Here is a 141,681-nt window from a genome sequence, read left to right on the forward strand (position 1 = left end):
TCTGTTCTGATATTTATAATTTCCGTCCTTGTATTGGTTTGGATTCTTATTTTTCTCAGACCTTGAGGTGCACCATTAGGTTGTTTATTTGGACTTGCTCTGCTTTTGCGATGCAGGTATTCACATCTATAAAATTCCCTCTTAGGAGTGTCTTCATTGTGTCCCATAAGTTCTGGTAGGTTGTGCTGGCATTATCATTTAATTCTACAAAAGGTCTTATTTCTTTTGTAACCCCTTGCTTATTTAAGAATGTATAGGGCCAGGGATTTAGCTCAGTGGTTTCGACGCCTGCTGCGAAAGCGCAAGGACCTGAGTTCGATCCCCGGTACCAAAAAAAAAAAAAAGGAATGTATTGTTTGGTTTCCACGCAAGGACATAATTTCTGTGTTTTTTTGGGGGGGTGTTCTGGGGATCGAACTCAGGACCTTGTGCTTGCAAGGCAGGAGCAGTGCCCTTGAGCTAAATCCTTGGCCCTGTGTTCTTACTTTTGTTGTTGATTTTTAACTTCATTGCACTATGACCTGATAATATGCATGGTATAATTTCAATTCTTATTTATTTATTTTAAAATTTCAATTCTTTTACATTTACTTAAGCTTGCTTTGTTGGTGAGTATGTCATCTATTTTGGAGAAAGTTCCATGTGCTGCTGAAAAGAATTTACATTCTGTTGTTGTTGGGTGGAATGTTCTGTAAATACTTATTAAGTCCATTGGCTTGGAGGTTTTGTTCAACTCTGATATTTCTTTGTTGATTTTCTGTCTAGTTTTGCTGTCTGTTTGTAACAGTGGGTATTGATGTCCCACTGTAATTGTGTTTATGTTTATCTGGTCTTTTTGTTTGTTTTTTTGGGGGGTACTGGGGATCAAACTCAGGTCCTTGCGCTTGTGCAGCAAGCATCAAAACCACTGAGCTAAATCCCTGGGCCTATCTGGTCTTTTGTGTCCAGTAGCACTTGGGGTTTTTTGGGGGGTTTTTTTGGTACCAGGGATTGAACTAGAGTACTTGCGCTTGCGAAGCAGGCAAAACCACTGAGCTAAATCCCCAGCCCCAGCAGTACTTGTTTTATAAAGTTGGGTGTACTATTGTTTGGTGCATATATGTTAATAATTGTAGCTGAGGATTTAGCTCAGTGGCACTGTGCCGGCCTCACAAGTGCAGGGTCCTGAGTTCAATCCCCAGTACCAAAAAAAAAAAAGTTGTTTTCTCTTCCTGTTGGATTGTTCCCTTGACCAATATGTAGTGACCTTCTTTGCCTGTTTTGATCAGTTTTGGCTTGAAGACCACTTTGTCAGAAATAAGATAGCTACAACTGCTTTTTTGAGGAATTCCTGTTTTATGTAATATTGTTTTCCATAATTTGATTTTTAGGTTTTTGTTTGTTTGTTTTTGAGACAGGGTCCCCCTGTGTGTTCTAGGCTGTCCTCAGACTCACAGCAATCCTCCTACCTCAGCCTTCTGCTTGTGGGGATTATAAGCATGTGCCACCGTGCCCAGCTGGTTTTTACTCTATGAGTTTACTTTGGGTTAAATGTGCTTGTTGTATATAACAAACCATTGGATTTTGGATTTTGTTTCTTGATCTTTTTTTTTTTTTTTTTGATACTGGGGATAGAACTCAGGTCCTTGTGCTTGCAAGGCAGGTGGTGGAAACACTGAGCTAAATCCCCTGCTCTTGATCCATTTCGCCAGTGTCTTTTGATTATGGAATTGAGACTGTTCACAATGAGAGTTATTACTGGTGGATATTGATTTATTCCTGTCATTGCCTTATTTTCCTGTTGCTGTTTCTCTATCTTTTCTTTGTACTTAACTGGTTACCCTACCTGGTATATTTATTCTGTTAGCCCTTTCGTAATTGTTATCTTCGTTGCCTCTTTCTAGGCTATTCTTGAGAATATTTTGGAGTGGTGGTTTGGAGGTCATGAATTTCTTAGGTGCTCTTTATCATAAAAGATGTCAGATTTCTCCATCATTTTTTTTTTTTTTTTCACATTTCACCAAAAACATTTTATTGGCCTTCTGGAAAGAAATGGGAATTTATTTTCCAGGAAGCAGGATCCCGCCATACTTCTGCTGGAACCAGTGTGTGGCCTGCTCTTTGCTGATTCTGTGTTTGGCCCAAATGCCCCTGCCCTGCACTTCTGGTCTGAAATTCTGGAACCCGGCCTGCCCAGCACCACATACAAGTCCAGGCTGAATCTACCAATGCCTGGCTCATATCTGATGCCCGCACCAATATGTTCCTGGATCTCAAAACCAAAGTTTCCAGTACTGGAGAGATTATTTTTCCTTAATTCATATTCTTGCACCTTTCGACTTCTCTCCAGGATGTCTTCTGCCTTGGCCCATACACTGTGCCACGTACAGCAATCTTTTCCTTTCTCTGATGCCAGAGAATCTGACAGTGGATCTAGTTTTGGAAGCACAGGGTCTGGGCGACAGCTGCTCCCACTCCTCGGGTGCCTGCTGGTCTGGCATCACTCCGCAGACACGGCTTGCAGATGCCAAGTTCCCGGATGGGCTTCCCTTTTCGTCTTCATCCTGCTCTGGGCCCCAGGCGGCTGGGCAAAGCCTGCTCCTAGGGCGGAAGAGGAAATGACCAGGTCCCACCCTCTCACTCATGGGGCGAGAAAGCCCTCTGGGCCTGACCAGCAGAGGGTGGAGATGGACGAAGGCCTTTCTCTATTAGTTTCTTTTATGTTTTTTTGGTACTGGGAATTGAACTCAGAGCCTCGTGCTTTCCAGGCAGGTGATGTGCTGCTGAGCTACATCCAAATACCCATTAGGTTTTTTTGTTTTTTGTTTTGGTACCGGGAATCGTACTCGGGACCTTGCGCTTGGGAGGCAGGCACCGGAACCACTGAGCTAAATCCCCGGCCCCTACCATTACTTTTGAAAGATAGTGTTGCAGGATCTATTAGCCTGGGTTGGAGGTTGTTTTCTTTTAGGGCTTTAAACACGTCACTCCAAGCTCTCTTGGCCTTAAAAGTTTGTGTTGAGAAGTCTGCTGTGATTCTGTTTTACCTTTATAAGTGATTTATTGCTTTTCTCTAATTGCTTTTAAGATTCTCTTGTGTTGGGCTTCTGGGATTTTGAGTATGATATGTCGTGGAGAGTTTCTTTTCTGATTAAGCCTATTTGGGGCCTAATACTAAGACAAACCAAATATTCAACTACTAATGACCTACATTAAGTGTCTACTAAATAGGGCCAGGGATTTAGTTCAGTGGCACCGTGCCTGCCTCACAAGCACAAGGTCCTGAGTTCGATTCCCAGTACCAAAAAAAAGTGTCTACTAAATGGAACACTTTACCTCTATTAACAGTAGAACAGCATTCAGCAGCAATAGCATAAAGTTAACTAGCTATCTAGAAATTCATAAGGCTGAGTAGTTATAGTAGTAGTTACACTAGTAAAGGCAAAATTTGAAAAATTAATCAATGGGTTATGAAAAGGAGGAGAGAAAAATGAGACAGGGGCTCCTATTTAGGAGCAAAAGGAAATTAATAATGATAGAGAACAGTCATAGGAAATAATAAGAAAAATAAGAAAAAAGATAAACAGCACAAACAGGAGATCCAAGTAAGTTAATGAAGGAAGAAAAAAGAAGTTGAAAGGGAAAAAGAGAAAAGGAGATAAAAGAAACTAAGAGGGGAAAGAGGGGGGCACAGATCCTCAAAAAAACCCACTGAAGGACAGATAAAAATAACACTAAATAAAAAACAAACAAAAAATAACACTAAATAGAAAAATAAAAAAAGATGGAGTCAGAGAATAAATTCGTGTGCTGCTGAATGATTGGTTCCTTTGCAAGCTCTGCAGTCTCCGGATCCAGTCAGCCACAATTTTCTCTGCCCAGCTCTGGGGCCTGTGGGCTTCTGAGGGCCCCAGCCTTGCACAAAGGCCCCTCTGTCTGTCCACCCCGGGCTGTGCTCACCATCCTAGTGGCAGTGTCCTCGCTCCCACTGCTGGGTGGGGATACAGTCAGCCTCTGCTCTCCACTGGCTGCAGTCACAGGCTGGGTGTTCACGTGGCTGCTGGACTTCGCATCCACAGGTGTGGGCTCTGGTTGCTCCCTTTTCTCCTGCAGCACTGTCCTCATCTGGGATACGGTCAGTGGGTTTGTCCTCACCTCCACTGCTCATGCTAAGGGGAAGCAAAATGCAGAGCCAGCTTGCAGTTGGCAGTGGTCGTACCCTGGTGGGGCCTGCTTATTCCCTGGTGGAGGACGCTGTTCACCCAACAGGGGCTGCATGAGAGCATGTCCAAATTCAAACAGAAGATGGTGAAGAGGCCAACAAGATTAGTGGAAGGCAAAGCCAAGTAATGCAGCACTTTAGCCATGCCTAGGGGCTCCCTGGGAGCGTGTCTCACTGTATTACTTTCCTGTTGCTGCTGAGGCTGATCACTGCAGACATCAGATTATAAAACAATGCCAATGAGCTCACAGTTCTGAAGGCAGAGTGAACCATTTCATCAAATTAAGGTGTCAGCAGCCTGCCCTATGGAGGGGGCCCCACGTCGCCACTTCCCAGCTTCTAGCCCTGCCAAACCCCTGACTCCTGGCCTCTAAGTCATCATCTTATCACCCAATCTCTGCTGCTGTCTTCCTAGCTCCTAAGACCCTTACCACAATCACATCTGCAAAGGGCCTTAGTCACGGAAAGGGCATCCTTGTAGAGTCAGAGATTACAACATGGATATTGGTTGTGTTTTCTGGTGCTGGGGATTGAACTCAGGGCCTCATACTACTAGGCAATAATTCTAGTGCTGTGCAACATCTCCGGTGCTTTTTGTTTTATTTGGAAGCAGTTTAACTTCACACTTGTAACCCTCCTGTCTCAGCCTCTGGAGTAGCTGGGATTACACACACGGCTTCCATACCTGGCTGTTGCCCTTTCTTCAAAACACCCACTGCCACTGCTTATCTTGTGGCCCTCCGGCTTGGCCTCCAGGACAAACAAAGTCTGGTTTAGGGCTCAGGGTTAGGTTCATGAGGCTCTGCGATCAAAGTCCAGGGCTCCACACCCGAGACCCTGGAGGAGGACTTGGGTCGTGAGTGGCCTCACTTCCGGGAGTGGATGCTGGAGGAATTTATGATCTGAACTTGACCCAGGTTCAGGAAACAGCTGCAGCGATGGGGAAGTGAGGAGCTGGGGAAGTGAGGGGCACAGGCAGGTGAGGCTGAGGGGGGGTATGCTTCAGCATGGCCTGGAGGAGGAAGCGGAGCACCAGAGAGCTCTGAGCAGAGGGGCCGGGGTCCCAGCCCCTCCGTGTCCACAGAGACAGACAGGTGAGGGTGTGGGGACCAGGTGAGGCCACAGTGCTCTCCCCGGGTAACTCGGAACCTGGCAGGTGACAGAAACGGGACAGTTCTCTCCTACCTTTGCAGGTTCTCTCTTCTCCCTGGTCAAGAATGACAGGTCAGTTTTGCTTTAGTTTCCAGGAAAGCGAAACCTTCCTAAGTTCACATGTGCCCAGGGAAGAGCTTGGAGACTCAGTGTCCAGGATCAGCTCCGGACAATGTCATTTGCATCACAGTCTTTCTTTTCCCCGGAGATGCCAGCCCCCACTGAACTGCCAAGTCCCCGCCCTGCCCTGCTCGGCCCAGACACCAGGGCGGCTCAGCCCGGGACTGAGTCACGCTGCGGCCCAGTGGCAGAGGCTCCGCAGAAGAGGCGAAGTCCAGGTGCATTGCTGGCAGCAGCACCCAGAGAGTAGGCTTCGGAGGAGGCAGAGCGAGCAGCATGACTTCCGGGCAAGGTAGGGGCCCCGACCCGGCCAGGGCCCAGCCTCCTGCCCGCTGCCCACTGCACACTGCAGAAATTGTGTGTGTGTGTGTGTGTGTGTGTGTGTGTGTGTGTGTTGCTCACACTGTGTCCTTGGATGTTTTCCAACATTCCTTAGTATGTTAAAATGAATATATTAATATTATTCTTTTTTTTTTTTTTTTTGGTACCGGGGATCGAACTCAGGTCCTTGCGCTTGCGCAGCACGCGGCGAAACCACTGAGCTAAATCCCTGGCCCTGTATTAATATTATTCTTAAACAGATGTATTACTAGGATGGTAAAGCAGCTACATCTTCATGTGACTTTGATCCAATGATACTAAATCGGTGTCAGTTTCATCATAATAAAAAATTGAGTAAAAACATAACTGCTGAAACAATCGTTTAAGAGAAGTGACAGGAAGATGCCTCTAGCTGGGGAACCAAGTGATTTCACACGAGGTGAGGTTGGGAAGGGTAGAATTTGGAAGAGCAAGAGCAGGAGTCAAGTGTGGGGCAAGGCCTGTAGCCCCAACTCTCAGGAGGCTGAGGCAGGAGGACGTCAACTTTGAGGCCAGCTTGGGCTACTTAGTGACTTAACGGGGCCTTGTCTCAGAAAACACATGCCAACAAGGACTGAGATGTGGCTTAGTCTGAAGGCCATGAGTTCAAGCCCCAATAATGCCAAAAACAAAGACGTGGAGAGGTATCTTTTTCTTAGAGAGAAATCTAGAGACTTTGTGAGTTAAGCCTGAAAGAGGGCTTCGGACGCTGTCACCAGCACTTGGTGGGTTTGGGCTGATGAGCAGAGCAGCTGGAAGACCACTGCTGCCTGTGTTCTGGGGGAGGGAGTCACAGGGTCCCAGGCTGGGGTGGAGCGTTGGCGTTGTTGCCACTGTGTTCTCCCTCTGTTAAAATTCTCTTCTGAGTGGAGGTTGGGGGGAGACCAAACGCACTGTTTAAATGAAGGCTCCGGGTATCTTTTTTGGACTTTCCTGTGAAGGAGATGTGTGCAGTGTTTTCTCTCCCCTCCCTTCTCCCCTCTGTCTCTCTGTCTCTCTCTGTCTCTCTCTCTTTCTCTTCTGTTGGGTGCTAGAAATGAAACCAGGGCTTCATACATACTAGGCAGTCACTCTACCCTTCCCTGGGCCGTGAGCCCAGCCCTGTTTCCCCCTCTCTTTCTGCCTTCCTCACCCAGGTAGAGCCCTCTCCACTGATGGGAGATGGTGCCTGCAGAGCCTCCACCCAACCCCGACCCCAGTATCCAGTGCAAACACACACAGGGTTATCACACACACGTATACACACACAAACACACACAATCTTGGGTAAGCACGCCCTGTTGGCTCCCTGAAGTCTCCAGGGACTTGTGGATCTCCTCGGTTCCACACAGGCCTGAGAGTGAAGGTCAGGCTGGGGCCAGTGGGCTCGGAGCCCCTTACTGGCGTCTCTCAGAGCAGCTGGCACTTTTCTGTCCTTCTCCAGCCCACAGAGCATACTTGTCCAGTGGGAGAACCTTGTGTTCCGTCTCAAACTTCATGCGTCTCTGCTTCCTTGGAGAAGAGAGGTTGGGGATGGTGACAGAGCCTCTTGATTTTGGTCCTATTCTTCCATTTCCCCAGACAGACTTAAACTTCCAGACAGCTAACAGGCAAATCTCTGATAGAACTTGCTTTTTGTTTGTTTTTCTTCAGTGCTAGGCAACTGCTCTTCCATTGAGCTATACCTTCAGCCCATCATTCTTTAATGTCAGCCAATTTTTGTTCAAATTATTTTTCTTTTTTTTCTTTCCCCTTCCCCTCCCTATATACAAAAGCTTTGGTTCCCTTTTTTCCTTTCTATTTTCCCTTTTTTTCCTGTCCCTTCCTGCCTTTCTCCCTCCCTCCTCCCTTATATTTTCCTATTTATTTCAGTGTTTTCTTTCTTTGTGTGAGAGAGGATCTTGTGATGTAGCCCAGACTGGCCTTAAACTCATGATCCTCCTGCCTCAGTCTCCCTAGCATGTACTGCCACTTTCTATTTTGAATTTTGAATTACTGGTTTGGTAAGATTAATTCTCTAATGTTTATTCTTTATGATGTTTATTCTTTCTAATGTTTATTCTTTTATGAGGAGACCATCTGGTACAGTGAAGGGGACTTTGATATCTGATATATGTTTATAATAGTTACCATTTCTTTCTTTTTCTTTTTCTTTTTTTTTTTTTTTTTGAGACAGGGTCTCCAGTTCAGACTGGCCATGAACTCACTATGTAGCCCCAGCTGGCCTTGAACTCATGGTGAGCCTTTCGAGCGCTGGGATTACTAGTGTGTGCCACCACGCCCTCCTACAAGTTACCATTTTTTTAGATCTCTTTTTTTTCCGGTACCGGGGATCAAACTCAGGACCTTGCATTTTTGAGAAAGGTGCAGTGCCACTGAGCTACATCCCCAGCCCTCATTTTTTAGGTGTTATTGAGACTGTTAATATTGTACCAACTCAAGCTCATTGTCTCACAGAATTGAAGAATGAAATCAGGGACCAAAGGAAGCAGTTAGGGAATGTTTTTTGGAAATAACAAGAAAAATAGCTCTTGGTGGGTATTCACCAGGAAGAAGTCCCAGAAGTGGAATTTTTTCAGTGCATTTTCTTGGTTTTGGCCTTCTATAGATAAGCAGAGTGTGGGAACTTGTTTAAAACAGGTGGCTCTGTGGGTTTAGGGTCTAAATAAAATGACAGTAGTTACTGAGCTGGCCAGGTACAAGGAGACTGAGTTCAAAGGAAACCAGTTACTCTCAGGTCTAAATTCCCTGAATGCCAGCCTGGAAGTAGGGAGGAGCTGTTAGCCAACTTAGGGACCTCTGCCTAGGCACCTTCTTCCCAGGAGGAGGACCCTCATCTGTCCATGTGTATTGTAACTTTCCTCCTTCCTCCTGTGCTTTATTTTGTTTTTACATCTCTCAATTTAACTAGCTGCATGACTCCAATTAGCTCTTAACTCGAATTAGCTACTTTCTTTTTATCCAGCCGGCTGTACCTTAGGCTGCCTATTTACTAAGTGCCTACGTATAGGCTGACTAACTAAACTGTAGATCACACTCTGTTCCATTAGGACTACTTGTCTTGTGCTTGTTCCTCTGAATTAGATGATGAAAATATTTTATTTAATTAATTAATCATTTTTTTTTCTAGTACTGGGGATTGAACTCAGGACCTTGTGCTTGTGAGGCAGGTGTGGTACCACTGAGCTAAATCCCACCCTTGAATTAAATCTCTGCCCCCCCCATATATGTATTTTAGTACAGGGGATTGAACTCAGGACCTTGTGCTTTCGAGGCAGGAGCCAGAACCACTGAGCTAAATCCCCACCCCACCCCCCAATTTTTTTTTTTTTGGTACCGGGGATTGAACTCAGGTCCTTGCGCTTGTGCAGCAGGCGGAGAAACTGCTGAGCTAAATCCCTGGCCCCCCAAAAATATTTTAATGGTTAAATGGGTTGTGAAATAAATAAAAGATTCTACTGCTTTTGGGTTCTATCGTATGGTCAAAGAAAAGGTTAAAAAGAAAGAGCTTGGCTAAGGTAGGAAAATACGTTTGTGTAGGTGAATAGTAATGTAATCTGTTCAGTCATTAGCTTAATAAATATCTGTCACTAGTGAGTTACAGGCAGTTTGCCAGGGTCTAGGAGATATGCATGGTGTACATCTCACAAATCAGGGTCATTACAAGGGTGTGGTAACTGCTATGCTTGTGAAAGTACCAGACACAATAAGGTCACGTAGAAGTGGGTATTGTACCTGGGGCCCCTGCAAAGTGTCCTCCCACTGTACAGAATCATCCTCCATGGCAGGCTTGAGGGTGACTGGCTTGGCTTGGAGGGGACAGGGCTGGAGACAGAGCCCGAGGTCCAGGCCAGGCACATGCTCTGCCCCCAGCCAAAGCCCCACCATGCTAGTCATCAGTTTCCAGCTTTGAGACAAGGCATCTGGGAAAATAGACCTCAGCAGACTCTAAAACATCTTGCTTTTCTCTGGTTTACCAAGCCAGTCCCATGCAATGAGTCTATGAGAGAATCTTCTAGGTCCATTTTTGGGTGTGGCATGCAGGGCTGGAGGAATGTAGAGCTCTGCCTCTTAGCAGCTGAATTTGTACTTGGATGTTATTTGACATGATCATCTGTTGACCAACAGGTCCTTCAGCAGGAGACCCCACTCTGAGGTAAGGAGCAGTGGCCCAGGGACATTTCCTTCAGCAAGAATAAAGAACAATACAAGAACCCGGGGCTACAGACTTTTCAATTGTTCCTTTCCTCTTTTACTGTGTTCCCATTCTTTCTTTTTGCCTTTTGCAGCTTAATTTTCCGATCATTGTTTTTCTATCTTTCCTGCTGTATCCCGTGGTTCCTCTTTAACTACCTTTGCCTGTTCCTCTTCTCTCTTTCAGTCACATTTCTTAGAGCCCTTATGAAATGTCCCGAGAAACTGTCACTTCAACCTTACTTCCTGCTTTAAATCCTCTGCCCGTTTCCCAGACTCATTCTACCAGGAGGTCACGCGGGAATTGTGTCATCTCAGGAAGGAGACCGGGGGTGCTGACTGTGGAACAGCTGCATGTGGTGCCTCGGGAGTGGCAGGAACCTGAAAGTGCAAGAGCTTACTTAACTGTGTCTGCAGAGCAAAGTCAGCACAGTCCTGCACTTCCTGGGCAGAAGAGCTCTCTGCCTCTCTCTCTCTTTCGCCATTATTTTCAGATGGGCTCTTGCTCTGTTGGCCTTGAGCTCTACATTCTCCTGCCTCAGCATCCCAAGTAGCTGGGATTACACCATACACTGCCACCTCTGGCTTAGGTTACTCTTTTCTCAGACTGTCCGCCTAGAAGATTCTTTTGAGACTTTAGCACTTGCTAAAATCTAGTTACCACTAAGTGTGAAGCAGGAAGATTAGCAGATGACAGGAACCTTAAGGGGAGGCTCGGCGGCCCTTACACACCACACTGCAGCCCACACTCAGGCCGTGGGGAGCCGGCCTCACTCCCGAGGTGGGCAGAAGCCCTCCCCCCGGCGGGGAAGGACACTCAGGATGGGAACGGCCCGAAGGCAGCACAGACACGGCCTAGGAACAGGTCCAGACCCAGGCTTTGCACCTGCCCGAGAGAGGGCGTGGGCTGATGGCCCAGGACCCGGACCCTGTGAGAGCCCAGGCTCTTTGGTGTTTCAGGAGGAGGATCGAGCCCTGGCAGTTCGAGACCTCCTTCGACCCCCGGCAGCTGCGGAGAGAGACCTGTCTGCTGTCCGAGGTGCAGTGGGGCACGAGCCCCAGGGCCTGGCGGGGGTGCAGCCTGAACACAGCCCGGCACGCGGAGGTGAGCTTCATGGACAGGCTCACCTCGGAGGGGCGCCTGCGCGGCCCCGTCCGCTGCTCCATCACCTGGTTCCTGTCCTGGAGCCCCTGCGGGGCCTGCGCCCAGGCCATCGGGGAGTTTTTGAGGCAGCACCCGAACGTGAGTCTCGTCATTTACATCGCACGGCTTTTCTGGCACGTGGATGAGCAGAACCGGCAAGGACTCCGGGACCTGGTGACCCGTGGCGTGCGCATGCAGGTCATGAGCGACCCAGGTAACACAGGGAGCAGGAGGCCACGTGGGCCGGGGCCGTGGCAGTGGCTGCTGTGTGGACAGGAGCTGGTTGCCCCGGGCTGGAGCCTCAGCCGTGAAAAAGCCCAAGCTGATGTGAGAAAGGTGCAGGGCAGACTCGCAGGGCGAGGGTCCTGGGCGCCGGGCCTGCTCTGTCCCCTGGGTGCTGGGTGGGGGTCAGGATGCTGCCCGGGCCACACGCGCTGTGGAGGGAGCTGCACACCCAGCCCTCGAGCATCCTGGGGCCCGGTGTGCCCTTTCCGGGGTGAGGCCACGTCCGGAAGCCTTTGTGTGCGGTGTGCACATGAGTGTGTGTGCATCCCAGCCTATATCTGGGTCCTAGGCCTTGCCCTCGGCCTCGCATGCACCTACTCTCAACGAGCTATACCCCAGCTTCCTTGTTACCTCCCTGCTGTATCTGTGGGACGAGCCAGGATCTGTGCTTCCTCAGAGTTCGCCCACTGCTGGAGGAATTTCGTGAACTACTCGCCAGGGCAGGAGGCGCGCTGGCCCCAGGTGCCGCCCGTGTGGACCTGGCTGTACTCGCTGGAGCTGCACTGCATCCTGCTCGTAAGTGGCTGGGGCACAAATGCTGCTGCAGGAAGAGCCTTCCCACCCCCAGCCTCTCTCCTGACAAGCGGCACACTTGCTCTATGTGGATTTTCACACTGAGGTTTGGTTGTTAAACTCCCCAACTCATGGCCCACGCCATGCTGCTAGTGCTGAGGCTGAGGCAGGAGGAACATGAGTTTGAAGCTGGCCTGGCTACACAGTTTAAGACCCACCAAGAGACTGTCTCAGAAAGTCAAAAAAAAAGAAAGAAAAGAAAATCTGAAAATAAGACCTTTGGTGGTAAACGTGTTGGAGGAAAGAATGGGTAAATTAGCCTAAGATATACATATATGAGCCCCATATTAATTCCTGTTATCATTATTGGGTTTTTTTGTGTGTGTTTGTGTGTGTTTCCTGTTGTGCTTTGTTTGTGGAGCTGCAGATTGAAACTTGGGGGCTTGCCTCTGAATTATATCCCCAGTCTTTTAAAACTTTTATTTTGAGAAGCTCTCTAAATCGCTCAGTTGCCCAGGCTGGGTTGAATTTGCAATCCTTCTTCCTCAGCCCATAGGGTGTGGGTGTTGCAGGTTACAACTGTGCACCACCAGGCTTGGCAGCTATCTTACACGATCCATCACCAGAGAAAATGGCCCCAAATATGAACCTAGCTATCCTGTATCATCTAGCTATCTACCTGGATCTATCTAATCTAGGTATCAGGGCATCCACTGAGCTACAACCAGAGCTATAGCTTTTGGTTTGTTTGTTTGTTTGTTTGTTTGTTTGTTTTTGGACACAAGCTTTTTCTAAATTGCCCGGCTTGATCTTGAAATTCTGATCCTCCTGCCTCAGCTTCCCAGAGTGCTGGGATTACAGGCATTTGCTACCACACCCAGCTTGTTATTGTCATTTTTTGTTTGTTTGTTTGTTTGTTTTGAGACAGGGTCTCGCTATGTAGTTCAGGCTAGCTTCAAACTCACTATGTAGCCCAGGCTGGCCTCAAACTCATGGCGATCCTCCTGTCTCAGCCTCCTGAGTGCTGGGATTACAGGTGTACTCCACCATACCCAGCTCAAGTTTTGTTTTGTTTTTTGGCAGGGTCTCGTCTGTAATCTGGGCTAGATTAGAACTCCTTGAACTCACTAAGCAGGCCAGGCTGGCCTTGAGCTCAGAGCATCCTCCTGCCTCAGCAGGGTGCTAGGCTTGGGAGTCTGCGCCATCATACCTGGCTCTCCTCATTATGGCTGCTATTGTCACGGCTCACAGTGGCTCTGCAGCACTTCAGACCACCCCTTTCCCTTACCTGTGTGTCATCCTGTTGGAGAAATGCAGGTGTCCCATTCGGCTGCTTGGAAGTCCCTCAGTGTTCTTCCAATTGACATTTTAAATGTTCATGCTCATGATCGTATTAATTAAATATTTGTCCTAAGGGTAAAATATAATTCTTTTTTATTACAGAATCTTCCACCCTGTTTAAAGATTTCAAGAAGACATCACAATCAGCTTACATTTTTCCAACTTATTCTTCAAAATTGCCATTACCAAGCAATTCCGTCCCCTGTCCTTTTAGCCTCGGGGTTGATACATCCTTTTGTGACCTGGGCTTGAGCAGAAAGTGTGTACATTGCGTGTACACTGTCGCAGGAGTAGTGTTCATGCCTCCTAGGGAGTGAGGGCCATCTGGAATCCAGAATTGGGCCGGGAGTGTGGACTACAGGCAGGGTGTTGTCCACCAAGTGTGAGGCTCTGGGTTCAAACCCCAGAAATGAGATAAAAAGAAAAAAAAAGAATCTAGAAATTTTCACAAACAGCTATATCACATATTGTGTGTTCTCTGCCCTGTCCCAAATTACCCTAAAACTTTGCACCCTCAACTAACAGTAAATATTTATTTTGACCATAGTTTTTGTGGCTCAGTTCTGAATGTGTGTGTGTGTGTGTGTGTGTGTGTCTGTGTCAGGCCTGGGGCTCCCCTGAGGCGACCTCAGGGGCCCCCAGAGCCCAGGGACCGAGCCCCCCACTCATGGCCTGGAGAGGCGGGCAGAGGGTGTGGAGGGCGTCACTTCCGGCCATGCAGGCGCCCCCGGGGCTGCTCCACAGCCTGGCAGCTGCTTTCCCCCAGAGCCAGGGGCCTGGGGACAGCAGGGCGGGCCTGTCCCCATCTTGCGACTGAATCCTGGACTCGCCCTGCTCGCACGTGCAGCTGCGGGTCGCTGTGCGGCACTCGAGTCCCGGCCGAGACCATGGGCAGCCAGCTTGGGTCCCTTCGGGGCCTAGGGACTTTGTCCGTCTTCCGGACAAGCCATTCCACGGCGCCGGCCTCCAAGACATCGCTAGAGGGAGACAAACCACACAGCAGAGTTCTGTTTCTTTTCGTGTCGGCACCTAACAGGATTTGTTTTCTTTTTTGTGGCGTTGGAAACGGAAGCCGGTGCCTCCTCTACCCAGGCCCGTCCCGCGCCGCGCTCCAGGCGGAGAAATCAGCTGCCCCCGGAGGAAATCAGAACGCGCCTCGGAGGGCAGGGCTCGGAGCCGCCACTGGGGGCGCTAGCAGGCTGAGAGGCCCCCGGGCCGGGTCGCAGAGCAAACACGGGGAGGGAAGGGGACCCAGGCGGGCCTCAGGGACCCGCGAGGGCCAGACTGGCTCGTCCTTGGCTGGCTTGCTCTCCCCGGGTTATGGGAACAGGGCCGTCTCCTGGCTGTCCTGTGAAGGCAGGGTATGTTTTGTTTTCTGGTTTTGCCTTTTTTTGGTTTTGTTTTTGGTACCGGGGATCGAACTCTGGTCCTTGCACCTGGCGCAGCAGGCGGCGAAACCACTGAGCTAAATCTCTGGCCCTGGTTTTGCCTTTTTGATACTGGGGACTGAATCTAGCACCTAGAGCTCGCTGGCAAGCATTCTGTCCCTAAGCCACACCCCCAGCCCTCTGTGCAGCGTTGTAAAAGCTGCTGTGACAGATACCATTTACTAGTTGTTCTCACACAAAAAAAAAAAAAAAAAAAACAAAAAACTTTTTTTTTTTTGGTACCGGGGATCGAACTCGGGTCCTTGTGCTTGTGCAGCAGGCAGCAAAACCACTGAGCTAAATCCCCAGCCCTATCATTTTTTTTTTGTACTGGGGATCAAACCCAGGCTCACTGGTGGCTACACAGCCAGTCTTTGTTTGTTTGAGACAGGATCTTGCCAAGACACTAACATGCCTAGGGTCGGCTGGGACCTGTGATCCTTCTGCCTCAGTTTGCCAGCATGTTGGGATAACAAGTGTGGAGCAACACCCCCACCTAGAAAAAGACTTACATTAGGTAAAATCTTGTCAAAGGTTAAGAGTCAGTTTCTCCCATTTCCTTTTATTCACACAAGATGAACAATGTAAACTTTCTTTTTTTGCAGTCCTGTGGATTGCGGGGCCTCCCATATGTTCAGCAGGTACTTTACCACTGAGCTATATATCTTTGTCTTAAATGTTGAACATAGTGTCCATACTCTACAGGTTAACTACAAATCTGACATTTTATTCCTGCTTTTTTTTTTTTTTTTTTTTTTTTTGCTTAATTTGAACAATTTCATTTAATTTCAGTAGATAGTATAGATAAGTCATAAAAATGTGAGTTATGGGCCGGGGATTTAGCTCAGTGGTTTCGGCGCCTGCTGCGCAAGTGCAAGGACCTGAGTTCGATCCCCAGTACCAAAAAAAAAAAAAGTGAGTTATAAGCAATATAAAAACATGTAAGTAGTCATGAAACAAGATAGGAAGGACCTATGGCATTTATTTATTTATTTATTCATTTATTTTGGTACCGGGGATCGAACTTGGGACCTTGTGTTTATGAGGCAGGGGGCAGAACCACTGAGCTAAATCTCCGGCCCTGGGTGGACTTTTGACTGATCCTTTTACCTTTCCTCTTTCCTAAGCAAACCCACTCTGATGCCTTTACTTCCTGCCGTTTTGTATCTGTTCCTCTCCACTTCCCTTCTCAGAGTGACCCCCTCACCACTCCATCAACCCACAGCTCAGCTGCGCACTGAACCCCCTAGACCTGCTCTCCTCTGCTCATATTCCCTGTTAGCAGCTAATGCAAGACCTGCCTAGAAACTGCAATCACTTATTAAGCCAGGATAAATACATTACGTAGAATTACAGAAAGCAACTTAAAGGGTGCAAAAAGTCTATGTATCAGAAAACCTAAACATTACCAATTTTATTACTTAAATGCTAAACTTGCACAAATAACTTGTCTGAGTCTTCGTTTCCTCGCCTATAAAGTTAAGATAAGGAGTAATGAGGGTAGCTCAGGCTCTGGGCTCTATCTTTAGCAAGAAAAAAAAAGGTGATATATGGCTCATGGGAAGAGAAAACTCAAAGCCAGAATCTTCTCTTTCTAGCATATAAGATATTGATTTCTGGGTAACAAATAACAATACCAAAACTCAGTGGCTCACACAAGATTTGTTTATTATGCCCTTATGTTATTATGTATATTATTTGTGTATTTTGTGCCCCGGAAATTGAGAGTGGGTTACTGGGTGGGTTGCTCCAGCATCTTCATGGTTTCAGTCAGGTGTGGGCGGAGCCGAGCTCTCCTTAAGGGCAGACCAGGTGCACTTCCAAGATGGCGCCCTCCATGGCGGGGGGGGGGGGGCGGGGGAGCGGGGGGGGCGGGGGGGGAGGACCCGGTCCTGCCAGGCAGCCCTCCCCATAGGTCCACTGTGTGTCACCACAAAATGGCAGCTAACGGCAATGTAGGTGCCAGGCATTTGGTTAGGCACTCACTCAACTCACAGGAAGAATATGCTCACGCTTAGAAAACGAACGCACATAACAGGTTTTCCGTGGGAAGGACCACAGGGTGTCTCGAAGAAACATTTGTTATTTGTGATTTCAATGGGTTTCTTTTTCTCTGCCTAGCCTTTAAATGGTGGCATTTAGTGGAGTGTAACTGTGGCTTTGTCTCTACTCATCATGTACACTTTCACTAGGAATTCTCACCCACATCTCTGTATTCTGCTACAATCTTTATATTGACATCTTGTAAATCTCCATTTTAGTTACGCCTCTTTCCTGAAACAGTTATTTTTAATTCTCCACAATGCATCTGCTGTTATGAAGGCACAACATTCCAGAATAACCTGGTCCTAGTGTAGAAGTGGCACCAAGGTGCTGTGAGGCTGAAGAAGAAAAACAGAGATCCTGCGCAATCCGTTGGGGACTTACTGACTGAAATGTGGTTCTGGGCAGCAACAAGACAGGTACATCTCCGTGGTGTGGGTCAGAAAACCACTTATAAAGTGGTTAGGACAAAAATCACTGAATCCAAGTCAGAGTCTTCCATAGTTCTCTCAAGCTAATATCAAAGAGTCAGACAGATTCCTGGAGCCAGGCACTGGGGATAACACTCCATCCCCCACCCTATGAGTCTTGTCTGTTCATAGTATCCTGGGAAGCTGGGAGGGGAAAACCAGCCCAGGTTACTCAGTGGCAATCACGGTAGCAAATATTCAAGATGGTTGCCGTCATGTCAAGCTGAATCCATACACAAACAACTCGGTGTTTTAAAAAAATGATATTCCTGATTTTCTAAAATGACTTCTTTGTCTCCCCCTTCACTGAAACCAAAAGTGGAAGCCTAGAAACCTCGTTTTCCTTCTTTCACCTTCCTTTCCTTTCACTGTAGGACAGGCCACACATGCTGCTAGGGTGAGGCAATGGGTATGTAGGAAAATGAATGGAATCGGGGAGTTCTGAGGGAGGAAATCAAGGAGGGGGTGGACCATGCAGGCATCACTGGCAGAGGAGGTGCATGAGATGACTCAGATTTCAGAGCTTCCGACACAGTTCAAGCAGTGGCCTTCAGTGTCACAGGGTGCATGGTGAACGGTAAATATTGATTGTATTCTCATCAAATGCGTCAACATGCATGGTGGTCCATGCTTGTAAGAACCAGTAAGTACCTGGGAGGAAGAGGCAGGAAGATGGCAACTTTTTGGCCAGCTTGGACTACAGAGGGAGATTTTGTCTTAAAACAAACAAACAAAAAACCAAAACAAACCCAACTTTTAAAATCTGCAGTTACTTGCTAAATTGTGTTCTGTCCTTAGACTTGCTAAAGGATTCAGCCTAGGCATTGGTTTTAAAATGCACACCAGGAAATTTTAAGGGATTCTGTGCAGGTTTTGTTTTTTTTTTCTGTTTGCAGTGCAGGAGGTTGAACCCAGGGCCTTAGGGGCATGCTGGGTAAGTGGGTTAAGTGCTCTACCTCGAGCTATACTGTAATAGCCCTACGAACTCGTGTGAGTGTGTGTGTGTGTGTGTGTATGTGGCCTAGTCTTGAACTCGATGTATAGCCCACTGACCTCAAATTCCCAGTCCTGACTCAGCCTGGGAATATAACATGAGTCAGCATGCCTGTCTCCTACAATCCCAAGAATGATTTTTTTCTGGGGGTACTGGACATCAAACTCAGGACCTTGCGCTTGCAAGGCAGCTAAATCCCCGGCCCAAGGAATGATATTTTTAAAAGACAGAGGAATTAAAATGGCATGACAGAGTAGTATTCCATGAAACAGAGTTCTAGAAATGAAGACTATCTATAAGAAATTTGAAAGCTTTCCTTTCTGCTGATGGGATGAGATTTGAATATTCATTGGGTTTTTTTTTTTGGTACTGGGGATTGAACTTGGGACCTTGCACTTGCGAGGCAGGCAGCGGAACTACTGAGCTAAATCCCTGGCCCAGATTTGAATATTCTAAAAAGTTGCAAAGGTTTGATGGTTGCGGCCCATTGGAGATGCTAAAGTTCTAGAGCCGGATCCTGACCTTCCTCCCAAATAAACCTTCATAAACCAAAGTCAGAAATGAGGTTAGGCCGGAGGCAGACTGAGCCGGAAGAAGAAGTTCTCATTATGCACTTTTTATAGGAATCAGGTAACTGTCCAACCATTTTATGGCTGTAATAAAGTTTGTTGCTTTGTCTGTTTCCGTGTGGGTTGGGGGCTGCCGCTGAGCTACACCCTGGCCCAGGGTGTTTCTTGAGTAGATCGGCATTCTCCCCTAGCCCTGCTCCCCATGGCTGTGGCCTGGTGGGTTTCTCTGTCGTCATCTGGACTAGGGGAGTTTGAGGCAATTCCAGTGCCCAGTGGGAAAAGTCACCACTCTCAGATAAAGTGGGATTACAGTCGCCCTGCAATAGTAGGGCTCTCTTTTTCTTCTTCCTTTTGAGGTACTGGAAGTTGGACCCAGGGCCTTACCCTAGCTCTGCAACTGCATTTCATCTCTTTTTTTTTGGTACCAGGGCTCGAACTCAGGTCCTTGTGCTTGCAAGGCAGCCGGTGGAACCACTGAGCTAAATCCCTGGCCCTCGATTCCTTTTTAAATTTTTATTCTGAGACTGGTCTCACTATTGCCAGCTCTGGACTTGAATTTGCAGTCCTCCTGCCTCAGCCTCCCTCAGCTGGGTTGGCAGTGTGCACCGCTGTACCAGGCTCCCCTTCCTTCTCCTGGGGCCTGGCATGCACTAGGCAAATGCTGTACAACTGAGCCACAGCCGCAGCCCAAAAGTGTAATTTCTTTCTTTCTTTTTTTTTTGGTACCAGGCAGGGATTGAACTCAGGAGCTTGCTCTTGCGAGACAGGTGGCAGAACCACTGAGCTAAATCCCCAGCATGTTTTTTTTTTTTTTTTTGGTACCAGGGATTGAACTCAAACTCAGGACTTTGTGCTTTCGAGGGAGGCAGGCGGTGGAACCACTGAGCTAAATCCCTGGCCCCAAAAGTGTAATTTCTTACCTCCTCTGGCAATCAAACTCTGACTGCAAAGTGAGCCTCTTTAGCTGTTACAGCTTCTTCAGTGCCCTCTCAATTGTCTGCCTTTGTCTAATTGTTTGGGTTGAATTTCACTGAACTTATTTTTTTAAGCTTTAAAAGTTTTGAATTGAATTTGTTTTCCTAATTAATGCATAAAAACATAAAAACTGTACATATCAAAAATGGGGTACATAGAATTTTAAAACTGTTAGACGGACTGAGAGCCAGTACCCAGGTAACTGAATGAAACAGGAGCTCTAAAAATGTGTTTGTGAAAGAGTGGTAATGAGGCTCAGGATGTAGCTTAGTGGTAGAATAGTTGCCTAGCGTGCATGAGAGCCCCAGTGTGTCCAAACGGCTTGGCATGGTGGTGCACACCTGCAATGCCAGACTGTAATCAGGAGGCTGAGGCAGGAGGATCACCAGGAATTCAAGGCCACCCTGAACTACACAGTGAGACCCTGTTTCAAAAAACCAAAAAATCCTCAAAGCTTCCCGAAGGATAAACAGATTGCTGCCAGGCTTTTCGAGAACAGTATGGTAAATGAGAAATTTGACCCAGGCCTTTACTGTTCTGAAGAAAATCATTCATGGCTGTGACTTCTAGTCCTACCCCAACTGTTCAATCGGAGTGGGAGTGAAGACATTTCCCCCAAACACGTTAGCAGTCACTCCCCACGCGCCTAGCACATGTTAGACCCTGGCTTGACCCCTAGTACCAGAAAACAAGAAAAAAGCATCAAACTTTCAGGTTTCCCACGCATTTGCCTGCGCTCCTTGGCAGTGTGATGGTGCTCTCTCCAGTGAAACTTCAAATTCTTTATCTTTCTTTCTCAAGTTCTTCCTTTGTGTGCAGCATTTTGTTTGCTTGCAAACCCATCAGCCCCCTGGGAATTGGCTGTTAGCTCTGTCCACTCTTCTCTTGCTTTGTCATCTCACTGTATTCACTGGTAGCAGGGCCTGATATATTGGAGAAAACACTGCATTTGGTCATTTATATTTCCCCAGACTTTTGGTGGTGTTTACTTTTTTCTGAAGAGAAGTTAACGTTTTTATAGAGTCAGATAATTTCTGGTTTCTATGCCATATTAGGAAATACATTTCCCTCTACCAGATTATAAATATCTTCACTCATCTTCATATTCCATAAACTGGGGTGAAGAGAGAGTTGACAGGAGAATCGCAGATTCACCAAATGAGAGCTAGAAGAGGCCCTGGGGGTGGTGATCGCATGAGCAGGGCGTCGGATGCTTCTGTCCTGCTCAGTATTTGAACCTGGAGCCTCGAGGGCCAAGCGCGCCCTGCACCTGCGGAGCCCCACAGCGCCCAGCTGCTGAATGGAGTGCATGGTGAATTCCTGGCCTTGGGCATGGAAGCCAGCGCCTTCACATGCAGCGAGCCACACTCCAACCCTTTTTATTCTGTAGTTTGAGACAGGGTTTTGTCCAGTCATTAGGTTGCCCAGGCTGGGCTCAAACTTTCCACCCTCCTGCTGTGGAGAATTCTGACGGTTCCAGGCAGCAGGCTTAGGATTTTGGAGGAAGAAAGCAGGAAAAAGATAGAAGGCCAAAAGCCTTAGGGGCATGTGGCTCAGCTCACGGAGAGGCCGGGCTGTGGGCGAGGATGTCTGGAAGTGGGTGAACTGGAAATCTCGTGTACCGACACTCAAGCCTGGACAGCAGCACCGCATGGCCAGTGGCAGGCCGGGCAAGTGTGCGTGTGACAGCAGGAGAGCTACAGAGTCGAGCGGATGGCAGGTGAGCGCAGGGGCCTTGCTGCCCGGGCTATTCTGCTGTCCTCACTCGTTTCTTGCTGCAGAGCGTTTCTGTGCACTTCCTAAGGCTCTGCAAGAATCGTGCAGGGCAAGCTATGGCCGCTCATGCTCCAAACGAGATCACGAGCCCCGCATCGCGGGTGCTGGGACCCAGATGAGGTGGCCCCTCGAGCCCTCGGGCCCACTGCGAATAAGAGGCCCTCACCATGCGCTGGCCACAGCCACTCTCACTGTCCCGCGGTGGCTCTCATTCTAACTTCATCCTGAGCAGCGGAGTCACAGATCGAGTGGTTTTCCTTCGATGGCACCAGGGGTGCTTGGAGAACCGGCTCCACCAAGCTGTAAACAAATGGGGCCGGCCTGGCTTCACGTCCTGATGTTGTCTCAGACCCCTCACTCCTGTAAACTCCACGGCAGCCTCACCAGCTGAGAACCAGTCAGCCCAGTTTGTGAGAAACAGGAGGGACACAGGATTTGACCTGGCTCACATGGCTGCTGAGGTGTTTATTTTTGTTTTGTTTGAGGTTTCATTTTTGCTTTTTGAGACAGGGTCTCTCTGCATAGCCCGGGCTGGCCTCGAATTTGCAGTCTGGCTCCATGTCACATACTGAGCTGCCTCGCTACAGAAGGAGTAGTCTTTGGTGACAAAGAGCCTTTCTCGAAATTGGCTTTGCATGTCAGAGCTATTTCCTTTGAGATTTTACACACTAATCCAGGCATATCTTCTGATTGGGTGGGGGGGTTGTTTTGAAAAAAGGTCTTGCTCTATAGTCCAGGTTGGCCCGAAAGTCCCCATGTAGCCCAGGGGGCTTCCACTTGCAATCCTCCTGCCTCAGCCTCCCAAGTGCTGAGATTATAGATGAGTGCCACCACACCCAGCAATGATCTAATATTTTTAAACATTCAGTCTTTCATCATAAAATATATTTCTTCTCCCTTTATTTATTTTTATGGGGGTTTTTTTATACAGGTTCTCATTATGTAGTTCAGGCTGGCCTTGAACTTGCAACAATTCTCCTGCCTCAGCCTCCCAAGTGCTGAGATTACAGATGTGTGTCACCACACCCAGCAATGATCTAATATTTTTAAACATCCAATCTTCCATCATAAAATATTTCTCCCTTTATTTATTTTTATGGGTTTTTTTTTTTTTTTGATACAGGTTCTCATCATGTAGTTCAGACTGGCCTTGAACTTGCAATAATCCTCCTGCCTCAGCCTCCCAAGTGCTGTGATTACAGGTGTGTGCCACCATGCCTGGCTTTCTCACCATATAAAGTGAGTTTTGGGGGATGGAACAATCTTCATGAGCTTGAACCACCCTGTGTCCTTGTCTCATTACTGAAGAGTAAACAAGTAAAATTTAGCTGGAGATAAAAAAACCAATATACTTGGGTCCCTCCCCAAATTGCCACTGCCCTACCCCCAGATTCTGTGCCTTTGCATGGACTCTGCTGCTTGGGTCCCACCGCCCCAGGGACATTGTGTTTGCACAGTGAAATCAGAAGTGTGCACTGCCCAGCCCCAGGTGTTACTTGTGTCCTCGGAGCTTCAGTGACCTCCGGCCTGAGCACCGGTGTCTCGACACTGGCTGAGGGTTACACATCCTCAGAGATGAGCACCAGCTGTTCCCACACCCAGCTCTCTGCAACGAGAGGATTTGTTTTCCAGTGCTGGGGCGCTGGAACCCAGGGCTTGTGCTTGCAAGGCTCTATCTCTGAGCTACACCCCAGCCCCAAGAAACTGCTTCATAACTGAGAATCAGCCATGTCCTGAGCACTAGGCCAAAGAGCTTCCTGGTATTCTGAACAAATTGGAAGGATGGGCCGGCTGGGCAGCCCGGGAGCACAGGTTTCCACTGCTACGTGAGTTAGTGCCATATTCATTTATTTATGAGACAGGGTGTTGCTGTGTAGTCCAGGCTGGCCCTGAATTCACAACGAGCCTCCTGCCTCAGCCTCCCGAGTGCTGGGATGTCAGGTGTGCACCTAGAATAATTTCTAAAGTTATAAATTGAGTTGGGGTTCAGTCCTCAGTACCAAACCAAACCAAACCAAAGACCCAAAATAAATCCAGTTGGGGGTATAGCTCAGTGGTGGAGTGTTTGTCTAGCAAGTGTAAGGCCCTGGGTTCGATTCCTGACACTAAAAAAGTAAAAATAAAGTTATGAATTTACAAGACTTCAGGAACCCATTTCAATATTTTGGAAAAGGAAATTATGATACAAAATACATGGCACACTATCTTACATAATATAAATGAATATATGAATTATTTTATTTTTTTACTAATTCACAAATGTATGTACAATAGGATTAAAATATTAGGGTCGGAGATTTAGCTCAGTGGTGCTGCTCCTGCCTCACAAGCGCAAGGTCCTGAGTTTGATCCCTGGTACCAAAAAAAAAAACAGATTAAAATATTAAACAGTTGTGTGCCAGGCATGGAGGTGCACACCTATAATCCTAGCTACTCAGGAGCCTGAGGCAGGAGGGTCAAAAGTTGGAGGCCGGGCTTAGGGAGACCCTGTCTCAAAATAAAATAGAAAAAGGGCACAGTATTGTAAGTCCATCCATGTTCTACTGAGTATTTCATCCCTTTTTTTTGAGACAAGTTCTATGTAGTCCAGGCTGGCCTCGAACTCAGGACACAGGCCTATATCGCCGCCGTTATTCCCTTTTATAGTTGAATAAAACCCCACTGTTCAGCAATACCACGCTTTTTAAAATCCACTTCTCAATTGATGGAGCTCTGAGTGTTTGCGCTTCTGGGCGCTCGTGAATAACGCCGGTTTGATCATTCACGGTGGCCCGTGCTCCTGTGCACGCGCGTGTGGGCACTCCCCTAGCAGTGTGCCTGCAGAGGGGCACGGTTGCTAGCCAACACTGCCCGGGGGTTACTGGAACGTTCTCCCCTCGCCTGCGCCTGCGCTGTGCATGCATGCTCCGCGGCTCTCCGCGCCCCCTTCCTCTCGCTGCTGCTCCTGTCTGCTTCTTACCGAGCTGGGGAAAGCATCACACATAGGAAAGCAGAAAACCCTGGCCTGGTTGGGTCAGCAGCCCCGTGAGAGAAGAGATTTTCCTTCCGAGTTCCGGCCTGCGGGTGTCTGCGGGCCGGCTTAGGCGTCTGCGCCTCCAAAGGAGGCTGCTGCAGAGACACCCGCTCATCCCACGGCGCCTTACGTTTGTCTTTTGTTCCTTTACTTTTGAGACAAAGTCTCCGTATGTAGCCCAGGCTGGCCTCGAAGTCCAGGCGATCCTCCTGCCTTGGCCTCCCGAGTGCTGGGATTAGGGCCGTGGCGCTCCTCGCGTGACTCACGCCCAGTGTACGCCCCACCTCCCAGGCCTCTGCCGTGCAAACACAGAAGCACGAGCATGCACGAGTGCTGTGGGGGTCGGGGCGCCGGGTCCCGGTTTGCTCACCGGGCGTCAGTAGCAGGATCGCGTGACTCAGACACCCAGACGCCTCGGCGCGCTTCACGGGGCCCTGCAGTTCCCGCGCTTCCCGGCAGGGGGCGACGCCGCGTTGGGCCTGCGCCGCCCGCGCCCCCTGCTGGCCAAGCGCTTCCGGCCTTTGCGAGACGCGGGTGTGTTAGGCCGTCCTGTCCGAACATTTCCCCTCCGCGCTCCAAGGAAGTGCGACTGAGGGCGAAAGCAGGTGTGGGGCTCCGGTGGCGTCCTCGCGCTCCCGGAGATGCGCGCGCGGCTCCTGGCGGCGGCGTTCAAAGACCCAGCGTGCGGAAGGCGTCGCGCAGGTCGTCGACCTCGTAGAGCGGCTGCGGGGACGGGGACAGGGCCTGTGAGCGCGGGCGGCCGGCGGGGCCGGGGGCTCCCGGGGCAGCGGGCGAGGGGGTTGGGAGGGGACGCGGCCCGGACGGGGGACGGGTGCGGGCGCTGCTCACCAGCAGGATGCGCCGCAGCTGCCTGGACAGGCGAACGGAGTTCTCGTGCAGCCCCTCCCAGGCCTTGAACGTTCTCTCGTGGTTCTCCACGAAGGTGTTCCAGCAGTAGAAGTAGTCTGAGGGGCGGGCGGGACTCATCAGGCCCGCGGGAAGCGCCCCCCACCCAGTACTGCAAATAATGCAAACCCAGCGCCCGGGAGGAGGGTCGCAAGTTTGAGCCCAGCCCAGGCAGCCTAGCAAGGCCCTGTCCCAGCCCGTGAGGTCCCGCCCCCCTACCTTTGAAGGTCATGATTGCTATCTGCACACCCGCGCGGTGCAGCCGCCGAAGCCCCTCGGGCTCGGCCTTGCGGTCCTCGCAGAAGTACAGGCGTGCCGTGAAGATGCGAAGGCTGAGGTTCGGGTTCCCGCGCAGGAAGTCGGCCACGTGCCGCGCGCAGTCATAGCAGGGGCTCCAGGACGTGAACCAGGTGACGCGGTAGCAGCGGCCCGGGTCCAGGTCCCAGTCGGAGATGTAGCGCAGGAACAGCAACTCCACGTGGCAGCCGGACTGTGGGGCGGCGGGGCCTGGCGTGAGCAGGGGACTCGAACCCGCAGCTCCCCGCGCGGTCTGCCGTGGAACCGCACGCGGTCACCAGGGGGCGCCAGAGCCCGCGAGGACCCCGGTGGGTCTGGGATGACAACTGCAGAGCAAGAGCCCAGGCCACCTCCGAGGCAGCTGCTTCTCCGGCCAGGACAGGAAGGCCTGGCTGGTTTTCCAGCTTCTCTCCTACTAGACTGACAAAGTTCCAGCCCTCGGGTCTGCCTCCGCCCCCGGCAATGAGCCTGCTGTGTGCCCTAAGGTCAGGGACAGCGCTGCCAGCCCAGAGCCGTGAGGACCAGGTGAGCTACTCAGCACAAACCTAGGCGAAGAAAATCACAGAGTAACAGCCAGGGACTCGAGCCCCACCCTTCCCTGGCTTCCAGGGGCGCTGGGCGGCACCGCAGGGATGGGGTGGAGTCCTGGAAAAGCCGCCGTTTTCTCAGGCAGCTGAAAGGCTGGTTTCATTAACTGATCAGCCCTGGCTCCTCAGTTTTCCAGCCTCACCATGTTGAACACATTCTCTGCCTATGGTCTATGCGAATGGGAAGAAGCAGAAATCATCTGGAAAACAGAACTGAACCAGAACTGAGTCACTGTAACTTTTCTTTCTTTCTTTTTTTTTTTGATTTTTTGGAAGGGTCTCACTATGTACTTCAGACTGGCCTTGAACTCACTATATTAGCTCAAGCTGGCCTCAAACTCGTGGCAATTCTCCTGCCTCAGCCTCTTGAATACTGGGACTACAGGCATGCACCACTACACCTGACACCTGTAATTTTTCTTAAATTTTTCTTCCTTGATTTTCTTTTTTTTTTTTTAATTTTTTTTGTTACCAGGGATCGAACTCAGGACCTTGTGCTTGCAAGGCAGGCACCATGCCACTAAGCTAAATCCCCAGCTGGTTCTTCCTTGATTTTCAAAAATTCTAAAGATCTCATTTTTTTCCGTCACTGTGAGGGACTGGAGACACAGTTTATGGGTAGAGTGCTTGCATAGCATGCACAAAGCCCTAGGTTCGATCCCCAGCACAGCAAAAACAAATAAATAAATAAAATTAAATTTGCTTGAACTGCCTGATAGTGTTCCCCACCCAAAGTGCTCTTGCCTGACTTCCAAGGTGATTCTGGGGCTGGGAGAGGGGAGGGAAGTTGGGAGGCAGCTCTCCTTGGCACTGGGAGAAGCCCAGGTGTGGGGCCCTGCAGGACGCCCGGGGCTGTGTCCAGAGGGGAAGGGGCCGTGGAGACCCTGGGGCCGAGCTTGTCAGGAAGGGCCAGATGTACCTTGTTCCGCAGGTAGCCGAAGTCCAGGGAGAAGGAGGTGGCGCTGTCCCGGCGCTTCACCACGTAGCACAGGTAGGTTTCGTGCCGACCTTTGGCCCAGCGGACGTTTTTGAAGTGGTACAGAAACTTCCTTTGCTTCATCAGGAGGCTGCGAGGAGGAGAGACAGGGTCCTGGGTTGCGGCCGGCCGTAACCAGCGGGATGTTTGCCCCGTTTGCTGGGTGCCAAGGCCCGTGGAGCACAGGAAGCACCAGATCCTCTCCCGCTCCCAGTGAGGGCCCACGAGAGCTGCCTTTGGTTTTGAGCCCACAGCCATGGGGTTGCAGGCCTGACTTGGCTTCTTTGCTCTGAGCTTCTGTCCCAAGGCCCAGGGTCTTCGTCTCTGTCCCGGCCGGGCCACAGAGCCCTTCTGGGTGTGTTTCCTCCGTGCCCTGTTATGGGTGAAGCTCTGGCCCAGTGCAGTTGTTTTCCACATGTGTGTGTGTGTGTGTATGTGTGTGTGTATGTGTATGTGTGTAGCTAGGCCTCGCCCCGAGGCCCTGCAGCAGTCACCTTCCCCCCCGCCTTGTTTTCCCTCCCCTCTGTGCCTCTGGTCTAGGGGTATGGCCTGTGTCTGAAAAGAAATAGTATTCCAGAACAAAGGAGGGGGAAGCAACTCGGAGAAGCACGCAACTTTTGTGATACGGTTTTTAAAAAGCACCTAAAAACTGAAATAAAAGGAGCAAACCCCCATCCTGCACAGACAGGTGCACAGGCCTGAGGAGGAGGCTAGGTGTCACCTCTGCTCTGTCGGTCCTTCGTCCCCTGGCCGGCCCTTGGCACTCCCGCCCGCCGCTCCAGGCCTCTCCTGACCCGGCCAGCTCCCTGGCCAGTGCAGGTCAGGCAGCCTTTGTATGGGACCCCAAAGCGACATCCTCCCTTCCCTGCCCTCCTGCTGCCTCAGGCCACCCTGCAGCTGGCCTGAGTCCTCTCAGCACTTTCTTCTCGGCCCCCTGGCTGACCGGGTCCCTTCCCTCTGGCTGAAGGCTGCCCCCCTTTTCCTTTTCTGTGGCACTAGGGCTTGAACCAGGGTCCCACAGCTTCGCTGTACCACTGAGCTATACCCCAGGCAGTTCAGGGCACCCCCTCACTGGCAAAACCTACACACCTCAGAGCCGTCCCAGCGGCAAGTCCCCTAGTGAGGTCTTTCCCAGCCGTGCGTGCGCACTTGTAACCCAGAGCTCTGGGAGGCCGAGGCAGGAGGATCGAAATTTCAAGCCCAGCCTGGGCAACTTAGTGACTTAGCGAGATCCTGTCTCAAGGTAAAAAGGGGCTGAGGAAGGGCCGGGGATTTAGCTCAGTGGTTTTGCTGCCTGCTGCGCAAGCGCAAGGACCCGAGTTTGATCCCCGGTACCAAAAAAAAAAAAAAAAAAAAAAAAAGACAAAAAGGGGCTGAGGATGCAACTCAATGCAAAGCCCTTAAATTCAAAGCCTGGTACCATAAAGCAAAACAAAAGCTTCCTCACCACTGTCATCCCAAGTTTTCTTTTCTTTCTTAGGGGAGGGAGTTGAGACAGGGTCTCACTTTGGAGCCCAGGCTGGCCTCAACTCACAGCGATCCTCCTGCCTCAGCCTCCCTAGTGCTGGGATTACAGGCGTGTGCCACCACGCCCAGCTCTTATCGAAATTTTTAAAGCAAAAATCTAACAACAGTCCTTCTCTAATTTTCTATTATTTTCCAACTTATCATTCACTGATGTCTCAGCGTCCTCAATTAGACATTTCCCATTTTGAGGCACAGTGTCGCACACACTGCATTGCGTTGAATCTGCATAAACGCTCTCAGGTTTACCTGAAGCAATCAGCAGTCCCGGTTACAGGTGAAAACAGCGCCACTAGCGATCCGCGTGGGCGCTGGGAGGGCCCGGAGTGTCTCTAGTCCCCGTTGCTCATTTTAACCGAGCTTTATCCAATTTGGGGGCAAGTGCTGTCCCCTAGTGGTGTCGGGGAGAAGTGCAGGGCACTTGTAAAGCGAATTTGAATACGGTTGAGAATTGAAACTCTAACTTTTTTTTTTATAGAGGTGTCATTTACATACAGTAACCTTCGCCCACAGTTCTGTGAGCACCGGCAGATGTAAACACCCCGAGCTGACACCCCGGTGGGTACCCGAGCGTTTCCAGGGCGCCCCGGCCCGAGCTCCCCGAAGCTGGGTTACTGCTCACAGCCTTCGAGCCTTACTGATACAGTATCCAAGAGTATGATTCAAGCGATTACACCCCGACCTTCAGGATAGCTACCTCAGTGCAAATATTAGTCTGCAGAAAATCTAGGTCAAGAGCCAATATCAGTTTCAATTTCATATGCATAAAACTTACCGGAAAGCATTTTACATTAAACCTTAAGACGGATAACTAGATTTATTATCAGCATAAATATTATGTATATCAGAAAATATAAACATTGGTCAACCAAGCTGGGTATGGTGGCACAGGCCTGTAATCCAGCACTCTGGGAGGCTGAGACAGGGAGATCTCAAGTTGGTGCCCAGCCTTCGAAACTTAGTGACTTAGCAAGACACTGTCTCAAAATTAAAAATAAAGAAGTCCTGGGTATGTAGCTCACAGTGAAGGCCTGGGGTTCAATCACCCACAAAAGATAAAAAACAAAGTAAAAATCAGTCAACTGTATTTTTTTTTTGGTACCGGGGATCGAACTCAGGACCTTTCGCTTGTGAGGCAGGTGGTGGAACCACTGAGCTACATCCCCGACCTCAACTGTATTTTTTTTAAGAGTAAAGTGACTGAAGTTGAAGTTTCAATCCTTAGCACCAAAAAAAAAAAAAAAGCAAAATTGACAGGAATCCAAAATACATACTTACAAAGTCCTTACAATAGTTGGCTTTATTTTAAAATGATAGGGCTGGGGATTTAGCTCACTGGTTCCCGTGCCTGCCTGGCAAGCGCAAGGACCCAAGTTCGATCCCTGGGACCAAAAAAAAAGTAATTAAAATGATAATAATTTATTTTGATGATCACCACTACACCATGACAAGTATATAATTATCATGTAATAACTCAGCATATCTACACTCAGCATGTCTACATTCAGCACACAATAGGTTCTTTTTGTTTTGTTTTGTTTTGGTACTGGGGATCCAACTTGGGACCTTGGGACCTTGCGCTTGTTCGGCAGGCGCCGGAACCACTGAACTAAATCCCCGGCCCCTACAATAGGCTCTTAATACACCCAGAAGAGAAAAGAAAAAAAGCTTTTGGAACTCAGCCTGTCATTTTGTTTTATGGTACTGGGGAATAAACCCAAGAAGTGTTGAGCTACATCCCCCCTTTTTTTTTCTTTTTGAGACAAGGTCTTGCTAAGTTGTGCAGGTTGCTCTCAAACTTGTGATCCTCCTGCCTCAGCCTCCCAGAGTGCTGGGACTACAGGTGAGGGAATTCGAGGGTCCCCCTGTCCTGGCAGTTTCTCAGGGCAGCAGGTTGACAGCTGTCACACAGCTGTGTCCCCTGGGACAGGGCACGCACTGCAGCCCTGAGATGCAAACCAAGGACAGATGGGTTAAAAATAACCCTGACCACGCACCCGCCAGCCATCCTGTGGAGCTCTGCGGGTGTGGCCTTCCCCAGGCTGTCACTGCTTTCTCCTGTCCAATTCCATCTTTGACTCCTTCTTACAGTAAACTGGGGAAGCATTGATGTAATTTCCCTTCAGGAAGATTTTTCTGAAGGAAACTTACTACTAAGAATGGGGTTTTTTTGGGGGGGGCAGTGCTAGGAATTGAACCCAGGTACGTGCCGGGCCAGTGCTTTACCACTGAGCCACACTCCCTCCCCTGCCATCAAAGTTCTTACCTCTGTAGGGGAAATTTGTTGTAAAAAATTAAACTAAGATGAAATATGTGGATTAGGTATGATTCTCAGACATTCACAATAATCATGAAAATAAGACTAGAACAAGCTGTCTATTAATAACTTATGAACTGCATGTGAAGACATTGTGAAAAATCTTACAGAACCACATTGAAGAAGTAAGTTAAACTATGTCTGAAAAATGGAAAGTAGCAAAAATTGCCTCACCAAAGCTGCCTAACAACTGATCCTGAAACATTAAATAACTTGCTTCAGTGAATTCAAGCAATTAATCTTCCACGTTTGACATTTTTTTAAAAATGCCAATTTCCTTACTATAGCTAAATCGTTTTAATAAAATCTCCCTAGGCAAATTTGTCTTTGAATGGCTCTGTTGTTGGATACTTACAAAATGATAATAAAAATGACCGCTGCTGTTTTGAGAATAGCGCTGTGGTGAGCTTATCATGATTTGAGTCTATGAAGATCTACTGTTGATTCTATTGCCATAAACTACTTCCAGTTGTGCCACAAATCTCAAGACAAGTCAGTGAGTCCACATGATACTCCTTTTGCAACGTAGAACAGAAAGAGTAAAGAGAGAGACAGAGACACACATGGAGGGAGGGAGGGAGGGAGAGAGAGGGAGAGAGATAGCAGGCTGAGAGCAGGCAGACCTGACAGGCACCAGGGACAGCTCCGTGTGCACCACCGCGCGGACCCCCAAGCCCAGGGCTCAGCTTGCCCCTCACCTGTCCATGGTGGTGTCCAGTGTCTCCTCACCCCCGAAGCCTTGGCTGAGGAGATCCTGCCCCAGGCAGTGCCGCCTCACCACCTCTGTCTGACAGAGCTGGGCCTTGCATTCAAATTTGAGCTTCCTTGGGCTCCTCCCCTGCCTGTCACCCCCAGGTAGCCCAACTGCAGGGCTTGGTCCAGTGACGGTGGGCGGAGTTGTCGCATGCAGAGTGCACTCACCTTGTTCCCCATATAGGCTCCCTGTATGAGTGACAGCCCACACACTCCATGGAGGTATCTGAGATCAAGAGGCAGTGACAGCAGACATCTCTTAAATTATAGTCATGGTAATGAAATATATATACATATATATGTATATACATATATATGTATATGTATGCATATGTATATATATAAATAATGTTTTTTGCAGTGTCAGAGATGGACACAGGGTCCCCTACAAGCTAGGCAAGTGCTCTACCACTGAACTACTGTACATCCCCAGCACAGTAAACAATATCATTGAACTGGGCCTTGTGGCACATGCCTGTAGTCCCAACATTCTGGAAGACTGAGGCAGGAGGATCTCAAAAGTTCCACCCCAGCCTGGGCAACTTAGCAAGACCCTGTGTCAAAATTAAAAAACAAAACCAAACCAATAATAACTGGGGATGTAAATCAGTGCAAAGGCTTGGGTTTAATCCTCAGTATCAGAAAAAAGAAATAAAACACAGTACATATTTTTTGAGACAGGGCCTTGCTCTGTAGTTCAGGCTGGCTTGAACTCACGATGCACCGCAGGCAGGCCTCGAACTAGTACTGGTCCTCCTGCTTCAGCTTCCCGAGTGCTGGGATTACAGGCAAATACATTTAATTTGAAAGCACAATAATAATAATGCAATTCTCACATTCACTTAAATGCACTGGAAAGCATCTAAGTAGCAGCACTAGGGACAGGCACTACCTGCCCCTGCTTTATGCCCAAACAAGTACACTCGGTTATATAGGATTCAGGATATAGAAGTTTCTGCTTTCCAATCCACGCATTTTTTTTTTTTTGGTTTTTTGTTTTGTTTTTTTGGTACTGGGGATCGAACTCGGGTCCTTGTGCTTTCAAGGCAAGCAGCAGAACCACTGAGCTAAATCCCCCGCCCATGTTTCTCTTTTTGGTTGCCTTACAAGAATTGGTGTTTACACCAAAGAGATTTGGAATGAGCTATCTTTTCTGTTAAAAAAATCTTTAATTTGAAGTCAGAGGAAGCGATGCCACCCAAATACCAAAATGTTTATTTCACTGGACAGAATCCTGGTTAAACTGACTCCAGTGAATAAGGGGAACAGGCTGGGCTTTTCCGATGAGGGTTGGAGTTCCTGCCCTCCTGCATGTGGTCCCCTGAGGTTTTCCTCCTCCCTCCCCATCAGGGCATGGGAACTCACCTCCTCTGTCAGAGGACGCTGGGTCCCCACCTCCTGTCCTCCCTCCCTCCCTCCCCATGCATCAGTGTCTCCAATGGCAGCATCTTCCTTCCAGTTGCTCACCTGAAGACCTGGGAGCCCTAAATCCCATGCCCGGCCTGGCGTGGCTGCAGAGCTTGTGACCCCTCCCCAGGTACCAGCAGTGGCCCTCCCATGCCCTGCACACCCACCTGAGCTGAATGCTCGGGAGTCAGCTTCGGCTGCCTTCTGGCTCACCCTGGTTCAGTGCAGTCCGCTCTCACCCAGACACTCACCGCTGCCCCATCTGACCCCATCTCCGTCAACACCTTCCCTTGCACACCAGGAGCACACGTCCAACCTCTGCCCTGGCCCTGGCCCTGGTCCTGGCCCAGGATGCCCGGTCTTGTGTATCCTTACAGCCCAGCCCTGCATTTATTTCCTGTCCCCTCAGATGCCCTGGCAGCTGAGACTCTTCTCGACCACTGTACCTGAGATATCAACAAAATCCTCATTCCCCACTGCCTTTCCCCCTTCCCTAGTTTATGTTTCTCTTCAGCACTTAGCACTTCAGATTTGATTTTACTCAGCAGTCTGGATTATTATTTCTGAAAGGTTTCTTCCAGGCACCAGGGAAATGGGAGGCGGCAGTCATCCTTGACACTCCAAGTTCCATAGAGGAGTTGGGCAGTAGGGAGAGAGACCTAACTTGTCCTCTGCAAAAGGGTCTGGACATTTGAATCTTTTTGGGGGGGAGGGGTTGAGACAGGGTCTCTCTCTGTAGCCCAGGCTGGCCTTGAACTCTCGGCAATCCTCCTGCCTCAGCCTCCGTCCTGAGTGCTGGGATTACCATTGTGTGCTACCACGTCGAGACATTTTCGATTGTTTTTACTTGTATGGCTCAGTGGCATTAATTATATTTAATGTTGCATAACCATCGCCATAATCTGGTTCCAAAATCTTTTATCACACTAAAGAAAGAGAAAGCCTGCAACAATTAAGCAATAACTCATTATTTTCCCCTCCCCGACCCCCTAACAAGCTCTCATCTACTTCCTGGCTTGAAGAATTTGCCTATTCAAAGCATTCCACGTAAGCGGCATCCTACGAATACATGGCTGGCTTATCTATTTTGCATCCTGTTTTCAGGATTCACCCGCATTGGTGGAGTATGGTGGTGTGCGCCTGTGACACCAGCTTGCAGGAGGCCAAGGCTGGAGGGTGGAAAGTTCAAAACCAGTCTGGACAACATGGCAAGGGCCCATCTCCAATGAAACAAAACAGAAACAACACAAATTCAACCGTGTTATGTTATGTTCCACGAATCAACACTTCATTACTGCTGCTGCTCGTGTTCCACTTGTATCTGTGTTGCCTTTGGCGTCTGGTTCCTCTGTTGAGGGACCCTGGGCTGCTCTACCCTTGCTGCCGGGAATGGCATGGAAGGGACTCGGGCATGGGACAGCAGTGCAGTCCCTGTTGTACGTTCTTTTGGACCCAAGCGTGGAATCACACAGTCTTTCCTGCCTCAGAGTTGAAATCAGGGCCTTGTGTATGCTAGCACGTGCTTTTCAAAATTTCTATTGTTTTTGAAATAAAATTGTATATATTTAGGTGTACAATGCAAGGTTTTTTACAGACACACAGTGTGGCAATGAGCTAACCAGCCTGTCCTCACCTGTGACCTTTCCATGCATGCATGCGCCTGAAATTGTCCACCGGTGACTCCAATGCACAACCCGAATTGTCCCTGCAGTCTCGGCCCTGTGCAGGGTGTCATGACTTTCTCACCCTGTACATTGGAGCTTCGCACCCATACCCAGCATCGCCCCTGTCCTCACCACCCCACTTGCTGCTGCTGCGTACTTGGCTTTTTTTAAACTCCACAAACGAGTGAGGTTGTGCAGTATTTTTTCTTGCATCTCTCATTTCTTAGCTTAATGTCCTCCAGTTTCCTTCCCTTGGCACAAATGGCAGGGTGTCCTTTTCATGGGACAAGTGACCCTGTACACACGATGGCTCTGTTCCTTCCTCCACACATCTGCTGACATCGGGCCTCTATTGTGGGGGACACTGGGATGGGGAGAGCAGGCCTGTCTGAGCTGTGGGCCTCACCCTGGGCGTGGGATGCCACCACACATGGTGGTGCCATTTGTAAGTTCTTTCTTTTTGCGGGAACGACACAGAGCTTTCCATAATGGGGACATTCCCATCCCAGCCTGCAAGGGCCCAGGCTGTGGCCTCTGCTTCTGACCAACTTTCTGAGTCTGGTTAATTTGCTAAGCTGGGTCACACAGCCCAGGGAGGCGTTCACAGATGTTTACTGGTTAATTACGCGAGTAGAGGAGATGACAAGGGGCCAGGTGAACAGCCAGGTGAGGAGGAGCATGGGTAACATCTGCCAGGGTCCCCCAGGTGGGAGCTTCTGTCCCCGTGGAATCAGGGCGCATCGACCTCCCAGCCTGGAAGTGGCCTTCGTGCCAAAGGTCAGGGGTTTTTATGGCGGCTGGGCAATTCCAGCACAGCTGATTATTAACTCCATTTCCATTAGAATAAAAATGCTATCATCCCAAAATTCCAAGGGATTTAGGAGCTCTGTATCCGATGCACTAGCACTCTGAAATTGTAAGGATTTTAAGAGATTTGCAGTAGGAACCAGGAGCAGAACTGGAATCTGTATTATTATTTCACAAAGCTGATAGTGTAGTGACGTTTTAGTTTCCCTGACCCTTGCATTGTGCTAAGTTTTTCCCTGTATGTATCTCCTGGGTGTTTGTGTATCTTTTCAGAAATGACTACTCGGATGTTTTGTCCAGTCTTAAATTCTGTTGCTTGGTTTTCTGCTATTGAGTCGTGAGTTCCTTTTATATTTTGTTTTATGTTTTGTTTGTTTTTTAATGATCCTACAATTCCTTTTCCCCCCTTTTATGCTTGTAATACAGAACAGTATGCTCATTTTGGGGAGTTGGTACAGGCATGTAACAATCTTAATCATTATGATGCCTTTAAACCTTACCAGATATATGGTTTGCATGTATTTTCTCCCAGCCCATGGGCTGCTTTTTGCTGAGGAGAGCACTTGCCTAGCACAGGCCACCTTTCATTTTGTTGGTTGTTTCCTTTGCTGTGCAAAAGCTTTGCAGTTTGTTGTAGTCCCACTTGTGGTTTTTTGTTGTTTTGGTTTTTGTTCTTTACTTTTGTTGCCTGTTCTTTTGGTGTCACATCCAAACTATCACTGCCAATGCAATGTGAAGATGACTTCTCCTTATGTGGCTTTTTTTTTCTAGAAATATTATGATTTTAGTTCTTATGTTTCAGTCTTTAATCCATTTTGAGTTGATTTTTGTCTTTGGGATAAAAGTCCAATTTTATTCTCTTGTGTGTGGATATCTAATATTCCCAGAACCACTTACTGAACACGCTGTCTTTTCCCTGTTGTTGGCTCTTGGCATGCATTATGGTTTGCATGTTGAATGTCCCCCGAAGGCCATGAGCTAAAGGCTGAGTCAGCAGCCTGCACCACTACTCAGGGGGCAGAACCTCTGGAGGTGGAGCCTGATGAAAGCTTTTGGTCACGGTACCTAATGTTTTTACTCTGTTGTTGAATTCATGTTGCTGGTGCCTTTATGGGGGATTTTTGCATATCATATGCTTTTCATTTTCTTTGAGCCAGAGTCATATGTAGTCCAGGACTGCCTTGAACTTGTGATCTTCCTGCCTCAGACCTCTGAGTACTGAAATTACAGGTGTGTGCCACCACACCTCTCTCATAACATTCCTCTTCTCCTCCATCTCTTCCTCCTCTTCCTCCTCCTCCTTCTCCTCCTCCTTCTCCTCCTCCTCCTCCTCCTCCTCCTCTTCCTCTTCCTCCTCCTTTCAGTACCAGGGATGGAACTCAGCACCTTCACACCGAGCTACATCCCTAGCTCTTTTTTATTTTTTGAGACAGTGTCTTGCTAAGTTGCTCAGTCTGGGCTCAAACTTGTGATTCTCCTGCATCAGCCTCCCAGAGTGCTGTGATTGCAAGTATTCACTGTGCCTGGCTCATCATCATATACTTCTGGCAACATTTTTAACCAGAGATGAGAGAGAGAAAGAGAGAGACTCTGATTGGCTGAAACTATGGAATTATTACTTTTTAAAAGCCCAATAGCTTCTAAGATTGGGGCTCTCCCTCTCTCTCTGCTCAGCCCGACTGGAGGGCGATCCCATCCCTCTATACACAAGTTTATGACCTGACAAGCTTATCCAGTGGCTGGAAAACAGAGAGGTTGGGGCTGAGATTTGAACCCCCGTTGGCTTCGTACGAAGCCCGTGCAGTGCTGTCATGGTGGTAAAATCAACCCTACAGATCTGCTGTGGTTTGAATCTCCCCTCCAAACCCGCACTGAAATCTAATTGCACTGCTATGGTGGTAAGGGGTGTGTGTGTGTGTGTGTGTGTGTGTGTGTGTGTGTGTGTGTGTGTGTCTGGGAAGGGGGAGCAGAGCCTTTCTCAGAATCCACCGATTGCCTTGGAAACGCGTCTTGATGCACAGTGTGGGCCCGCCCGCCTGCGCATGTGCACACGCCTCCGTCCCCGTGTGTGCCCTCGGCTGTGCTGCCCAGAGCACGAGGTCTCTCATCTCCTGGCTCCCAGCTCTTGGACCGCTCAGCTTCCAGAAACGTGAGCCCAGTACATTTCTATTTGTGAGAATAATTTACCCAGCCCACAGTATTGTGTTACAGCAGCAGAAAACAGACTAAGACAAGCTCTAAGCTGACTTGGCCTTATCATCTAGAAACCCTCTCCAGAGCTGGTGGGGCCTTGCTGCGTGTTGCTGTATCAGTCAGCGTTGCGTGGGGTGCGCATTCTGGCACAGTCTACTGCTTCTGGTCTGGAGGACTACTGTGACTGGCACATAAAAACAGAGTGGATCTTGCAGATGCTTAAATCTAAGTCCAACTGAAACAGGAGCATGTTTTGTCAAAGAGGGTCTTCTGCTACAATTATCTGTGCATATTTATTTACTGCATTTTACAGAGTGTATCCGGTATGGTGTTGCAGAACCTAATAAACACAAGCAGTGTATGTTCTTATATGGCGGCTCCTGGGGTTTTGTTTTGTTTTTTGGTAACCGGGGATAGAACTGGGGACCTTGCGCTTTCGAGGCAGGCCGTGGCACCACTGAGCTAAACCCCCGGCCCAGCTTCCAGGGTTTTGAGAAGCCTCCTTTGCCGGGTGTCATCTGTAAAGTGGACTTTCCCCTGGGGCTGCCGGCGCACACCTGTCATTTCAGGACCTTGGGAGGCTGAGGCAGGAGGACTGCAAGTTCAAGGCCAGCCAAAACAATTTAGCAACTTAGTGAAACCCTGTCTCAAAATAAAAAATAAAGAGGACCTGGCGATGCAATTTAGTGCAAAGGCCCTGGGTTCAATCCCAGTACCATGAGAGGAGGAGGGGAGGAGGAGGAGGAAATTCCACATATAAACACAGGTCTTAGGTAATTAGTACATAGAAATGAGACTCCTGGAGAGAAAAGAATTGTTTCTTTTGCTGTTCTACACCTTTGGGAACAATGCAAAAAATACTTTTATGAGAAATTTATGTACAACATTTTTAAAAGCTGAAATTATTCATTTGGCTAATATTTTTTGAAAACTTTTTTTTTTTGTGGCACCAGGGATCCAACTTGGGTCCTTGCACTTGTGCAGCAGGCAGCGAAACCACTGAGCTAAATCCCCAGCCCTGAAAACTTACTATGAGAAAGCATAAGGCAAACACAGAGGGAGATAATGATGTGCGTTATAATTCTTCAAGTAGTTTGTGATGCTGTTGCAACCTTTCAAAATAGGCAAAATACTCAAAGAACAATGTAAAAGAATTACTTAAGCCTGAAATCCCAGCTACTGGGCAGGCTGGGGCAGAAAACTCAAAAGTCAGTCTGGGCAACATAAAGAGACCTTACCTAAATATAAAATAAAAAATAAAATAAAATGAATTCGTCTTAATCTAGCTCTATCCTAGTCAACGTGGGGCACACACAGCTGGAGAAAAGCTGAAATCAAAGGAACAGTACTTACCTAACATATATGAGGCTCTGGGTTCCATCTCTAACACTGGGGGGAAAATACCACAACTTCAAGACAGCTGTAGACGCGGTAGTAGATTGATGAATGGATAAGATTTGAGAAGACAGGACAGAGAATTCCTGGGGGACAGACTAGACCAGGGATGGTGAACCTTTTAGAGATGGAGTGCCCCAACTGCAACCCAAAACCCACTTATGTATCACTAAGTATGGACTCTGCAATTAACCTGAGTACCGAGGTGTAGCTTAGAAAAGCAAACTTACATATTAACATCTCTCGTGTTTTTTTTTTTTTTTTTGGTACCAGGGATCGAGCTCCTGACCTTGCACTTGCAAGGCAGGCGCTGGAACCACTGAGCTAAATCCCCGGCCCAACATTTTTTGTCTTAAAAGAAAAACACAGTAATAGAGTTTTCAATGATACAAACAGCTTTTTGTTGAAAGGGAAAAGTTTGCATTTGGCATGCTTTTGCATAATTAATGTGATCTTTGTTCTTGTGTGCTCGCCGATAATTTGTCAAACCTTTGCTCATACATCCTCAGTTTGAGAGCAACACATGTAACACTCAGGTCGTCTGTTAGTGTGTTTCTCCTTTGGAGAAAGGTTCAAAGCTGAAAACAGCTGCTCACAAGCATAAGATGACCCATACAGGCCAAGTGTGGTGGCACACGCCTGTAGTCCCAGCACTTGGGAAGCTGAGGCAGGAGGATTGCTGTGAGTTCAAGGCCAGCCATAGCTACATAGTGAGTTCAAGGCCAGCCTGAACTGCATAGCAAAACTCTATGCTCAAAAAAAAAAAAAAATCCATACAAAGTTAAAAAAGAAAAGCAATCCGTTCCTCTTTTTTTGGGGGGGTACCGGGGATCGGGTCCTTGCGCTTGCGCCACAGGAGGCAAAACCACTGAGCTAAATGCCGGGTCCCTCTTTTTTTTTTTTTTTTTTTTTTTGAGACAGGGTCTTGCTATGCAGACCAGCCTGGCCTTGAACTCACTGCAATCCTCCTGCCTCAGCCTTCTGAGGGCTGGCACTACAGGCATGCACCATCACACCCAACCTTCTTTTTGTTGTTGTTTTCTGGTACCAGGGATCAAACTCAGGACCTTGTGCTTGCAAGGCAGTTGACGGAACCACTGATCTAAATCCCCCGCCCCTTCTTTTGTTTTTTGAGAAAGGGTCTTGCTATGTAGCCCAGGCTAACCTACAACTCTCAATCCTCCTGCATCAGCCTTCCAAATTCTTCGATGATGGACAAGTTTCCCCACCCCTGCCTACATGAGCTTCTTAAGAAAAACTCTTTTTTTGAGATAGAGTCTTGCTCTGTTGCCCAGACTGCCTCAGCCTCCCAAGTAGCTGGGATCACAGGTGTGCATGACCACGCCTGTCTGAAGGAAAAATTTCTAACAAAATCTACAGCTAAATAACTTTCATCCAACTGTAGAAAATTTTAAGTTACCGAGACATCATTTTTAACTTATGTCCAGTGTAAGAAAATAGTTTGTGTGGGGATTTAGCTCAGTGGTTCCGCTGCCTGCCTTGCAAGTGCAAGATCCCAAGTTTGATCCCTGGTACCAAAAAAAAAAAGTATGCCAGGAAATAGTTTGTTTCTTAGAAAATAGTTTATTTCTTAGAAAATAGTTTTTTTCTTATTTCCGGCTCACCCTTCTTCTTCTGAAGGAAAAATGTATCTCTTTTAATTACAAAATCATTTCCAGTGCCTGTGAAGTTGGCACGAGTGGAGATTAGAAAAACAATTTTGTCAGGTGTTGTTCAGTCCTTAACTGCTTTCCTCACTAACTACCCTCTTGCCTCACCAACTTCTCTTGAAAAACCACAGCACAACTTGGTTATTTTTTTGGTACCGGGCATCGAACTCAGGACCTTTTGCTTGCGAGGCAGGCGGCGGAACCACGGAGCTAAATCCCCAGCTCAACTTGGTTATTTTTAGTGAAAAAAACCCATGCCTTGGAAATCGTGCTGCCCATCGCTGTGTTGTCCACCTGGACCCGACCACTTCTTTCCGTCGAGGGAATCACAGGTGAGGCCAGCAGCCCCTGCCTCCGGAGCCACTCAGACGATGACCCCGGCGCTATTTCTGACACCAGTGGGCTTGGTCAATACGATACTTTGTTGTTTTTAAAAGAACCTAAAAAGGGTCCATGTGGGTGAAAGTGTGGCTTTTGGAGTAACTCAACTTCTGCATTCCCCGATTTTTGTTTTTCTCAGTTTATTGGCAGGCGCATGGCTGAATTTCTCTGGGGTCTGAGGGACAGGGCTTTCATCAAGTACGGGAATGACTCAGCTGTGCACAGCTGCCGGCCCTTCGAGGACCAGCATACAGCCGCCAAGTGTTCATCAGAGGGCAAGAGACAGAGCTGTCGGTGAGGGGAAAATGAGCCAAGGAAGCGTCACTGACCAGGTGCATGCAAGATGTAGATGGAGAAGCAGGAAAGGGTTTTGTAATCAAATGCAAATAGATTTGAATTATTAAAAATTTTTAAGAATTTTGAGATAGTGACTTAGTCACTAAACTGCCCAGGCTGGGCTTGAACTTGGGGTCCTCCTCTTCTACCTTCCTTTCAGTGTACCACCTAAAGGCTTATGTTTCCGTTTCCAAGTGTAAAATGTCAGCATATTAGTAGTCATAGCTAACCTTTATTGCACACCTACTTCAGCCAAGTTGTGCCTCATATTTCCGTTTAAATCTAAGAGGTATAAAATATTATCATTCCAATTTTCAGGCATGAGCACTGAGGCCCTCAGAAAGTTAAAACAGCCAGGCATGTTGATGCACATCTGTACTCCCAGCACTGGGGAGGCCAAGGTAGGAGGATTGCCACGAGATTGAGGCCAGCCTGGACTACATAGCAAGACCCTGTCTCAAAAACCCAAATTAAAAAAAAAAGAAAATGTAAACAAATGAGTTAGCCTAGTGCATGGATGATACTCTATAAAGAATGTTTGTTTATAAAATGTTACCTTAGTTGATATGTTTAGAAGACAGTGCATTTCGAAAATGAGAATTGTAACCATCAGGAAGTTGTCTGCGCCCGTGATTTGGGGTTTTCTGATTAGTAAGAAAATGTGAATGAGCAGATTCAAGGGTCTCCCATTTCTGCATGAGTGGCAGAGTCCAGGGCAGTCCAGATTTGGTCAGTAAGTCACAGCGAAGCCCGGCACCCTTCGGGATAAATTCCCACCATTCCATTGCGGGCCAGTATGGAACTGAACTTGGATCCTCCCTGGCCCAGCTGACTCCAAAGTCTCCTTGGGCTCCAGAATGCTCCGATCATGTGACTCTGTGTACTGTTAGGAAACGGCTGTGGGTGGCAGGGTCAGTGGTTGGGTGCTTTTTAAACAAATTGAAATGCCAGGGAAGCGAGGTCTTTCACATGATGTGGAACTTTCTACGGATCATTCTTTCTCTTTATGGCCAGATGTGCTCCGGAGACCAAACTCATATCCTGTGTTTGCTTGCTGAGGAGTTGCAGAACCCAGGCACCTGGGAGAGATCATTTTGATAAAAGGAGCTGGAAAGCGCATAAGGCCAGGTTCCTAAAGAAAGCACAGCGTGGTAGAAACGATGTGCTAGTTGTGGAACTGCTGCTGTCCCGGCCAGGGTCCCTGGCTGTCATCCCCCAGGCGTCCGAGCCGGCTCACCCTCTGCTCAGAGAAGTTCTGACCTATCAGCAGTTTCTTCCTCCATGGCTCTCCTTTTCTGTCTGTTGGTCACTGCCTTTCTTTATAGTAACCCATCCAGCCGTTGCTGATCAAATCTCAGCCCTTCTTGGTTTCCTCGAAACTCAGAATCCTTGATAGGGTTTGAGAAATATCTAATCAATAGCTATAATTTCCCCCTTCTTTTGGTGATATGCGGATCGAACCCAGGACCTTTACACTGAGCTACATCCCCCGTCTTTTTCTAAGTTTTAAAAAATGTTGACACGAGGTCTCCCTAAGCCGCTAAAGTGCTCAGGCTGGGTTCCAACTTGCGATCCTCCCGCCTCAGCCTCCCAAAGCGCTGGGGTTACAGGTGTGCGGCAGCCTCAGCTCCAAGTTCTTTAGCTCAAGCTTAATCCTGCTTTCCTGACCCGAGGACCCCAGCCTTGCCCTGCCCTCACCCATGAGGGAGCGCATTCACAAGCACCACAAGGACCTTTCCCTGTTGCCAGAGCAGGAGGGGGAGCTCAGAGCCCCGACACATGGGTACACCGTGGCGCTGCGGTGAATTCATTCAGGGTGATCCGCCTCCTGCGTGTACTGGACCCTTTGGATTTAAAAGGAGTATGCCCACATCGTAAAAAAATGAAGTCATAGGGCCGGGGATTTAGCTCAGTGGTTCTGCTGCCTGCCTTGCAAGCTCAAGGGCCCGAGTTTGATCACAAGGACCGGAGTTCGATCCCCGGTACCAAACAAAACAAAACAAAAATGAAGTCACAGTTCTCCCTGTTGAGAAAAGAATCCTAAATATGCTCTGTAATTATTTTGACGCATACAGATAACCACAAAATCTTAACTATGGAGGACACAGGGTCACCCGGCGCCTGAGTCTCCCCATATGAAATACGCCTGGAACAGGAAGATCTACAGGAGAGAGTAGGGCATAGCGGTGATTGCCCCGGGGAGCAGAGGAGGGAACTCCACAGGCTTGCTCCATAGATACCAGCTTTGCTCTGGGGACGGGGAAGGTTTTGGAAATAGGTGGAGGTGGTAGTTGTACAACGAGGTGTGTGTACTAAATGCCATTGACAAATGATTCTTTTTATGTCATGTGAATGTCACCTCCACGTAAAAAGTACTCAGATTTACTCAGCATCTAGGAGCTCCATAGCCAGGCAGGGGACACAGGGATGCAGGGAGTTCTTGCTCCATGTGGGCTGTCAGCTACCAGTATGCCTGAGCAGGAAGTGCAGACGGAAGGGGAGTGAGGGGCAGAGGCCCGGAACAGAGCAGACAGTGGTACAGGGCACCAAGTAATCGAAACAAGGGAAATATTATAATTCCCAACCTGCTAGATATTGAAACACAACGGGTTTTTTTTGAAACAGAAGTTTGGGTTCTCTGAGATTGAAAAATGAATTTTTTTTTTTTGGTACCGGGGATTGAACTTGGTCCTTGCACTCGCGCAGCAAGTGGCGAAACTACTGAGCTAGATCCCCAGCCCTCGAAAAATGAATTTAGGAACAACGGAGATGAAGAGTAGGAAGAATTTCTTTCGTTTTTCTCAGTACTGGGAATCAAACTCAGGATCTTGAGCTTGCAGGTAGGGTGCCACTGAGCTATATCCCCAGTTCTAGGAATGATTTATTGAGGGAAAGACAGCTCCTGTGTGAGAGGGACAGGAGGGGCACTCGGAAGGGCTGTTGCCCGGCCACTCCACCTTTCAAAGGTGTTTTACAGAGCAAAGCCACAAAGTGAGGCAGGAACAAAGTGGGACAAAACTATAAGACCCAGTGGAAAATTACAAGGTGGGCATGAGGTGGGACAAAACATGACCGACCAATAAGATTACAAGTATAGTCACCCAGGTGATATTGATTATATGGGAAAACAAGTCACATAGCAAGGGGACAAGGAATTTCCGGAAAGGAAATGGGCTAGGGAGATTGGTGTCTATTTAGAATATCAGTCACCGCTCCGTATCTCCATGGGATGGAGGTGGGTGCAGTACCGATACAGGAAATAGTACCAGAGATGAAATATGAAATAGTATGTCTCCCAGCCTGTTAGCTGTGTGATACGCTGAGCTCTTGTTCTCTAGAAATCGAACAATGAATTCCAGGAACAGCAGAGGTTGAGTAAGAAGAGGGCCGGGGATGTAGCTCAGTGGTTCCACCGCCTGCCTCCCAAGCACAAGGTCCCGAGTTTGATCCCCGATACCTAAAAAAGAAAAAAAAAAAGAGTAGGAAGATATTTATTGTTTGTATTTTTGGGGGGTTTTTTGTTTTGCTTTTTTTGTACTGTATTCATTGATAGGGAAGCTCCTGAGGGGCAGGAGGGGTCCCAAGTGGGCAGCCAGGGACCCCACTTTACCGAGGGTACAACGTGGGCCACAGCCATGAGCATCCAATAAGGGTACAAGTGCAGTCGCCTAGGTAATGGTGTCCAATCGGGACACAAGTCACGGAACAAGTGTGGACGGAAAGAACAAGATTCTCCCAGGAAGTGGCGGGTCCAGAGAGGTCTGCTCACCACCCGGGTGGCTGATGTCTGTCTAGGCTTCACTAGGCCCAGTGTTCTTTAGGGAAGTATGCAGGTCAGGTCATCTTGTCTTTATGTTGAGGCCCAGTTTCCAACCCATGTGTCTCCCTCCAGTGCAGGTGCAGTGTGTTTCACCTTTGTCCTGCCTCTCGAGGGCCCGGCCCTATCTGACTGCCTCTAATATCTTTGCCTCATCTGTGTATCACAGCTCCTTTTCTCTTTGTATAATGTTAAGCAGTGAATGTGTCTCAGTTGCTTTCTATGCTGAGAGCCCAGCCTCATCTAACCGCCTTATAGTAATTTCTAACTAACTTAGCTGTCTGCAGTAATGGGCAGCAGTGGGAGTTGTGTCCGTCAAATCGAGTGTCCCTGCGTGTGCAGGGACTGAAGATTACAAGCAAGACTGTCACAGAAATGAATCAGCTAAAGTAGCAAAGTCTTACACCCTCGTCATAGACTTAAATGTCTTCCAGGCCTGTGCTAGTGTTGGGAGCAATGCTACATAATTCTAGGGATAAATCATTTGGTTAGCCTAGTTCTCTTGCCTACAGCCCAGCTACAGAATAACTCCAGTTTGGCCTCCGGTCACAACTGAGACTTCAGTGATCCAGTGATGCGGTGATTCTCCAGGACAAGAAACATCCTGGGAGAACAAACATCTGCTCAGTTTCTCATTGTTCTTGGACTGATTAACATCTTGTTTGCCGGAGATGTACTGAACTCTCTGCAAGCCTTCCGTTACACCTTGTTTATCCCAATGTGAACTATTGAACTCTCTGCAAGTCATTTGTTACATTTGTTTCTCCCGATGTACTGAATAAAAGGTGTGGTAAGCTGAGGGTTTTGTCTTTGCTGCCCAGAGCAGCACTGATCAAAACCAAAGCTCAGCTTCTTCTCGGTCTCATTTTTCTACCTTTTTTTCTACCTGTAATTTTCTACCATTTTTCTACCTGTAATTCTCCGTGTGCTGCCGTGGCTCGCAGGAGACCAGGACTAACTGCAGAGGTTCTGGTAACGTCCCCTTCCCCTGTCCCCTACATGCTAGGACTGGACTGAGGGCCTTGCTCATGCTAGGCGAGCACTTTAGCATGGAGCCTCATCCTCAAAGCTTCTTCTGTCACTTGGGGACAGGGTCTCACTGAGTTCCCCAGGCTGGGTTCCTGCTTGCAACCCTCTTGCCTCATCCTCCTAAGTAGCTGGGAGGGATTACAGTTGTGGACCCTGAGCCTGCATCCTGTGCTTCGTATTTGTGTTCCGGATCTTGGTAACTGTCAGGACCTTTCATGAGTCGGCGCTAAAAAACTACCACTTCCTTTATATCAAAGTGAACAGGGTGATATAAAAATGTAGGCTTTTTTTCAATCTATAGCTGTATTGATTTGGGGCCTAGATGCCCCATTCACATAAATGGAATTATTTTTTAGTTTCTTTTTTTTTCAATAAGAGGAATTGAACTCAGGACCTTGTGCTTGTGAGGCAGGTGGCAGCACCACTAAGCTAAATCCCCGACCCCTGTTTTTTGTTTTTTTAAAGACAGAGTCTTGCTATGTAGCCCAGGCTGGCCTTGAACTCTGGGCAATCCTCCTGCCTCAGCCTCCCAAGTGTTGGGATTATAGGTGTGTGTCACCACACCCAGCTTCTTCCACCTAAATCTTACCATTTTCAAGAACAGATGGATAAACCAGGTGCAGTGGTGACTCCCATAATTCCAGTTACTGGAGAGGTTGAGGCAGGAGTATCACAAGTTCAAGGCCAGCCTGTCTCAAAAATAATATGTGTATAATATGAATGAGAGAGATGCTTTTCTGTGCCACTTTCATTACCTTTTGTTGTAACTCCCTGTTTCACTATTTGAAACAATATATTAGGAGATAGTGCACAACAATGAATTTGATGCCTCAACCCCTATCAATCCCTGTACTATTCAAATTATTCTCCATTAAGGGCAGTTCCTTGGGCTGGGGGTGTAGCTAGAGGTGGAGCACCTGCCAGGCTGGTTCATTTCACACAGAGAGAGAGGTGGGGGCGGGGGGAAGAAAAGAAAGAATTTCCTTATATTTGTTAAAGCGCATCTGTTACATCGGTGATGCTTGCATAAATTTGTGAGAGCATCCTGATGTTGATCCCTGTGGATTTTTACGTGAATTTAATCACACACTCCCACAATACCTTGCAGTGCAAATATATGGCCAGGTAAATTTACAGAAGATAAAAAGGAGAGGAAAGAGAAAAATACCCGAGAAAGGAAAAAGAGCTGCAGGACCCAGGGGTTAGGAAAAGACTAGAACCTTCCTCAAAGTGATTGGACAAATTGAAAAAAAACACAAACCCATTACCAGCTACTTAAAAAACGTGAGGGGATTGAGGTAGAGCGAAGCTCGATTGGTTAACAGGAAGCTGTGGGCTCTGCATGTCTATTTATATAAACAACATTTGCTTTTTCCGTGGTGGGTTCTGCCCAGACCTTGTTGACTGAGCTTGCTGCTTCTGGTGCTACTTGACTGGTTTTTAAAATGAAGAAAGAGAGAGAAAAACACTGCAACCACCTGTTCCTCTCCTGGTCACAGGCCACAGAGAACCTAGCCCGACACTTTCCCTGATGCCGGGTTAGTGAAAACGCTAAGCCACACGAGAGTGTTGGTTGGCAGTGTTGCATTATTAACCAAGGCCGCCTTGGAGTTGACAAAGCCACAAGCCTGTCCGCCTCTCCTCCACTGTGCTCCTGGCTCCTTCCTTTCATCCTGAGTTTCCAGACCTCTCGAGACCCTGCCCCACACTTCCCGAATGAACTTGGAGTTAGGACCTGGAGAACCCGGTGTTCCTGCCCTGGGCTCCGCCTGTCACTGTCTCAGTCCTCCCTCCCTGGGGTGGGCAGTGAGGGGCACTGTGGCTTCTGACCAGATGCACAGTATTGCTTAGACATTTCACTTTGGCTACAAACACCCTGAAGCCCTGAGGGAGGAGCTTGTGGCTAGCAACTAGCACCCTTGATGTCACCAGAAGTAAGAGGCAGAGGTGGGGAAACAAGCTGGTGTTTGTACCATCTGCCGTGAGTCAGAAGAAAACTAAGAGAAAGTGTGCGTGGAACTCTAGTGAGCAGCGTGCACACTTGAATTTCCAGTTTGTTCATTCGAGGAGAAAGTGTTTTCTTGAATCACAAAGGTGAAATATGGGGAAGTCAGGCTCAGAGCAGGATCAGCTCAATTTGGGAAGAGAGAGTAAGGAGCAACATAATCTTATGGGAAGGCAGAGGAGGCATGCCTGTCCAGGACTCCAGGAAATCATTGATTTCCCAGTGGATATGTTGACCATACCCTTGAGTCCCAATGTTAATGATCCATTTTAAGACTTTTTTTTTTTTTGGTACCAGGGATCGAACTTGGGTCCTTGCACTTGAGCAGAATGATCCATTTTAAATCATTGTTTTCTTTAAAATAGAAACTCCAGGCCTGAAGTTGGACCTCTCAGGGCTGGAGTGCTTGCTTAACTAGCATGAGGCCCTGGATCCCATCCCCAGTGCCACCAGAAAATGTAGAGAACTTTACAACAATCAGAAACGCCAAAACATAGGAATCTGGTTGAGCAAAAGGCAAGAGTAAAGCGTGAAACTTCCCCTAGCAAGACTGCTGGATTTGAAGAGGGCAGAAAAGAAAAGGGCCTGTATGTGGTGGAGAGGACATCACCTGGGGATGTTTGACAACCAACTGTAGCATTGTGAAGAATGGAGCAGAGGAGAGCAGGATAGACACTGCACCAAGGTTGGTTCTCGGTTTTGAAAGTGGGTTAAAAGAGCCTGAATGCAGATCTTTTTTATAAACACAGGAGAAAAAAGGCAATAACCAGACCAAGGGCCAGTTTATTCTGAGAAAGAAGCTGGATAAAAATTCATGTTAAGATATTTAATTTGCGATTCGTACAATGCTGGGGCTGAGGTGCTGCCCTTGGGGAATGTCAGTCCTGTCTTGTTCAGCAGGCAGCCGGAGGGGCAAGTTCATGAGAACTTTTTCTTTTCTGTATTTTCCCAAGTTCCAAGCACAAAGTACCTTTTAAAATATTTCCTAAAATATACATTAGTATTGATTTTTCAGTTGTTGATTATTATGTTAAGTATACAAATGTATGGCAGACAGTGTAATAATTCAATACATGTATGCAGCATGCAATGATCATATCAGGGTAGGTAACAGTTCCATCTCCTTAAACATTTTTGTTTACATTTTTATTAACATGTAATAATTGTATGTACTTATGAAGTATGTGTGAGATTTCAATACATGTATACAATATGCACTGATCAGATGAGCTTCATTAGTGTTTCCATCTCCTTATTACTTCGGGTTTTGAGCATTTTGAAGAAATTCTTAGAAAATCTGTGCCTATGGCATCTCTCAATAGCAGCTACAATATGGATTTAATATGTTTATATATGAATATATGTAACTCTAGATACTATGTGAAGCAGAGATCCCATGAATTGGGTTTGTATGTGTGTGTATTTCTCTTTCATCAGTTGTACAAATCCCATTAAACTGAAAATACTTTCTTCTTTTTTTTTTTGGCCATCCTGGGGTTCGAAACCAGGCTAACGCTCATGCTAGGCAAGTGCTCTCCCGCCGAGCTACACCTCAACCCCTGTCCTCTAACAGCGAGGACACAGCCATAGCCAGGTGTACTGCCACATGCCTACTGTTCCTACTGCTTGGCAGGCTGAGGCAGGAGAACTCCAGTTAGGAGCCAGCCTGGGCAATTTAGTGACTTCCTGTCTGAAAATGAAATAGGGCCGAGGGTGCAGTTCCTTGGTGAGTTGTTGGCCTGGGTTCAATCTCAGCACCACGGAAGGAAAAGCAGGAATCTGAGCCTCATTTCACTAGTTTTCTCGGCTACATGAAAAGGAATCCAACGCCTATTGTCATATGTGACTTCTGTCTGCTAGTTCCTATTTGAATTCCACTGGCTTTTATAGAAAGGTTTTATTATTCAGAAAGAAGGGTTCGTTACAAATATTTGTCACTTACTAAAGTGGGATTCTGGTGGCCGGGAGTGTACCTCAGCATAGTGTCTGTCTAGCACGCAGGAGGCCCTGGGTTCAACCCCAGAACTGCCATGGTCCCATTGCTGGACTGAGGTCAATACTGAGGACAAAGCAAGCAGACCATCTTGCTGTGAATGTGGCTGCAGTATATCTAGGCTTTCATGTGCATTTAAATGCAGAGAATCATAGAATAAAAACCTTAAAGTAACAAAAGATGAGGAAATTAAACCAGGGCCTCCTAAAGAAAAATGCAGCTTTCTCTGAGGCTGCATGGTTACTGCCAGAGCCAAGATAAGTGTCTGAATGCTGTGTTTCTTTTCCTCTTTCATTTTAAACATTAGCCTATTGATGTTCAGATCTGCACTCCCTTCTTAGGACTCAACTTGGGATATTCTAGAAGCCATTTGTGCACTGGGGAACTGGTGAGGATGGAGGAGTAGCAACAATTCAAGGAAAGCCAGAAACATGAGTACAGTTTCACAAGGAGTTTAACCTGCTTTTTGGAGGTGGCCAACCCCAGCACCACCACACACGAGTAAGTAAATGAGACGTCACTTCCAGCCCTATTTCCTGCTGGGATGAAGGCTCGACAGACTGGCATTAAGAGCCCAAGTTCTGTGCCCGGCACTGTTCTCTCTGTAGCCCAGCCTCTGTGCATGGCAGAACACAGTACTGGGTCTTCGTGTATTTACCTGAGATTATAAACTCAGCTCTGTTGGAGAATCTCCTAGAAATCACCTACAAAAATTACCATCATCCATCTCATCAAGAAAACCTCCCAGGCAAAATTTAGAACAATCAGAGCAAAATAGTGAAAAAGAATGTGGAGAAATGATGAAGAGTTATTCTAGGAACTAGGAAAGGAATATAAATGAAGTTCTATGGCCAAAACAGACAAGAATAGCATCTTCCACCCTAAGATCTGTCTCTAGTAGATTTAATAGTTACTAACTCAGAGGCAGGGGCTGCCCTCAGTCCTGGAGCTCTTGCCTACCATGCATGAGGCCCTGGGTTCCATTCCCAGCACTACCAAAAAAAAAAGAACAAAACATTAACCTGAAGTTTATTCTGTTCTGAAAACTGTATGTAGAATGTTTCTATATCAAGCAGGTGATCGGCCTTTACCCCCTGAGCCTATGATACTGGAAAGCAGCAAAACTATGCAACGATTGTATTTAAAGTACTGAAAAATGAGATAAATGTTAGAGGCTCCGTGAAAAATTAGGGAGCAGGGGAAAAACTAGACATTATAAGTGGATTGGCTTGAGGAATACTGATGTCTATGACTGGATGGAGAAGCAGAATTCCCATTTTTCCTTCTTTCCTTTTTCCGATGATCACAGGCCCCGGGTCTCTGCGGATTCACTTCTAACAGGGTGGAAGTTGGAAGTAGTTGGAGCGACGGAGTCGCCTGGGAGGCAGACCTGCCCTCTGGCGACACAGCTCATCTGAGGGGGAACAGAGCGTCAAGCTGGGGGAGATGTAAGGACAAAAGACTTCACAGTGTGGTGTAGTAAATATGTCGAAGAAAAAAGGACCCAGGTCAGACCTCAGCTCTGCCACTTACTAGTTTCCACTTTCTAGAAAGCGCCTTACCTTTTGCAACTTCACTATCCCTTTCTGTAAAACCGGCAGGAAAATACCCACCTCCAGTGTTTGTGATATGACCGTGACCGTGTTCACCCAGTGCTAGTGCAGGTGGTGAGTGAGTGGCAGTTTCCTTTATGCCCAGCTCCCGAGTCTGCTGGTCATGGACCTACTCATCGAAAAGCGAGGCCCAGTCATTCCTCATCCATCTCAGTGTTTACTGTGTGCGAACAGCTAACTTTAGCAAGTCCCCTGAGACCCCGGAAGGTGCCTTGGTCCCAAATGTTCATCCTTGCCTCAAGGTGCTTCCCTTGCAGGTGGCTCCCACAAAGCCACCAGGGGCCAGGCCGCCTCCTCCCACGGCGGCGGGGACTCCGGCTCTGACTCAGCAGCCCGGATCGAGGCAGCTGCTGAGTCAGAACTTGCAGTGTCTGTGGCTTTGGCCCCAACCACAGCCAGCTTCGGGGCTGTCCACGGCCGGGCGAGGTGAGAAGTGTGTTTGTTCCCATCACGCCCAGTCTGTAGCCACACTTCGGACTCCTGTGAGATGATTCTTAAGAGTCTTTCTGCTTCTGCGATTTCACAGAAAGCAACGTAAATGCTTCCTGGCATTGGTGAACTGTTTGTAGCGTAGCCAATTTCTAAATGCCCCATCCAGGGCATAGTTTTTTATAGACCTCACCCAAACCTTACCATCTCCGTGTGCGTGTGTGTGTTGTGTGTGTGTGCGCGCACGCGAGCGCGTGCATGCGTGTCCTTTTCCTGATGGCCCTTAAAGCAGCCAGAGACTTAGAAAACTGTCTATAGAAGCGGGGGTCTCGATCTCGCCAGAAAGGGACCCAAGGGTCCGGCAGTTCTGCAGGTTCTGTGCATAGATGGAGTGCACTGCTGACCTTGTTTGTGTGGGGCTGCTTCCTGCAGGGGCTGACGGGAGTTGGGGGACAGAGGCCTCCTCCGAAACCAGACCTGACATCTGAGAGCCTTGTTTCCAGCCCTCGAGCTGCCCCTGCTCACCGAACACCCAGGCGCCACCTCACCTTTCATGGCTTCGTGCTCCTTACAGACCAGGCGGGAGCAGATCTCATTGTTGATGATGTACATACGCCGCAAGCTGCCATGGTCCCCATGTCGTGGTGGAGGAAGGAGACAGAAAAGGCCTGAGAGGGAGAACAGCCGAGGCCAGGGGCCTTCCCACTCATCCCTACCCGGGCTCCCTAAGCCTTTCAGGCTTCTCTGTCCCCTCGACAGAATGGAAGAGGCGGAATAGTATTGGTGACACCTAGCACATCCCGCTAGGAGTCGAGCTGAGCTCCCCTTTCCATTATTTTCTACTTTTGGGGCTTCTCTTTTGCCTCCGCCTCTTTCCATCCAGGGGTAAATCAACCTGCCAGTGTTTCCCTCCGGATCGTCCTCTCACAGCCCCGGCCTTCACTACTTCCTGGCATCTGTTAGCGCAGTCTCTGTGTCCCTCACCCGACTCCAGCTTCTAGTCAGCACCTTCAGGGACATCTAGGAGGGTTATGCTAGAATCCTCTGCCCATCAAAGATTGTGGTTCCAGTCTGGTGCCCAGAATCCTAGTACTGTGGGAGGCTGAGGCAGGAGAATCACAAGTTTGAGCCCAGCATGGGCAACTTAGTGACCTAGCAAGAGCTTTTCTCAAAATTAAAAAAAATTTTTTTTTAAGGGCTGGGGATGTAGCTCAGTGTGGATTCAACCTCTGGTACCCCCCAAATAATAATAATAATAATAATAATAATAATAAATAATTCCAATTCCACAGTGAACGTTCTGGCCTCTGACCCAAAAACACTACCAAGTAGAGAAGGCACCACCTGGGCCTCAGGCCTCACCTGGTGAAGCAGATCTGGTGGGCGCATTGCTTGATTGGCCGGTGCACTGAATAGAGTCTCGTACACGTGAACTTCTCATCTCGGCACTCTGAGGGAGCCCAGCACAAAGCACAGGGAGGTCAAAATCAGGGCAGCAGAACGCGGGCTTAAGGGCTGGGGGGAAGGAGACGGGGGATGCAGAGTGGTCTCCACAGAGGCCTCCTTCGACCCAGGCGCATGCTTCCTGCTCACCAAGAGCGGAAGAAGAGAGTGACTCAGGTGAAATTTAGGTGCTTCCCTACCTGCATGAAGAAGTGCTTAAATAATCGCTAAGCACTCTTCTAGGAAAAAGACCTTTCTAAGATTATTCACGTTGCACTATGAGGTATGAAGCCGAAAGGCTGATAACCTCATTCTGGAGAACCAGGTCTGGGCAGGTCCCTAGTTCTTGCCGCCAGCTGTTTCCCACCCCTGATGGGGATCCGAATATCAGCACTTCGGGGAAAGTGCTCGCATCTGTGATGTCTAGGGTAATGCGAGTCCTCGTCCTCAAACTGGTTTGCTTTCCCAATGTATTAGTCAGCAAATAAAGTTCCAAAGTGGGACAGCAAGAAGGGGTTTCGGGGACCATGCACCAGTGATCTCCTCTTTCCCCAGCAACTTTTAGGGTTGCGCTCATCTGAAACTAGCAAACAAACAACACTCAGTGCAGGGAGTGAACGGCACTAAAAATGCTCTTTGAGGAAGAGTTAGAAATGAGCTAGATGGACAATATAGTAGTGTCTAAAGAGCAAGGAGGTAAGGGATCCACAGGAAGAAAGAAAAGCCTAAGAAAAGACATGCCCAAAGTAACCATACCTGCAGTGGCGTTTTTATCATTGGCCAAAGCTGGAAAGCAAAAATTGTATTCGGTTATTACCAATTCTAGGAGTCACCATCTGTAACTGTGAAGCTGCTTCACTTGGGAGCCCCTTGGGGTTGTCATACATAGGGAGCAAGTGAGTTAATAAGTCTCAACAAATTCTAAAACCCCCAAGGGGCTGACTTGATCCACAGAACGGAAGAGATAGGGAGTTAGGATGGGATTTTGCCTTTCTCCTTTGTCTCCCGGAGAGTTGAAAAATTCATTCTATAGTGATATCTTTGTGTTGTTCAAAACACAAGTGGAGTGTGGTGGTGCACACCTGTACTTCCAGCACTCTAGCAGGCTGAGGCAGGAGGACTGGAAGTTCAAACCCAGCCTGGGAAAAGGAGTGACTTAGTGAGAGCCTGTATGAAAATAAAACATGGGGGAAAGGGGGTAGGGATGTAGCTCAGTGTAAAGGCCCGGGGTTCAATCCCTAGTACTGAAGCAACATTTTTAAAAAATGTTAGAGCTGGGGATTTAGCTCAGTGGTTCCGCAGCCTGCACCACAAGCGCAAGGGCTGGAGTTCGATCCCCGGGACCCCCCGCCCCCCATTCAGAGATGGTATTTTGTATGTTGCCCAAGGTGGCCTCCATCTGTGGGCTCAAGTGACCCTTCTGCCTCAGCCTCCCAAGTAGCTTGGGACTGCAGACATGTGCCACCATGCCCAGTGATGCGCCAATATAGTGGGAACACAAAGCCGACAGCCATATGCCCCAAAGAGCTTGGCCCGGAGCTCAGGAGCAGACGTCCCGGCCAGTAGCAGATCCTCCTGTGGGTCAGACCCACCGTCATGGGCTCTTTGCTAAGAGCATGGCCAGGGGCAGGTCCTATCCGAGCCTGGCCTCAGCAGCAACTTCAATAGGGGCTTAGTCCTCGAAATGGGGAGCTGGCCGAGGAGAGCCATGGGAGTTCTATGGGAAGTGTCACCGGAAGAGCTCCTCGGGGGGGGGGGGGCCCAGCAAGGGTGCCAGGTGACACCATCACCCGAGGCTCTAAGGCAGGTCTCTGCACTGAGCATTTCCAAGACTGCTTCCAGCCCAGACTTTGGCAGTAAGCTCCAGGTCTCTTGACCCAACTGCCCTCATATGCAAGGGTTATTACGCTTTTCAGAGTCTCCAGCTTCCTGATGTCATAAACTGGCCACTTTCCCTCTGCTAGGCTGATTCAGGCCTCCAAGAGTCCTGCTGCCACCTGCTGCCTGGACGTCACCTGACTACTGCTCTCCCACTGTGCTGTGGTTACCTCTGCTCGCCTGCCTTGGGATGCTATCTTTTTTTTTTTTTTTCGAGGCAGGCTCTTGCTATGCAGTCTGAGCTGGCCTTGAACTCACTATGTAGCCCAGGCTGGCCTGGAACTCATGGTGATCCTCCTGCCTCAGCCTCCCACATGCTGGGATTACAGGCATGCACCACCACACCCAGCAAGCCTGCTGTCTTTTAAGGAGAAGCTGTCCAGCATCCTGCAGGTTTCCTGGGTTCCAGGCTGGTCTGTCAAATCAGTCTCTGCTCTGGAGGCTCAGGTCGAGGGAGTGGAGGTGACCCGTGATCTTTCGAGCCTACAAATCTGATTCGATTCCTCCCTTGCAGAAACCTCTTTTTTTTTTTTTTTTTTTTTGCAGTACAGGGAAGTGAACCCAAGGCCTTCACAATGAGCTGCATCCCCAGTTTTTTTGTTCTTGTTTTTAATTTGAGATAAGAGTCTCATCAAGTCACTAAGTTGCCCAGCCTGGGCTTAAATTTATGATCCTCCTGCCTCAGCCTCCCACAGTGGTAGGATTATAGTCATGAGCCAGCAGGACCAGATTCTGTTTGGTCTTTATTTCCATCTGGTGCCTTTTGCATAAATTGTTTTCTTTACCTAAAAGTTTCACTTGATTCTCTTCTACTTGCCTTTCGGGAAGCAGCTTGGCCAGCAAGCTCTCTGCCAAAGCCTTTCCTTCCCCAGGCTGAGCGTTGTCAAGGGCCCCTGGTGCCTCCCACAGCTCCTCTGCTCACCTGGATCCGCGTGTTACAGAAGTGAAGAAAGCTGCCTATGCATTTGTCCAGCTTGTCTCAGACTAAGATAGCTAGTAGAAGAAATTCGGTTTTGTTCACCTTTATATCCTCATTTAGTAGCAGGCTTTCAAAAGTGATTTGTTAAAAAAAAATCTGAGTGTACCTCAGTGGTACCATGCTTGCCTAGCATGCATGGGGTTGTGGGTTCAATCCAAAGCACCACAAAGATAGATTAAAAATAAAGGGGCTGGGGATTTAGCTCAGTGGTTCCGGCGCCTGCCTTGCAAACACAAGGTCCCGAGTTCCATCCCCAGTTCAAAAAAAAAAAAAAGTAAAAATACAGACATAACTAGTAATTAGTCTCTCCTTTCCTTACTTCCTACCACTGTCCCTTGTGCCTTGCCATTTAAAAACTCAGTTCCGAAAAAAAAAACAACTCAGTTCTGGCCGGGGATTTAGCTCAGTGGTTTTGCCGCCTGCTGCGCAAGAGCAAGGACCCGAATTTGATCCTCGGTATCAAAAATAAATAAATAAATTAAAACTCAGTTCCCCTCCTGTGCCAAACTGCATTTTGCTTCGCATCTTTGATCGTGCTGTTACTCTTGAGGTGGAAGGACCCTCCCCTCCTCGAGCATCTTCATCTTGCCATGAGTTCTGGAAACTTTGAGGAAGACCAAGTCTTGCGTGTATTAAACACCTAGCAGAGTTCCTGTTTGTTTAGGGCTCAAAATGCCATGCACATAAACGCAGCTGCTCTTTTCTACTCTGGCTCCTCCCTCCGTGGACTCTGGGGAAGCCCAGCCTGGCCCGGCCCTGGATCCCAGGTCTGAACTCACCCAGCTCATCTGTGGAAGGCTCGATATCAGCCAGAACTGAAAAGGCACAAAACAGCAGGTGTGAGGAGAGCTTTGAATTGCAAGAAGGAGGTGGGGTGGGACAAGGAAAATGGAGACACCAGGTCAGGGGCAAGACTGCAGCCTCGTTTCTGAGCTATGCCCAAGGAACCCAATTCACCAATGCTGACTGGGAAGGTGTTTCGAAGACTATCGGTCCTGCTGATTGCAAACTAAGTTTTGGAAGCTTCTGTTACCCACGCCTTATGTTAGCTGCCAATCCACTTTTTTCCATTTAGAGACCTCTTATTCTTCTTATTCCTCTGTCACCAAGCAGCTCTTCCACAACCCCTTTATCCAGAACTAAGACCACAGAATTAATTAAAGATCCAGAGCAAACACGGAGACTATTGACAAGACGGCCATGTCTTTAGGAACTTCCGTGCGACTTGCCTGTCTCATCAGTAGAAGGATCATTCACCAGATCTGCAGACACAAAAGAGGAAATGAAAACTGGAGGTTGGAAAAGTTGCTAACAGAAGCAGGACAAAGGAAGGATTGTCTAAAAGGAGACCAAAAGGATAGAAATGAAGTCCTGCAGATGACCAGGAAAATGCATCCGAGGAAGCCCGGGAGAAGTGTAGGGCGGGCATGTCCACTGCCTCGGAGGCCACCCCAGCTCTTCCCAAGTTCTTCTGATCTTTGCTTCCTTTTGGGAATTCATCCTCCTCAACCTTCCTGCCCCCAGCATGATAGCAAGTAAGTAAACAAGAAAGGCAGCTCACAAGGGTCATCTGTGAATGTTTCTTCAGTCACGTCATCTGCAAGGGAATCAGAGAGCGTTTTCTGAGAATCCTGTGCCCCTCAGAAGGGAAACTGTCTAGGACAACATTCAGCGTGGAGCCCACGGCTGGCTTTCCTTGCCCACCTGCAGTAATTGGAATGGATTGATGATCTCTAGACAATACTTAGATAAAATTAAAATTGCTTATACCAAATACACTGAAGTTTTATGTATATGGTGCTAAGAATGGAACCCAGGGTCTTGCATGTAATTATTGAGTATTGAATTACATCCCCAGCCTGCTGTCATTACATTAAAAGCAAATTACAAGGCAGTGTTCACCAGGCACGGTGGTGCACACCTGTAATCAGAGGGCTGAGGCAGGAGGATCGCCATGAGTTCAAGACCAGCCTGGGCTACATGATGAGTTCAAGGCCAGCCTGAACTACATTTGAGACCCTGTCTCAAAAAACAAAAACAACGGAGTGTTAACATTTCATTAAATTTATATTTACTTGAAATTTTAAAAAATTTATTTTTGCACACATGCAGTGTGCGTGTGTGTGTGTGTGTGTGGTGCTGGAGTTCGAATCCACAACCTTGGACACACTAGGCAAATCCTGTACCATTGAGCCACATCCCCAGACTAACATTTCACTGTATTTTAAAAATGTTTATATTTTTGTTTTACACGTTTAAGGTGTGCAGCATGTTTTGATATACATAGGTGAAGCCACATGGTTGTGGCAGTCAAATTAATATGTCCATCTCCTCACATAGGTACGCATACTCTCTGTGTGTGTGTGTGTGAGTGCCACCTGAAACTCCTACGATCTATAGTCATGTCACAAAACTTTTAATTTTTGTTTTGTTTCTGTTTTTTGAAACAAGGGTTCACTATGTAGCCCAGGCTGGCCTCGAACTCGCAGCAATCCTCCTGCCTCAGTCTCCCGAATGCTGAGATTACAGGCATGTGCCGCCACCCTCGGTTTAACACTACATTTAACAAACATTTGCAATTAACCTGCAATGTAGTTTATAGTCATAATCCATTCTGTCCACTAGGGGTCAGCAAATTCACAGTTTGCTTTAACTTTTTAACTTCAGAGTCCAAAGTTAGATTTCAATCCAGCGAAAATAAGCATTTTCATAAAAGCACGTCAGAGTTATTGGTACTTGCAGGAGACGTGTAAGTAGAGCATTCCATAGGCGTGTCCTCTGCTTGTCTCATCTTTTATTTCCCTAAATTCCAGATAGAATGGTTGTGCGTGTGTGTGTGTGTGTGTGTGTGTGCGCGCGCTTGCACTGGGGTGGAACCGAGGGTCTAGCACACGTGTTACACATCTGGCCTGATTAAATGCTAAGCACTCTGCCACTGAACTACATACACCCCAGCCCTGGGCCTCTTTGTTTGAAAACTCAGTACGAGCTTTCTTCCAGAGCAAGTTTTGCTAAAAGGAATCCGCGTCAGTTCCAATCCTGTTGTAGTTTATTTGAAAAACCAGTGAACTGCATCGCTGTGGGGACTGAGAGGTGCTGAGCCCGGGGCGGGGCGGGGGCGGGGGGGGGGGACTCTGTCCCGCCCAGTCCCTTCCCTGCTGAGGCAGAGCCCCCCTTCTCCGTGTGTATCTCAGTAAACCAGAGTTTGCACCGGGCCATCGAAAGGGCAGGATTTAATCTTCAGCCGTCTGCATCATAACCTATACAGTTTCTGCCGGGAAAGCCTCCTGAGGTCATAAAGTAGGACTGGGCCTTAACCTGAGTAGAGAAACCAGTTCAGATTTTTAGTTTTGCTAGTGCCGAAATCTTCCCTAGATTCAGAAAGTCAGAGAGTCAGGTGTTTTAACGAACAACATATTTTTATCCTTTTTCTCTTTTTCAGTACTTCAGGGCCTCACTAAGTCACTGAATTGCCTGGGCTGGCCTCAAACTTGTGATCCTCCTGTCTCAGCTTCCCAGAGTGCTGAGATTACAGGCAGAGGCACCATGTCTGGCTCATTTTTATCTCCAGGACCCAAAGCAAGAAATATATATTACATTGGGCCCCATAAACACCATGCATGCAACAGAAATAAATTTTATGTAATAATACTTAACTTTTGCACAACACACGCAACACATTCTGATATATTTGTTTTAGTTTTATCTTAATTTGTTTAAAAAAATGATGAGCCTTCAATCCCAGGTACCAAAAAAAAAAAACTGATGAGCCACTAAATGCTTTTATGACCCATTAATGGGTTTCATGCTGCTCTGCCCCATCCTCCAATTCTTGAGGCCTGGGAAAAGTACAGAGACAAAGTGGTATTATGTAGGAAGCCTTCGGGGAGGGCAGTTTCCATCATCAGAAGGAAAACGTCCCTCAGGAGCCAAAAGAACCAAGTTCTGTCCAGTCCTGCACAAGTGTGCTGTACCCAGATGGCTTTTACCCTGTCTGTGTTTTACTTTGTGTACACAGATAGACTAGAGCTTCCTGAGACTGGGGTGCAGTTCAGTGACTCGGTGCTCGCCTAGGATAAATGGATGAATAAATCAGTAAAGTCTCGCCACCCCACCCCCAACACTGGAGATTGAATCCAGCATCTTTGCCCTGACCTGCAAGCCCCAGCCTTTTAAATTGCTCAGGAGAGGCTCGAACTTGTGATTCTGCCACCACACCGGGTTCCCCTAAATTATCTTTTAAAAAGGGCTGGGCTGTAGCTCAGTGACAGGGCCTTTGCCTAGCATGCGCGAGGCTCTGGGTTTGACCCCGGCCCTACAAGACAGGGTCTCACGAGTGGGAGAACAGGCGGTGGAAGCAGCTGAAGCCCACCCTGTTTCTCCTACCTGGGCAGTGTCGCTTTCTATCCTAGCACAGGTTCTTAGCTCCTACAGTTGTCTACAGTGTCCTGCTTAGAACCCCGACACAGCCCGTAGCCGAGGCCTCACCCACCTCCTCGCTGACCGCTGACCCCCGCAGGTATCCAGCCTGCAGCAAAGGGAGAAGAGAGGCGTGAGTGACCCAGGCTGGTACCCCATGATCCTCCTGCAGGACCCAGGACCTGACGGGAGCCGGGTGTGTTCAGCGCTGGTTTCTTCCCCTGGGGCTCAAGGTCGCTGTCCTCAGTACTGCGGGTGGTGTGTGCGAGGTGCTGAAGGACACATTCCCGAGACCGGCCTCTGCGGGCCCTGACCAGGAGCCTGGAGCCGCAGTCTCCTGGTCAGGGCCCAGTCTCCTGGTCAGGGCCCGCAGAGGCCGGCCTACTCCTCCCTCCCCTCCACAGCAGCTGAGCGTCAGTGCCAGTCCCGTTGTCCCCGCTCCCCGGCCTCTGCCCCATGCAGGGACTCACCAGAGGGGACGAGGAGCATGGCGAGGAGGAGCAGCAGCGCCCTGGGCTCTGAGAGCAGCATCTGAGGTGGGAGGGAAGGCATGATCCAGGCCAGCCTGGCCGCCAGAGCCCTGATGGTCTAGGAGTCCTCCTGCTTTCTTAAGACTCAGACCCTGTCTCTCCTGTTTTAAAATACTTCATTCAACACGTATTCTCCCTCACATCTGATCTTGGGTCACTTGCCATTATTCTCACTCTTTTCCACCAAATCAGAGGGTTTTGTTTTTTGAGACAGGGTCTCACTGTTTCCCAGGTTCACCTCAAACTCCTGGGCTCAAGCAGTCCTCCTGCCTCAGCCTCCTGAGAAGCTGAGATTACAGCATGCACCATCACACCTGCATTCAGAGGGATGTTTGTATTCGAAACAGTTCATTCCCGGCCCTGCCTGGTGGCCTGTTGCCCGTGAATGACCTTCTTGTCACGTATCTGTATCTTTTTTTTACAGTGTCCACTTCATCTGGCCTTGAATTCCAGGGCTAATTAGGCGGGGTCCGCTCCGCACAGCTCTGAGAGGGGACATTCCTCAGTGTGTGCTTCGCTCACACACGCACACGCGCATGTGCGCGCGCGCGCGCACACACACACACACACACACAGACACACACGCATGCACACGCCCTCTCTGTCCTGTCGGGGGTTTTAGGATCAAACCACTCACCCTCTCCGCGCCTGTTCTTCGCACTCTGTGCTCTGCTGCTGACCGCACCACTGTCCTCCGCCTGGCTGCTCTCTGGCTGGGACCACAGAGCCGAGCCCCGCCCTGGGAAGGGCTTTGGGCTGGACCTCCTCTGCAGCAGAGCCTGAGAGGGAGCCAGGCCGGAGCACAGGGTGCAGCGTTACACGGCTGGGCCGGCCAAGGGAGCAGAATGCACAGCAGCTCACGCCCTCCTTCCCCAGGGCCGACCACCCTGGGAGGGGCTCCCCACACCCTCCTTCCCTCTTGCCTCAGGGGTCCCCTCTTCTTTAGGGTGTGGCACATCACTGGGCTTTGTTTCTGGCTTTCTTCCTTTTTTTTTTTTTTTTTTTGAGCAAGGTCTTGCTTGGTAATCCGGACTGCCATTGAACTTGCACCCTCCTGCCTCAGCATCCCCGTGCCAGGATTACAGAAGTGTGCCACCACACCCGGCTCTTCTTTCCACATTTGAATCCTTCCTCCATCCCCCTTTCTCACTGCCTTTCTTCTATTCCCCCCTTTTTGGGGGTACTGGGACTAAGCTAGGGCCTTTCCAATGAACGACATCCCCAGCTCTTTTTTGGTTTTTGAGACAGGATCTCACAAAGTCTCTAAATTGCTCAGGGTGGGATTACAGGCACTGGCCATCACACCTGGCAGAGTTTCTTTGTTTTTAAGACAAGCTCTCGCTATGCAGTTCAAGCTGGCCTTGAACTCAAAGCAATCTTCCTGCCTCAGCCTCCCGAGTGCTAGCATTACAGGCATGTGCCACCACCACCAGGCTGTCTTTTTCAACATCAAAAAATTCATGTTTCTTTATTCTTTTCTTCATTTCCTTTTGTGTGTGTGTGCGCACACGCGCTGGGATGGAAGCGAGGGCCTTGCCCATGTGAAGCAAGCATTCCACCACTGAGACACATTCGCAGCTTCTGCCTCTTTCTTAACCCACACATTCAGACTCTAGTTTGTACCGCTGGGAATCTTCCATTTATTCTCACAGCCAAGCAAGCAGACACCACGTACGGTTCATCCAAGAGAAAGGCTGGCTGTCTTGGGGTATAAAAAGTTGAGGCATTCAGAACTCTCAAATGCAGAGCCACCTGACGAGAGCTGCCTGCCTTGTTTTGTCTTTGGCTTTGTTTAGGCTGTGACTATGTCTAAGCTCTGTTTCTGCTATGAATCCTAGAGTCCGGAATCTTAAAAACAAATTTCATAAGACGCCCAAAGAAAACTGGGAGAAAAGTTCATTCCGCTTGCTTTGCTATTAGTATTTTCCCTCAGGTCATGGAATGGATTTCACTCACAGACCCCAGAATTTCCCAGTCTTGTATCTGCTCTGCTCCCCAAAAGTTCTCAGGCCAGCAGAACAGCCTGCTTTGGAGGAAGCAGACTTGAATTGGAAGCTCAGGTCTGAGGAATGTGTCACCCTCGAGGCAGTAGAAATGGGTGCATTTCAAGTTACCTGCCAGCTCTATTTGCCTACCCTGCACCTCCCCGCTGAGGTCAAGGACAGAAGGAGGAGGGCAGCCGGAAGGAAGGAAGGAAGGAAGGAAGGAAGGAAGGAAGGAAGGAAGGAAGTCGGTCTGGTTGGGAGAAAGGGACAGCAGTGGACGTAGGAACAAGCGAGCTGCTTCCTAAGCGCCCCGCGTTCCTCGGAGCCGGGAAGTGTCCCACCCCGGGGAGCGGGGTTCTGGCCCCCAACCAGGCTGAGGACAAAGCCCTGCCCTGCTGCTCTGCCCCGCCTAGAACTGCTCTTCCTCTCTCTGCTCCGCGGGGGTGGGGGGTGGGGGGCAGAGCTAGAAAACAGATGTGACTCCAGCCTGGGGAAAGCCAGGGAGAGGGAAGGTCGGGCAGGGGAGGCCTGAGGGAGAAACAAACAAACAAAGGAAACGCAGATGCACAGCAGAGCTGAGGAGGGCCCAGAAGACCATGCTCGCTTATGTTTTCCTGAACTGAAGAGAGATGGGGAACAGGGACTCGGGCCAATCGCTCGGCAGCGAGAGTGATGACCTCAGTGGGCGGCCTGGCTGGGCCGCGGGTGGGAAACCTCCCCAGGCGGTAGGAGGGGGCCCTCCCGGCTTGGGGTGGAGCCGCAGCGGGGCCCAAACCTGGGGACCACAGGAGTCAGCCTGCTGAGGGGGACCCCGTGTGTCCCGTGGTGTTGGGGTGCCCTCTGGATGGCGGTCGCGGGGCCCCTTGCTTCTACACGGCTCCCCGTCTGTCTGCAGAGCACGAGGCTTGGAGAGACTCCGAGTTCTTTTCCTCAGGGTGATTTGGTCAGCTCTGTTCTGTCACGCTGTTTACTATTTAATTGAATCAAGTCTAAGTTAGCAGCAATGCCCAGAAAAGAGCGAAGGCTGTCTGCAGCCGCCAGTCGGTTTTCTGAGGCCCTCCGGAGTCAGAAGTCGGCACTCCCAGCCCTGAATCCCAGCTGCAGGAATCGACTGGCGATCCGTTAATAAAGCCAGTCGGCAGTTGAGTTTCCCCCGGACATATGGAGTTTCTAGAAAAGGCCTGTGGAAGTCTGTGAATTGTAGCTGAGGTTTCCCAGTTCATTGTCATAACCAGGCAGACATTTGGTTTTTTTAGCAATTCAGTACAAGAAATGATTAAGCAATTTAAAAAAAATAAACGTTCTGTGGGGAACAAGTAAAATGGAAAGGGTGGCTGAGATGGGAGGCGGTAGCTGGGTTTCTTCAGATGTTTTTTGCCTGTGAAGAGTACACGCATCAGTTGAAAGCCTCCGGGCAAATGTACAGAAACATGACCACGGTCTGATCTGACTAAATTAAATCCAGGGGCTAAACACAAAAAAATCCCATAAAAGGAAGGGAAAGATGGGGCGGGAGGAGGGGCGGTGCCTGTGAAGCCTGAAGAGTCAAGGCCAGTGGCACAGCTGGACCTAGATGCCCACAGAGTCGTCCCCTGGACGCTTGGGTGGGGGAAGCTTCATCCATCAGAGCCCAGCTTAGATGTCACTGTCTCCTCCCCAAATCCCTTCCCGACCCCCTCTGCTTTTGAAGAGCCAGTCATTCCCCCTCCTGAATTGACTCATCCATTTTATAATCTCATCCCCATCCTTGCTGAGTGATGACAGGGTTTACCTCATGCCGTGGGAGGCAGGGAGCTCCCTGGTGGCAGGGTGAGGTCCTACTCATTCCTAGCTGACATAATGGGCACACAGGAGAACTTGACAGTGTGCTCCACTGAACGGAAAGGCAGACTTGGAGCAGTGCCTTCCCTTTCCGAGACACCAGCTCTCAAAAATGTAGTCAGATGGAAATGGCAGAGGGTAGAGTGTGGGGGAGGTGATTGGAGGGGCTGAGCCACTGTGCAGGCGTGGAGCGACAGGGAATAGGCTGACCTGAACCAGAAGTGCTGGGGAACAGCTGTGCTAGAAGCCAGGGATTTGGGCAAGATCGTTGCATGTAAAACATAGAATTTATATCTGCAGTATTAGTACTTCTGGCTCATTACTTTCTATGTGTAAATTTCTGATGGCACTGATTTTCTGGTGGTAACTTGCAGTTACCCCCATACTTCCTTGTTAGTGCAAATCTAAAATGTTTGATCCAAATTCAGGATTACACTGAAGTTCCTGAAATAGAACCGTCAGCAGCAAAAAATCTAAATAGCTCTGATAAACTGGCTAAAAACAGGACAAAGAGCCGTGCATGAGGTGCATGTGTACCTATAATCCTGCACTCAGGAGGCTGATGCAGGAGGATCACTGTGAGTTTGAGGTCAGCCTGGGCTACATAGTGAGATCCTGTCTCAAAAAACAAAACAACAGGACTCTGGTGCTGGGTGTGATGACACGCCTATAATCCTACTCAGGAGGCTGAGATGGGAGGATCACAAGTTTGAGGCCAGCCTGGGCAACTAGGTGAGACCCTGTCTCAAAATGAAAAGAGAAAAGGACCGGAGTGGGACTCAATGGAATGGGACCCCTCAGTTCCATCCCCAGGACTCTGGCTGACTGGTTTGTTGGCACTGAGCAAGGCCAGCGGCCGTGCTGCAGTCTGTTCTGTGGAGGAGCCCTGGTGGCAAAGAGCGGATGCTCAGCCTGGAGCCTGGAGCCCAGGACTGCCCAAGCCCCATGGGGCCAGCTGGGGAAGCAGCTGTCCTGCCAGTCAGGACCCCCGGGCCCAGCCAGCACTGCTTACACCACTCGGGCCCATACCCAGGCTGAGCATGGATTCCCAACCCACAGAAATGTGGGGAAAATAAATGCCTGTGGCTCTAAGCTGTGAAAATTTGGGCTAAATAGATAACTAGCATGTTGTAAAACTATAATACATACTTGTATTTTTCTTTGAGTCAGGTTCTACTGTGTTGCACATAACAGGCTCAAACTCCTGGGCTCAAGCAGTCTTCCTGTCTCAGCCTCCTGGTAGCCGAGACTGTAGGTGTGCCCCACTGTGCCTGGTTATGACTATTTTATGTATTGTATAGATAAACTATTTGTGTATTTGTAGCTCCACTATAATGACACGGTCTGGTCTCAATACAAAGATGGGAACATGAAATACAATAAGCTGTGTGCAGTGCTGCAAGCTTAGTAACAACTACCACTGTTTCCCCAAAAATAAGACCTAACCAGAAAATGAGCCCTGGTTGTTACCATGGTGATGGCCAGTGTGGTGTAGAACATTACACCTCACTCTTCTCTTGCTCCGTGCTGCTCTGTAAGGCAGGTAAGGCAAAGTGGTCGGGGCTGGCACTTTTGGCCTCTAGTTTTCAAGGTTGATTATTTTCCATGTAGGTCTTATTTTGGGGGAAACATGGCAGGGAGGATGAGCGAGAAGGCTCACTGGAGTCCAGGAGCTCAAGGCTAACTGGGTAATGTAGTAAGACCCTCATTTTGAAAGAGAAAAAGAAGAAAGAAAAACAAATGGCCAATAAACATGAAACCTCATAAATTAGATATTATAATACATTAGCTAGCGTAAAACTAGTTAATAACAATACTAATGTTGAGTGTTTTTGTTTTTGTGCTTCAGGGATGGGACCTAGGGCTTCACACATGCTGGATCTCATAGTACTTTTTCTGGTTGCTGAGACAAAATACCCAACACCCAAAGTTAAAGGAAGAAAGGTTTATTTTAGCTCACAGTTTATAGAGGTTTCAGTCCATAGTCAGCTGGCTCCAAGGCAGAGAGGCATCACAGAGGAGAAACAGTCCATGGCAGGCAGAAGGCAGCAAAGCAGCAAGACATCCAGGAAGCAAGCAGCAAGTAGTCCTCTTCCTGTCCCTTCTAGTCTATCCTGGCTACCCGCCCTTAGGACAGCGAGCATTCACATCCAGGGTGGGGCAGCCTTAATCCTAGCATCACACTGTGAATCAAACCCAGCATCACATGCTCTAGATCCAGCCACCTCTGAAAAGCCCACCCATGACCGCATGAGGCTTTGGGGGGACATCTAGACAACACTGGGCAAGTGCCTTGTCACTGAGCTCCAGTCCAGCCTGAATAATAGCTGATGTTTATGATGCATTTATCTTATGCTCAGCTATCCTAGCTAAAAATTAAGTATGATTATGCTACATAAATTATATACATCTTTTTAAAGTTAGCCCGTTGATAGGAAAGCAAGAAACAGAAGGAAAGAGAAGAAAAGAATGAAGAGATAAGGGAGAAGGGTCAGAAATGAAGGGAGAACCCCACAGAGTAAAAAGGAAAACATGAGGGAAAAAAGAATGAGAGAAAAAGAGTTTGTTCTGAAGCTGAGTTTAAAGATGTATATTGGAATGATTTCCACACAATGGCTATGGCTAATTACAATTATTTATATTTGAGACTGGTGGCTCAACCCTGTACAAGGTGTGATTGAAAAATATGGTGAATATTTAAAGAAAATTTTTTTTTTCTTTTTGGTACTGGGGATCGAACTTGGGACCTTGCCCTTGCGAGGCAGGTGGCAGAACCACTAAATCCCCGGCCCCTAAAGAAATTATTATAGTAAAAGATATATTACCAGCCCCCCAGTGACCAAAGAGTGGACGGTGAAGTCCTCCACCGCATGAAGTGGGGCTCTGTCCCGGCCGCACCGCGCCCCCCAGCAACCAGTGCCCCCCACCCCCAACCTCTGGCCTCCTGGCGGTGCTGGTAACTAGTTCCACACTACAGAGGCACTGGGGGTCATAAAGGCCATCCTGAGCTCCAGAAGATAGAGCAGAAGTGAAGAGAAAGAGGGCCTCTCTCAGGCTCCTCGATGAAAACTGAAGCCCACTGGAAAAGTGAAGAGAATCTCTGCAACAAAGGCACACCAGACCACCGTGCTTGGTAAGTTGGAGGGATCATCACCTTCCATCAGAACGTGGACTATCTTCAGGAGAAGGGCAACTGGAACTTGCAGTAGATCGCAGAGTTCAACCCTGCAGGAGGACAGGGAGCTCAGCTTGGGACTTGCAGCCAGAAATCTGCCTGAATCTCACGCGTCTGCTACTGGCTTGCTGAGACTCATTGACTTATATCTGCACACTGCTGCCTATGTTGTCTATTGTGACAGCAGAGACATACACTAAAGGAGGCCCTTCATTTTTATTTTTTGTTACTTTCAAAATTATTTTTTCGCTCTTATTTTTAATTTTTAATTTTTATTTTCTACTTTTTTCAAAGTTTTCTTTTTTTCTTCTTTCTCTCTCTCTCTCTCTCTCTCTCTCTCTCTCTCTCTCTCTCTCTCTCTCGTTCTGTCACTGTCCCACATTGTTCTTCGTCTCCCTTTTTGTTCCTGTTCTGGCCCTAATTTGGATTTCTTATTTTTCTTTTCTTCTCTCGATTGTCATTAATTTTAAAAGAAAGTAAATACAGTTTCTAGCCTCCCTATTGCTGTTAGGTTGTTCTGTTCTTATCTTTGTTCTTTCATTCTGTCTTTTCCTCTTGTCTTCAACACTTTCTTAGAGTTTGCTTGATCTTCCTGTGTCCTCTGGCCTCACTGCTAACCTTCCCCTATCCTTCTACCTACCTATCCCTCCCTCCCCAACTCCTTCTAACTCCCCATCCCGAAGGGTAAAGTTGCCATATTGAAGAGTTTATTCACTATAAACATGTTGGGCTGGTCCTTGATTTTGATTTAATTCACACAGTTAAAGGTGATAGATTGATAGATTAATAACTATCACAAATTGTCATTTTTTTTTTTGGTACCGGGGATCGAACTTGGGACCTTGAACTTGCAAGGCAGGCACTAGAACCACAATAAATTGTCATTTTTGAAGCTGTGCTTGATGCTATGGTGTTATTGATTGTATCACTTGGGCTAAGGTGTTGTAATTGATCTAATCAGTTGTCCTTCCTGGTATAATGAAAATGAGAGAGCCTCAGAGTCATTAGAGACTCCAAACCTAAAGGTATCTGGAAGACATCTCTGAGAAGCAATCATACCATAACTGTTCTAAATACAAGCAACAAAAATACTTACAGTAAGCAATTTTGAAGTATCAACCCAGGAAGTAAACCAAGGACAGTATCAAAAACAAAACTGAGAAGACATTTAAGTAAGGCACAAACCTAGACTTCTACCCCACCAAAGGCAAATTCTGGGGGAAACGAGGTAGAAAAGTCTAATAATCAACCACCTGGAACCCTGAACTGATAGCACAGGAAGTAACAAAACAGATGAATGAGGCTCTAGAAGAATTCAAAACAGAAATAATTCCCAGATAACTACAGAGATGGTGAGCAGAGTGAAAGACGTGATTAGAGGCTCTAGAACAGAAACAGATAAAAAAAAATAGATGAGCTCAGAATCATGCTAGAAGCCATGAATGCCCAGCATAACAAAGAAATGGAAACCATGATCACCCAACATAAGAAAGAAATGGAATCCACGAAACAGATTCAAATAGATATCCAGAAGAAGAAAAACTACACTGGAAAAAAAAAAAAAAACTCCGTTGAAAGTATTCACAGCAGATTGAGCAAATGTGAAGATAGAATATCAGATACAGAAGACAGGATTGCAGTTAGTGACCATGAAAACAGATTTCTTAAAAATAGTAAGGGACCACAAGAAATCAATCCAGCAGCTGCTAGATGATGCAAAAAAGAATAACATAAGACTGATAGTCCATGAAAAAACAGGAGAACATACAATTGATATTAAAAAACTGTTCACAGAATAATAGAAAACTTCCCAGACAGAGGTGGAGAATTTGACATATAGATAAGTGAGGCATATAGAACTCCAACTAGCCATGATCAAAAATAATCTACACCTAGACATATAATAGTCAAGATCCCAGAAACCTAACAGAAGAATAAAATCCTACAAGCAATTAGAGAAAAGAAACAAATCACCTACAAAGGAGAGGCCATCAGAATCACAGCAGACTTCTCAACACAAACTCTCAAGTCAAGGAAAGCCTGGAATGAGGTATTTCAAGCCCTAAAAGAAAATAATTTCCAACCTAGACTGTTGTATACTGCAAAATTATCTTTCAAAATCAATGGAGAAATTAGATACTTCCATGACAAAGAATACCTGAGAAATTTCATGAACACCAAACCAGCACTCCAAACAATTCTAAACAATATCATAGACAATGACAATGAAGGTCACAACTCCATGAGGCCCAACAGAGGGAAGCCACCAGGCAAGCCAAGAAACTAAAGGGAAAGGGGGAAAAATAAAAAATAAAAGAGCCAACAACAGTAAAACATCATGACAAGGATGAGTCAATATCTATCAGTTATAACCATCAATGTTAATGGCCTCATTTCACCAAAAGAAATAGACTGGGAGAATGGATTAAGAAGCAAAATCCAACAATATGCTGTATACAAGAAACACACCTAACTCAAAAGGAAATTCAGAGACTGAAAGGAAAAGGACGGAAAACAGTTCTCCATGCAACAGGAAACCAGAAAAAAGCAGGGGTAGAAATCTTATTTGCAGACAAAGTAGATTTCAAACCAAAACTAATTAAGACAGACAAAGATGGTCACTACATCCTCGTAAAGGGAACAATCCAAGAGGAAGAGAAGAGATGACAATCATAAATATATATGCACCAAATACAAATACCCCCAACTATACAAAACAAATATTAATGGACATGAAAAATCAAATAAGCACTAACACAATTGTAGTGGGGGACCTCAATACCACACTATCACAAGTAAGCAGATCATCTAGACAAAAAATTAACAATGAAATTCTAGAACTGAATGAAGCTATTGAACAAATAGACTTAATAGATGTTTACAGAGTGTTCCACCCCACAAAATCAGAATACACATTCTTTTCAGCTGCACACGGGTCATTTTCCAAAATAGACCATATGCTAGCTCATAGGACATGCCTAAGTAAATGTAAAAGAATTAAAGTTACCCCCTGTATATTATCAGACCATAGTGCAATAAAATTGGAGATCAATAGCATGCCCCCACAAACACTTGAAAGTTGAATAACACCCTCCTGAACAACCAATGGGTCACAGAGGAAATTAAAGAAGATATTAGACAGTTTCTACAAGTAAATGATAATGGCAGAATGAGATACAGGAATCTATGGGACACAATGAAAGCAGTTCTATGAGGGAAATTCATAGCAGTGAATGGCCATATTAGGAAAACAGAGAGAACTCAGATAAATAACCTAATGCAGAACCTCTAGCTCCTAGAAAAAGAAGAGCTTAACAAACCCAAAGCTTGTACAAGAGAGGAAATTATAAAGATCAGAGCAGAAATCAATGCAATGGAGACTAAGAGAACAATACAAAAAAAATCAATGAATCAAAAAGTTGGTTTTTCAAAAGAATAAATAAAATTGATAAACCTTCAGCCAACCTTATCAAAAAAGGAAAGAAAAGGCTCAAATCCATGCAATTAAGAACGAAAAAGATGAAGTCACAACAGACTCAGCAGAAATCCAGAGGATCATCAATACCTACTTTGAGAACCTGTACTCTAATAAAATGGAAAACACAGAAGAAATGGACAGACTCCTAGATACATATGAATTACCAAAGTTAAATGAAGAAAATATAAAAATTCTAAACAACTCAATTATAATGAGTGAAATTTAAAATGTAATTAAAAATTTACCAACAAAGAAAAGCCCAGGTCCTGATGGCTTCACTGATGAATTCTACACAACATTTAGAGAAGAACTATTGCCATTACTCTTTAAACTCATCAATGAAATTGAAAGGGAAGCAATATTTCCAAATTCATTCCTGGAAGCAAGTGTTACTTTGATTTCAAAACCAGGGAAAGACCCAACTGAAAAAGAGAACTACAGGCCAATTTCCCTAATGAAATAGATGCAAAAATCCTCAAAAAGATACTGGCAAACAGACTACAAAGGGTCATCAAGAAGATCATACACCCTGACCAAGTTGAATTTATCTTAGAGATCCAAGGATGATTCAACATATATAAATCAATAAATGTAATACACTATATTAACAGAGCCAAGGTCAAAAACCATATGATCATCTCAATAGATGCAGAAAAAGCATTCAACAAAATCCACCCATTCATGATAAAAACACTACAGAAAAATAGAATAGAAGGTCTTTATCTCAACCTGATTAAGGCTATCTATGAAAAACCAGCAGCTAACATCATACTAAATGGTCAAAAACTGAAATCCTTCACACTGAAATCAGGAACAAGACAAGGATGCCCACTATCACCACTCCTGTTCAATATAGTTCTAGAAACATTAGCCACAGCAATTAGAAAAGAGAAAGAAATAAAAGGAATAAAGATAGGAAAGGAAGAAGTTAAACTGTCATTATTTGCTGATGATATGATACTTTTCATAGAAGACCCAAAAAACTCTGCCAAAAGACTTCTAGACTTAATTGACAGATTCAGTAGAGTAGCTGGATACAAGGTCAGCACTCAAAAAACAGTAGCCTTCTTGTACACAAAGAACAGACTCACTGAGAGAGAAATTAGGGAAACAATTCCTTTTGCAATAGCATCCAAAAAAATGAAGTATCTAGGAAAAAATCTAACAAAGGAAGCAAAAAACCTCTACACTGAAAACTACAGCACTCTGAAAAAGGAGATCGAGAAGGATATAAGAAAATGGAAAGACATCCCTTGCTCCTCAGTAGGAAGAACCAATATAGTGAAAATGGACATACTTCCAAAACAGCTATACAGATTTAACACAATGCCGATTGAAATTCCAACAATATATTTCACAGAACTAGAGAACACAATCCAAAAATTCATTTGGAACCAGAAGAGACCTAGAATAGCAAAACCAATTCTAGGCAACAGAGACATGGCAGGGGGTATCACAATCCCCAACTTGAAACTATACTACAAAGCTACCGTGATAAAACAGCATGGTACTGGCAAAGAAACAGACCCAAGGATCAGTGGAATAGATTAGAAGATGCAGAAACAACTTCAGACATACTCAGCCACCTCATCTTTGACAAAGGTGCCAACCACCCTCACTGGAGGAAAGATAGCCTATTTAATAAATGGTGTTGGAAAAACTGGATTTCAACCTGCCAAGATTAAAACTAGACCCATATCTATCACCATGCACTAAACTAAGATTGAAGTGGATTAAAGATCTAAATATTAAAACAGAAACACTAAATTTTCTGGAAGATAAGTTAGGTAGAACTCCTTTTTTTTTCTTTTTCTTTTTTTTGTACCAGAGATCAAACTAGGGACCTTGTGCTTGCAAGGCAGGCAGGGGAACCACTGAGCTAAATCCCTGGCCCCTAGGTAGAACTCTTGAAGACACTGGCATAGGAAAAGACTTTTTGAACAAAACCTCAGTAGCACAGGAACTAGCCCAAAGAATCAACAACTGGGATCTCATCTTATTAAAAAGCTTCTGCATTGCAAGAGAAACCACCAACAGACATAAGAGACAACCTACAATGTGGGAAAAAATTTTAGCAGCTGTACCTCAGACAAAGGTCTACTATCTAGAATCTATAAAGAACTGAAAAAAATCAGATCCCCCCAAATTTCAAGACTCAATCCAAAAATGGGCATCTGAAATGAACAGACATTTCTCAGACAAATAAGTAAAAGCAGTGAGTAAACATATGAAAAAATGTTCAACATCTCTGGTCATTCGAGAGATGCAGATGAAAACAACAGTGAGATTCCGCCTCACCCCAGAAAGAATGGCTGCTATCAAGAGGTCAACCAGTAACAAATGCTGGCAGGGGTGTGGGGAGAAAGGAACCCTTCTCCATTGTTGGTGGGAATGTAGATTGGTGCAACCACTGTGGAAATCAGTATGGAGATACCTCAAAGAACTAGAGCTGGAGGTCCCATTCGACCCAGCTATCCCCCTGCTGGGTATCTTCCCCAAAGAATTAAAAGAATAATACCATAGTGATATATGTGCACCCATGTTTATAGTGGCACAGTTTGTAATAGCTAAAGCTTGGAAACAGCCCAAATGCCCATCAACTGGAAACTGGATAAAGAAGATGTGGGTTTTTTTTACAAAATGGAGTACTACTCAGCCATAAAGAATGAGAAATTAGAGATATTTATAGCTAAATGGATGCATATTGAGGCCATACTCTTTTGTTTTTTGGTATGGGGGATTGAACTCGGAACCTTGAGCTTTCAAGGCAGGTGCTGGAAACACTGAGCTAAATCCCCAGCCCTGAGGCCATCCTCTTGAGTGAAATAAATAGGACACACATGTGTAAATACCGAATACTTTCTTTGGTGTGAGAAACTAAAAGTGTAAATAAGGATTAAAATTATTAAAATGAATAATTGATCATTTGAAATAGGAAGAAAAGGTCCAAAGGAGTAGGGGAAGTGGGAGGGGAAGGGGAAAGGAACAAAGGGAAAGGAAAAATTATGAGAAAAGGAAAAAATGGAAACAAAGTATTTGTTAATAAGAGAGGGTGGAGGGGGTGGAGGACAGGGAATGAGGGGAAAAAAAAGAACCAAGACACATCATGTACAGGTACAAGATCCCAATGACGAATGTAAACGTATTGTATACCTAAAATATACCAATAAAAATATTTAAGGGGAAAAAAAGTGAATAAATCATCTAAAAAGGTAGCCAATAAAAATCAATATTTACAATATGCATTTTTTAAAAAGATATATTACCATTAATCTTTCTCAAAATCCTCCCCCTTGCTTTGAACACACTTATCCCATCATTCTTGCCCTTTCTGAAGCAGTTCTGGAAGTGCTTTTTCATGAGCGTCAGGCTGTGGGGCTGTAGCTGCCTTGGTGTCCTGCAGTGACTCAGAACTTCACCTTTCATGGTCATTTTGACTATGGGGAGAGTCAGGAGTCACCCAGTGCCAGATCTGGTGAACAGGTGGATGAGGACACACCATAATGTTTTTACAAGCCTCCTTTCCACTGGATGGCGCTCAGCAGCAGCCAAGGTGTGATGCCCTCCAGAACTGCTTCAGAAAGTGGCAAGAATGATGAGATAAGTGTGTTCGAAGTGAGGGGGAGGATTTTGAGGGGGGTTAATGGCAATGTCTTTTATTTATTTATTTTCTGATACCAGGAATCGAACTCAGGATCTAGTGCTTGCAAGGCAGGCATGGCACCACTGGGCTAAATCCCTGGCCAATGGCAATGTCTTTTGCTGTAATAAATTTTTTTTTTCGGTACCGGGGATTGAACTTGGGTCCTTGTGCTTATGGGACAGGCAGTGGAACCACTGAGCTAAATCCCCGGCCCATATAATAAATTTTTAAAGAAATTCAAACATTCACCATATGGTTTGATCATAGCCTGTAATCCCAGCACTCTAAGAGGATGAGTCAGGAGGATGGAGGACTGACAGCTGAAGCCTAGCCTGGGCAACTGAGCAGCTTAACAAGACTCTTTCATAATTAAAAAATAAATAAAAAGTTTTGGGACTGTAGCTCAGTGCAAAGGCTCTGGGCTCATTCAATCCTGAGTCACACACACACACAAAAATCCATTAGTCATTCAACAAACGTGGGGAACTTTCTATACATTAATCATACTGGTTATAACTATCTGGGATACAGCAAAAATACAGCGCATCTGTTGGCCTTTATGTTGCTTGCTTTTTCCAAGGAAAAACATATTTTGGGATGGACCTTTACTCTAGTGACTTAGCGTTGATGTATTCTAGAGTCAGAATGGTGGAGTGGATGGGTAATAAAGGCTGGGTCTGAATCCCATCATAGGAAAGTGGACAGGAACACCCTGCTGCCCTCTGGAGGGTGCAGTATATCTTGTATGATTGCAGGGCAGCTATCCCAACATAGTGGTGGGCAGAAGTACTCAGATGCCCTTTCAAACACTACTGATCCCCCCCCCCCCCCAGTAATGGGGATTGAACCCAGGGCTGTGTCACAGAGCTACATCCTCGGCCCTTTTTTATTTTTAATTTCGAGACAGGGTCTGGCTGAGTTGGCCCGGCAGGGCTTGAACTTGAGATCCTCCTGCCTCAGCCTCCCAGAGGGCCGGGCTTACAGGCGTGCACCACCAGGCTGGGCCTGACTGGTCACCATGAATCCTCGATATCTTTGAATTTGAAGATTCTCTTCCTCCACGGTGCCATTATTAAACTGTAACCAAGCCCAGGGCAGGGCAGGGCCGCAGGGCGCGGCTGGTGCCGGACTGGCCGAGGCTTAGGGGAGCTTCCAAGCCCCGAGCTGAAGCTCCGCCTCTTAGGCCTCAGCTTGGAAACTGCTGGCCAGACTAGGTCTCAGGGTCGGAGCCCCGAGGCAGAGCCTGGGCGCCCCCATCACCTCCATTCCGTCCCCAGGCCCGGCTGACTCCGCACCCTGAGAAGCTCCACGCGAGGCCTCTGCAGCTCAGAAACGCGCGGTTTCCTCCGGTTTCCTGCGGCGCCGGCCGGGCCCCCTTCTTCGCGTGCTCCTCCCTGGGCCTCCGTGGCGCATGCTCTGGCGTCTCCTAGGGCTTTTACATCTCTGTTTAGTTTTCTTCTGTTTATTCTTGGTGAGTTCCAAGGTTATGATCCCAGCCACCTCTCTCCCTCTCCCCCTCTCTGTCTCTCTCTCTATCCCCCCCTCCCCCGGACTGACCCCCCCCCCCCGCCTTGCTCCTGCCAAGCGCTCTCCCCACCTCCTCTCCTCCGCAGTGCTCTCCTCAGTCCTCCGCCCTGCAGACTCAGGCCCGCACCTCCGCGCCCCGTGACCCCGGCCCTGCCTCCGGCCGCCCCAACCCCAACCTCCCGGTTTAGCCCCGAGCCCTGGCTTCCCCTGGGTCCTGGGTCCCCGCGAGGCCGGGGCTCAGCGCCAATCGCCCAGCCCGGCCTCTGAAGACTCCGAACTGCCTGGAAAAGTTTCCAGACCAACCTGTGCCGCATCCCATTATAACACAATCTTGATTTCCTACAAATTTTTTAAATCCATTTGTTTTTGTGCTGCAGATGGAACCCGAGGAGCACCGAGTCACATCCCTAGGGTTTTTAAACTTTATTTTGCGACAAGACCTCACTGAGTTCCCAGGCTGCTGTGACAGGGACTGAGGTTGGACCTCTGGTGCTCCACCGGGAGCTAAGGCAGATAAAGCTTGGCCTCTCGGCCTGCATTTTATTCTTCTGCCTTCATGAGGAAGCCTCACACCCACACACAACCAAGCAGGAGCCGCAGGAGCTGAGGCCCTGTGATCTCAGGACAGGAATCGAAGCCCTGGCCCATCGATGGCTCCCGGACCGTTCCGCCTGCCACTTAGGACCGGGTTCGGACTGCCAGCCAGGCAAGCCCTTCACCGTGGCTTTGCCCCCTTTGCTATGAACCCCAGTGATCTGTCAGCCCTTCAAGGAAGATCCGAACCTCTTTTTCTGTGCTTCCCGGGGCAGCCATGCTAATTAAAGCTCCTTTCCTGGCCATCGCTTTGGTGTCATGGCACAGGGCGCTGAGCCTGGTCCATTGGGATCAGGAGCTGGGGACCCTAGTTGCATGGCCTCAAACTTGTGATCCTCCTGTCTCAGCCTCCCAGGTAGCTGGGTTTACAGGCATATGCCCCCACAGTTGGCACAATCCTTATTTTAATTAATTTATTAGGGTTGACTCACCATGTAGTTCAGGCTGGCTTTGAACTCACTGTGTAGCCCAGGTTGGCCTTGAACTCGTGGTGATCCTCCGGCCTCAGCCTCCGAAGTGCTGGGATTACAGGCATGGCCACCACACTTAGCATCCTTACTTTAATCTGGCAAATTTCTTTTTTTCTTTTGCCACGCTAGGGATAGAATTCAGGTCTGCAGGCTAGCTAAGTGTGAATTCTACCACTGGGCTGCACCCTCAACCCATAACTAATCTCTACTCCTCCTTTATAACTCGGTTCTGAAAATATCTCCTTTGATTGTTTTCCTGAGTGTCCCCTCTGCAGTGTGGAAGTACTGTGAGCAGATGCTCTGCCCAAAACCAAGCACGACACCTCACACATCCTGTGCATGGAAAACCTGTGCTGAATAAATGTGGTATTAGGAAACGTGTAGTTTCACACCTAGTTCCTGGCACAGTGCTCCTAAAATCCTTGGAATTTCCAGCTCAATAGGAGTGTCTTTTGCTGTTCAAAACAACAAATGGCTGATCTTGGGCAACACCCATCCCAGTTTATGCTGCTTGCATGATGAGGTTTGGGCCCTCAAAGCCTCAGGGCAGGGCGACCCTTCCCAAGGCCCAGGTGATTGGTGCTGGAACTCTGATCCCTCCCTGGACCTCTGGAAACCTGGGAGGGAGCTGCAGATAAAGCTCTTCAGATGCCTTGAAGAAGCAAGGCTGGAGAAGCTTGGGGTTGGGGAGCGAATGGCTGGCACATTCCTGGGAGGACGCGCCTAGCCCTAAGAACTCAGACCTTCCCGGACGGTCATCTGCCCAGGCCACAGCTGCCCCTGTACACTGGTAAGTTGTTTTCTTGGTTTCTGGGAGCCACTCTAGCAAATCAGGGAAACCGCAGGAGGGGTCCTGGGTCAGGTCAGTCAGAAGCCCCAGAAGTCTGGACTTGTGGTGGGCATTGGCAGAGGTCTTTGGGACCCAGCCCTTAACTTGTAAATCTACTCTGGGTAGCCAGGTGGTGTGATATTGAATCAAACTGTAGGACAGCCAGAGCACATCGAAGAACTGGTCCACAGTGTGTGTGTGTGTTGGGGGGGGGGTCCGTGGGACCCAGGTGCGTGCTGGGACATGCCTGTAGTCCCAGGACTCGAGAAGCGGAAGCAGGAGGATCATTTGAGCCCAGTAATTCAGTCAGCTTTGGAGAAATAGTGAGACTCCATCTCTTAGAAAAAAGAAAAGAAGAAAAAGCTGAGTGCAGTTGTGCAAGTTTGTAATCCCAGCTACTGTGGAGACTGAGGCACGAGGATCACAAGTGTGAACGATATGGGTGAGCATCCTTTGCCTAGAAAGGGGGACAATGAGGCCTGAAGAAAAAGAAAGACAGAGTGGGCAAAGACAAAGACTCTCCGAGCTGGCCATCATCAACTGGGCACACTCAGCAATTAGAGGGAGCATCAGGTGACTTGGGGGGGCGGTGATCCTATGCTGCTGAGGCTCTTACACTGAGGAAGTGTTCTTACAGCAGTAGGTGGGTGAGTTAAGCTGGTAAGGAATTTGTCCCTCCCCAGGTGAGACCTTTCTGCTTTCTACTTCTCAAGGAGCCTGGATGTCTTCAGCTGATGTAATCTTGCCCTGGGGCATCACAGCATCACGGGACCATTGAGGTCTCAGCTGTGGCCGGAGGCAAAAATGGAGTTATGTTTGGGCCTGTTCTAGCCGGCCTGAGGGCCAGAAGGTGAAGCCTGCTCATAATTTAATTGTGAAATGATTTTTCCCCAGAACTAAGTAGAAATGCTCTGGACAAACCCGGCCTGGGTAATTTACTGAAATTCAGTGAGAAGCACTGGGATGTAGCTCAGTGTGGGGCTCAATCCTTACTAGGACTGCCAAAAGGAGCAATGTGTGAGAGTGCCAGAAACTTAGGGTAAATGGTAAATTACAGGAATTTTTGATTTTTAATTTTTTGGTAGTGGAGATTAAACTCCTGAATTTTACACAGCTACAATCCCGATCTTTAAAATTTTTTTTTAGATGGCCAGGTTGCCCAAGTGGGTCTTGAGTTGAATTTGCAGTCGTCCTGCCTCAGCCTTTCAGACTACAATGTTCTTTTTTATTGTGGTGCTGGGATTACAGGTGAAATTTGGAAATCTTTGTTTTTTGTTTGTTTGTTTTTTGTTTTTGAGACAGGATCTCACTGTATAGCCCAGGCTGGCCTCGAACTCTCAGTGATCCCCCTGTCTCAGTTTACCGAGTACTGGGATTACAGGCAGGAGCCACCACGCCCGGATGATTTCGGAATTCTTGAGTGTGGCGGGGAGAGGCTGTATTTCCTAAAAGTGGACACGAGAGGGCAGTAGATAGCTATAGACCGGTCTTGCTAGCTGCTTTTCCCTGCAGCTGATTGACAATTCCGGTGGACTTTAGTCTAGGCGGGGAGATCTGAGCTCCGGCCAACAGCGGCAAGGCCGCCTAATGGCTATGCCTCATTTGTGGTGGTGTCAGGCGCCTCATTAAGTGCTGTATTGTAAGAAGATAAGTCAGGCACAGTTTAAGGAGTCATATTTAGTGGGGAAGAGAAACAAGTGATCCTCACTCTAATTTCGCCGTACAAGAAGAAAGAAGCGATCCTCTCTGTCCTGGGCACCGGAGCTCCTTGCTGTGTGCTCTACCGTCAGAAGACCTGCGCTGTGACGTTCATTCAGGCCTTCTGCCCGTTTAGAAAATCAGTTGTTTGGCTTCCCTATTGCTGTGTTTTAAGCGAACTGTGTATTTTGATGACAAGTCTTGTTCAGATGGGTCTTTGCCAATATTTCCTCCCAGTTTGTCAAGAGAATGTCCTTCTCTTGACGCTTGTTCTTTTTGCAAATGAGATTTTTGCGATTTTATCAATTATTGTTTCGTAGATGCTGCCTTTAACCTTGTATCTAAGAAGCCATTATGCACACGAGGTCGTGTGTAGGTTTTCTTCTACGTTGTCTTCTAGGAATTTTCCAGGGTTTTCTGTTTGTTTTTGTTTTGATGCAGGGTCTGGCTGTGCTTTTTAGGCTGGTCTCAAATTCCTGGGCTCAAGTGATTTTCCTGCCTCAGCCTGCTGAGCGCTGGAATTAGAGGCACACATCACCATGCTCGATTTTCTGGGGTTTTAATGTTTTGTGTTTTACATTTAGGTGTGTGATCCAATCCATTTGTGTGTGTGGTGGTCGTGTGCATGCTTAAACACATGCTATGCCATGTGTTTAAGATGTGAAAATGTGCCTCCACCCAGTGATCCATTTTGAATAAATGTTTTTTGAACTGTGTAATGTCTGAATCTAGATTCTTCTTTTTGGCAAAGAGAGGAGGGTGTGGATATGAACTGTTCCAGCACCATTTGTTGAATAAGCTGCATTTTCCATCTTGTATGGCTTTGCTTTTTTATCAACGATCAGTTGACAAAAGTCATGTGCTAACTAACTTGTTATAATCATTTCACAGTATATGTGTATTAAATCATTATATATGTTAAATTTATGCAATTTGATTTGTAAATCAGACCTCACCAGATTTATCTGGGTCTATTTCTGGGCTTTCTATCCTGTTTCATTCATCTATTTGTCTTTTTTTTTTTTTTCTTGGCACCGGGGATTGAACTCAGGACCTTGTGCTTTCCAGGCAAGTGGAGGAACCACTGAGCTAAATCCCCAGCCCTTGTAGAGGAACAAAGCCAAAAGACCAACACCACTTAACTTCAAGGCTTTTATACTCATAAGAGCCAGGAGTAGTGGCTCACACCTACAATCTCAGCACTCAGGGAGCTGAGCTTGCCACTATCTATTGAGTTCATAGAAGGAAGTATCAGATGTCTTGGAGGGTGGCAGTAATCCAAAAACCATGAGGATCTTATGCTGATGAGGGTCTGATGAGGGTCTTAAGCCGATTAGGACATCGAGATAAGCAAAGGTGTTCTTACAGCTGTAGGTGGATGAGTTAAGCTGTTAAGGAATTTGTCCCTCCTCAGGTGAGACCTTTCTACTTTTCTTCTCAAAGAACCAGGATGTCTTTCAGCTGATGCAGTCTTACTCTGGAGTATCACAGCATCATGGGATCATTGAGGTCTCAGCTGTGGCTGGAGGCAAAAATGGAGTTATGTTTGGGCCTGTCCTAGCTGGCCTGCAAGCAAGAAGACTGAAGCCTGATCATAATTTAATTGTGAAATGATTTTTTCCCCCAAACTATGTAGAATTGTTCCCAACATTCCTCCTTCTCCCCCCTCCCCCTTCTTCTTTCTCTTCCTGCTCTTCCTCTTTCTCCTTTCTCTCTGTCTTTCTCTGCCTCAGTCAGGGATCAAACCCAGAACCTTGCATGTGTTAGGCAACTACTTTGTCAATGAGCCACACACCAGATCCTCCATATAAATTTTGAATCACTTACCCACAACTTGCTGGGATTGCATTGAATCTATACAAGTTGAAAAGCATTGACATCTTGACATTATTGAGTCTTTATCCATGAACATGGTATGTCTAGCCATGTATTTAGTTCCTTTAGAATATTTTTTTGTCAAGGTTTTTTTTTGGTACCAGGGATCAAACTCAGGTCCCTGCACTTGGGAGGCAGGCACTGGAACCACTGAGCTAAATCCCTGGCCCTTTATCAAGGTTTTATAGCTTTTCTCATATGGCTCTTGTACATATTTTGTTAAATTTTATATCTAAGTAATTCGAGGAGGGTGCTAATGTTGTTGTGCCAACAAATGGACAGCGAGTCAGAAGAGTGAATGCCGAGTTGAGTTTTTATTTCACTGGCTGGGATCCAATCTCAAGGACTTCTTTCAGCTGCAGTTTTTAAGCAGTTTCAGAACCAGGAAGTTGGCTCTCTCTCGAGCTCCAGTGGCGCAATCATCAGTTAGCGCGTTAAGCGGGGGAGGGGGGGCGGCAGCAAATGCAGTTACAGAAGCAGAACAGCTGCTATGAGAACAGTACATTTTGCAGTTTTTATCTTGACAACAACACTTATCTTGACAAACTACCTGGGGGTTCAGGCAGAGGTCAGTGCCATGCATAAATGGAGATTTTACTAAAAATGGAGGCACAGAGGCTAACTTGACTCAGGCCTCACAATGTAAATGGTATTGCATTTTAAATTTCAAATTACACTTTATTTATTGCTGATACATAGAAAAGCAATTTATTATTTATTTTTGTGAAGCTACTAATTGAACCCATGGCCTCCTACTCAGTCCACCACTGAGCTATAACCTCAGCGCTAAACGTGATAAACTTGTGTATAAACTTGTATCCTGCAACCTTGCTATCAGTGTTTATTAGGTGACAAGGTGTGCGCATAGCCTGTCTCCCAGATGTAGTTGTGCTGGAAGCTGGGTTTCCAGCACAGCAGAGTCAAGATGATGAAACCTTTAAGAAGCAGGCCCTGTCAGAAGGGAGTTAGGTCTCAGGGACTCCACGCTGGCGCATGGGTCAGTGCTGATTCAAGGGACTAGATCAGGCCTCCTGCCATGGTTAGTGCTCACATGAGCAGGCTGTTACAGATTGAAGCTATCCCCCACCTTGGCCGCTTCCTTGTCTCCTTTTATGCTGTGTTGTGACATGGTGCAGAGGCCCTTGTCAGACCCTGGTGCCATGCTGTTTGGACTTTGCAGCTACCAGAATTGTGAGCCAAATAGACCTCTTCTCCTTATATGATACTCTGCACTAGGTGTTTTGTCATAGCAATACACATGGACTAAGATTAGTTTCAGGAGGTATTTTGTCATTTTCTTTTGAGTTTTCTGCATAGGTGATTGGGACATCTGTGAACAAAGACAGCTTTACTTCTTCCTTCCAATTTGTGCACCTTTTATCTCCTTTTCCTGTCTTATTACATAGCTAGCACTTCCAAGATATTGGAAAACAGTGGTGAGAAAGGACATTCTTCCCTTGGTTACAGTCTAAGCAGGAAACCTTGTAGTTTCTCACCATTAGCTATGATATTAGCTGTCTTTTCTGGGTGTATTCTTCATGCAGTTCTATTCCTGGTCTGTCTCTCTCTCTCTTTTTTTTTTTTTTTGGTACCGGGGCTCGAACTGGGTCCTTGTGCTTGCACAGCAGGCGGTGAAACTACTGAGCTAAATCCCTGGCCCTTCTATTCCTGGTCTGCTGAGAATTTTTTTTTTTTTTTTTTTTTTTTTTTTGGTTTTTTGAGGCAGGGTCTCCCTTTGTAGTTCAGGCTGGCCCTGAACTCACTATGTAGCCCAGGGTGGCCTCAAACTCACAGCGATCCTCCTGCCTCAGCCTCCTGAGTGCTGGGATTACAGGCATGTGCCACCATGCCTGGCTCTGCTGAGAATTTTTATCATGAATGAGTATTGGATCTTGTGAAATGCCTTTTCTGGGATTTTTCTTTTTTCTTTCCTTTTTTTGTCTAATGCATGTTAGGCAGGCACTCTACCACTGAGATACAGCCTCAGCCTACTTTCCTGTATCTGTTGATAGGATTCTGTGATTTTTCTTAGCTTGCTGATGTGATGGCTTCTTAACTTTTTTCTTTTCTTTTCTTTAATCCTTTATTTTGAGACAGGGTCTCACTATGTAGTTCAGGTGGGCCTTGAACTCACTATGTAGCCCTGGTTGGCCTCCAAATCTTCCTGCTTCAGCCTCCCAAGTTCTGGGATTACAGGCTTCTGCCACCACACCCAGATTTCAAATTTTTATTTTTATTTTTATTCTTAATGATCCATGTTTGTAGTACATAATGATTACATTCATCATGGGGAGCTGGTACATGTACATAACACATCTTAATTCTTTTTCTATCCCCTTCCCCTCCCTTTCCTTCCCCCTCTGTCCATCTTCCGGTCCCTGTAGTTTAATTTTTTTTTTCTGATGTTGTATCAGCCTTGCATACCTGGGATCCATCCACTTGGTCAAGGTATATAACTATTATGTATTGTTAGATTCAATTTGCTTGTTACCTTGTTGAGGACTTTTACATCTATATTCATGACAGATATTTTAATGTCCAAGGACTATTTGGAGATGCTTCTTTTTCATTTCTAGTAATTTTTTTTTTGGTACCAGGGATCGAAATTGGGACCTTGTGCTTACGAGGCAGGCAGTAGAACCACTGAGCTAAATCCCCTGCCCGCTGATTAATAATTTATATAATCTATTTTTATTATTTAGCCTAGCTAGAAACTCATTGATTTTACTGAACTTTTCAAAGAACCAGCTTTAGGTTTTGTTTATTTTTCTCTATTTACTGTTTTCAATTTCATCATTTCTGCTCTAATTTTTATTTTTTGTGTATTTACATTTAATTTGCTATCCTTTTTCTAGTTTCTTAAGGTGGAAGCCTAGATTACTTTAGATATTTCTTTTATCATGTATGCACTAAATGTTATATATTTCTTTGTAAGCATTGCTTTTGCTACATCTTACAAATTTTGATAAATTGTTTGGATTTGACCTTTTTTCTTTTTTCCAGTAGTGGAGATTGAACCCAGGACCTTGCACATGCTAGGTAAATGCTCCACCACTGAGCTGCATTTCTAGCCCTTTTTATTTTGGGGGGGATAGGTTCTTGCTGGCCTCCAACTCAGTGTCCTCCCGCCTCAGTCACCTGTGTAGCTGGGATCACAGGTGTGTGCCACCACATCTGCTCAGGCTGACTTTTAAACCGTTACTGTTAGAGTGCTGGGGGTGTGGCCAGTAGTGGAACACTTGCATAGCGTGTGAGGCGCTGGGTTACCCAGCACTCCAAAAAGAAGAAAAGGGGGGAGAAAAGTTAATGCTATATGGTGTAGCAGGTGCATATATAGCTGGATTAAAGTGCAGTGTTCTACCCCGTGTAGACTCAGGGACAGCTCCATGGAGAAACTGGAGAAATCAGTGGTCATGGAAGTTTAACATATCAGAATCCTTCGGCATAAATCAAACGAGGATTCTTGGGCTACTGAGGAATTCAGTCTTATGTCTGGTGGGGTTAAGAATCTACTCTTTGCTACCACCGGCAGGTGATCTTGCTTCAGGCCCTCTTTTTATAGTGTTCTTCAAACTTGAGCTTGTATCTGTCTGAATCCCCTGAGGGTATGATTGCCAGATAAACAGAGAACCATCAGCTAACTGAATTTCAGGTGAAAGTAATTTTTTATAATAAGTATTCCTTAGCATCAGTACACATCTTCAAGTTAGTCCATCTCTGTGTGGCAGCTGATGGACTGTTTTGTTTTTAGGAAATTTCAAAATATTTAGCTGGGTGTGGTGGTGACACTTATAATCTCAACACTCTGGAAGGCTGAGGCAGGAAGATTATATTTGAGGCTTCCATGGCAACCTATTGACTTGTGAGACCTTGTCTCAAAATTTAAAAAAAGGGCTGGACATGTAGCTCAGTGCAAACTGACTGGGTTCGATCCCCACTAGCCCCCCAAAACATGTATGTATGTAAATGTATGTGTGCATGTATACATGTAATGTGTGTATATGTATTTATAGTCTCTCATCAGAGGATTTCCCCCACTGCTAATGTTCCTCTTATCCTCAGAAGCAAAAAGCCCACGAGAAATATTATAGCTAACCTTTCACACTGCCTTCTTTGCTTTGTTTCTCATTCTACTTTCACGCCTCTGCTTTTGCCCAAGTTGTTTCCAACAAATGAAATTTCTTCCGGGGTCTTCTCTTCCTCCGCTTTCCTCCTTTCTGCTTTTCTTTTCTCCAGGTTTTATTCTCTCCCCTTCCCTCCCTGCTTTCTTCCCAAGTGAAGGTGAAAACCTGTGGGAAGAAGCTAGGGTCCCGGAAGGGCCTGCTCTGACCTCTCCGCCAGAGCGAGTCGGGCCAGGGCAGCAGGGAGGCCGCTTGGCTACAGGGTCGGCCCGGGCCGGCAGTGACGATGGCCGCAGCCAGGACGGGGAGGGAGCCTGCGGCAGCGGGAGGAGGACGCTGGGGAGCAAGAGCCCAGAGGGGCCTGTGTGTGCACACTGCGCGTGCAAACCATGCGTGGACGCACACTCGCTTATCCCGGATGCGGGCTCCGTGTCAACTGCCGACCGAAAGAAACAGGAATGGGCAGTGGGGAAGCCTCTGTAGTCAGCGCTGGTTTGCGGTCGCGCGGAATGTGTGGCTGACTTTTTGCCAGATGCTCGCTTCTGGCTCCAGCTGGGAGAGTTCAGTGGAAGTCTGGCAGGCTCAGCCGAGACCCGACCAAGTCAGAGTCTAGAAGGAAACGTGGGGGCTGCGTGAGATGGAGACAAAGAGAGCAGCTGTTGTAACCAGAGAAGAAAGAGACTTAGAGCAGAGGAATGAGAAACAGGGAGAGTAGCGGAAATTCCTCCTTCAGGGCTGGGGATGTAGCACGGGGGTAGAGCATTCACTGTCCTGGCGTGCGCAAGACCCCAGTTCAATCCCCAGTACCCCAAAAAAGAACTGGAAAGTTTTAAAAATTGTGCTACTCTGAAAATCATTAGGGCTGAGGGAAAGGAGGACTCGTTCATGTTTGTGTTTTCTCTGTAAAAATCAATCTTTACAGGGACGTTTTAAACAGGCAGGTAATGATAAAACTAACGAACCAGTTTATGTAAAACACGTTTATTAATTTTGGTTCCCCCTTTATAGACATTTTTATTTCTATCTTAAAATGAGTCATCATGGGCCAGGGATGCAGCTCAGTGGCGCTGGACCTGCCTGGGAAGCACAAGGTCCTGAGTTCGATCCCTGGTACAAAAAAAAAAGTCATCTATCTTCATAAAAATAAAACATTATTAAAATGCTCCTTGATATATAAAATAACTAGTGATATTCCTACAAAAAACGAATCGTAACTAGTGATAATGGTGATAGCTGGAGGTATGTGGCAATACTTTGTTACAGTTTTGGACCTCAGACACTTCTAACGTAATCCTTTAGAAATTCTCTGCATTGTCAGTAACTGTAGTAGACTTATTGTGCAGTATTCAGTATTTTTTTAAAAGTTTATGAAGTTATATTGATCAGTTAAAAATTTGCCTACATAAAAAAAAAATTCCTTCTTTAGAAAGGGAGATTTCTGGGCCAGGGATTTAGCTCAGTGGTTCTGGCGCCTGCTTCGCAAGCACAAGGACCGGAGTTTGATCCCTGGTACCAAAAAAAAAGGGAGATTTCGGAGGAGGAGGGACAGAAGCAGTGTGGTGACCAGACACCCCGCGTTCTTCTAGGCCTGTGTGGGGAGGCTTCCTTGGCCTCCTGACTTTCTGCACACGTTTATTGTGAAGCACACAGGTACATTGCTCTTACACCACAGGCTATTTAAGACCTGAACAATTATCCAGTAAGGAACATTACCAGTACTTAGACGATAGGAAAGATAATTTTTTGTTTATCATAGAACTATCATCAGACATAATGGAAGGACATCAGTTTGATCTAGGAACTCACTGGACAGATTTAGAGAATTTTCTCCTGGTGGTTACGAATGCACGACAAAGCTCAAAAGCAGGGACACTGGAATACACCACAGCTCCACATCCCCACAATTGTTACTGTCAGTACTTTGATTATTAAAATGTAAGGAAGGAGCACCTATACCTGGATGAGAGCATTTAACATAGTCATGAGAGTTTCTTCTAGATGGAGGCCCGGGAACAGACAGCGTAGCTTCTAAGTTGGACAAAGCCAGAAGTCCTGGTTGGGAGGGTCCCAGTTTTACTTTGTTGTCAAAACCCTATGGCCTTAATTTCAAATTACCACCACCATTGTCAGGTCTTTTCTTTAACACCATTTTGCTCACTTCACTTTAAAAAGCCAAATAATTAGAAATTATTACAGTTTTATATCCAGGATTACTTTTATGCTAATCGTTTTGTTTCCCCAGCCATCTTTTCCTCCCTTTCTTTCTGCTCTTTTTTCATCTCTTTCTCTCCTTTATTACTTCCTCCCCTCTCGCCATCGTGTGTCCCTGGGCTTGATGTATAGTCCTCTCTGTCACAATTTCCCCCTCACCCTTCTTCAGGCTTTGCCTTTCTCCCAGTTCTTTCCAGGGCCTTCGTCTCCAGGAAAGACTGGTGGGGACCAGCCCCCGGCCAGGTTGAGGGTAGCTGCCAGAGGGATTATTTTTAATATCTGGAGTAAAAGAATAGGTATAATGTTCAAAAGCTTCTATGACTTTAGAAAATCTATTTGTGACAACTAGATTGATACTTTACCATCAAAACAGAGCCTTTACATACTTGAGGAATCATGCATATATTTCAAGAATCATGTAATATTGGTAACATTTTCATTTATATTTTTTTAAGAAGGGGTATAGCTATGTAGCTTAGGCTGGCCTTGAACTTGTTGGTATCCTCCTGCCTCAGCCTCAAAGTGCTGGGATTACAGAGGTGCACCACCAATGCCTGGTGATAACACTTTTGTTGAATGTTTATGAGTGAGTTATTTGGTAAACAGATTCTTTGTAGTAAACACTTTTTCAAATTTTAAAAATGCCACTGAAGACATAAGCCAAAACCAACTGATATCTAACTTTACTTAGTAAGAAGTGAGAAAACTGCGATCATATTTGTAGTTTTCAGATGGATTACAAGAAGTTCTGAAACAAAGAAGTTAACATGGATTTTGCCACTTGGATTCAAATCTTTGCTCTGGTACTTACTCATAGAGTGACTCAGACATTCTACTTAACCTCTCTGTGTTTTGGTTTGTTCATTTGTAAGAAGACAATCCCAGCACTCTAGGAGGCTGAGGCAGCAGGATTAGATAACAAGTTTGAGTCCAGGCTGCATGATTTAGCAAGAACCTGTCTCAAAATTAAAAAATTAAATGAGGAGGGGCTGGGGAAGCTCAGTGGGAAGGTCCTGAGTTCAGTCTCCACTATTGAAAACAAACCCAAAGGGGTTGTAAGGAGGGTTAATGGGCTTAATGCATATAAACACTCTTAAAACATTCTACTGGGCCAGGATTTAGCTCAGTGGTTCCAGCACCTGCCTCACAAGAGCAAGGTCCTGAGTTCGATCTCCGGTACCAAAAAAAAAATCCACTTTCTAAGATAGGTTAGGTTGATTATGGGACTTAAAACATATTTATTCCAGATAATTCTATGGTACTTTTCTTATGCTGACGTCTACATTCACCATTTAAAAAAAATCCCACAGTATCTAAATTGTCTGTCCTAGTTGTCCAGAGATGTTCTAGAAAACAGCAAAAAAAAAAATGGAACCTGGATGTTGAAGATTCTGAGTAACTCTATTGTGTCACTTACCATGTTCCTTTCTCCTCACTGTCTTACCTTACTTTGTGCCATACTATTAGGACAAAACCCAAATTTAAAAGGTGCTGAGGGAGAAGACAAATTAAGCAAAGGAGTTTGGAGATTCAGGAGTTGATGGAAGAGAGGTTAAATAGGAAAAGCAAAGAAGACAATAAATAGATGGGTAAGCAGCTTGATGACCAATATGGGTTTGAAACCGAGAGAGTAGAAATGATTGGAAAACATAATGAAGACATAGGGAAGAATTTGGACAGGAGAGAAATAAGCCACTGTTTCTATGCATCTAGGATAATTACATGAACGTTAATGAATACCGCTCCCTAGTCTCAATTTTTTATTGTGCAAACATAGCAGGCTGAGACCATTATGGTGGTGTCAATCTATTTCAGTGCTTGGATTAATTCCATGCACATCTATCCAGGGTGCTGCTGGCGACACAGATGAATGATGGAGGCTCACAGCTCCTGTAATCTGAATGTCTTCATTTCTTTGGTTGGATGCCAACCATGAGTGTCTACACCAAGTGATTTTTCCTGTATTCCTTGGTCCTTCCTCTATTATTTAGAAGAGGACATAAGGACATGACACCGTTCCAAATTTACTTATTCCATTTTTTTCTTTATCATTCTTCAGAAACCTATATACTTTTTCTTCTCCCCGTACTGGAGCTACATTCTCACCTCCTTTCATTTTTTAATTCTGCAACAGTGTCTCAAAAAATTTTCCAGGCAGGATTCCAGCTTTCAATTCTGCCATGGCTTCCCGAGTCCTGGGATCACAGGCGTGCTCTACCACACCTTGCTCAAAACAAACGCTTAAAATATTCTCACAGCTGGGCATGGTGGCCCACGCCTGTGATCCCAGCATTCAGGAGGCTGAGGCAGGCGGATTGCCCTTGAGTTCGAGGCCAGCCTCAACTACATGGCGAGAACCTGTCTCAGAAAACAAAAGAAAAAAGAAAAAGGCAGCCCAGGCGGTTCCTATGTGATAGTGAAGTGGAAAGTTACAATAAATGATAGAGTGAAAGAAAGGAGAACCCTAATCTCCCCTCTAGGACTTTTGTTTTCTTTCAGTCCTTCTCGATTCAGAGATTCTCCTGTCCTTCCCCACCCCTCTCCCATTGTGTCTGCCGCCCGCATTGTTTTAGCATAGTTAGGCATTCGGTTTAATTTGCAGCAACGGAGAGAGTGGAGGGCGGTGGGTGGAGAACGGCTGGCCCGCGTTTCGCTGCTCTGACGGCGGACTGCCGTTGAGGGGCTGGTTGGAGCCGGCTGGAGAGGAAGCCGTGGCGGAGCTGGATTTACAGCAGCTGCTGCGCTACAGAGCAGTTTGCAGCAGCGGTTGTTACCAGACCCCTCCGCCGCCTCTCTGGCTTCATGAATTTTGCAGTAATCGCATCGGATACTCCATAAAGAATGCTATTTGGGGCACTGATAACCATCTTGGGTTCGGAGATTAAATTCCTGTTTACAGTTCTTTTTACTACGCGGAGTCTCTAGTTATGACGAAATCCCAGCTTTTCTCCCTGTGTTGAAACTCAAAGGAGAAGATTTGTAGCACATGGTGTGGCGGATCTGTAAGACTCTTTGCTGGACCTGCAATCTAGAAAAAAACGTACTGTTTTCCAAGTGGGACTCCCGCCTTTCTGGCTGATGTAGACACATGCCTATATATAGAAGCAGTCAGAGAAGCGTGCTTGGACCGACCTGGGCGGATTTGTTAGGACAGAGTTTGTTTTCAGGTGTGTTTAAGCCCTTGCTTGTAGGTACCTTCCTAGTGGAATGTTAAAAAAATCATTTGTGCGGCTGTGGAGTTCTAACCAGCTATTCTGATTGACTCACGGAGAGGGTGAACGACATGCATTTCATTACAAATATATTTAATTCTGGGGAACTTAATGACTTAGCAAGACTCTGACTCCGAACAAACACAGTAAATAGAGGGCTGAGGATAGCTCATTGTGAAGGCCTGGGTTCAATCCTCAGTACCAAATATATCTCCGCGGCCCAAGCTGAATAAACTTTAATCTGAAGACATTACTCACTCCTAGTCACACTCAGGGCCATGTAATAAATATTTAATGATTTGTATTACCACACATCTAAATAGTGTATAATTTCTTTCTGCTATTTGGCTATTTTGGCACCAGCTTGAATACCAGTCAACATTTAATGTAGTCCGGGCTGGCTGATGAGAAAAGTGAGGTTTATGAAAATTAAGCAATAATCCCGTGTTCTAGTAGGTAAATCTGGGCTTCCAAATCAGATTTATCTGATTTAGGTTACTTAGGTCTTCCCAGGGGACTCAACTAATCTTAGGGCCCTCTGAATAATATTAATTCACTGGTTAAAGATGATGAGTGTGTGATTAAGCCAGACAAGCTACTTAGTGTGCTTTTGAGCATATGTGGCTACTCAAAAAAGATAGAAGATATACCTGTCTAAACACATCAGCCATAAAGCCTTGACGATTATGACTAAATAGCTTTCTTGACTTTGGTTTCCCAATATAGAAATAGTGAAAATAGGGCCAGGGATTTAGCTTGGTAGTTCTGTTGCCTGCCTCGCAAGCGCAAGGACTTGTTTGATCCCCAGTACCAAAAAAAAAAAAATCGTGAAAATAATTTCTGCTCCCTCATTACTTCAAAAAATATGAAGTATGAAATGATCATGTGAACATTATTTTATCAATGTAATAATGACCACCTGTTTAAACAAAACCATATCATTGGCTTTTAAAAAAATAGTCTTGCTGGTTTTCTTTCCCTCCGTACATCTAAAGCAATGCTGTATAAATCAGGAATATTTTAGGGTGTGTACAGCACATAATAGCACGATGAATGGTCACTTTTAGGGGGAGGGGACAAGCGAATCAGTACTTAACATTCCCTATCCCAGTGATGGTGAACCTTTTAGGGACCGAGGGCCCAAACTACAACCCCAAACCCACTTATTTATTGCAAAGTGCCAACACTGCAATTAAACCTGAGTACTGAGGTTTAGCTTAGATAAAGCAACTCATACACTTGGCTCTTGTGCTGACAGAGCTCTGGGTGCCTGCTGAGTGCCATAGGTTCGCCACCACTGCCCTATTCCAAAGGGTACATGGTTACCATGAATTGGATTCAATTCCTGAGGGACTGAAGGAACGGGCTAAATATTAAATATTACTGTCTTCTGTGCAACTGCTTTCCTGGGTCAATTTCCCTGTGTATCTTTTCCTAGACTTTCCTAGTGTTAATATCTGTGAATATGCTTCCCCCAATCACGAAAGGCTTCTCTTGTTGGACTTTGGGTTTGATGCATTTTATGTCCCAGGAAGCTGAACATCAGAGTGGAAACCCGTAATATTTTAGTTCTGTAGACCTTCACCTTCTGAAGGTTGTATGTCATGCAACACATTTACTCCTCTGCATGTGTCCCCTGTGGATATTGACCTCTATCCTAAGTTACTTTCGGCATATAACATCATACTAGCAGGAAACCCTCACAAGCCTTGCTGGGCTGGAATTCTCCATCCTCCTGCCTCATCCTCCCAGTATGCTGGGATTACGGGTATGTCACCACGTCCAGCTAGAGCTTTTGCTTTGTAGCAGGCATTAGGTATTAACCTACAGCCAGCCTTGTATTCACGCATTCAACCAACTGCAGGTGGAAAAAATTTGAAAAAAAAATTGAGTCAATACTGAACAGACTTGTATTCTCTTGTTTCTCTAAACGATGCAGCTTAACAACTATTTACCAGGTGTTTCATGTTGTATTAGGTATGATAAGTAAACTGGAGAGGATTGAAGTTATGCAATACTATCACCATTATGTATGGGACTTGGACATCCCCTAGAGTTCGATATCTGGGTAAGGTCTAGAACCAATTCCCTGTGGATACTGAGGGATAAGAACACGCTTATTAACACACTTTTTTTTTTTTTTAAAGTTTTTTGAGACAAGGTTTTGCTATGTAGTTCAGGCTGGCCTCCAACTCACAGCGATCCTCCTGTTTCAGCCTCCCAAATGCTGGGATCACAGGCGTGGGACACCACACCCAGCTCAGGCCTTAGGACAACTCAGTTAATTAGGTAACTATTTTTAGCCTCAGTTTTAAAGGGCCACAGATTAAGATGTAGATACCCACGCCAGTAGCCGATCACATGGGTAGCAGATGATCTGATGCGAAGAACCACAAATTCAATCCAGGCAGTCCGGCTCCAGCAGTTATTGCCTAAAGAACTCTTCAAGAACTGTCAGCATCCTATGGGAACTCAGCAAAAATAACCCGGGTGATGCAATGGTACTGACGATAGCCTGCGGAATGGAATGGACAATGGAATGCACGTGTGGCTGGGCTGACTCAGGAGTGCCTGCAGCTTGCCTGGAGGCAGCCTCATCAGCAGACCTGTAGTCACACCCGCATCCTTCCCGGAAAGCAGGCAGGTCAGGCCCCGCGGCCTGGAAACAGTAGTGAGGTCCTCGAATATACTGGGGTTCTTAACCTCTCTTGGGCCGTGAATTTCATTTTCACGTAGTTTTGGAAGTCAGCAAGCCTCTTAAGGCTGTCATCTCGTTTCACTTCCACAGCGACCGGGATCACACTTTTCGTGACGAAGGCGGAGAGGGCGCTGAGGGCCGAACCGGCCCGGGCTGGCGGCGCGTCCAGCGCCCGCCTGGATCTCGCGGCCCGCGCGGCCCGGGCCTGTGCGGAGCCTAAACCCGCCCGGCGCGCACGGAGGCTTTGTCCTCTCACGAGCGGGCGAGGCTCCCGGAGCGGACAGGCCAGGAGGAGCCGCTGGGCCAGGCAGTGCCGAGCGAGGCCCGGGGTCGGGCCTGGGTCAGGACAGCGGGCGAGGGCCGCCACGGGGGGCATCGTCCCGGGGGTTTGGCCCGCAATCGCGCCCAGCTCTGAGCAGGCTCGGGGCTCTGACGGCGGCGGGGCGGGGCCCGCGCAGGTGCGGTGGGCGAGCGGCTCCCAGGCCCCGCCCACACCCCCGCCCCCGCCCCGAGCGCGGCGCCGAGGGCGGGGCGGGCGCGAGCCGGGCTATATTCGCGCGCTCGAGGGTGGCGCGCGCTGTGTGTGAGCGGGGGCGCGCGCGAGGGAGCGAGCGGCAGGCGAGTGAAGGGCCGAGGCCAAGCGGCGGGGTGTGAGCTGGCGTGAGGGCGCCGGCGACCGTGGGAGTGGGCGAGGGCCCGGCGGCGCGACCGCGAGGCCCTGAGGAGGCGGGCGAGGGCCGAGGGCGCCCGGCCGGGCCGCGGCAGGAGCGGCGGCGGAGAGGAGGCGGCGCCGGCGGCATCCCGGCCCCTCCGCGCCTCAGCGACCCCACCGGCCTGGGCCGCGGTGTCCCGGGAGGCCGCACCGGTGCGCCGACGGGCGAGGGCGGACCGCGGGCCAGGTGAGCGGTCGGCCGCCCGCGGGTGCGGGGCGCTGCTGGGCGCGAGGAGGCGCGGAGGGCGCGGTCCGCCGGGGGGTGTGGCGGCGCGGAGGGGCAGGGCACGGGGCCTGCGGGTCGGGCGCTCCCCGCGCCCGCTCCCGGCCGCCTGCGGGCCGTCCTCGCCCCTCCGGGGAGCCAGCGGCTGACCCGACGCTGGCCTTGTTCGGCTTTTTTTAGCGTTTGACCAGGACCGAATTTCTTTCCGCCCCAGAATTGTATCGGGGTGCGAGGTGCCGAGCAGTCCTGCCTCGGGGGTTTATTTCTGGCCCCAGATTTGTGGTCCGTCTTTAGTCCCATTCGGATGTCTGAATAGGGGTGGAGTGTCCATTCTGTTCTGTGAATGGGTTATTATGCCAACCGTTCTGAATTTAACTTCAGTGTAAATTCTTCCAGTGTGCTGTTATTTTCCCATTAATTGCCTATACTGTATTTTCCTCTGTTTTCGTGCAGTTGGGTTAAATTTTAAATCTTACATTGAAAGTATATGGGCAGCTTAGTGTGGGAGATTTTTCTCTTACTGGTTCAATGTTTTTTGATGGACGTTCTTAATTATTAACTATTTTAAATGTTACTTAAATGTCTTTTTTTTTTTTTTTTTGCACTGTGGAATAGCTTAGGAGTCATTTCTTCTGTTAAAATGATTTCTTAAAAACAGTTGCAAGATACCTTTAAAAAAATTCACTTGGAATAAAACTGAAATTTCAATCATGGATATGCAACATTTAAAAAGTTTTTCTAAAATGTAACCTAATTTTAAGAACATAGTGAAATTTCTAATAGTTACTGTATGTTATTTGGCTAGTATGTCAAAGGGAAGGAGGAATATTTTGTTTTGAGATAATATGTTTATTCCTATCTTAGTGCTATTTCCTTCTTTCCTGTTGTTGATTTAGTTGTTAGTTTGGCAACATGATTTGATTTCCGCCCCCCATCTTTCTCCGGTTTTCTCCTGTTCCCAGTATGTGCTGTAGTCTGCATGTCAGGAGGCAGGCAGTCCGAATCTGATAAAGGAGCCAAGAAGGGGAACATCAAATTCAGTCACAGTCCTCCACTCAATCAGAGCTACATTTCTCTTCCTGCGTTTCCCACTTCTGGGGGTAAGGAGCTGAGTAGCCTCTAAAATTCCATTTATCATAGCTTTTTTTTCCTCCATTCGTTTTCTAAATTGGTTATACAGATTGATGAGTTTCATTTTGGCAGATTTGTACATGCACATAAAAAACTTTGATCATTTTCACCCCCTTGCTCTGTTCTCACCCCTAGTTTCACATTTTTCTTGGCTTTATTTTTCTCATGTTTTCTTAAGAGTTCCTATTGGATATACTCATGTCAGTAGTAGCTTCTAGGAGCAGAAGGGAGAATGACAAGAAATTATCTCCTTTTTCTTTTCCCTTGTCATACAGTCTCCTTTTTTACTCCAGAGGGAAATTACTAGCAACATCTTAGAAATCTACTCCTCAGCCACATTGAGAAAGAATGCACAGGAATATTCTCTTTTTCTGACTAATGAACATGAACCAAATGCATTAGTTTGTTGGGGCACCTGGGGAAGCATCCATTAAAATACCTCCCAGTTCCTCCTGCTGCCAGTTTGTATCCACCTGGTCCTTGCTACTGGAACTCTTTTTTTTTTTTTTTTTTTTTTTTTGTACCAGGGATTGAGCTGGGAACCTTGCACTTGTGAGGCAGGTACCAGAACCACTGAGCTAAATCCCCAGCCCTACTGGATCTCTTTCTCAAAGCTCCCCACTCAGAGCTGAACAACTGATGGAGCAACATACCTAATAGGGGCTGAGAGGAAGAGGAGAGCTGAGTGAATTGTTCCACACCCTAAGCAAGAGTAGATTTCATCTTCTAGGGAGTCGGGAGCAGGCCTAGAGATGTAAACTGATTGAGGAAGAACTTCTATACTCACAAACAGCATGTGGAAAGGGATGTAAAGAGATACAAGTAGTGTTATGTACATGCACCAACTCCTCATGATGAATATAATCATTATGTCCCATGGATAGGTACTAGCACAAATTAAAAAAAACAAATCTAAAACAACTTGGAGTTGGAGCTGGGGATTTAGCTCAGTGGTTCCTCTGGCCGCCTTGCAAATGCAAGGACCCCCTAGTTCAATCCCCGGTACCAAAACAAACAACAAAAAAACCCCAAACAACTTGGAGAGAGAGAAAACCAAATATAAAGTAAGATGAGTTGTATGTTGCTGACAACTGTTTTGTGGGCACTTTACTGATGTGGACTCCTAGAGACTATTTTATGCCAGGTGAGTTTACAAAGAGTGTTTTACAAATGGGATTTCAGTCATAAGCTGATGAGAAAAGAGCCTTTAGAAATTATAGTAATTGTTTCATACATGCACACCCCTTTGCTGAGGATTATACTCAGTTCCTTGAGCATGCTAGGCAAACACTACCACAGAGCTATAATTCCAGGCCTAGTAGTTATATATTAAGATTTGAGGGAGAAGATTGCAATGGAACAATGAAAAAGGTATTATTTTGAAGTGTTGGCTGTGCTGGCACGTGCGGTTGTTTCAAGAAAGGTTCAGTAGGGATATTAGGTACAGATGTTAATTCTTTCATTACAGTACTTGGGTTTGTCCTGCTTGACATATTAAATATTGTTAAGAAATAATATAGTATCCCCCAAAATAACTACATAGTATATTTTTCGATTCATGTGCCATATGTATCTGAGTATGCTTTAGATTTGCAGAAAAGGACTGATTTTCTGGCTTCATAGTAACTAATGCCCTGGTGTTATTTTTAATGTTTTCTTTTCCGGTTATTTTTTCTTCTCAGCTGGCACGGAGGGAAAAAGCCACAGAGCTAGTCAGCTCCACTCCCTTAGAGCCTGGTCTGTGTTTGGAGCTCATCTGCTTGAATCTTTTCCTCTTACTGAAATTCTGTTTTTGTTTTTCCTCCCTGATTTTATTAACAAAGCTAATTACTTCAAAATCAGTTGTATAATAATGATGGAAAGTAGCATTAGGCTTTTTTTTTTTGGTACCAGGGATTGAACTCTGGTCCTTGCACTTGTGCAGCAGGTGGTGAAACCACTGAGCTAAATCCCCGGCCCTCTAGGTTTGTTTTTTAAGAGAAACTGAAGATACAGTAAATTATGAACTTTGACAGCTACATTAGATCTTATAGAGATACACATTTGCCTGGTATTTAACATTGCAAATAGCTTTTTAGATACTCTCATGATTCAATATAGCCATCTCTTAAACTCATCCTTTAGCTTGTGAGATTGTTATCTTGCATGTTTTGGGCTGTCCACTGGGGGTGCAGAATAGTGGGTCTGTCTCTGCATTTACATTTTAGTTTCTCTGATTGCTATATTTTTAATGTCGGTTTTCTCAGTGTCTGGAGAAGTCTACCAGGTTCTCAAAAAACGTATACCAATTCATGAATTGATGAGTTGGCAAAACAAAATCTGTTTAAATGTTGACATGTCTTATTCATCTTCCTAAACTGGCAGCATGTCACTACATTGTGGGGAAAAGAAATATTTCAGAACTACCATCTTTTTGTTTTCACTTTATATTAAACTCCTTATATTCTAGTTTTTTCTTTCCTTCTGATACTACATGTTCTTATAAATATGGAAATAAGGCCTCAAATTGCAACATGGAATTGCTATGTAAGATCAGACCACTTTTCTCTTACTACTCTGCTGTCTCACTTTTAGGTACCTCTTGAGTTTTTGGTACTTTATCAGAAAACTGCATATTGAAAATTGATGGAGACTTGCCCAAATGGCAGCCTAGGAATTCTTCTTGATGCTTTGGTGTCCTCAGTTGTTAGCTTATTCCTTTGCTGTGTAATTCAGTTCACCTCATGTGGGGCTTGGGTAAATGAGTAGGTTTCTAACTTTTTCAAAGAAGAGTAATGTCAGGAATGAAAATTAGGTGGGAAGGCCTGCCATTGTTACAGTTAGGAACTTTGAGCTACGCTGTCTGTGCATTGTATTGCAGAAACTTTCTTCAATTTTGTGCTATGTTCCAGATATGTTTTTATGCATCTTTCCTCTATTAATTGAGATCGTTAGAAATTTCATTTGAATTTCAGAGAACTCCTCCCCCTGTTCTTAAGTTTAGTGGGTTTAGTATATCACATATCATTTATGGAATTTTAGTAACTAAGCCACAGATAACTTGAGTAAAAGGTAACATTTTTTTCTAACTGGTTGGAAATGTGTAAAAATTTGCAGTTAATTTTCTTTTTATTGTGATAAAATACAGCACACATAAGTTACCATTTAAACCATTAACTCTACCTAACGAGACTGAAAACTCTATACCTACTAAACAGTTCCATATTTCCCCTAATCGTCAGCCTCTAGCAACTATCGTTTTTTTTGGCATGGTACTGGGGATTGAACCCAGAGTTATGAGCATGCTAGGCAAGTGCTCTATCACTGAGTGGTATCTCCAGCTCTTTTTATTTATTTATTTATTTATTTTTTTGGGTACTGGGGATCGAACTTGGGTCCTTGTGCTTGCGAGGCAGGTGGCGGAACCACTGAGCTAAATCCCCAGCTCCTCTTTTTATTTCCAATTTAAAAAACTTTGGAGGGGGAGGTTAGAGGGTTTGAGTTGCCCACACTGGACTTGAACTTTTGATCCTGCTGCCCCAGCTTCCCCAGTAGCTGGGATTACAGACATGGGTTACTTCGCCTGGTTTTTCTATTTCTGTGTATTTGGCTGTTCTGAGTGCCTCATAGATGGAATCCTGCAGTATTTATTTTTGTGTGATTGGTTTATTCCATCTAGCACAATGTCCACAAGATTCACACGGGTTGTATGTAGCATGTATCAGGATCCTGTTCATTTTGGGGTTTTTTCGTTGTTGTTTTCTTTAAAGAATTTTTTCCCTTAAGGCTGACTTACATTTGATTATACATATATGCACCCCAGATTGCTTATTCATAAGGTCAGTTGACATTTGGGTTGTTTCTGCCTTGCAGTTGTTGTGAATAATGTTGCTGTGAACATGGTTGTACAGCTATCCATTTGAGACCCTTCTTTCAATTCTTTTGGTATATACCCAAAAGTGGAATTGCTGGATCACATGGTGATTGTATTTTTAATTTTTGTGGAACAATCATATTATTTTCACAGTGCTCATACCATTTTATATTCTCATCAGAGGTACACAAGAGTTTGTTTCTGTACATCCTCACTAAAACCCAATACAGTGTGCATATGCATATATATATATATATATATATATATATATATATATTTTTTTTTTTTTTTCCTGGTGCCGGGGATCGAACTCAGGACCTTGCCCTTGTGAGGCAGGTGTGGCACCACTGAGCTAAATCCCAGGCCCCAGTGTATATATTTTTAATAAAGTAAATAGTTTCTCATTGTGGTTTTGATAAGCATTTTCCTAATGATAAATGATTTGAACCTTTTCCCTTAGTAATGAAGTTTTAACAGATAATTTTTAGTTCTAGCATATTGTCACTATGTTTTGCTTACCTTGCCATTTCTAGGTAGAGTGCATATTAGATTATTGTTGTTGTTGTGTTTGGTATTGGGAATTGAACCCAGAATTTGCTCTGAGCTATATCCCCAGACCTTTTATTTTTTATTTTGAGACAGAGTCTTGCTAAATTGTCCATGTGGGACTGGAACTTGCAATCCTCCTGCCTCAGCCTCCCAGAGTGCTGGGATTACAGGCATGCACTACCACTCCTGGTGATGTATACAATCAACATTGATTGTATTATCTAAGTGAACAGTCCTGTGTATTTAGTAGTTTTCAGGTGTTTAGCTTGTCTGAGATTGGGACTAATTTTTCACTTAGCTCAGTTTGCTAATTTTTAGACTAACAGTATTTTTCAGGGGTGTGATACATAAAATAAATGTAAAAGTAAAATGAAAAATGGTGATGTTAGTGTGAAGACAAAGTCCTACTTATCATAATTTGGTACCATTTCTTGCTGATGTGCAACAACACTTAACTTTCAACAAGGTGTGATAGGGTATAATTGCTAGAATAAGGTTCAGTACCCTATAACAAAGAATTTCCCCAAATATTGTAATTATTTCTTTCTCATGCAGAAGAAGTAGTAGAATCTAGGGCCCCGCTCTATTGTGGGGGCTCAAGTTCTTTCTGATACATAACTTTTTTGTCTAGGCTTGACCTCTATCCTAGAGTCCAGTCAGGATGAAAAAAGGGCCAGAGAAGAATGTACCTCTTAGGCGTGGTTTCTGGAAGTTGCTATGCAGTACTTTCACTTATATCTCTTTGGCCAAAATTTAGTTACATCAATATAGGAGAAAAATGCAACTCTTAATCTGTTAGATGTTAGATATGCCAAGTTTGTGTTTTATTTCTAAAATCGCAGAATGAATTCTAAGGAACGACGGAAATTGAATAGGAAAAATTTATTGAGAGAAATAGCTCCTGAGAGACGGGAGGGGACCTGAAAGTGGGTTGCCAACAAGACCACTTCTCTGAGGAAGTTTTATGGAAGAAAATCATGAAGCGAGTACAATGTGGGTCAAAACTATGATCAACCAATAAGAATACAAGTATAGCCATTTAGGTAATATTGATCCATTGGGGAAGCAGGTCACGTAGCAAGGGTACATGGAAAGAACAAAGACATTTTTAGGAAGGGATGGATCAGGAGGTCCTGATCACCCACTTGGGTGACTGATGTAGACTTTATTGGACCAGGTGATACCAATTATAGTATATACTCTTTAAGCTATTGCTTAGCCCTTGGGGAGGCAAGTAGGTCTGGTCATTCTATCTTGATGCCTGGCCTTTGATAGATGCTCCTCTAGCCACAGTTATAATGTATTCTCATCTTCTGCACTGACTCTGAGGGCCTCACCTTGTTTGTCTATAATATTTTTACTTAAATTAGCTGTGTATAATAACAGGACCACTTCTAGCAGCAAGAAAGTCTACAGGATATGAACGGTCTTTTAGTTACATGGCATTATGGCCAACTAAATATCAAGTATCCAATTACAGTCCTAAGGAAGGAGTAGAAAATGTATGGTGGGAACAACTGGCAATCTCTACCATAGGGTGTGGGATTTAAAATCCCTCTGAGCTCTGTGACTTTAGATGAGTTGTATAACCTCTGTTCAAGGACACCATCACTGCCAGAGGAAGGTAGTGATATTTCAAAGGGGTGGTGATTGTTTAGGCTTAAAGGATACAGATAAACTGCCTAACAGTATTTGGTTGATCACTCAAAATTGACACTTATTTTCTTTATCTAGATTTCTTTTGATGATATTTTTGTAGCAGAAACAATACAAAGAAGTCAGAAAACCTTAACGCAAGTCTTGACTTTACTGTTGTAGTATCATGGGCAGGTGTTCTTTAAGTGGTGATAATAGGATGGGGATGTAGCTCAGCAGTACCTCGCCTGCCCGGCAAGCAAGCGTAAGGTCCTGAGTTCAATCCCTAGTACCACACACACAAAAAAATTGGTGATAATATATGCCTGTTTTCCTCACATAATATATTTTTAACCTCACTTGTGTGCATTGTTTTGTATGTACTGTTCTTAGTATGAAGAAGAAACTATAGGTCCTTGCCTATAGCTTTTGTGTTGCCATTCCTTGCCTTGATTGTGCTGTTTTTGTGTATATATTGTTTTCCATCTTGTTTTTGGTAGTCTTTTAAGGAAGACAGTTTTTCCCCCCTGGTAATGGGAATCCAAAACAGGACCTTGCACTTGCCAAGCAGGCAGGGCACTGCTGAGCTACATCCTTGGCCTGTTGTAGTCTTTTTTTTTTTTTTTTTTGTACCAGGGATCTTGCGCTTGCGAGGCAGGCTCGGTGCCACTGAGCTAAATCCCTGGCCCCTGTAGTCTTTTGATAGAGGGTTTGGATAGGAAGATGGTTATGTAGTGTGTGTAGTTGCCATTTTACTTTATTTTTTGTTGTTTTAGTTTTTGAGATAGGATCTCACTATATAGTTCAGTTTGGCCTTGAACTCACTAACTGTGTAGCCTAGGTTGTCCTCAAGCTCTTGGTGATCCTCCTGGCTCAGCCTCCCAAGTGCTAGGATTACAGGTGTGTATCACCACACCCAGCTTGCCCTTAAAAAAGGGTGTCAAAAGTGAAAAGCCCTATCTATAAGGGGAGAGTATGAATGAATATGATATGAAAACTTTGGGAAATTATATATTTGCTCCATTTTAAAGCACATGCTTGATATAAGGCAAGAACTTTGGTAACAGTCATACTTTTTTGTCACTTCTAAAGTCATCTTTTCTTAATATCTAGCCTCCTGCTCCTACCTTCACAGCATTCCAGCTACCTTCAAATTAATGTGGCAAGGAAAATGGCATTTTATCAACTTAAAACACTAAGGATGATACTATTTTAAATGACATATACATAGTAATTGTGTTTTAAAGGGACTTTTGTGATCATTTATTGGTGAGGATGACTAGCAGGCCATGGGGTGACTGAGCTAACACTGTTAGCTTTGGTTGTTTCTGGGACTCTTCCCTGAGACTTTCATCTGTTTCCTTTTCGAACCTTTAGTAAGAGCTGAAATGAAGTTTGTCTCCTGCCCTCTACAAGAGGGGTGATTCTCTCTTCTTCTTGTCTTTCTTGTTAATACTTTAGTTCCTATACCACGTACTCCTTTCTCTGATTTTTTTTTTTTGTACTGGGGATTTTTCTGATTTTTAACTAATTCAGATCTCTTTTTTCTTTCTTTCTGTGCTGCAGATTAATCCCAGGGCCTCATGCGTGCTATGCAAGTGCTTTACCAGCGAGCTACATCTGCAGCCAGATCTACTTCTGATGCAGACATTTTTGGTGTTTAGAGAGCTGGATTATAGCCTATACCACCATGCCTGGCAGATACAAATTTTTGAGTAGAGGAAAAGATACAATAAAATCTTATATAGACCCAAATTATGTTTTGTGAGTTGAAAAGAGCTGTAGCAGTAGGATTCAGTTAAAGAAAAAACCTTGATAAAACCTGAAAAGGAAAGTCGGTGTTAAAGGTAACATTATTAATTCAAATAGCAAAAATGTGATCTGGCAAGGCAGCTCTTGAAGTTTAAACCAGAAACTGTTAAAGTCCAGGCTCTGCTACTTAATGTTGTTCTTCTTATTATTATGGGTTTTAAATCTCTCTTTTTTGGCAGTACCAGAGATCGAACTCAAGACCTTACGCTTGTGAGGCAGGCATGTTGCCACTGAGCTAAATCCCCAGCCCCGGGTTTTAAATCTCTTAACCCACTGTGCAATTTCTTTTCTTTCTTTCTTTCTTTTTTTCTTTTCTTTTCTTTTCTTTTTGTACCAGATATCGAACCCAGGGAGTGCTGAGCCACATCTCTATCCCTATATGTTTGTTTGTTTGATTTTTTTTTTTTTTTTTTTTTTTTTTTTTTAGTGCTGGGGATTGAACTCAGGACCTTGCACTTGCCAGGCAGGCACTGAGCTAAATCTCTGGCCCATTTTTATTTATTTCGACAGGGTCTGGCTCTGTAGTCTGCATAAGCGTGGAACTCCTTGTGGAGTCTAGGCTGGCCTCTGACGTGCAGTCCTGTGTCAGCCTCCCCGCTGCTGAGCTTCTGTGATCATAGGCCTGTACCATTACACCCAGTTCCTTTTCTTTCTTTGAGACAGAGTCTTGCTAAGTTTCCCAGTGTAAGCTTAAACTTGTGGTCCTCTTGTCTCAGTTTCCCAAAGTAGCTGGGACTGTAGGTATGTGCCACCACACCTGGCCTCTACATGGTTTCTTAATCTGTAAAATGTTATTATAATTATGTTATTATAATAACTAACATTGGGGCGGGGGGCTGGGAATTTATTTAGCTCAGTGGCGCTGTGCCTGCCTTGAAAGCACAAGGTCCTGAGTTCGATTCCCAGTACCAAAAAAACAAACGAAAACTAAGATTGAGTGATTTTAACTTTTTCTTTCTTTTTTTTTGTGGCATTACTGAGGATTGAATTTAGAGCCTCATAACACATACCAGGCAAGTGCCTCTACCACTGAGCTACATCCCAGCCCCAAGGTTGAATTGAAATAGCATTTACAAAAATCTTCAACAAATTAGTTTATCTGAACTTTGATAAGGAATTTAGCTGCTTTACATCTTTAAATATTGTGCTTTTTTTTTTGGTGGTGCTGGGGGATTCAAGCCAGGACCTTTGCCACTGAGCTACATCCCCAGCCCTTTAATTTTTTGAGACAGTACCTTGCTAAGTTGCCCAGGCTGGGCACAAATTTATGATTCTCTTGCCTCAAGTCACCACATCTGACTCATTGTGCCTCTGTTAATGATAGAGATGCATTCTTGTTTACGTACATTTAATTTTAGTGGGGAAACATGATCTTTTTGATTTTGAGCAATAACAATAATAGAATAAATGTTCATGCGGCCCCTGAATGTCCCAGGACCCTAGTTTGAGAAACTAGCCTTATTTGTTGACAACTCTTATTCTATTTATAATAAATAGAATTGCTTGAAAAACATGATTAACTACATGAAGATAAAAACTTCAGAATTCAGCTTATAGCATTGGCAGGCCTAATTTAAAAACACACATGAATGATAGTGTGGTAGTGCTAGGATATATATGTAATAATGTGAAGGATGACTTTAGGAAACAGGGAAAACTTAGCAAGTGCATCAGATGTTTCAGCCCAAAGTTTACAAAGTAGATAGGTCTAGCGTATATATCCCTACCGACAAGAAGGGTGAGAGAATGTAATGTGTTCAGCAAACTGGAAGCAAGAGAGAGCAGATTAGTTTGGAGGCTTTTATAGTATTCCTGATGTGTGATGAATGAACTAGAGGGAAAGGGAAGGATACAGTTGAAGTAATTTAGACATAGAATTAACATTCTGTGGGCGTGTTTGTAAAAGTGAAGGAAAGATGGAAGCAAAAATGATGCCTAGGTTTTGTAATTGAACACCTTAATTAAGATAGTAGAATCAGTCAGGTTCTCCAGAGAACTGCAACTAATATATACATGTAAATATATCTTGGAAATTATGTATTTATTTTTAAGAAACTGGCTCTTAGGATTGTGTGGTTGGTAAGCCCAAAATCTCTAGGGAAGGGCAACAGTCTGTAAACTTGGGGACAGAAGAGTTGATATTGCAATCTTGAGTCTGAAATCTGTTGGGCAAACCAACAGGCTATAAATCAGAGTATCTAGAATCTTGAGAGCCCTGAATGTTGAGGCAGCATTCCTCAGTTTTTGGCCATTAGCAAGGCCTTCAAATCATTCAGTGAGGCCCATCCATATTTTGGAAATTAGTTTCTTTCTGTAAAACCACTGACTATAGATTTTATATCTACAGAGTAACTTCAGCAACATGTTGAGTAGCCAACTTGACATAAAACTTAATGATCATAGTGCGGGCAACAGGTGCTGTAGCAGGCATGTGAATAAAAATAAAATAAATTTGTTTTGAAACAGTATCTCACCATGTGGCTTAGGGCAGCCTCACACTTGTAGCCTAAGCTGGCCTCAAAAACACAATCCCTCTGCCTTAGCACAGCCAGCCTCAAATCAGTTTTTTTAGAAGCTCAGCTGAAGCAACAGTGGGTAGTATTTGGTTAGGAATGGCCAGTAGGCTTACTGAAGTAGGATTTGGTCATGGGCTTCAGGTTGGAAAGAGATACTGGGTCTGCATTTCCAGTTGAAACCTGCACAAGGCTGACATTTCTAAAGAGTGGAAAACAGTTTAAGATGAAGCTCTGAGGATTATCTATACAGATATTCCTCATTCAAAGACCAAGTTCCTAGAACTAAGACTAGGTCATTAAATGCATTGATTGCTTAATGAAGAATTTACACAGTACTGTATAAACAAGGTGTGGTGCATGCCTGTAATCCCAGTTGAAGCATGAGGATTGCTGAGAGTTTGAGGCCAGCCTGGGCTACATAGTGAGTTCAAGGCCAGTCTGCACTAGAAAGACTATCTCAAAAAACAAAAAAAGAGGAGAGCTATCTGTAGGAGGAGAGCTATAGGGAGAAAAAGGTGGGAATGGAGTGTCTAAAACTCAAGATACACAGATTTGTCATTCTGCACAAACCTGACGCAACTCCTGTGTTTCCCAGCCAAAAGTGGATGGTATTGCAAACAAGTCTGTAGCAAACTCCCACAAGCAAAGAAAATTTACTAAAATTATGGTTTATCTTACAGTAGAATTGTGTACAAATTCTGTTTTATGTTAGTGTAGATTAGGCCCTCAGTATCCTTGTGTTCCATATCTGTATTCCATCAACTGTGGATTGAAAATATTTGAGGGGAAAAAAGCGTATTGAACATGTACAGACTCTTTGTCATTATTCCCTGAATAATACACTGTAACATCTATTTGCGTAGCATTTTCATTATATGAGGTATTACAAGTAATCTAGAGATGACTTAAAGTACATGGGAGAATGTGTAAGTTATATGCAAATACTATGTCATTTTATATGTGGGACTTGAGCAGCCCGGGATTTTGATATTCTGGGAGGACAGGAGGTTTTAGAACCACAGTCTCTCTTGGCCGCTGAGCTATGATTTTTCTTCTACAACCTTTATTTTCTTTTATTGAATGTTGAGTTCATATTCTATGTCCTTACCAGAAGCAAAAGACTACTAGTAGTAAGAGATGCCTTTTTTATTGATTTTTTTTTTTTCTTTTTTTGGTACCAGGGATCGAACTCTAATCTGATAGGAAATCAAATACTAGATGTTAGATCCTAGGCTGTTTACTTGAAATAATTTCTAAGGCAAGAAATTTTTCATGGGGTTGGCCTAATAATGGGAATTAAAACTGGAAGAAATTGTTCACCCCCTAAAATATTATCTTAAATGGGAGAAATAATTCACTCTTTAATACCATCTTTAAAAAACCAAGGCAGTCTTGGGCTGGGGATTTAGCTCAGTAGTTTCGCCTCCTGCTGCGCAAGTGCAAGGACCGGAGTTTGATCCCCTCCCTGGAGTTCGATCCCCTCCCCTACCACAAAAAAACCCCACAACAAAACAACGTAGTCTTAAGCAGTAAAACAAATAAATGATTTTTTTTTCCTATCAAAGGATGAACTATGTTTTGTTTTTGTTTTGGTACCGGGGATTGAACTCACAACCTTGCTCTTGCAAGGCAGGCTTGGGCCCCACTGAGCTAAATCCCCTGCCCCTTGTTTTTTTGTTTTTGTTTTGAGGCAGGTTCTTGATGCGTAGTTCAGGCTGTCCTCAAACTTACTATGTAGCCTGGGGCGCCCTTGAACTCCCAGTGATATTCCTGCCTCAGCTTCCCGAGAGTGCTGGAATTACTGGACCACGCCTGGAAGGAAGACCTTTTTTGATTGAGGGAAATTGAGAGGACCCACTAGAACTGTCAGATGTTGACAGTAAATCTTTTGAGTATTAGGAGTACATTTTGTGCAGTGTCTGGAGTACATAAGGCAAATAATCTACCCTCTTTCTTCCTGAGACTCAAAGAGTTAGCCAGTGATGCCACCATTGGCCACTGCTAGCTTTATGATAGTCCAAAATGATGCATGCTCTCTGCAGGGAAGCAGTGACCTATGGTGATTAGAGAACGAGTATTGCAGGACTCTCTACTGCCCCTCAGCGGCGAGTGTTTGCTCTCGGGGGCAAGTGTTTCCCTGCAGCCCTTCTGCCAGATGCCAGGCCCATTCCATGAACTCAACCTGGGTGGCAAGTGTGGATGGAATGTTCAGTAACTGAGCCATACACCTGCAACAGTTACCTGACAAGTGGACATTTCATGTGGAAAAACATGTTGACCAAACGTTTGTAGCTCTTCAAGCACGAGAGGGACTATTTTCACTGCTTGATTACAGAAGCTTAACTTCCGGTGGCCCATGTAATTTCCAGACATCTGAAGTATTAGCGTTGGGAGAACATTTCTGCTTCCCAGCTGCCACTGACTGAAATGTCTTGTTCTGATTGCTGTTGAGGCAACAACAGCCACACTCAGGTGAAAGCCCCAAGAACTAAGTGTGAGGGGAGACATTGACATGGCTTCGGAGTTTTGGCGGTCAGTGCAGATTTTAAAACTGTTGAATACATTCTTGATGGTTTTTTCCCCTTTCTGTCCTAGGACCTTGCACATGCCAAACAGGTACTTTACCACTTAAGCTACATCTCCAGCCCATTTTACTTAATTTTGACACAAGGTCTTGCTGAGTTGCCCAGCTTGGCCTCAAACCTACAATCCTCCTTCCTTATCCCTTTGAGAAGTTGGGATTACAGGGGTGTGCCACTCCAGCAATACAGACATGTTAAGGATTTTTTGCCAGTTCTTCCCTCAAGGGAAACTGAGGGTTTTCTACAAGGACTGCTGTGATATTTTCTTTTATGGATTTTTACCTTCTGAGTGAGCCCCTCTTAAGAGGCTGGAAGGCCCAACGTGCTACTGCTGGTGCACATTTGTACCAAATGCCGTGTCTCTGTGGGTATAGTTCCTAGTTAGGAGCACAGGGAGGAAATTGTGGCACAACTCAACAGAAAAACATGTATCACCTCCAGTTTAGATGATCATAGTACAGATTTGCTTTGAACCTTTTCCACAACTGATTGAATGGAAATCTTTTTGTCAAGACAAATTTAATAGAAAAATTTTATCAAAAACATTCTGTAAACAAAAGTTTACAGTTTGTAGGATGTACAGAATATTTTGCTTAGGGAAATCCATAGCATTTTGTATATATTTTACTTTTATGGATCTAGTGATTATATTCGAGGTTTTATTTTATTTATTTATTTTTTTGGTACCATGGATGGAACTTGCAAGGCAGGCGGTGGAACCACTGAGCTAAATCCCCGGCTCTTCAAGAGATTTTTGAGACAAGGTCTCACTTTATAGTACAGGCTGGCCTTGAACTCACTATGTAGCCCAGCCGGCCTTAAATTTGCAGTGACCCTCCTGTTTTCAGCCCCTTGAGTATTGGGTTTAAAGACGTATGTCACTGTGCTCAGTTTCTAATGAGATTTTAATGTCACGGACTGTTGCACAGATAGTATAATTTGTAGCTTACAGACTGACCAAAAGGGAAGGTAGCATGGCATTGTTAGCAGTGATTCCTTGCTGGGATGTGTACAAGTTGAGTGGTTACCATATCTAGTGCAGATATCTTATGTAGCACCAGTAACTTATACCTTTGAAGAAGCGGGTTTCGAGGTAGGTGGGTTAGGAGTGGAGGAGGTGGTACATGTGGCAGGCATAGCAGGACAAGGTGCTGGGAGTATGGACCGCTGGCCCTGGTCTCACCGCATCCTCTGTGGAGCAGATCCTTGTGACCGATACCTGGAGACTGGATAAGGGTGCATGAACAGCCCATTCCCGCCGCTGCTGCTCAGGGAGCTACTCATCTGTATGACCTTTTGCTTTCTTCTGATCTTTACTTTTACCTTTTGTTTCTGTTAGAGTTTCCAAATGTCATATAGAGTAATGCTTGAATAATTGGCCCTAGGTTTTCATAGGTTTTGCATCCATGGTTTCAGCCAGCCTTGTATTGAAAATATTTGGAAGAAATTGTGTCTGTAAATAAGTACATACAATTTGTTATTCCCTAAACAAAACAATATAGAAACTATTTACATAGCATTTATATTGTATTAGGTAATTTAAGCAATACCGTATGGAGAGGATTGGTGTTCAGGATGATGTGTGCAGGTCATGAAAATACTACACCATTTTATGTAAGGGACTTGATCATTCGTGAATTTTGGTATGGTCAGGGCCACGGGTGAGATAGTGTAGACCAGGAGTGGGGTTCTGGGGACAGCTGTACTGTACTTGAAATTTTGTGATTTTGGGGGGGCAGGGGTTGTAAAAATATTTTTTTTAAAACAGCCTCAAACTTTTGCTTTTTCTCAGGAAGACAACTTTCAACTGTTGTCTTACTCTTGATACAAACTCAGGTGTGGCACTCTTATCTTTAGGGAAAAAAAGAAAAAGTCATTTTACATTCTAGCAAACTTTTTCAAAATTTCTATTTAAAGAAATAATACAAACATAAGTAATTTCTCCTCTGACCTAAAAATAAACAACTGTAGTGAATGGTTCTGCATGCTTACTTTGGTTATTTAAAGTCCTTTTGCTCATTTTCCAGTGTGTTTTCATTAATATAGTTAACTATATAAGTGATGTTAATATTTGCTTATTTCACAGTATAGGTGGTACTCTCTCATTTTCTACATAACTATATCAAAGCAAGGGAAGAGACAAAAGTAACCATAGATACAAAAATATACTTTAATCAGAGTATTCAGTGATGAGGGAGATGGGGCACCTTGATGATTGGAATTTCATCTGTTTCGTACCAAGAAGTGAACTGCATTTTAAGGGAAGGGCTAGAATACTGAAAAGTGGGTGATCATTAAATTATATTCCCAGGCAATAGTAATATAGGAAATGGCATTGAAAGTTCCCACCAAGTGGCCTATAATTTTTAAATGCAAATCTTTTTATTTCTGATCGTTTCTTTCCATTCATTCACACATTCATCTCAAGCTTGAATTTATATCTAGAAACACAAATTCCTATTTCTGATCCTGTCTTGGATACAAGTCCAGAAAGGTCACTTCTACTTTCAGGTCAGTGATTTTCCAGGGTTGCTGTCTGACCTGTCCTTTTCTCATTTACCCTGAAACAAGGGCCTTGTGTTCGTGGTTCTGCTATAATTATTATTTTTTTATTTTTTGGAACTGGGGATCGAACTCAGGACCTTGTGCTTTCGAGGCAGGCAGTGGCACCACTGAGCTAAATCCTTGGCTTCTGCTATAATTATTAAGTTATTAAGATGCATCTTCCCTGCAGGAAAATGAAAAAATTTTATTTCTGGGGCCGGGGATTTAGTGCAGTGGTTTCGCCATCTGTGCAAGCACAAGGACCCAAATTCGATCCCAAATTTTATTTCTGGAGTAGTTGCCAGTTCCCATATTTTTAGTGGTATACAGTTTCTGATTTCAGTGAAAGGGAAAAAGGCACACTATTTCTCCACTTTCTTCTTGTGTAGTATATAATCATAGCACTTAATTTGTTTGGAATCTACATGTTAAGTGATTTCTTGGTTTACATTGTATGTGTATTTTTTCTCTTACATCTAGGTAGAGTTTACATTCAAGAGGAAATAATCCAGAAAAAGAAGAACAAGCAGACCAAGATGTGTAGCTCTGTGGCTGCCAAGTTGTGGTTTTTGACAGATCGTCGCATCAGGGAAGATTACCCCCAAAAAGAGATCCTACGGGCTTTGAAGGCTAAGTGTTGCGAGGAGGAGCTGGACTTCAGGGCTGTGGTGATGGATGAGGTGGTGCTGACAGTCGAACAAGGGAACCTGGGTAAGTCTATGCTGAGTGATATTTTGGGATTTTACTGAGAAAGTGGTTAAATCTGCAAATTCTACGAATAATTAGGATAAATGAGTTAATAGCCTTATCATTACTAGTTATCTAATGGAAACCTAATACATTATGGGAGAAGTAGCAACACAAATATTTTCCTAATTGTATTGTTTAGGAAAGAGTTAAGTGTGTGTGCGTGTGTGTGTGCACGTGTGTTTTACTGCTGATTGAACCCAGGGCATTTACATTGAGCTATATCCTTAGCCCTTTTTAAAATTTTGAGATGAGGTCTTGCTGAGTTGCTCAGTTGCCTAGGTTGGGCTTAGGATCCTTCTCTGTCAGCCTTTCAGAGTCCAGGGATTATAGGAGGATGCCACTGTGCCTGGCTTTTAAATGGATTTCTTATAGACTCTTTTAAATGGATTTCTTATATACCTGGATCTTGTTTTTTGTTCCATTCTGACAATCTCTGTCTTTTTAGTGAAACCATTGACATTTAAAGGGATTATTAAGAGTTAGATTAAAATATCATATTTGTTACTTTCTGTTTTTCTTGTTCTTTGTTTCTGTTTTTGTTTTTCTTTTTACAGTTTTTTGTGCTTTGGTTGTTTTTAGTTTTTTGAGATAGGGTCTCAATAAGCAGTTCAGGCCATTCTTTTGTTTTGTTTTGTTTTGTTTTTGGTACCTGGGATCAAACTCTGGACCTTGAGCTTTCTCAAGGCAGGGGGCTGAACCACTGAGCTAAATCCCCGGCCCTGGAGCCATTCTTGAACTTGCTGTGTAGCCCAGGCTGGCCTTGAACTCTTGATGATTCTGCCTCAGCTTCCCAAGTGCTGGTATTAGAGGCATGCACCACCATGTCCAACTGCCTTCTATAGTTTTTTTGTACCGGAGATCAAACTGAGGACCTTGCACTGGCGAGGCAGACATGGTGCCACTGAGCTAAATCCCTGGCCCCTGCCTTTTATAGTTTTAATTGAGCATTTTATATGTTTCTATTTTTCTCAGTATGTCAGTATATCTTTACTTTTTTAGTGGTTGCCTTAGTGTTTGTAGTTTCCTTCCAAATATTCTTGTGCTATTTCATGGGTACCAGCACTCTGATTTTTTGTTTTGTTTTGTTTTTTGGTACCAGGGATCGAACTCAGGACCTTCCATTTGCGAGGCAGGTGCAGTGCCACTGAGCTAAATCCCTCGCCCTAAATACAAGCACTTTGTAAAAGCAAAATGTTATTAATTCCTTCATCTGGTCCCTGGGATTGGTTTCTTTCTTTCTTTCTTTTTTTTTTTTTGGTACCAGGGATCGAACTCAGGACCTTGCGCTTTTGAGGCAGGCAGCGAACCACTGAGCTAAATCCCCGGCCCTGGGATTGGTTTCTTATTATATATATACTTCTTCCCCCCTCACAGTACTGAGGATTGGAACTAGGGTCTTGCACATGCTAGGCAAGAGCTCTACCATTATGCTGCTTCCCCAGCCCTTTTGTTTTTTGAGAGGTTGATTTGAATTTGTAACCCTTCTACTTGACCTTCTGAGTAACTGGGATTACAGGCTTGTGCCACTCTCCCTGGCTTACTTTCTTTGGAGGTAGGGTTTTGCTGTGTAGCTCAAGCGGGCCTCAAACTCTGAGGCTGGTTTTAAAACTTAAGATCCTTCTGCCTTAGCCTCTGTTACAGGTCTGTGCCACCACACCTGCCCTGTTTTGGAGAGGACAAAATTCTGGGTTAGTGGGTTTTTCTATGAACATTTTACATACTTAATTCCACTCTTTTTTTGGGGGGGGGGGTTTTGAGATAAGTTTTCCCTGTGTAGTTCAGGCTGGCCTCGAATTCACAGCAATCCTCCTGCCTCAGCCTCCCAAGTGCTGGGAATATAGGTGTGCGCCACCATGCCAGCTAATTCCGCTCTTCTTGCTTGGTTCTGAGAAAACAGATGTCATTCTTAATGTTTGTTCTTTATCTTTTGAGGTTTGACTGTGATACACTTAAGTGCAATTTTTGTAGTATTAATCCAGTTTTATCTTCTCTGTTTTTTGAATTAGCATCTGACATTAATTTAGGGAAGGTTGCAGTCATTATTCTTTCAAATGTTGCTGCTTTCCTTTTGTGGTTATCCCATAATTCTTTGATATTATGTTCTTTTTTAAAAGTCATTTTTTCCCTTTGCTTTCACTTTTGGACAATTCTGTTGCCATTTCATCAAGTTCTGAGTCTTTTTTTTTTGTCTTCCTTTCCTGCCTTGCTGCCTGGTCACCATCAGGGGAAGCCAGTTTTATTCTTTGTCCTTTCAGACATTTGTATATATAATTACATAAAACTTACTCTCAGATAGGCCCCTAAAAAGGATTCGCATTATATATCTAGATATTTTTCCATCTTTGAACATAGATATTCATTACTTTCTTTTTCATGACCACGTAGTAACTCATTGTATTGACATATGATGTAATTTAGTTAACCATGTAGAAATTTTCTGTTTTCTCACAGAGGAGTATCTCTCTATCCCCACTGATTAACAGCATAGTGCATTTAATCTTGTAAGCCAAGCTTTGAGATATTACTCTTTCTCTGTGTTATTGTATATTCCCTTCCACTGGATTTGATTTTATTCCTGTGCATTTCAGGTCTGCGGATCAATGGAGAACTCATCTCTGCCTACCCCCAGGTGGTGGTCGTGAGAGTCCCCACCCCTTGGGTGCAGAGTGATAGTGACATCACTGTTTTGCGTCATCTGGAGAAGATGGGCTGCCGATTGATGAACCGACCTCAAGCCATCCTGAATTGTGTAAATAAATTCTGGACATTTCAAGAGTTAGCTGGCCATGGTGTTCCTCTGCCAGATACTTTCTCTTATGGTAAGATCATGAATAAGAATATATAGCCTACATTTTAGAAGCACTGATAGTTTTGAGATCTATATTAAATTAAAAGGTAGATTTTTGTTCCCCCTACCCTGTATACCAGGAATCGAACTCAGGACCTTGCAGTTGCCAGGCAGGCACAGCACCACTGAGCTAAATCCCTTCCCCCTCTCCCTTTTTGAGACAGGTTCTTGCTATGTAGTTCAGGTTGGCCTTGAACTCACTGTGTACCCTAGGTTGGTCATGAACTTGCAGGGATCCTCCTATCTCAGCCTCCCAAGTGTGGGATTACAGGCATGAGCCACCACGCCAGGCCTAAGAGGTAGCTTTGTGAATTTGAAAGAGCTTCTGATATGGAAGTAATGACTTTCAGTTTTAACAAACTGGACAGAAGAATTATGAGTCATGTCTTTAGATTAGTTTCGTGATATGGATAAATTTGGGTTAGCCAGCTTTTTTGGTAAAGGCCAGGTAGTAAATATTTCAGGTTTTACAGACTGTAAATTCTTTGTTGTTATCCTCACTAGTTAGTACTGTTGTAGTATGAAAGCTGCTACCAATGTGTAGCTTACAATGTGTAAGCAAATATATGTGTCTCTGTTCCCATAAAACTTATTTCCCTAGATAATAGGCCAATTCTGGCCCACAGCCTTATGCTTGAAGTAGAAGATAATAGCATTTGATATTTCTGTTTAATTTCTTACTCTTTATTGTCATTTTCATAACTCTTCCCATGTTCAGATTTTTAAAGAAAATTTCCAGGTAATGCTTTAAAGCAGTTGTTCTAAAAAGTAAGGGATAATTTTTTTAAGTTCAATCTGTGGATTGAGTATTACTCATGTAATGTATAACAGACAACATCACAGCAATACTCAATTGCTGTGAAAACCTCTGTTGCTTACTGTTTGCTGGATCGCACATCAGTAACACACAGGTCACAGGGCCACACACACACTTTGGGTGGCACAGCTGTGATCAGGGTTCTGCTAATGTATTTCCTGTCCTTCCTGTCTTCCACTTTGGAAAAGATCAGTGCAGAGTTCTCCACACAGGCATTTCTCCAAATAAATGTCCAGTAGAGTGCTTGGAGATTTAATGAGGCTTAAAAAAAGTCCTTGTCCTTTTTCTTAATATTTTAAAGAAGGAAACTCCCAAACATGTGGATGCATTTGCTGATTTCAGTAGTTCCAGAGGAAAAAGACAATATAAAGTATTTGAGAATTATGTTGCTTTTGAAATATTATCTTATATCATGGTTCTACAATTCTAAAATTTTTATTTTTGGTACCGGGGATCGAACTCAGGACCTTGCGCTTGCGAGGCAGGCGGCGGAACCACTGAGCTAAATCCGTGGCCCATGCTGTTCAGTTTCTTAATCTGGCCAGGGAGAGTGTATCTATTACAGTAAATCTTGGGGCTTTTATGATTTGTATGGGGGAGGAATAAGGGATAAAAATATGAAAAATGGTATAAAATTAGAATTTTTGTTTAGCTAAAAGATACTTAAGTTGGATAATAGAATATGTATAGTTTTGAGATGGCTATTACCTGTTTTAAAACATGTGGTTGTTTTCAATTGATACTCAGTTATACTTGCAATTTATATTTGTATTCTCAGAGAAAAAAAATTAGCCATTAAACTCTTTCCTTCTACCTACCTTGTGCTGCTGGTTTTGATAGCAATAAAATTGATCACAAAATACTTCTGTTATACCTGTTAAATTTTTTTCTTGTTTCTTTTTTTTGTTCAGGTGGCCATGAAAACTTTGCTAAAATGATTGATGAAGCGGAAGTACTGGAGTTCCCAATGGTAGTGAAGAATACACGGGGTCATAGAGGTGCGTATGAGTTGCTAATAAGGCACATAATTTTAAAATTACTCTTGCAAGTTAGTAATTTTAGAAAAAGGCTGTTGAAGAATAATTAGGAATCAGTAAGTGTATGGTAACTCAAACTTACAGAAAGTTACTGCAAGTTTGGTTTGGCTAGAAGCTGTATCTGTTTAGTGGTTTTCCTAGAGATTTAACATGCATAGTTAGACCAAATTCAAATTAATGTTTTTAACCTTCCGCTTCAACAATACAGGGACCTTAAAGCTCTAACTCCAGTTATCTCCCTTTAATTTATATGGTTTGAAGATGAAATATATAAGGTGAAGAAAAACCTTAAAATCTTTCAAAAGATAGTATGTGAAAATAATATACTGACCTCAGGGTAAGGAAGAATTTTTGTTTTGTGTTTTGAGACCAGATTTTGCCATGTAGTTTAGGCTGGCCTCCTGCCTCCGTCTCCGAGTGCTGGGACCACAGGTGTGCACCACCACAGCCAACAGGATCAGGGAAGAATTTTTTAAGGCATAAAGCAATTCATAAATCCAAGATTAGCCCATGTTTATTGCCTTGACAGGAGTGGCTGGATAAAAGTTCAGCTGGGACTGTTGAATATATGAATATTCTTTATATTTGGCTTTTCTAGCCTCCGACCTCCCACAGGGAGTGCTCAACTAACAGAGAAGTTGCATAACGTTTTATGACCCACCCTTAGCTGTCCTATAGAATTGCTTCTACTTTATTTTTTTTGGTTGGAGCAGTGACAGCCCCTCCTGGATTCAGTAGGAAGGGACACAGATCTTGTCATGCAAGAGAGGAATTTATAACCGTATATTGTTTTTTTTAGTTTTTACAGTTTATTAATCCTCTCGTGAAAAACCCGCAGTCACTGCACATAGACACTGCAAAATCTTTACTGCTTTGGCTGTTCTCTGATCTCCAGCTCACTTTTTGCCAGCACCAACATTGGCCTTTGCGATGCCCCTGACTTTCTTCATTCTGTTGTTGTGTTCCTTCTGCTGATTTCTTGATGTCTTTTTCTTCTCATACAGGCCGTGTCTTGCAAGTCTATGTTTGGGTTCATTTTTCTTTGCATAATCCAAAGAATCATAAATCATGCCTTAGCCAGTTGTCTTGCCATCCCTGAAATGGGTTCTGAATCCAAATATAAAAATGACATCCAGTGTAGTCTTGTACATTTTGGCGAGTTTTTCCCGATTTTCTGTCTTGCTTTCCCGGAATGAAGGACATCAATGACCATTTGTTTCCTTTGAAGTCGTCGGTTGAACTTCCAGGTCGGATAGTTACCATGTCATTTATGATGGCAACAGATCCTCAGGCAGCCAGGGAGAAAAAGAATATAACCATATATTGTTACAAAAATGCAACCTACAGCAGTAGAACAGACTAGCAAATTCAGAAATAAATCGAAGTGTGTAGTAACATTGTGTTAAGTTGCTAAATATTAACAGTATTGATATATTATATCGAATGCATATGCTTTAATTTAAAAGGAAAAGGTTTTGCTAATCAATGTGGCTAACATTGGCTAACTTATGGAAGAAGACAAATCTTGACCACTATCTTGTAACATGTACCAAAATAAGTTCTAGTTTACCAAGAGTTTGGGGTTTGTGGGGCTAGGGCAGAATTTTGTTAACTTTGTTTTAATTTTCATTATCTCAGTAATTATCCTAACTAAATTACTTTAAAACAGTTCTAATAAGGAAAATTTAAGAGCAGATTGGATCATAAAAATGTTCAGGTAGGGCTGGGGATTTAGCTTAGTGGTTTCGCCACCTGCTGCACAAGCGCAAGGACCAGAGTTCAATCCCCAGTACAAAAAAAAAAAATGTTCAGGTATTAGATATCAGTCCCCAGTTTGATGACTTACACATATTCTGTGTATTTTATGTGCTTTTTCAATCATAGGCAAAGCTGTTTTCTTGGCACGAGACAAGCACCACTTGGCTGATCTAAGCCATCTTATTCGCCACGAAGCACCATACCTGTTTCAGAAGTACGTGAAGGAGTCTCATGGACGGGATGTTCGTGTCATTGTCGTGGGAGGCCGTGTTGTTGGCACTATGCTACGTTGTTCCACAGATGGGAGAATGCAAAGCAACTGCTCACTAGGTAAAAACAGAGCAGGTGTCTTTCTAGCATATAAAGTAGTTTGTCCAGGGAGGATTTATATATTAGTGTAGATCTTTTTACTTACAGAGTTGAAAAGCTCATTACTTTTCCACATGTGAGTACAATTTGTAAACATACCATCAGTTTAATATCCTGTTGAGTTCTTCTGGCTGTTACTAGATCTCACTGACTCGTGGATTTGCTAGGTTCAGTTTATAAGCAAATTCTTCTATCTATGAGATGTTTGACCAGAGTTAGATACCCTTTTTGGTGATATTCTTATTTGGTGCATAACTAGAGTTCATTTAAGCTGTGTTCTAACCCATTTCACTCATTGGTCCAAACAAGATCACTGGTTCTGATTTATTTAAATATGTATTTTCTGAGATCTATTATTGTTGGAGTGCATCAGACCTAGTTTTGGGGGGTTTTCCTCTTCTCTATTTGTATCCCCTTTTTCGTATCTTTTTTTTTTTTTTTTTTCTGAGACAGAGTCTCAGGCTGGCCCTCAACTCGCTATGTAGCCCAAGCTGGCCTCGAACTTGCAGTGATCCTCCTGCCTCAGCCTCCTAAGTGCTGGGATTACAGCCACTATACTTGCCTCCTTCTTAGTAGTCCTATCCAGCTCGTGCCTTTAAGAACCATTTGTATACTTATTATTTTCAAATTTCTGTCTTCAATTTAGGCTTTTTCCCTGAACTCCTAGTTCATATGAGTAACTGCCAACTACTTAATATCTCCATAACTTACCACCTAATTTAACTCCCTCTGTACACAGTGTATTCATCCCACAATATTCTACCATTTGATGACAGCTCTATTTTTACAGTTTAAATCAGAATATGTAGCCATGCTGATACTTATACCCCACACTGTTATGAACACCTTGAAATATCTCTATTCTTTCAAAAATGTATCCAAGGGGCTGGGGAATGTAGCTCAGTGGCACTGCACCTCCCTGACAAGCACAAGTCCTGAGTTTGATTCCCCATATGGAAAAGAAAAAGAAGAAAAGAAATACTGGGCCAGGGATTTATTTAGCTCAGTGGTGCCACGCCTGCCTCACAAGTGTGAGGTTGTGGGTTCAATCCCCAGTATCAAAAAAAGTATCCAAATCTGACCATTTCTCACCATTTCTACCTCTAATACTGTCTTCTCTTATTTGTTTCAATTCTTAAATATTTTATTCAAAACAGTTACATCTGTTTTCATAAGTAAGATTAGTCCATAATGTTATTTATTTATTTTTTTGTACCAGGGATCAAACTCTGGAACCTTGCACTTGTGAGGCAGGCGGCAGAACCACTGAGCTAAATCCCTGGCCCAATAATGTTAATTTTTTAAACTTTAGCACATTTGATGGTAATGTTATGCTGGCTTTATTTAATGTTTTTTGTTTGTTTGTTTTGGTACCAGGGATCGAACTCAGGACCTCACACTTGCCAGGCAGGCGTGGTGCCACTGAGCCAAATCCCTGGCCCTTATTTAATGTTTTGACTTAATGTATTGGAGAGCTTTTAGTCTTCCTAGCACGTTCTGTGTAGCCAGAGTGACATTGGAATGAAGCTAGCTTAACTGTCAGTGCCTTAGGGTGTAGCACGTATGCTTGGGACCCCGGTAGGGCCTGCTGGCTGGGCAGAGCTTTTTCAGGGCTTGAGCTGGACTGGGGTGAGGTGGGGTGGAGTTTGGCCCAGTCCAGGTTTGAGGAGGTGACAGCTAGGAGGCAGCCTGCCACAGGGACCCTCAGTTTCCTAGCTCGAGTGAGCCCCTGGCCAGGCCTCAGTTTCTTTGTAGTCAGGGTGGTAAACATCTCCTGCCTTCTGTTGTGTGTGTCTCTGAAGCACCTCCAGAGCAGCAGACTGGGTGCAGGTGGGCAGCCATGCTCCCTGGCTCCCAGAAGTCCCCAGTCCCTGTCTACCATTGCAGGGAGATCTATGCCCTTTGGGGCTTACGGTCCCCAGCCTTTCCCTCAGCTGAACAAGGAAGGTATTGGGGTACCAGTCTCATGTCTTCCCTCAAAGGATATGTGATGGCACAGGGCAATGGGGCTCCTGTGAGTAACAGGGAAACTGAGCTGGTGGAACTGGCTGAACTGACCCCTGCTAGAAGAGAAAGGCAAATGGCTTAATCCAACTCAACCAAAGCTAAAGGACCAAAATGCCCAGTGTCAGTGAGTGCCAGTGGACAGAAGCAGGAGTACTCCTGGGACTCCTTTGGTGGCATTGTGCCCACCATGCACTTCACCGTTGCTCAGGGCTCTGTCAGCCACCAGAGGGACCAGGTGGGCTGGCTGTTCTTCATGGCTGTGGTGCACAGCACTAGAGCTGCTTAGATTCCTAATGCCTGCTTTCGTGGAAATTTTGACATATGGTCCCAGTCTCATCAGATTTTTCACATCCTGGTGATAGCAGTGGTACTTGTTTACTTTTATCAGGTCTCCAGCCTTTAAGATTTCTTCTCTGACTTTTTATTACAGGCTTGTCCAACCTATGCCTGGTAGGCCATCTACCCTCTTTTTTCCTCCTAAAAAAATGTTACAGATATAACATTATAATGTTATAGTAACATAGTAACACTATAGTAATGTATAGTAACATTGTATAACAAATTGCTGGGTGTGGTGGCACATGCCCATGCACCATCCCAGCCTTCCTCTACCTTCAGCAAGAAGATCAGAACAGCTTTACTTTTACCCCACTCCTCCTATTGATTCATTCACAGAACAATTAGTTTTGAGCGCGTTCTATAGGTTAACTACCTGTTATAGCAGTAGTTTCTATATAACTGTGAACAAAACGGAAATCTCTGCTCTCACAGGCTTTGCAGTTCAGTTGTTTTTTCCTTTGTGTACTAGGGATTGAACCCACAGCCACATGGTACGTAAGCTTTCTGTCACTAAGCTACGTCTCCAGACCTTTTTATTTTATAACAGGCTGGCCTCAACTTGGGATCCTCTGATCTCAGCCTTCAGAATAGCTGGGATTACAGGTGTGTTCTGCAACACCAGCCCTATAATCCAGAGTTTTGCTGAAACCATTTAATAGTTTTGGTTTGCATGTAGATTTGAATTTCTCTTACAGTATCTCTTTCTATTTCAACTTAACATCATCCATTTCCAGATAGTCTTTTTTTATCCATATAAAATTATCTAGATTGCAAAATTCATTTTCACCATTGTTTACTCCCCATCTTTGTCTTCTGATGTCTTTATGTTTGTGCTTAGTCATATATTAGTATGTTGGTGTCTCTTCTAGATTATTCTCCCTGGTAGGAATGTGACAGCTACCCTTGCAGATCTTTCTCTGTGAGGTGAGAGCAGTATCTTGGGTGAGATACAGTTCTAACATGGTGTCTTAGTTACTTTCCTCTAGTTCTTGAGACAAAATACCCCACTCAGGGCTGAGGATTTAGCTCAGTGGTTGTGTCACCTGCCTCGCAAGCGCAAGGACCCAAGTTTGATACCCTGGTACCAAAAAAAAAAAAAAAAGAAAAAAGAAAAATACCCGACACCCAAAGCTAAAGAGGAAAGGGTTTATTTGCTCAGTTTGTTGAGGTTTCGGTCCATAATCGCCTGGCTTCAAGGCAGGGATGGCAAACAGGCATCTCAGAGGAGAAACAACATGGTGTGCAAAAGGTAGCAAAAGTAACAAGGGACCTTAACAAGGTCTTTCTGTCCCTTTTATCCCATCGAGACTACCAGGATTAGGGCAGTGCCAAATCAATCAGTCACATGGTTTAGTGATCACATGCTCTAGATTCAGTCACCTGTGAGGGGACATCTGGACCCAAACCATAACATGGTAAGACTCTAGCTTCAACTCAGCTGCCTTGAAGATTGTTGCAGTTAAATGTCCAAATCTTTTCAATTTCTGTTTCCTTTGTAGGTTATTTATTTATCTGTTTATTTTTCCAGTACCAGGGATTGAACTTGGGACCTTGTGCTTTCAAGGCAGGCACGGTGCCACTGAGCTAAATCCCCAGCAATCTTGACTCTTCTTTAAAGTGTTCTTATTTTCTTTTTTGTTTTTGTTTGTTTTGTTTTGTTTTTTGAGACAGGATCTTGCTATGTATTCCAGGCTGGCCTTGAATGTAGCTCAGGCTGTCCTCAAACTTGTGGCGATCCTTCTTCCTCAGCCCACTGAGTGCTGCCACCACACCCAGAATATTTTTATTTCTGCCATTCAAGTGGTAGAGTTTTAGCTTGTGGTCCTGTCAGGGCTCACTCTGCTCTGGGTGTTTGGCGTGCTCTGTGAAGCCTTAGGCCCTCAGATGTCAGAGCCTCCCGTTTCCTGGACTCAGTATTCTTCCCACCTCTTCAGCTCTCCTGCCCAGTACTTTTGGGCCTGTCTGTGGTCAGAGGCAGCACCACACTCACATGTCAGCTGTACTGCTGTGGATACATGAGCTGTCTCACACAGACTCTTCTCTAAATTCCTTGCTTTCCAGTCTTAATTCAGCTTCCTGAAGCTGGGCTCCAAGTGAGAATTCTTCCTCTCAGCAGCAAGGACCAAGTCTTCAGCAGTATTCTGCTGGTTACTCAAAGACTGGATGTATTTTCTTAAGAATGGAGGGGGCCTATTGAGGAAGAGATGTATTCGAGTCACCATATTCTCAGAATCCATACCATTCTTTCAATCACTATTTTGTATCTTTATCATTTTTACCAATAAAAATTAATAACGTTTGTCATATAAAATAAAATGACCTGATCATACTCTGCAAAAGTTACTCAGCCAGCCCTCCATATCTGCACTTTCTGTCTCCATGGAGTCAACCATCTGCAGATCGAAAACATTTTTTAACATGTTCCAAAAAGCAAAACTTGAACTTCCACACACCAAGCACGGTGCTGAATCCACATGAACCAGATGCCCTGTTGACACCCCTGCTATAGCCTCCACTGACTCATGGCTCCTCAGTCTCCCTCCAGCATGCACTGTTTGACCCTTGTTCTCTTGCAGTCTCCTCTGTGTACTTTGTCATCAGGCCTGCAGAGGTCATTGGCTCACCTCTGTACCAAACATTCACAGACCTTTTTTTTCTTGTTATTATTCCTAAACAATATAACTGCTTTTTACATAGTGTTTACATTGTATTGGATATTATAAGTAATCTAGAGATGATTTGAAGTATATAGGAAGACCAGTGTGGTGGCACTGGTCCCAGCACTCAGGAGGCTGAGGCAGGAGGATAGCTGTGAGTTCGAGGCCAGCATAGAATACATAGTAAGACCCTGTCTCAAAAGAAAGAAAAATATATAGGAGGATGTGTGTAGCTAATGTGCAAATACCACTATGCCCTTTTATATAAGGGCATCAGCATTTGCAGAGTGTCATGTTTCTGGGAGTCCTGGAACCCTGCTCGTTTGTAGATACCCAGAGATGAGGGGCAACTGTATTTACTACACATATTATTATACATTATTATAAGATGAGCTTCAGGGGAAGTTTAAAAACCCCATAAATAAAGCTGGGCATTGTGGTGCAGCCTGTAACCCCAGTACTGTGAGAGGTTGAGGTAGGGGAATTGCAAGCCCTGTCAACTTAGTGGCTTAGCAAGGTTCTGCCTCACAGTTAGTAATGACCATAGAAACATAACTGTTTACTGACTGATGTGCGCCTACGACCTGCTGCTTGGACTTCCAGCCAGTCTTTTTCATACTGTTCGGTACATCTTGTTGATAGAGCCTCAGTGTCTCTTGTTTGTACAGTACACTTGTTTATACAATACTCTAATTTTTCCTGGTGGTACTGTACAGTACATGATTATATATTACAGTACTGCATGTAGGAATTAGGCAAACAAAAGCAAAGTCATCAAGTTGGAGTTTACTTTGACCATTTCTTTGTTCTGAATATTGTAATATATGTGATATATACAATTCCCCATTTAGTGACCAATTTTAATGACTTAGTCATGGGGACAGAACTCAGTTGTTAAACAAGGAATGTCTTTCATAATAAATGGGTTGGGGATGTAGCTTAGTAGGAAGACTCTGGGTTCAATCCTCAGTCCCAAGAAAAAAGAAAAGAAAAATACTAAATTATTGATTATTTGAGAGACTGTGTAGGGATACAATCCCCAATGAAGGACAAGCAAAAATAATCCCTAAAGAAGGGAATCCACATGACAAAAATCCCGACTTTTTTTTTTTTTTTTTTTTTTTGGTACTGGGGATCAAATTCAGGACCTTGCGCTTGTGAGGCAGGCAGTAAATCCCTGGCCCTCAAAATCCCAATTTTAAACTAGAATAAATAGCAGGTTTTTTTCGCTGTTGACTTTTTTTTTTTGTATCAGGGATCAAACTTGGGACCTTGCGCTGGAACTGCTGAGCTAAATCCCCAGCCCCCGCCCCCCCTTTTTAAATTTTTTCACTGTTGACTTTTAAGTGAGGATTAGCCTAGGAGGTCAACTTTAATTTTGCTCTGAAGTTTCTCATGTTTGTTTTTCTTTTGCCAGGTGGTGTGGGAATGATGTGCTCACTCAGTGAACAAGGGAAGCAGCTAGCTGTCCAGGTGTCCAATATCCTGGGAATGGATGTGTGTGGCATTGACCTGTTGATGAAAGATGACGGCTCTTTCTGTGTCTGCGAGGCCAATGCAAATGTAGGTTTCATCGCCTTTGATAAGGCTTGTAATCTAGATGTAGCTGGTATCATAGCGGACTATGCCGCCTCCCTTCTGCCCTCTGGCCGGCTCACCCGGCGTATGTCCCTGCTCTCCGTGGTGTCCACGGCCAGTGAGACTAGTGAGCCGGAGCTGGGTCCCCCTGCCAGCACTGCTGTCGACAACATGAGCGCAAGCTCCAGCTCTGTCGACAGCGACCCTGAAAGCACGGAGCGAGAGCTGCTCACCAAGCTCCCAGGGGCCCTGTTCAACATGAACCAGCTGCTAGCCAATGAGATCAAACTCCTGGTGGAGTGACTGCCAGTCAGGAATTAACCAATAAAACCCTTGTAAAATTTTCTTTTCAGTTTTTTTTTTTTTCCTTTTTTTAACCAACTTGCAATGCTGTTCATGGAAGATGCTTAGGAGAATGAGAGAAAATTGGTAGGCTTAGTTAGAAGAAGGGGGAATAAATGTTACTCTGCTAGTAACTTACTGACTTTCATTACAGATGCTATACAGAGGCAGAAGCAGTTATAAAAGAGTCAAGCTCTCATAGTTAACTTTTAAATTACTACAAAATTTGTATGCTCTCAGGCCACGCCATGAGGAGCGTGAACATTTTGTTCATGGTCCCTTGCTTTTGTTTTTATATGAAAAATGTTTGGGTACAAATACCTGATAGCATAACTTTACATTGTATTGTGAGATCTGTAAAGAGTGGAGAAAACATCTACCTAAATTACAGGAACTTTTATAGACAAATCTGAAAATTCTGACATTTCACTGTTAGCAGCTTTAGTTCTTAGTAGTTTATGAAATCTCAAAGGGCTCTTATTGGGATTTCTCATTTTTGTGTTTTGTCTTTGTTTTTTCTCTTAATCTGGGTGGGAGGGAAAAGTGAATATAACCCAATAAAGGCTTTTTAATGACAAAATTGGCATGTTTGCATGATGAAAGGAAATGAACAGTATTGCAATGTCTGGTGTACAAAATGACATTTACTCAATGTAGATAAAGTTACTCTAGTTTGAAATATGTGCATTGACTCGTGTGTGTTAGTGCTTTAGTCTTTTTGAAAGATATATGCTCTGTTAATGTTGCTTTTTTTAATACATGCTAGTCTAACTTTCCCTGCTCTATGCCTGCATCTTTAACAATGGCCAAAGTGAGAAAAATGCAACCTTTTTGTTAACAAGACACTGACTTGAAACATGTACATTTAAAGCCTTTTCTTTTTTCTTTCTGTGGTTGGACATTTAAAGAATAAGGACAAGGAAAAATATTTTTAGGGGACAAGTCAAGGGCCTATAAGTTCTTAAGTACACAACTGAAGTTGCTTCTGATGCCAGCATTATGTATTTGCATTTTTCACATCTTCCAAGGGAGTGTATATATGTGTGTGTGTGCACGCATGCATGTGTATATGGTTTGCTTTTTGTTTATACCAGCCAAACAAAAAAAGATAGATTCTAGAGAATAGAGCATGACAGGGAACAGTTTTTTTATTTTAAAAAGCAGATGAGTTGTTTTCATGACTTACACTCCCCTGGCGTAGAGATAATTACCTGAAGACATAAGGAGAATAGATGTTTCATTATGTATTTGTATGATGTTTGATTTTTTTGTTTTGTGACTGTTCCATGTATGATTTATTCAAGGCCATATGCTTTCCTTCAGTGCTTATGGCTATGCATTCTCTCTCTTTTTGCACATAGGATTTGGGGTGGGTGGCCTTGTTTTTGGTTTGGGAATTTATTTAGCAGTACTGAGTCTCATATAGCCCTACTTTTAAGCCTTCAATACTGACTACTCTTTATATTCCTTTATTTTCTGAATTTATAAAAGCCCCATACTGCATACGAGCCTTTAAAATATGGATAATAACTATTCCAGTGATGGGTTTGCAAGGTGTGTTAAGAAATGGAGGTACTACAGAGCTCAACATAATTTTTTAAACAGCAAGTTCTGTCTCCCCTACAAATCCTCTGAAGCTTTTACCCAAGCCCTTTCTTGCCTCTTCAGTGCTATTTTCCTTCAGGTGGACCTTAACATAATTTCTTGGACATACTATGTAGAGAAACTTTGAGGCAATAATAAAAGGTCAGTATTCACCAGATCTAACAGAGGTTTGATCATGCTTACTTGTACAGTTTTCCCCTCATTTAAAAAAGGCATGTAATAAACTTGGTTTTTTTCTGTAGATTTAAGTAATATTAAAATTGAGTGAAAGGTTGACTGTGGCAAATAGAATAGCACCTCTACTCTGTGCACTGTCTCATTCACCTCAGAGAAAGGAACCCGAGAGGGCTTTCTAATCTTCAGGGTATTCTGACTGCATCTAAAAGAATTTGACTTGCACAAAGCTGTGGGGCCTCACACAAGTACCTCTGACTCATTAACAGGAAGAACGATACTTGGTACTTTTGCTGAATGACCATATTTTGGAGGGTGCATACTATTTGGTTTAGAGAAATAAAGAATTGCTTAATCAAGCCATCATTCCTATGTTCTTATAGAGACCATCTGATTGCCACATAATACTAGATACATTTTATTTGAACAGTTATATATTACATGTATGTATGTATATATATATATATATATATATATATATAGGTTAGTGCATTCAAAAATAAATAGAAGATCCTTTTTATTTAATGAAAAACTCATTTTGTGTTGGTGGGATAAAGGACCAAGAGAAATGTAGTCAGCTGCTTTTTAACTTTTATCAAATTAGGCAACTATATATTAGAAGAAATAGCTGAAATTATTTCACTTACAGTTTTACTCAATTTACTCATCTTCTGTGCATTCACATTATATTAAAACATATCTTTACCAACCTATTTGTGGATTTTACACTCACACCTTAGAGTGAAAAGGGCAGGGATGGTCATTTGAGACTTTCACAATATGGGTATCTTCTTGAGTTCCCTCTAAAATTAAAGAATAAGAACAGATCACTCAACGCACTTAAACAGCGTTAAATATTTAAGTGGCAGTTGAATTTATTTTCATAATTGTTTATTAACTTTTGTATAATCTTCATTACTTTTTGAGAGAAAAAAATGTATTTATCAAATATGTGTAATCATTATCATGCCAAAATCTGAATGCTGTAAAATTTTTGTATATTGTTAAAATTGTAATTCTAAAAAAAAAATTGTAATTCTAAATTGTATTTTTTAAATAATTCTTTCTGATGTTGTTTTTATGTCACCCATGATGAAAACTGGACTTTGATATCTATACATATGAACTATTCCACTGAAAAATTTTTAATAGTCTTTTTTCTTTTTTGGTGCCTATAATTGGTCATTTCTGCTGGCCTTTCTCCAATGAACTCTGAAATCTTTCTATATGTGCTATCAATAAGAGAAGTACCCTGGAACATTAGAAAAATCCAGCAAGAGACTTGCTTTCATCAAGCCCTTTACCAGACTTTGAGCAAAGGTACTGAAGGCATTGAAAAAAGTCATTGACTTTCAAGATCATCTCTTCTTTTTCTCAAGAAGAAAGCAATGGAAAAATAAATTATCTTCATTCAGTGAACCCCCAATTTGGGGCTTGGGGGAGCTTAGAGACATTGTGAAATCAAATCTTGTGTTATTTTTCACCTGGCTCGCTCTTTTTGAGAAGGTTAATGGGCTATTTGGCTGGTGAGACACGATCCCCTCCTAAGAAAATGTAGGTGCTCAGACAGGTAACCTCTGCTGCTACTGTTTTTATTTGTTTGTTTGTTTAATTTTATTTAAATTTTGTTTTATTGTACTAGGATTTTTTAAAATGTAATATATTGCAGGATTTATAACCAGGTTCACTGCTTTCTTTTTTCTTTCTTAAAAAAAGTTTCATTTAACATACAATTTAGGCACCTTTGAAGCTTGGATTTTGGAATGTTTCAGTAGTGGACAGAAATCTGCTGTTGGAATCTTCTAGTCTTTCAGGTTTAATTTGAAATGTTTTTAGTTTTGTTTTGGATTTTTGTGTGCTATTTTATTTCCTTTATACCAGTACCATTTTGCCATGCTGTTTTGGGGTGGCTGCCTAACTCTAGTGAAAAATTTTTCTATATTAATGAAAATTTGGCTTTTAAAATTCCTTAATGTTTTACATTTAAAAAATATTTTTAAAGAAATATTCTAACTGTTTGCACTGTTACTGTTCTTTGCCAGCCTTTTCAGGAGCCAAAAAAAACCAAATACAAACAAACAAAAATATACCCAGAGAAAAAACTTTCCTTCTTCCCCCTTCCTGATGATGAGTGAGAAGTATTGAGAACTTTCGGGGTCAGTGCCCTTCTAAACTCCCCTTCCCCCAATAATGCAGCTGTGTAATGAATGCTAAATGCAGCGGTTTGGATTCAGTCACAGCCCCAGCCGGCTGGCAGGTAATTTGACTCTCCTTTCTTTCCACCACAAGGCTAACTTTACTTTCTTTTATAAAAAATTTCCTTTCTTTGTGCACTTTAAAGGCAACCACGAGTTTGTCATAACTCACTTGTTAAAAAACGCATTAACATGTCAAATAATTTGATTGAAGAAGAGCTTTTGGGGATAAAGTTTGAGTTGATTGGGATGAACTCAGGACTTCTGTGGGAATTTTGTTTAGGCATTTCGATAACTCCACTCTTTGCATATATGTCTATAATGAAATAATTCAGAGTGTGACTTTTTTGGCTTTGTTTTTGTTTTGGGTTTGTTTGTTTCTTCCATTGTGCTACTCTGGCTTAAGCTTTTTCAGGGGTTGGTGTTCCGAATACAAAGTGAGCTCACAGTATAAAGACATCAATTAGGAGTTGACAGGTATGGAAAACTAGTTTTGAAAAGGTAAAAGTAAGCTCTAGGTTCTATGTATGGAAAAACCCCACCATAGCACTCAGTTGGCCTTAGTGCTTCTCCTTTTGTAACATGGTTATGAAAGCGAAAGGTAGCAGTGACATGTAGATTAAATTAGGAGCAGTATGACAGCAGAACCAATCATTTCAGCGTTTCTGAGACACTGTGTCAAAAAAAACATGAACACTTTGAGGTTATCATACAATTGTGGCTTAAACACTCCGAAATTACAGTTTGAAGCAGATAGGGAAGTATTTCTGAAGCACAATGTGGTTGAACAGACTAACCAAGAGCATGCCAATAGTTAGGGGCAGGAACAGGAATACAGCTTGCTCATTTTGATAGCCTTCTGTCCCAGTCCACTTGCCCTTTTCTGCTTTCTGCTGCCCTCAACCATCACAGGTAAAGCTCCTATATCATTTTGGGCAATAATCCTCTTTCTAGTAGATAAGATTTCATTGAAAGTAGCCAGGTCCCTTTCCAGCATGTGCTTCTGCATAATTTTATCCTGTGACTTTAAATGTCCTATCCAAAGTGGCTCGACATCACTAGATGACTAGTGACTAGGAAATCCTGGCCATAGGTGCTCTTTTTGCAGTGGAGGAGGGCATGTAATAGGTCATTAGCCCGTTCTGTGCGTCAGTTGACTCATAAAAGATAGGGACAGTCTCCTGAACACCTTTAGTCACAAGTAATTCTCTGTTGAACTGAAATATACCACTAAAGGGATCCCAGCTAAACTCCTGCAAGAATTGCTGGTGTATACTCAAGCTTGCCTAGGAGACCTTCGTGCCCTCCTAATAGAATGGCCACCATTAGTGTGTGTAGCACATGTGACCGCCCAGGGCGCGGGGGTTCTAACAACCTCCATTCTGCCCACACTGAAATACTGCTGGTTTGCAAAGAATCATCTCACTTTTACATTTTACCGTATTCACATTTACTAGGTGAACCTTATTTATGTAGTATGTGTACCTGGCTGCTACTGTGGGGTTTGGGAACGTGAGGGGTGGGGTGAACTGTTGTTGTTTTGGGTTTCAGTCAGACAGACTTCCCTGTGCCCCAGTTCCCAGAAGCACAGCAGGCCTGTAGGAGCACCTGTGGGAACGGCGCAGTCCTGACATCACCACCTTCTCCTGCTCAGGCGCATCCCATACACAGAGGTCAAAAGGGTGGGGTTTGAGATTGGGGAAGGAATGAGAAAGTAGAAACAATATTGCAGTGCCACTGTTGACTAGCCTTTGGTGTTTATCTCAGTGTTTGTTTTATTTCTTGATATTTTTTAAAGTTGGCGAAATTACGCATTTATTTTGGGGTGAAGGTAGTGGGAGGGTGGAACAAAAACAGGTCATGACTGTTCTCATTAGCTCATTACTAGATATATTATTCCTTACTAGCTAATGTACAATAAAATTTGAAATGTGAACTCCAGTGACAAAAAAGAATGGGAATATAAATAAATGAATCTTAGATTTTAACAAGCAGAGAACACTTAATGCTGTGCTAATGCCCAGTTCTCCTACAACTGCTACAATATTTGTCATTCTGTCTTTTGTTCCCCTGATTTTTCTATGTATGTATATACAGTCTGAGGAAATATGCTTTAATGATTAGCCCTTTTTAAAGGACTTAATGAATTTATTTTCTTGCAAAGAAAAAAATCTAGTGCTTATGTGGGCATACAAATGCTACCCTATTTTAAATATAGGTGGCGTATGTGTTCGTGCTTTAATGTATTCAGAGCCATTGGGCAATAAGCAGTCCAGAACATTGAAAACTCAAACAGGTAAAGCACCTAACACCCCTAGTTTCTAGAATTACTTTTAAAAATTCTTTTATAATGATACGTCTTCCACAGATTTTTTTTGGTGATCTCTGAATTTTAATTTTGCAGTTGTAAACTGGGTAGACAGAATTATAGATTGTGTATGTATTGATAGATGGTAGGGGTAGGTAAAGAGAACGGGGATGGCTTATTGAGATGGCAGCTACTTAGTGTCTAAATCTTTCTACTTCCTTCCTTTTTAAAATTTTCCCAGTTTAGCATGAGCAATGATCATACATTGTGCGATTTTTTTTTTTTCCTGTAATTGGGACTTCTGTTTCTGATTTTTTTGGGGGAATATCTGGAGCAGACATGGAAAATTTGGTGCAAATGTGAAAATATGAAATTTTTTCTGTTAAATGTGAGCAGTAAGCAAGAACTTTTTCTATATACCCTTCTGCTGCAGCAGAGAAATAAACTGGTAGGTGGCAGCAGAGGAAGGAGGAATTCTTCAGATTGATGGCTACTGACAATACCAAGTGAAGCAAGGGGGACAAAGAAGTGGAAAAATAAGACTGAAAATTACTGGATTTTGACTTTAAGTGGTAAGTTATTTGCAACTAATAATATGTTTTCAGTCTGGTACCAGTGTTATGTGTTACATGATTACATACTGTGGCACATAATTATAAATGCCTACAAGGTCTTTGCTGTAGGTTGAATTTGACTTATTTATCTGGTATATTACCTTTCTTTACTTTGAAAAATAACTGATGGTATGCAGATTGAGTTTTTAAAATCCAATACACTGGTGACCTTTAGTGATGACAAAAATTGCACTCTAAATTTGATTTGATCAAATCTAATCAGATTTCATTTTTTTTAAAGCCCTATTAGAGAAATGTGGTTAACCATTTTATAAAATTAAGACTATTTCAGGCCGGGGATTTAGCTCAGTGGTTTCGTCGCCTGCTACGCAAGCGCAAGGACCTGAGTTCGGTCCCCGGTACCAAAAAAACAAAACAAAACAAGACTATTTCCTTTTTGTAGAAATGCTGAAGGAACAACTAAAGAATGTAACTTGAAAAAAAATCATGGGAATAATGAGATCAGTTCTGCTGGTTCTTTTTGATCTGATCCCACATGCTTGTCACTGTGCATGCCCATCAGTTCCACTTGCTAATCTGGCTCCATTCCCTTTCCTCTTTCTTGGACTCTGTTCTCTAGACTCAGTATGTCCGGATGCTTTTCTTTCTCTTCCTTCTGAATTTACTTAGCCTGTGTTGCCATTTTCCATCTCTGCGGCCTCTTTGGGAGTATTTGTCCCTCTCTGCACCCTCCTCCTCGCCTGCCTTGCATTTTTGTGTCATCTGCCTGGCATCTACACTGTTTTTACGTATGTGAACCATATTACCAGCATTGTGATTCTGTACATTTCAGAATTGAGCAAGGCTGATAAAAGAAGGTAAATGGTATTTTGAAGTCCCCTAGAAGTAGAGTATAAATATCAATTCTTAAATTTATAGTGAGATGTAGAATTCTAAATTCACTTAACTACTTAATTATAGTATCTTCATTTCTTCAGGCAACCAAACTATATAAAATCATTTGAACAGAAATGAAAAACACATGGTGCTTAAGTTTTTGAGTGCTAGGTATCAAACCCAGGGCCTTGTGCATGCGAGGCAAGCCACACCCCAAGCCATATTTAGACTTTAATTTCAACTTCTTGTTGTGTTGTGTTGTTTATTTATTTATTTGGTACTGGGGATTGAACCCAGGGAGTGCTGAGCTACTTCCCTAGCTCTCTTTCGTTTCTTGAGACAGGAACTCACAGTGTAGTCCAGAGTGACCTTGAACTCTCAGGGATTCTCCTTAGCCTCCTGAGTGCTGGGATTACAGACAGCCATCCCTCCCAGCTCAACTGTTTTTTAAAATTTGTTTTGATACAAGGTTTCCCTGAGTTTCCCAAGCTGGCCTTGAACTTGTAGTCATCCTGCTGGGATTAAGACATGCCACCAAACCCGGCCTATTATAGCATTGTTAGGGAATAATACCACTGAAACATTTTTGTATGATTGAATTTTTTTTTAAATCCTTACAAATATTTAGTGTTTCCATTTAGGTTGACTTTTATAAATTGTTAAGATATTTCTAAGGAACAGTTTAATTCCTGGGAAAATACACTTAACTAGGTATCTGTCTAAAATAATTCACAAAACTCATGGAAAAGAAAAAGGTATGAGCTCTTGTAGTGACAGTGTCTTAGCTGCAATGTTAAGGGCCTTAAAATTGAGTGGATGACTCTTCAGCCCCTAGAGAGAATTAACTGTGACAGTTTACAATTGTTTCTCATGGAGAAAGGTCAAATAAATTTGGGAAATAAACTTGCTCTTTCAAATAGGAATAAGAATAGCTGTTATTGTAATGATAAGAATATTAAATATCTCCTAAGTCAGAATCAGAGTGTACCTTTGTTAGGTGAGGTCACAAGACAGCTGATGGTAGTTTTTGGTAGTCTAGCCAGTTTTTAAATATTTTATTGTCACATTAGTTGATTTTCTGTCTTTTTTACTCTTTTCTCTGTCCTGACTATAGAGACTATTTAAATCTGATATAAGTGAGTTGTATGTGTTTTTCCCCCAGGTTTTCTTGAAGTAACCAGTGATCCTTGCTTACCTCAGTGACAGAATGGATGAAGATGGGTCTGACTCTGTTTTCTCAAGTGGAAAATAGAAATATACAACAAGAAAGCAGTCGCTTTAACCTCTTTCTAAAATAAAAACGCCATGAACTGGCAGTGAAATAGCATGGAGCATGACTTGTCCTTTTGGCAGCTGTTTGTACCCACTCTGTCCTGTATGAATTTTCTGAGGTCTGGATATCTAGACTTGGTGTCTAGCTCCATGTGTCTTTTTTCTTTTTTCCTTTTCCACTCCTCACCTTTTGCAGGTTGGAACTCTTGGTTCCTTTGGTTCTTGCTCTCTGCCTGATCTCTCTGTAATATCTTCAGGAAGGATTGATCCTTTGGCACATGAGCAGGCACTAAAATATGTACTAGATGGAGTTCTCTCTGTCCTTTCACACTTTGTGTGCTGAATAACTATTGTTGTATTTTTTAATCTCAAGAATACTTCTGACAAGGCATGTACTTTTTCTACTTTCTGTACTACATTCTATAGTCGGATATTCATACTGTAGTCCTGTCACTTAATGGTTACATGGTCCTTGGAAAAGTCACTCTTCAAAACAGATTATTTGTTAAAAAATGAAAATGAAATAACTGTACCTAGCTTTATTAGCCTCATGTACTATAATATATGTATAGTGCTTAGCACATAGTTGAGTATTTAATAAATATTGTCCATTCTGTAAACATTGGTTATTGAAACCTTATTCAAAGGTAGTGAATCTTTAAATTTTTTAACCCTAAGTCTATTAAGCTTTTCTTTCTTGGTTGTCTTTCAGATTTTCTATTTAAACTTCTTTCACAAGCTCTTCATGTTGGATGGAACATTGTATATGTGGAGTTGTGGCACTTTTAGTAATCTAGACTGATAAATTCTTATCTCCATATTTTGTTGGCTGTGGAATTTAATGCAAGAAAAAAATCTCACTTTTTCCTCCACACTTGCCTGTCAACTACTCATCACACAAAAAAATTTGTTTTTTGCTCTTCTACTGGAAAAATCTGTCTTGGCTTAAGGAATATGCATGTAATATACAGTAAGGAATAATTTTAGGATAGTATGACTTCAAGATTCATAACATGATCTTGTTTCAGCCAGAGTGATTCAAGATGATTTAAAAATGTATTAAGAGAAAATTTGGTTTAGAAAACTAAGTTGAGAAAATTTGGGTGAAAAGAAGATAGAAAATAAGATGAAGCAAGGGTTAAATCTTGAAAATGCCACCAGGTATATATTTGCTTAGAGGCGAAACAAAATTGTAAAGTGGAATAAAATAATTAGAAGATTTGTAGTCTCCTTAAGGTAGAAGCACATTTATTGCCCAGGAAAAGCAGTACTGTATTTTCTGATACTGAGATACCTCCCCACCATCCAGTCATAACTCTAAAATTTTAGTAATTTTAGTATATATGCGGCCAAAGTGAGCACTCATAACCCTAAAATAGCCAGCCAATAAGTGCAGTCCTCTTAATGGTCTGAAGTTGACCCCACAGTAAATTATAGAATATCCAGAGAAGGTTTTCTAAGTTTCCTAGAGCCATCCTTATATTTGGGTTATTTGTTTAGGATGCAGATTCTAGGATCTCCACTTCCAACTGAATCATTGAGTCGCCAAGAATGTGCATTTTGACAAAGGGCAAGTGATGCCGGTATTTGACTGCCACTGCCCTGAATCCTGTCAGGCCTGGTGTCCTTAAGGAATTTTAGTGGTAGAGCACTGGCTTAGCATGTGTGGGTTTTGGGTTCAATCCCCAGTACTGGGAATAGAACAAAACCAAAACAACCTGCTCTAGAATAGACATTGGCCAGTTTACCCCAAAAGGACAAGTGATATCGTTGCTGCTACATATGTAAGGTCTCTGGATTTTTTTTAAACAACCCTTTTAAAATTTACAGACCACTCTTCATAGGTTGTACAAAACAGACTTGCTCTTGGTATAGAAAAACAGGTGGATGGAATATACCACAATCAATTATCCATAAATTAATACTTTAAATTGAGACTTTGGCCATAGTACAGTGTGAAGTCACTTGCTCTGGTAGGAAAATGGGTATGTTAAAATCCTGTACAGTGAGCCAGGAGTGATGCTTTTATTAAAAATAAGTGTGGACACTGGGCTGGGGATGTAGCTCAATGGCACCATGCCTACCTGGCAAGCTCAAGGTCCTGAGTTCAGTTCCCAGTACCAAGGGGGAAAAAAGTGCAGAGAGGTGAGAGTTGATTGATAATTCTCATGAAAGTCATCCCAACTGGAACAAAGTCCTCATTCACGTTAAGCAGGACTTGTATAACCAAAAGAACTAAGGCACTGAACTCTTCCTAGTTTTTGTAGAGAATGGGTTTTTTTTTTGGTACCGGGAGTCAAACTCAGGACCTTGTGCTTGCCAGGCAGGCACAGTCTTCCTAGTTTTTAAGACTTAAAAGCTCAGTAAATGTTGACTTCGTTTATACACAGCTTTTGGCAGACCTTTGAGGCTTTGTTTTGTAGTTCTATAGTCCACTACCAGTTGCACAGGAAGAATTTGTTACAGTGCAAGGCTTCATGAAGCAGCCTCTGCAGGAGCCACGACAGTGCTTTGTTGCTGATGTTCTGTGACATCTAAATTTAGCCAGTGTAAACTAGAGAGCGTAGATCAGGTCAGTGAAATCTCTTTTCCCAAAAGTTGGGTAGTCAAGGATATGTTTTGGAGAATCTCATCTGTTATGGCTCGTGTCTAGATGCTCCCTGCAAAGCCTTATGCAGTCATAGCTGAGGCTTTTCAGAGGTGGCTTTTGTAGTGTGGTGCTGGGATTAAGGGTGTGTGGTTACTAAATCAGTATACTGGTTTGGCACTGCCCTAATCCTGGTAGCCTGGATACAATATAAGGAACAGAAAGAGGCTTGTCTTGTCCCTCCTTGCTTTTTGGTGTCTTTGCCTGCCACTCTGCCTTGGAGGCAGCCAAGTATAGACCAAAACCTCTTATGAACTATAAGCCAAATAAACCTTTCTCCCTTGAAAAGTAAGACTATCCCACTGATTTATTGATTAGTGTAACAAGTTTATTGTTAAAGCACCCATGCTAGTATCATCTTGGACCCTCCAAAAGGCAGGCAACAAGGTGGAGTCAGATACACTGGAGATGAGTTGAAGACGGTGCCTGTGAAGGACACAACGATGAGGGAGCAGTAGGCAGGGAGTGCCTTCAGAGGACAACTGTGATAGAAGAGAAGATGGGAGATGGAGTAGAAACCTCCTGATGTCCACTGCTCAAGAGTCTGCCGCTCTGGCGGAGACTCAGAGCAAATTACCCATTAAGAGTTGTCCTGTGGGGCAGAAGTGGCCTGGGGAGAAAGCTTGAGTTCCATATGGAAGCAGCAGTGGATCAGGAGAGGAAGCCGGAGGCTGTCAGCCAGATGTTCATGCATCCAGTATTTTTTTTTTTGGTACCAGGGATCGAACTCTGGTCCTTGCGCTTGCGTAGCAGGCAGCGAAACCACTGAGCTAAATCCCAGGGCCCATCCAGTATTCTTGAAGTCATCGGGTGGTACATCTCCATGACAACCACATTCTACTCCTTAACACTGTACACGTGCCCTTCTCACATATTTGGGAAACCCTCCACGGTCCAAGATTCCCTGACAAATTCTGCGTTGTATCTTTTCTCACTGACACCTAGCATACTGCAGGATTTGCTCTAGGCCGTTTTCAGGACTACATCACAGCGAGACTCTTTACAGAGCTCTTTCTTGCTCTAAGGCCCTCCTCAAACCGAGCAGTTTTTCATGCTGAGTGGATGGGCTGGAGCAGTGTTTCTCAGTGGGATACGTTGCCTCCAGAATCTAGAAGGAGCTGGTCAGTTGTGCTTGTAAGTGATGCGAAGTGTACCAGTTTGGCTTTTACTTTGTGTAGGCACCAGTCCCGCATACCCCAACCACTTGTTTCCTAAAGAACTAATAGGAGCGGCAGATCCTCTGGTCTTTGTAGAGTTTATTTCCCACACTCAAGAACACACATCTCAGCAGGACTTCCATTGTGCTCTCTGCTGTATGCTCACCTTACCCAGTTAGCTTGATATAGTTGATGAAATGGGTTACACTGGTCCCTTGATCTTTTTTTTTCTTGTACTGGAGATTGAACTCAGGACCTTGCGCTTGAGGCAAGCACAGCGCCACTGAGCTAATTCCCCAGCCCCAGGTCCCTTGATCTTGAGTGGTGCATACGCCCAGCACTCTGGGAAGCTGAAGCAGGAAGACTGTAAGTTTGAGTCCAGCCTGGGCAATTTGTCTCAAAATATTTTAAAAGGCTAGGTATATAGCCCTGGGTTCAGTCTCTGGTATGAAGCGGGGGGGGGGGGGTAGTTTGGCATACAAATAGATGTACTGCTACCTCAGTGTTTTAAAAAACAGCTACATAAAGTTCCATTTGTTTCTACCGTAATTTGTATCTTTGCGTTAGTTACATTGTGAAATATCCCAGTTTCCTTCCAATAAATTTTCCCTTTGCTTAATTTCTTCTTTTTTCTTTCTGTAACATGTAGCCAAGGAATTCTAATACCAGAAAAGAGACTTGGAATGAGCTAAGCTTTACTTAATTGTGTTTGCTTAGGACAGCCAATGGAAAATTATTTGAACACAATGAACACGGATGGACAAGTAATCCTGAGGGGTTTGTGGTTAATCTATATACTAATGTTTTGTTGTTTTGGGGTTTTGTTTCTTTTGCGACAGGGTAGTGCTATGTAGTTCAGCCTGGTCTTGAACTCACTATGGAGCCCAGGCTGGCCTTGAGCTCATGGCCATCCTCCTACCTCAGCCTCCCTAGTGCTTGGGATTACAGGTGTGTGTGCACCATACCCAGGTCTATCATTTAAGGCTATTAGTTCCAGCTGTTTTATTTAAAGTATTTTGTTGAAATGCTAGGATGGGACTGGGAAAGAGTCTCTCGTCCTGGGTTAGGTCTCACATCCATAGCATTCCTAATCTTGTTCTCCATGGTGTCCAAAAGAGTGAAGTTCCATAGTTAGTCAGGCACAGGTTAGCCCTCTTGGTACACCTAGAGTGAGTTTCCCACAAGATAAAGGGGGCAAGGCAGTGTTCTTTCTCTATAAAGGTATGGAACAGATAATGAATGGAAGGAAAATGGTTGGTGAACATTAATATAAAAATAATCTTTTCTGATTTTATTCCAGACAGTAAAAGATCATGATAAGTGGGCATGTTAATACATACATATAACCCCAGCACTCTGGAGGCTGAGGCAGGAGGATGGAGAGTTAGAGTCCAGCCTGGGCAACTTAGTGAGACTGAGTCTCAAAATAATTGGGCTGGGCATGGTAGTATACACCTGTAATCCCAGAACTCAAGAAGTGGAGGCAAGAGAATCACCATGAGTTCAAGGCCAGCCTGAACTACATAAAGACCCTGTCTCCAAAAACAAAACAAAAAACAAATCAAAATAATT

The 141,681-nt window shown here is 44.8% G+C and overlaps 4 protein-coding genes and 1 long non-coding RNA gene across 26 annotated transcripts; 2 read left to right on the forward strand and 3 right to left on the reverse strand.

Annotated features, from left to right (window-relative positions):
- Positions 1-1,227: 1,227 nt before the first annotated feature.
- On the reverse strand, positions 1,228-5,518 carry LOC147827534 (uncharacterized). Its single transcript, XR_015452350.1, has 3 exons — positions 5,387-5,518; positions 3,940-4,148; positions 1,228-2,580 (listed from the first exon to the last, which is right to left on the reverse strand). It is a non-coding gene; the product is annotated as an uncharacterized LOC147827534 (long non-coding RNA).
- A 111-nt stretch (positions 5,519-5,629) lies between these two features.
- On the forward strand, positions 5,630-14,081 carry Apobec1 (apolipoprotein B mRNA editing enzyme catalytic subunit 1). Of its 3 annotated transcripts, XM_004869517.3 has the most exons (5): positions 5,630-5,765; positions 9,941-9,968; positions 10,967-11,364; positions 11,833-11,951; positions 13,392-14,067. In XM_004869517.3, the coding sequence occupies exons 1-5, from the start codon at positions 5,750-5,752 to the stop codon at positions 13,539-13,541; spliced, it is 711 nt and encodes a 236-aa protein (XP_004869574.2). In that variant the 5' UTR covers positions 5,630-5,749; the 3' UTR covers positions 13,542-14,067. The 3 variants fall into 3 exon arrangements, with proteins under 3 accessions (XP_004869574.2, XP_087070261.1, XP_087070260.1); XM_087214135.1 differs by having other exon boundaries at positions 10,967-11,951; positions 13,392-14,080; XM_087214134.1 differs by lacking the exons at positions 5,630-5,765; positions 9,941-9,968 and having other exon boundaries at positions 9,979-11,951; positions 13,392-14,081.
- Positions 14,082-21,035: 6,954 nt separating this feature from the next.
- Aicda (activation induced cytidine deaminase) lies at positions 21,036-27,614 on the reverse strand. Its single transcript, XM_004869540.3, has 4 exons — positions 27,266-27,614; positions 25,682-25,952; positions 25,406-25,521; positions 21,036-25,279 (listed from the first exon to the last, which is right to left on the reverse strand). Exons 1-4 carry the CDS (start codon positions 27,578-27,580, stop codon positions 25,226-25,228), a joined length of 756 nt encoding a protein of 251 aa, XP_004869597.1. The 5' UTR covers positions 27,581-27,614; the 3' UTR covers positions 21,036-25,225.
- Positions 27,615-49,385: 21,771 nt separating this feature from the next.
- Mfap5 (microfibril associated protein 5) lies at positions 49,386-62,614 on the reverse strand. Of its 11 annotated transcripts, none has more exons than XM_004869516.3 (10): positions 62,542-62,605; positions 61,845-61,905; positions 61,448-61,483; positions 58,517-58,552; positions 58,185-58,217; positions 57,735-57,770; positions 54,855-54,884; positions 54,018-54,105; positions 53,204-53,277; positions 49,386-52,027 (listed from the first exon to the last, which is right to left on the reverse strand). In XM_004869516.3, exons 2-10 carry the CDS (start codon positions 61,903-61,905, stop codon positions 51,948-51,950), a joined length of 474 nt encoding a protein of 157 aa, XP_004869573.1. In that variant the 5' UTR covers positions 62,542-62,605; the 3' UTR covers positions 49,386-51,947. The 11 variants fall into 11 exon arrangements, with proteins under 11 accessions (XP_004869573.1, XP_021103765.1, XP_012922757.1 ...); XM_087214141.1 differs by having other exon boundaries at positions 51,626-52,027; positions 53,204-53,323; XM_087214140.1 differs by having other exon boundaries at positions 51,626-52,027; positions 54,018-54,170.
- A 16,447-nt stretch (positions 62,615-79,061) lies between these two features.
- On the forward strand, positions 79,062-136,925 carry Rimklb (ribosomal modification protein rimK like family member B). Of its 10 annotated transcripts, XM_087214148.1 has the most exons (11): positions 96,017-96,140; positions 97,139-97,276; positions 113,279-113,509; positions 116,137-116,367; positions 118,125-118,211; positions 120,135-120,338; positions 126,798-126,943; positions 130,232-130,633; positions 131,122-131,336; positions 134,016-134,154; positions 136,196-136,925. In XM_087214148.1, exons 2-8 carry the CDS (start codon positions 97,156-97,158, stop codon positions 130,286-130,288), a joined length of 1,077 nt encoding a protein of 358 aa, XP_087070274.1. In that variant the 5' UTR covers positions 96,017-96,140; positions 97,139-97,155; the 3' UTR covers positions 130,289-130,633; positions 131,122-131,336; positions 134,016-134,154; positions 136,196-136,925. The 10 variants fall into 10 exon arrangements, with proteins under 10 accessions (XP_021103741.1, XP_087070274.1, XP_087070269.1 ...); XM_087214143.1 differs by adding an exon at positions 133,493-133,570 and having other exon boundaries at positions 126,798-131,336; XM_087214145.1 differs by having other exon boundaries at positions 126,798-130,649; positions 131,122-133,570.
- Positions 136,926-141,681: the final 4,756 nt, after the last annotated feature.

Source organism: Heterocephalus glaber, unplaced genomic scaffold, assembly GCF_053883595.1.
Source record: "Heterocephalus glaber isolate CG9 unplaced genomic scaffold, H.glaber_assembly_v1.0 deba00001444, whole genome shotgun sequence".
Lineage (NCBI taxonomy): Eukaryota > Metazoa > Chordata > Mammalia > Rodentia > Bathyergidae > Heterocephalus > Heterocephalus glaber.

Excerpts from the sequence above, each read along its gene's own strand:
- Rimklb (XM_087214149.1), top strand. The coding sequence starts at position 97,156 with ATGTCAGGAGGCAGGCAGTCCGAATCTGATAAAGGAGCCAAGAAGGGG. Across the intron at positions 113,510-116,136 it reads AGTCGAACAAGGGAACCTGG|GTCTGCGGATCAATGGAGAA; the intron begins GTAAGTCTATGC and ends TGTGCATTTCAG. Across the intron at positions 116,368-118,124 it reads GCCAGATACTTTCTCTTATG|GTGGCCATGAAAACTTTGCT; the intron begins GTAAGATCATGA and ends TTTTTTGTTCAG.
- Mfap5 (XM_087214136.1), bottom strand. The coding sequence starts at position 61,905 with ATGCTGCTCTCAGAGCCCAGGGCGCTGCTGCTCCTCCTCGCCATGCTC. Across the intron at positions 61,484-61,844 it reads CATGCTCCTCGTCCCCTCTG|GCTGGATACCTGCGGGGGTC; the intron begins GTGAGTCCCTGC and ends CCTTTGCTGCAG. Across the intron at positions 58,218-58,516 it reads AACATTCACAGATGACCCTT|ATCTGGTGAATGATCCTTCT; the intron begins GTGAGCTGCCTT and ends TTGTGTCTGCAG.
- Apobec1 (XM_087214134.1), top strand. The coding sequence starts at position 10,917 with ATGGCCCAGGACCCGGACCCTGTGAGAGCCCAGGCTCTTTGGTGTTTC. Across the intron at positions 11,952-13,391 it reads AGCTGCACTGCATCCTGCTC|AATCTTCCACCCTGTTTAAA; the intron begins GTAAGTGGCTGG and ends TTTTTATTACAG.
- Aicda (XM_004869540.3), bottom strand. The coding sequence starts at position 27,580 with ATGGCTGTGGGCTCAAAACCAAAGGCAGCTCTCGTGGGCCCTCACTGG. Across the intron at positions 25,953-27,265 it reads TCGGCTACCTGCGGAACAAG|TCCGGCTGCCACGTGGAGTT; the intron begins GTACATCTGGCC and ends GCCGCCCCACAG. Across the intron at positions 25,280-25,405 it reads AGCTGCGGCGCATCCTGCTG|CCGCTCTACGAGGTCGACGA; the intron begins GTGAGCAGCGCC and ends CCGTCCCCGCAG.